Source organism: Panthera pardus, unplaced genomic scaffold (genome assembly GCF_024362965.1).
Source record: "Panthera pardus isolate Hobbes unplaced genomic scaffold, ASM2436296v1 HiC_scaffold_12, whole genome shotgun sequence".
Classification (NCBI taxonomy): Eukaryota; Metazoa; Chordata; class Mammalia; order Carnivora; family Felidae; genus Panthera; species Panthera pardus.
Window position 1 is genome coordinate 108,575,357 of NW_026526677.1, and position 140,713 is coordinate 108,716,069.

The 140,713-nt window shown below is 44.8% G+C and overlaps 2 protein-coding genes and 1 long non-coding RNA gene across 3 annotated transcripts; all 3 read left to right on the forward strand.

Annotated features, from left to right (window-relative positions):
• The first annotated feature begins 2,393 nt into the window (after positions 1 to 2,393).
• SLC35F2 (solute carrier family 35 member F2) lies at positions 2,394 to 60,187 on the forward strand. The gene is made up of 9 exons (XM_053900638.1): positions 2,394 to 2,503; positions 2,780 to 3,142; positions 41,160 to 41,335; positions 45,336 to 45,463; positions 49,944 to 50,103; positions 51,425 to 51,581; positions 53,055 to 53,107; positions 54,206 to 54,360; positions 59,189 to 60,187. Exons 1-9 carry the CDS (start codon positions 2,394 to 2,396, stop codon positions 59,372 to 59,374), a joined length of 1,488 nt encoding a protein of 495 aa, XP_053756613.1. The 3' UTR covers positions 59,375 to 60,187.
• Positions 60,188 to 95,920: 35,733 nt separating this feature from the next.
• On the forward strand, positions 95,921 to 104,228 carry LOC109278708 (uncharacterized). Its single transcript, XR_008421321.1, has 3 exons — positions 95,921 to 98,068; positions 100,165 to 100,207; positions 102,189 to 104,228. It is a non-coding gene; the product is annotated as an uncharacterized LOC109278708 (long non-coding RNA).
• A 2,717-nt stretch (positions 104,229 to 106,945) lies between these two features.
• SLN (sarcolipin) lies at positions 106,946 to 107,580 on the forward strand. The gene has a single exon (XM_019469281.2). The coding sequence runs from the start codon at positions 107,030 to 107,032 to the stop codon at positions 107,123 to 107,125; it is 96 nt and encodes a 31-aa protein (XP_019324826.1). The 5' UTR covers positions 106,946 to 107,029; the 3' UTR covers positions 107,126 to 107,580.
• The last annotated feature ends 33,133 nt before the right edge of the window (positions 107,581 to 140,713 follow it).

Genomic DNA, 140,713 nt, shown 5'->3' on the forward strand with positions numbered 1-140,713 from the left:
AGGCTCTGTGTTGACTGCCCAGAGCCTACTTGGGATTCTCTGTATCCTTCTCTCTCTGCCCCTCCCTGCTTGCACTGTCTCTTTCTCAAAATAAATAAATATAGTTTTAAAAAATTGAAAAAAAAAAATAAAAGGGACATGTCATACATGCTGGAGTATTTTTTTAAAGCACAGGCTTAAAAAAAAATTTTTTTTTTCTGTATCCCTTAACTTTTCTAAGGTTACTTGTGTTGACATGTGTCCTACACTTTTCTCTATGCTCACATAACTATATGTATATATATTGTCAAATAAAAAAACAAATCTGGGGCACCTGGCTGGCTCAGTCAGTGGAGCATGGGACTTGATCTCAGGGTTGTGAGTTCGAGCCCCACATTGGGTGTGGACATTACTTGAAAATAAAATCTTAAAAAAACAAAAACAAAAACGGAGCACCTGGGTGGCTCGGTAGGTGAGCATCCGACTTCAGCTCAGGCCATGATCTCACGGTTTGTGGGTTTAAGCCCCAGAGTCAGGCTCTCTGCTGTCGGCACAGAGCCCGCTTCAGCTCCGTTCTCCCCATCTCTCTCTCTGCCTCTCCCCCCAACTCAACCGGTGCTCTCTCACTCTCTCTCTTTAAAATAAACATTTAAAAAACAAACAAACCACAACCAAATCTGATTTAGATAAGAGACTTGACTTGAAAGAATTATTGGAGTGGGAAGGGGACTCTTGCCCTGGAAGAAAGTGCAATGAAAAGGTGGCTCGATTGAATAGCAGATCTGAGGACTTTTTACCCTGAGGCAACCATACTGGGAACTGGGCAGGGTGGGGGGAGGGTGGGAGGGGGGGACCCTTTAATGTGGGTTACAAGCTGGCTCAGACTAATGTGGGTTAAAGTTCCTAGGCCTGGAGGAAGAAGAGGAATTTAGCCATTTGGTAGGTTCTGCGTCTGGCTTTGTCCTAGGGGAACGAGAGAGCATTTTTGAGTCTTGCCTAAGTCGAATGGGAAGTGTGTTTCTTTGCAATATGCCACTTCTGAGAATACAAAAGTGTGGGGATATTTCTTACTATATTCCAGGAGTACACGGATCAAGTAAAATTAAACCCTGTCAATGTATAAGGTGTAACGGGTTGTTTGCTTTACAAAAATGAGATCACATTAAACATACTTCTCTATACCTTGCTTTTTTCCGCTCAAAAATAGCTAGAGAACATCCTCCCAGGTCCTGGTAGAGCTCTTTTCCATATGCTGTTGTACCGTGATGTGCGGTCATCCCTCTACGGGTGACCATGTTCTTCAACAATTACAAAAGAAGTTCATTTCAACTTTGGGGTTCCTGTAAGATGCTAAACTTGGGATTCCTAAAGCTACATTTCAGTTTTCAAAATCTATGTTCTTTCTTAGAACTTTCTTACAGAACCGCCAGCTCGTTTGAATTTACCTCTCTCTTGCCCCTTCTTCAGACCCTCCTCCCCCGCTGCCCCGTCGCCCAGGGAGGGAGGTGGTTAGGAAACACCCGTCTATAAAGACACCTTTTCTCTCGTCTCCCATCTTCCCCTTTCTGCCTGACCCGTGGGCCCCTCCTGCCGGGGGGTGGGGGGTGGTGTGTGTGTGTGTAGGGGGAGGTGGGGGGTAGGGTGGGGAGGGTGGGGGGTAGGGTGGGGGTGGGTGTCAGGAGCTTCCCGAGCGCAGAAGCTCGGTCCTCCTGGGTCCACAGAGGCCTCGCAAGGCGTGGTCCAAGCGCGGGCGCCCAGAGTGCGCGCCAGCGGGTGGCACCTGCGGGACAGGTCAGCGCACCCAACCCACTCGAGAGTAAGGAGGCGCGCCGAAGGGACGCGTCGCCCCGATCCCCCTGGGGTTTCACCCAGGTTTTGTGTGGAGACGAACAGCACTAAAGCGTCTTCAGTTCTTTTAGATTGGATAGGACGTATCTTTCATAAATTAGTCAGAGGGAGGAGGCCGGGCGGTCAGGGGGTGGAGCCAGCCGCTCCTTTCCAATTGGCAAAGTTCAGGCGGCTGCGAAGTCACGGCCCCCGAGGTCAGGGCGCGGGGGCACAGCCTTGCACCGCCTCCCGTGCCGGTTCGCGACAGGGAACCGTAAGACCCTGACATGCATATTAGGGGCCACCCGTCGCCGTGGCTCCTCTGCCGGGGCGGGGGCAGACAGCGCCCCGCGACCCGCAGCTCCCCCGGGGGCGCCAGGCGCTGATCTGCAAATGCCCGGTCCGGCCGCGCGGGCCTGACAGGGGAGGCGCCCAGCCAGCCCGACGAGGGAGGCACGCGAGCGAGCGCGCGCGCGCGCGGGCGGGCACTGGGTCGGATCCCGCCGGCCGCCCAGGCACCGCCCCCTACGGTTTTCCCCGCCCCGGCACGTCGGGGGGTTCCGGGCGCCCAGACTGCAGGGGACCGCATGGAGGCGGCCTCGCCGGCGGGACCCGCTGCCCCGCAGCCGCGCGCCCGGGGGGCAGCGGGGGGGCTGGGCAGCTTGCTGCGCGGGCTCAAACGCCAGCTCTTCACCTGGTGAGTGCGGGGCGGGGGGGGGGGGGTGTAGTGCCGGGGGGGTAGTGCCTCGCAGGGGCGAGGGTGCCCGCGGGCAGTGGGGGGGTGGGGTGGGCTGGGTAGCCTGCTGCATGGGCTCAAAAGCCAGCTTTTTATCTGGTGAGTGCGGGGTGCCCGGGGGGCGGTGGGGTGTGCCGGGGGCGGGGGCGGGGCAGCAGGGGTGCCGTGCAGCCTGCTGAGCGGGCTCAAAAGCCAGCTTTTCACCTGGTGCGTGGGGGAGGGGGGAGACGGGGGCAGCCGGGGCCCCTGCGCGCACGTGGCTGCCCGGCACACGCGGCCGGGGTGGCGGGGGACGAGGGGGGGGGGCGGCGGCGCGGAGGCGGCGGCCGCGCGGACTCGGGGGCCGGTCCGGGTCCCGGCGGCTCGGCACGTGCGGCCGGGACGCGGCCGCCCACCTGGCTTTGTGAAGCGCCGCGCGCTCCTCCCTCGGCGCCCTCTTGGAAATCGTGGGCTTGCGAGCGAGACGATTTGGGGGAAGTCGGCCGCGTGGGCGCGGCCGGGTCGCTCCCCGGTGCCCAGCCCCCTCCCCTGCGCGGCGGGCCGGGGCCGGACGCCCCGGGGATGTTGCGAAGGAGGGGTGTCCAGCCTCCGGCGCGGCAGGTGGGCGAGCCCGCGTTCTTTCGGCCGCCCGAGCGCGTCGGACCCGGCCCGCGATCCTCTCCCCTGACCGGGGAGTTCACCCAAGTGAGGAGTCAGGGCTAAGTTTCGCGGTGCCGCCGCGAGGTCGTGCGCAGCCTGCCTCCTTCCTGGGCCTGAGCGGGGTGCACGGCCCTCCCGGCGGGCCCCCCCACCCCCCCCCGAGCCGCCGCCGGGGTCGCCGTGCTCTGCGGGAAGCAGGAATGTGCTTAGGGACCGGCAGCGCCTGGGATGGGGTTGCTGGAGGGAGGCCGTGCCTTCTGGACTCGCACGTTCACCGAGTATCCGCTGGGTTGGGGTGCTGGGCTCAGCCGTTTCTATGGACGCTGTCATGTCATCTCGACCACTTTATGAGGTGGCACTCTTCCCACAGCCACTCTGCTGGTGGACAAAGGAGGCGAAGCCGTTTGCCGGAGGCCATGGGATGGCCAGGAAAGGGTGGTGCCCGCAAGCCCCGGTCAGACTGGGCCGTAACAACTTCTGGCCCCCGGCTCCTCGTGAAACAGGCTTTTGCCTTTATTTATCTACTTGTCTTCAGATGAACAAAGCACATTTCCCGTTGAAGATTGTGAAAACTCGTTTTCAAAACCGGGTCGAGAATGGTGTGTGCATTTTCGTCGTGGAAATGCGTGTAGTTCGCGATAGATGCCTGTGCAAAGTCGGGCCCAAATCGCCTTGGATCGTCCAGCTGTGTATGTCCTCACGCACGTCCACAGGCTCTCAGCTGGGAGGCAGGGGAGGGGAATGGCTCGGGGCCCGGTTCTTCTGCACTCTGATCCCGTCGGTGCCGCTTGCCGCTTCCCAGCCGGCTGACTTTGGGGAAGTCGCTTCACCTGTCTCTGTCCCGTTTTCCTGTTTGTAAAATGGGGATAGTAACAGTTCCCACCTTGTTGGGAGAATGTGAGGATTACGTGGCTGGGCCCACGGCCTGGTTCAGGGTACTGCTCTGTATCGGTCAGTCGTTAGCCACCATTAGCCCTCCGTTCCTGGGGGCTGGGAAATGGGGTGGCGTACCCCGAGGTGCCAGAGGCCCGGGGGATGGGCAGACAGTACGCCAGATGGGTACCCATTGAGCGAGATGTAATGACAAGGCTTAGCGATGATTTCTTTTTTTTTTTTTTTCTCCGAATGTTCTAATCCTTTAGCAAGGATTAGCAATCGTTTCTTTTTTTCCTCCTAACGTTCTAATATTTTCAAAATCCTGGTATGTTGTAGTCAGGAGTATCTAATGTACTGGATCAGACTAGGAAACATTGCAGACCAGAATCCAAGGTGTCTGGATGGTTGCCAGAGGTAGGAATGAAAACCTTCATGAACAAAAGAGTTCTGCCAACCAAAAAAAAAAAAAAAAAAAAAAAAAGCTTCCAGCCCAAGATCCTTGGAATAAAGACGGATAAAGGGGAGAGTGCATCCTCCCCTCTCATATTTAGAAGAAATAGAAGAAATCTCATATTTAGATAGAAAGATGAGATTTCTTCTATCTCTGAACACACTTTTTTGTGTCTCCTTTATGGATTTTTACTTTCTTCCTTGTGTGAAAGCTGTTTGTGGCCATCTCATATTCCTGATGGACGCGATCCTTAACAGCAGGAATTAAGTCTTTTCCCTTTTTCTATCTCCCACAACCCTACCACATCAGTGAGTGAATGGAAGAAGGATGACAGGGTTCTAGAGGCTTCCCTTCCGTTCTGCCACACTCACTGCACTCTCCCCTTTATCCGTCTTTATTCCGAGGATATTGGGGTGGAAGCTTTTTTTCGGTTGGCAGAACTCTTGTTCATGAAGGTTTTCATTCCTACCTCTGGCAACCGTCCAGACACCTTGGATTCTGGTTTGTAGTTTTTCCTTGTCTGATCCAGCAATCAGAAAAGTGCCGTTTACCAGATATCCGGTACTCCTTATACTCAATATTTTAAACTCTCAGTAATAAAACTCACCTCCCAAATTTGAGTTTGGCTTCGCAGATCCCTAACTTTGGCCACGGAACCATGGGGATGGGCAGAGGCTGGTGAGTGGGTGGATAGTACAAGGAGAGATAGTTTGTATGTAGAGGGACACGATTCTTTTCTACTCCTTTTACAAAAAAGGGGCAAGAATAGCCTTTTTGGCAACTGGGTACTGAACACAGGAGAAACATTTGGGGCCTGTTATCATTATGAGAGGCATGTATTCTAGGTAACCCCAACTCCTGATATACTTGCCTCACTAATAGATACTTTTTTTCCTTTGGTTAAGAATGTCAGATCACTCATTTGATGACAGTTTATTGAGGACTTACTATGTGCCAGGCATTCATGATGAGAAGCACCGTACGTTTCCAAGTGGACTCTGCTTGTAATTTAAGCTTTTGTCATTTATTGCTGTTAACTCAAAGACAAATAGTGTGATGGGATATGGGTTTCCAGGAGTACCTGAGGATATTTATTTAATTGTATATATTTAGCAACTTACACCCTAACACCTACAGTCTAATTCATGTATGAAAAAAAAAGCATGGTTTTTATAATGACTATCAAGTTTGCATCTGTAGCAAAAACCGTTAAATATTATTTCACTTACTTATCCTTTCCCCATTAAATAGATGGTAAGCTTTTTTTTGGGTTATATTTATTTTCAGAATTTTATTCTGATGAAAAATGAGTTTACATTCATTTTAAATACAATATGCAGACACATATAAAAAGAAGACCAGGGGGCACTTGGTCGCCTCAGATGATTGAACGTCTGACTCTTGATTTCGGCTTGGGTGTGATCCCAGGGTTGTAGGATCAAGCCCCACGTCTGGTTCCACACTGAACATGGAGCCTGCTTGAGATTCTCTCTCCTTCTCTCTGTCTCTGTGTCTCTCTCTCCCTACACCCCTCCCCCACCCGTGTGCTTGCACGCATGCTGTCTCTCTCAAAAATAGATTTAAAAATTCAAAAAATTAAAAAAAATAAAAAGATCAGAAACATTTACACTCCACTAACTATATCTTTATATTTTGTGTTTATTTCTAGTCTTTTATTTTTGAATTTTGTGAGGATGTCTGATGGATTACACTAAGAGACTTCTTGGTACAGTAATTTATTATTTTTAAGTATCGTGTTGATGTAGAATTATAGTTTTCTTTTCTTTTTTTTTAAAATATGTTTGAGAGAGAGAATGCGTGGGGGAAAGGGAGAGTGAGAATCCCAAGCAGGCTCCACGCTGACAGCCCAGAGCCCGAGGCGGGGCGCTGACTCACAGAACCGTGAGATCATGACCTGAGCCGAAGTCGGACACTGAACCGTCTGAGCCACTCCAGGCACCGTTAGAATTCTAGTTTTTAATTCTTATTAGTTTTTCTACATCTTTTCATTTATTTATTGTCGAAGTTGGTAAGGTTTTCGAGGGCACAGACTTTATCCCATTGTTTTTGTAGCACAGTGCAGGACATGTGTTCACGTGTTCTTTCCTTTGCCCATCCTAGAGCGTCTGTGATGTTCCAGGTTCTAGACTACTCTGTGGCCCGCAGACTTGAATAGGATTTAGCGTGTGTTTCCAAGAGAAATCGAGTTCTGGTAAGAGGTTATGACACGTGTGGTAGAGGCGAGCACATAGTACAGAAGGCACAAAGGAGGGGGAAATAGAGCTCCCCAGGGTGAGGTGGGGCTGGGAAGCTTGGCAGGGAAGGTGATCAGGAATGTGAAGCGGGAATAAGGGTTTTCCAGGTGAACGAGGGGAGGAAGGGCAGTCCAGGCTTGGAGGTCCCAGAGAATGTAAGGAAAGGCAGGTCGGTCAGTGAGCACGAGCACACCTCTGATTGTGCAGCCAAGGGCTTGGCCCTGTGGCTCCTCCTTTCTGTTCACGTTCTTTGTTTCAAAGGTTAAGGCCCAGATTTTTTTTTTTTTTTAATCTCAGAGAGAGAGAGAGATAGTGTGTGTGTGTGTGTGTGTGCGCGCGCACGCGCGCGCGCGTGCATGTGCGAGGTGGGGAGGGGCAGAGGAAGAAGGAGAGAGAATCTCAAGCAGGCTCCATGCTCAGCAAGGAGCCCAGCTCGGGGCTCGATCCCACAACCGTGAAATCATGACCTGAGTCGGATGCTGAAATGACAGAGCCACCCAGGGGCCCCAGGCCCGGGAATTTTTGAACGAGTCGGTGTTGAACTGCACCTCCTTCATGTATTCACTCAACAGACATCTACTGAGTGCTCACTGCGTGCACGGCACAGTCTTAAGCTGGTCTGCCGCTCTGCTGGAGGGTATTGTTCTGTGGTGTTATTTAAGCAGAGGTGTAAGTCGAGGGGCTTTTTGTGGCCTGTGCAAGTGTGGGATTAGGAAACTCTAGATCATACCAGTCTCCAAAGTATCTCCTTCCTTTTGCACTTTCATCTGTGAGATTATTTAATTGACATCCGCCTCTTCTGACCGCAGGACATGAGGGATCCTGCTTACTTTTTGTCACTGTTGCATACTCTGCCGAGCACAGCACCTACCTTATAATAGATGCACAGTGAACATCAGATGATTGAGTGAATCCCTAATTCCCAGTAGGAGTTTTATTGTAATCACATCTCCTTAAAGCAAACAAACAAACACACACACACACACACACACACACATTCCTGGGGCGCCTGGACAGCTCAGTCAGTTGACCGGCTGGCTCTCGATTTCAGCTCAGGTCATGATCCCAGGGTTGTGGGATCAAGCCCCACTTCGGGTTCCTCGTTGACAGCACAGAGCCTGCTTGGGATTCTGTCTCTCTCTGCCCCTCTCTCCCTGCTCACGCACGCCCTCTCTCTCTGTCTCAAATAAAATAAAATAAAATAAAATAAAATAAAATAAAATAAAATAAGATACATTTCCGTTCAGGGCTGTATGTTTATAACGTAGTCATGTTGTGTTCATCTGTTTCGTTGTTTCTCAATCAGCCTTATTGACAGTTTAGGTGGAATAATTCTTTGTTGGGGGACCGTCCTGTACGCTGTAGGGTGTAGCAGCAACCTCTGGTCTCTACCCGCTAGAGGCCAGCATAGCCTCCCCCCACCCCACCTCTGAGTTGTGACAATCAATAATCTTCCCAGACATTGTCAAATGTCTCCTGGGGGGACAGAATCCCCCTTGGATGAGAACCTCTGATTTAGCCCTATTGTTTCTAACTAATTGCCGTAGAGTATTCTGTGACTGCCAGGTCCTCCAGTGGTGGCCCCACCCTAGTAGTTTTCTGCTCCTGGCCTCCACAAACTGTGGTGAGTGTGCCCCTACGTGTCCCCTCATGTCCTGGGGAAGAGCTAGAGGCCGGGCTCAGGTGTGAGTCCCTCCAGGTGACTTTAAGTAGAAGAGAGGGGATGAGCCCCAGGATGGAGAGTCCGTGGGCCTCACAGAATCCTGCTGGTTGCGATTCTCTCGTGCCCTGCAGGCTGTTCTGTGACCTCGGCTTTATCAGCAGCTGCTCTGGGGGAAGAAGGAGGTGGCCTCTTGAGGTTGTGGCCCATTAGCCCTGAGAGTTGGGAGGGGTGGGTGGAGGAATGAGTTTTGGCTGGACAGCCTGAGCCTTTTTATGAACCTCTCAATAGTGCAGGGCGTTGGGCAAGGGACAGGCAGTAATTGTCCCCGTGCGGCGTGGGACAGAGGTCTGGGTGGACTGCGCCAGCTTCTCTCCCAGGCGCCCTGAGTGGCCTCCGCCTGTTCTCCGCCCCCGGCTGTAGCCCTCTCCCTTGGCAGACCACTTGCAGACAACGTTTGTGTTCCTCTTGTCTCTGCTGCTTTCTCCGGGTTGCTTTGGGGAAATATGAGCTGACTGCCAGGGCTTACTCCCCATCTCGACAGCACTTGCAGAACATTCCTGGAGTCCCCCTCTCCCCTTCGGTCCCTGTTGTCACCGTGTCCCTGTAGCTTCCTCTTTGTGCCTCTTTGTGCCTCTTTGTGCCTCTTCGTGCCGCAGTCCCATCCCCGTGCAGGAGCCAGATGACGTCAGATAAAACCAGAGACTGTCGGGAGCTGCCGGCACAGAAGAACTCACCCCTTATCGGACGTCTTCCTCACCTTCGTCAGTCAGGTCGTAGGCAGTCCTATACAGGTATTTTTGGACCTTTTGATGGCAGGCGAGTAACTTGCCCAAGTGCGCATGGCTGGTGAGACGTGGGCCGTGACAGTTTCATTGGCCTCTGACGACCAGACCTGCTTTACCGTTTCAGAAATCCCCCTGCGTTGTGTTCAGGCTGAAGCTTCGGACCTGCACCGGGTCTGCAAACACGGGGACGCTCTTGGGGTTCCCTGGAGGTTCCTCAGGGTCCATTATGGGGGCAAGTTGGGAAATAGGAACCGTGGGCTTCCGGGCGGGTCTCTGGCACCCGCCGGGTGTGTCGGTCTGCCTGCCTTGTAGTCGGACTTTTAAGCCAGATGCTTGGGGACAGGGTTCTGGAGCTACGGGAGGTCTGAGCGCTACGGGTGACTGGGTAGAGCTCTAGCTGTGGCCGTTTGTCCCATCCCTCCTCATCTTCCCTGCCCGCCGTCCTCCTTTACCTGAACACAACTATTGTATTTTTAGTCGTTTTCATTGTGGTAAAATATATGTAACATGAAATTTACCAATTGAATCATGTTAAGTGTACAATTCAGTGACGTCAAGTGCATTCACGATATTGGGCAGCCATCACCGCTGTCCAGTTCCAGAATTTAGTCATCATCCCATACAGAAACTCTGTATGTCTTGAACACTAGCTCTGCGCCCCCCTGTCCCTCAGCCCCCGTAAGCACCATTGTCCTTTCTGTGTCTGTGAACTCGACTATTCTAGATCCCGCACGTAAGTGCAGTCATGCGATATTGGTCCTTTTGTGAGGTCCAGGCTTCTCGAGGCGAACTCCAAGGCTCCCCGTACTGGGCCACCTCCCAGAACATCACCTCCCTGGTGTTCCGGGGACAGCAACAAGCCTCTGCTTCCCCTGCACACGCCTTAGTCTGCACCTTTACCTGTAGCTTCCCTGGTGGATGCTTTCCCTGTCCGACCTCTTATGGCTGCTTCCAGAGTGTGGACATTGAGTCAGGTGGTCCTTTTCCCTTGTCTCTCTTCACACACATCTTGGCTTAGGTGCCTTCTGTCCTAACTCCTTGCATTTACCATCTCATGACATAATAGGTAATCATCACCAGCCTGGGACAATGCCTTGAAAAAAATTTAAACAAAATTTTTAAGAATTCTTAAAAAAACTTTTTTTAATGTTTATTTTTGAGAGAGAGAGAGACAGACAGACAGAGCATGGGTGGGGGAGGGGCAGAGAGAGGGCGACAGAGGATCAGAAGCAGGCTCCAGGCTCTGTGATGACAGCAGACAGCCTGATGCAGGGCTTGAACTCCCAAAGAAACTCGAGATTATGACTTGAGCCAAAGTCCAACACTTAACCAACTGAGCCATCCAGGTGCCCCTGTTTTTTTTTTTTTTTTTTTTTTAATGTTTATTTATTTTGAGAGAGAGTGTGCGAGTAGGGAGGAACAGAGAGGGAGGGAGTGAGAATCCCAAGCAGGTCTGAGATGTCAGCACAGAGTGACACGGGGCTCGAACTCGAACTCACAAACCGTGAGATCATGACCTGAGCCAAGATCAAGAGTCAGATGCTTAACCAGCTGAGCTGCCCAGGCGCCCCCAGATGTTAGTTCATCTTTGAAGTACCTCTGCTACTTAGTTTGTGCCTGGCTTTGAACTGAAATGGTAGCAGTTGGTTTCTAGGAGCGGTAATAATAACCTTTTTTCAACAAGATTTGGTAAATCCGATGAAGAAATTAAATTAGGCTATTTTTGAAGAGTTTTCAGAGATGCTTTGAACGGTAGTCACATCTGTGGAAAAAGCAAATTGCCTCCCAAAGTAATTGCTTGTGTATATAAGAGGGGTGTCTGGGTAGCTCAGTCAGTTAAGCATCCAACTTCGGCTCAGGCCATGATCTCACGGTCTGTGAGTTCGAGCCCCGCGTCGGGCTCTGTGCTGACAGCTCAGAGCCTGGAGCCTGCTTCGGATTCTGTGTCTCCCCCTCTGCCCCTTCCCTGCTCACGCTCTGCCTCTGTCTTTCAAAAATGAATAAATGTTAAAAAAAAATTTTTTTTTAAATAATAATAAAAGACAGACTTGGTTGAGTAAAGCTTAGTTGGTGCACTTACAGCAACCTCAGTCTTCCAGAATCTCAGGGTGGATTAACTCGTGTAATCCTTACAGTAATTTTCTGTGGTGAGCATTATAATGCTGTCATTGCCAGCCCCCTTTGACATACGTGGGAGCGGATTCACAGAGAGGTCAAGTATTTTCCCCAACAGTCGTAGTCACATAGTAGTAAGGACTGCAACTAGCTTGCACCTCCTCCCCCACAAGGCAGTCTGGCCCCAGAGCCCGTGCTCCTAACCACTGAACTACCCTGCCTCTTGTCAGTTGGGGAGCAAACAAACAAAAAAAAGACCTTGGACAGTTAGCACGGTTCCCCCACCCCCTCAAGCTTTTTGCTATTTATATCCCCAGGGGTGCCAGAGAGTACATAAAGTCACAGGATATATAATATAACACGTCTTCTTGAAGCATCATTTAATTAATTATATATATATATATATATATATATTTTTTTTTTTTTTTTTTCCAGGTTGGGGGGCAGAGAGGGAGGGAGTTAGAGAGAATCTGAAGTCGGCCTTGCTCTATTAGCATAGAGCCTGACATGGGCTTGAACTCAAAACTGGGAGATCCTGACGTGAGCTGAAACCATGAGTCAGATACTTAACTGAGCCATCCAGGCACCCCACTTAATTTATTTTTTATTTTATTGTATTTTATTGTATATTTTTAAAAGTTTAAAAGTTATTTATTTATTTACTTATTTATTTATTTTGAGAGAGAGACAGAGAGAATGCGTGGGGCGTGGGCAGAGAGAGAGAGATTGGGACAGAGAGTCCCAAGCAGGCTCCATGTTGTCAGCACAGAGCCTGATGTAGGGCTCAAACCCACAACCCTGAGATCATGACCTGAGCTGAAAGCCGGAGGCGGACGCTAAACTGACTGAACCACCCAGGCGCCCCTGTTTTATTTTTTTAAGTAGCCTCTATACCCAACGTGGGGCTTAAACTCATGCCCCTGAGATCAAGAGTCGCATGCTCCACCCACTGAGCCAGCCAGGCGCCCCTCATTTAGTTTATATTTTAGCCTCCAGCTGCATGGAGGTAGAGTAATCATAATCCCTGGCTCACGACACACGGTCACGGTGGGCCCACGAATGGCCGAACTACTATTTTTGTGCAGTACGTTCTGCAAACCCATCAGCAGCCCTAAAACCAGAATCTGTGATGGTAACTTACCTGGTCACACCTCTCCCACTCTCCTTCCCCAGCCAGAGATAATCTCACCATTCCCTTGCTCTCTCTCTCTCTCTCTTACAGTTTGTACCTCTGTGTGTTTCTAAAAAGTATGTGTTCATTATCATTTCTTTTTACTTTATTAAAAGGATATCATGCTATAGCTAACCTGTTGGGATTTATTTCCCCTTCTGTATCACACTGCCAAGATTCACACATGCTATCGCCTAATGCTGCAAAAACCCTCCCTTTGACTCTCTATAATATTTTTTGCTGTGCATATGCCGTACTTTATTAATTCAGTTAATGGACATTTGTGTTTTTTCCAAGTTTTTTCCTGTAGTGAACAGGACTTCCAGGAACATTTTTCTTCAGGTCCCCTATCAATCACAGATAAGCATTTCTTTTTTTTTTCTTTTTTTTAAAAAATATTTATTTTTGAGACAGAGAGAGATAGGGTATGAGCAGAGAGAGAGGGAGACAGAATCTGAAGCAGGCTCCAGACTCTGAGCTGTCAGCACAGAGCCCGATGCGGGGCTCAAACTCACAAACCGCGAGATCATGACCTGAGCCGAAGTCGGACGCTCAACCGACTGAGCCACCCAGGCGCCCCTAAGCATTTCTTTTATACACACACTTGGTGCGCTATGGAGCATCTTGGTGGGGAGTAGCTAGATTTGGGGTATGTAACTAACTGTTCAACTTCACAGAATGCCAGACTGTTTTTCCAAAGTGGTGGTACCGGGGTGCCTGGGTGGCTCAGTCCATTAAGCGTCCGACTCTCGGTTTTGACTCAGGTCACGATCTCACGGTTTGTGAGTTCAAGCCCCACATTGGGCTCTGCACTGACAGTGCAGAGCCTGCTTGGGTTTCTCTCTCCCCTCTCTCTCTCTGCCCCCCTCCCCCCTACACTCACATGTGCGCTCTCTCTCAAAATAAGTAAACTTAAACAAACAAGGGTAGTGGTATCGCTTTACATTCCCTCCCGCCGAGTAGGAGAAATCCTGTGAAACATGCATCCTTTCTAACGCCTGGTATTATTAGACTTCTAAAGTTTTGGCAGTCAGATGAATGGAAAGACTATCTCTGATTTGCGTATTCCTGATCGCTAATGCAGGTGGGTCTCTGTCTGCTGGCCTCACGTGTTTCCACTCGGAAGAGATACCCGTGTCTTTGGAAGAACCAGGTTTTGCACGTTGCTTTTGTACTAACCCGTTGGCCCTGTACACAGTGCAGTTTACATGGATTTTAAGGATCCCCCTTGAGAGCTCAAGAAGTTGGAGCTTGTATGGGGTTTCCTGCTAATGGTAATTTACTTCTCCTTGCTTGATATTAAGAGGCAGTTCTGTTGAAAAGCTTGAGAGTTGGTTGGGTTTCATCAGGAGCAGAGCAGTAGAAGCTGAGGAAGGAGGCGAGTGAGTTTTTCTGGTGTGAGCCCCGAGGAATGCTGACAGGCTCACAGGAAATCTCCCTGCCACCCCCGCCTCTCCTTCCCTGCAGGCCAAGTGCCAGGAACTTTCTTAGATCAGGCTTAGGCTGCTGTTTTCTGGTGCCCGGTTGGTGTTGGATGAGTGTATTCGTGAGAAACCCGGCTCACCACGGGTGTGGGTGAAACAGGATTTATTACTTTACGGAACTGGAGGAGGTTAAAGTGCCAAACCACGGAGGGCAGGGACACAGCTGGAGTCGGGAAGCCAGCCACGGGGATTTTGTGTCTGCGCTTTGACTGGCTGTTGATTTCCTGCTTTGAACTACAGACTGCTTGATTGTCTTGACCTCGGGATCACATTTGACAGCTTAAACCACACACAGAAATAAGCAAATAAAACCCTTCGCTTTTGAAAACGGTATTTCTGTTTTGATGATCCACAGGAAGGCTCATTTAGATTTTACAGCAGTTGAAAAAACAGCCCTTCGAAATTTGTGATTTGGCCTCCGTGGGCAGGAAGCAGTAGGAATTTCAAGTTTTATGGGCTGTGACTTCTTGGCTGCTTGTTGAGAACAGGGTTAGTCTGTTTTCTTCCGTGCCTGTGCCAGACTGGGGTGGGTGGGGAGAGGGCGGTGTGTGCTAACCTCTCATCATCCAGGCTCTTGAAACACGGCGCACTCATTACCCCACGCTCAGCTCGTCCTTCAGAACCTACTCTACCCCTCCCTGCACCCACCATGCTGGCCCTTCTCAACTCCCGTTCCTCGCCTCTGGAGTGTGTTCCCACTGGTGTCCCTCGTAGAATTCTCAGAGGCGTCTGGGGGTGGGGAGGGTCCTGGAGCGAAGAGGCCAGTCCGCCGCATGTTGACCACAGTTTAACTCTGCCCCCTCCCCGCATCTAGGCTGCAGGACTCACGGTCCTCTTCGGACATGTATCGGAAAACTAGGTGATTTATAGACGTGTTTCACACTTTTCTCATTTCAACCGATCACAGATCAGAGAACAGAGGGAGGCTGTTGAATAGAGAGGTATTATGTCGTCTCTCGTTTTCTTTTTAAAAAAATTTTTTTTTAAAGTTTATTTATTTTTGAGAGAGACAGAGAGAGAGTGAGCTGGGGAGGGGCAGAGAGAGAGAGGGAGAGAGAGAGAGGGAGAGGGAGACACAGAATCCGAAGCAGTCTCCTGGCTCTGAGCTGTCAGCACAGAGCCTGACATGGGGCTTGAACTCATGAACTGAGAGATCATGACCTGAGCTGAAGTCGGATGCTCAACCGACTGAGCCACCCAGGCACCCCTTTTTAAAAATTTTTCTAATGTTTATTTATTTTTGAGAAAGAGAGTGGGGGAGACAGAGAGGGAGAGAGAGCACGAGTGGGGGAAGGGCAGAGAAAGAGAGAGAGGGACACAAAGTATTAAGTGGGGGGCAGAGAGAGAGGAAGACACAGAATCTGAAACAGGCTCCAGGCTCCGAGCTGTCAGCACAGAGCCCGACGCGGGGCTCGAACTCCCGGAACTGCGAGATCGTGACCTGAGCCAAAGTCGGACGCTCAACCGACTGAGCCACCCCGCTGCCCCTGCCCTCTCTCGTTTTCATTAGAACACCCCTTATTCAAATAAGCGTTGAACGTGTCATCAAGTGGGTTGTGCTCATCAGTGCCTACTGTCAGAGATGCAGGGTTAATTTGTGTCACTTGATCTCCTTGCGTGGTGTCAGACTATTCAGTGTTACAGGACTTATTTTATTCTCAGGGAGGCCATGCGTGGGACGGGAAAAGTACAGATTACTGAGTTTCTGACCTTGGGCGAGTTTCTCACTGGGACAGCTGTCCACACAGTCCCTATCTCGGGAGAGGTTTTGTGAGATTTAAGTGGAGTAACATACATAAGCACTTACTGTGCCACGTGACACACGCTTATTTTTATGAAGCTGCCTCACCTTTGTTAGGATCGTGGGAAAGGTGTTTGAGGCCCTAATAGTCGTGAGCAGTGTTCTTCCTGGGGGACAGTGACACACTGCCCGGATTGCTCCCCAGCTTCTACGATTTGCTAGCTGTGTGACATTGGGCACGTTGTGTGATCTCTGGGCCTCAGTTTCTTTACAGTTGGCACTAATCATAGCATCTACCTCATAGGATTGTTGGCAGGATTGCATGAATTAGGACAGTGAAATGTGAAATTGTTGGGCCAGTGCTTGGTACACTGATAGGGCACGCTCAATGTGGTAGATACTATTTTCACTGCTTAAATTTTTTTTTTTTAATATTTATTTATTTTTGAGTGAGAGAGAGAGAGAGAGAGAGAGAGAGAGAGAGAGAGAGAGAGAGAGAAAACACGTTAGTGAGGGAGGGGCAGAGAGAGAGGGAGACACAGAACCCGAAGCAGGCTCCGGGCTCTGAGCTGTCGGCATAGAGCCCGATGCAGGGCTCAAACTCACGAGCTGTGAGATTATGACCTGAGCTGAAGTTGGATGCTTAACTGACTGAGCCACTCTGGCCTCTATTTTCACTGTTGATAGTAACAATGGTAACAATAATAGTTACAGTAGTAACAAGAACAGTAATAGTAACATTATTAGATATTGTATAGATACATATATGGGTGAGGGCACAAAAATATCCTTGACATAGTTTCTGCATTTATAATCTAGCGAAGCAAATGCAACAGACATATAAAACACTCCAGACAGAGTATGGAAAGTGGGGGAAAGACGGCTACAACCCAAATGCCATAGGGTTTGAGAGGTCGGCATTCTGGAATTGAGCACATTTCTTACTTTCTTCCCACAGTTATTTTCTTGGCGTAACAGAATAGAAAGAACACAGGCTTTAGAATCTTTAGTTTTTATTTAACGTTTATTTACTTTTGAGAGAGAGAGAGACAAGAGTGTCATCGGGGGAGGGACAGAGAGAGGGAGACACAGAATCCAAAGCAGGCTCCAGGCTCTGAGCTGTCTGCACAGAGCCTGATACGGGGCTCGAGCTCACAAACTGCGAGATCATGACCTGAGCTGAAGTCAGAGGCCCAGCCAACTGAGCCACCCAGGGGCCCCAAGAATCTTATTTAGATGTTAATCCAGTGCTGTTATTTGTTTATCCTATGAACCTTGCTAAAAGACCCTGGAATTTTGGCAAAATGACATCTGCATTTTAGGGTTTATGAAAATCCAGTAAGTTAATATACACAAGAGCTTAGTGAGTTTGAGCCCTGAATTGAACTCTTTCTGCTGTCAGCTCAGAACCTGCTTTGGATCCTCTGTCGCCCCTGTCCCTGCCCCTCCCCCATTAGCGCGCGCGCGCTCTCTCTCTCTCTCTCTCTCCCTCTCTCAAAAATAAATAAACATTAAAGAATATAAATATATGTTAGAGCTTAATACAGTGACTGTTACCCACTAGCTTCCCATCCTTTTATGGCGTAGAGGGTATTAATGTTTCCCCTGTGTTCTTGACTATTTAAGAGTCATGTAGGACAATGTTCAAGAAGAGATCACTTAACTTACAATTTTTACTTTTGCTGGTTTGCATAAAACTAGTTCAGTAGTTTGTGGCTTGGTGACATGGATTTATTGTCTCCCTGGCAAATGATGAAAGTGGTTTAATCCAGGAAGGCTCCTGATCAGCTTTGTCTGCAGTTGTTTAAGAGATTCCTGTTTATTTGCTGTAACTGTCTTGTTACTAAGGGAATTCATTGAGATGAATATAAATAGTGAGAACATTATGATTCACGTGTTATTTTAAGGTATCATACCCATTGCTGACCTAGTGTATTACTCTTCTATTGCTGTCAAATTACCACAAACTTAGTGGTTTAAATTTTTTTAAATGTTTGTTTATTTTTGAGAGAGACAAGAGACAGAGCACGAGTTGGGGAGGGACAGAGAGAGAGAGGGAGACACAGAATCCGAAGCAGGCTCCAGACTCTGAGCTGTCAGCAGAGAACCCGACGCGGGGCTCACATACGCAAACCGCGAGATCATGACCTGAGCTGAAGTCCGACGCTTAACCGCCGGCGCCCCTCAAACTTAGTGGTTTTAAACAACATGTTTATTGTCTGCCAGTTCTGTAGGACACACAACTGACGCGGGTCTCACTGGGCTAAAATCGAGGCATTTGGCAGGGACCTTGTATTCTCTTTTGGGAGTTCTGGAGAGAATGGATTGTTGCCCTTTTCTGCTTCTGGAGGCGGCCTGCACTCTGTGGCTCCTGGTGCCCGCTCCATCGTCAAAGCCGGCAATGCTGCCTGTGTCTCTGACCGGCTGACTTTGCTTCTGTGGTCATGTCTCCTGACTGCAGCCGGGCAAGGTTCTCCCTTTAAGGACTTCTGTGATCGGATGGGGCCTCGCCGGATACTCCAGGATGAAGTCCCCCCCCCCCCCCAAACGGTCGTCACAACTGCAAAGGCCCTTTCACCACGTAAAAGGAAAAACCTGTGTTTTCCTACACTCACTTCTTCTGACCACAAATGTGTGCGGGTTTTCCCTACATCCACCAATTCTCCAATTCTCCAGACCGAAACTGGGTGTCTCACCATTCAGTTATGACACTAACTACCTGGAGTTAGCACAGACCCCACAGGTTAAGGGCTCAGTCCCTCAAGACTGCCCTCTCCCGGCTCCTGACCCGCCCCCCCTCCCCCCCCCCCCCCCCCGTCTTTATTATTTATTTATTTATTTATTTTTAACTTTTTAATTAACGTTTTATTTTTGAGAGAAAAGAGATAGAGTGAGAGAGGGGGAGGGGCAGAGAGAGAGGGAGACACAGACTCCGGAAGCACGCTCCAGGCTCCAAGCTGTCAGCACAGAGCCCGACGCGGGGCTCAAATTCACAAACCGCGAGATCATGACCTGAGCCGAAGTCGGACGCTTAACTGACTGAGCCACCCAGGTGCCCCATAGACCCCGCTTTTTAGACACCAGTTGTGAGTCCCAGGCTGTCGCCTTGTACGGGGGGTTCTCATGACCCCCCGGCTCAGGTTCAGTAATTTGCTGGAGTGGCTCACAGAACTCAGGAAAACAGCTTATTTATTAAACTACCGGTTTATCATTAAAAGATACAACTCACAGGGGCGCGTGGGTGGCGCAGTCGGTTAAGCGTCCGACTTCAGCCAGGTCACGATCTCGCGGACCGTGAGTTCGAGCCCCGCGTCAGGCTCTGGGCTGATGGCTTGGAGCCTGGAGCCTGTTTCCGATTCTGTGTCTCCCTCTCTCTCTGCCCCTCCCCCGTTCATGCTCTGTCTCTCTCTGTCCCAAAAATAAATAAAAAAAAAAACACGTTGAAAAAAAAAAAAAAAAAAAGATACAACTCACGAACAGCCAGATAGAAGAGATGCGTAGGGCAAGGAATGCGCGAGGGGAAAGGGCGTGGAACTTCACCCTTTCACCCTCCCAGCACATCACTATGTCCACCAACCTGGGAGGTCTCAGTCCTTCGGTTAGGATTTTTATGGAAGACGTCATCGTATAGGCACAGGTGATTAAATCATTGGTCATTCGTGATTAACTCAACCTCAAGCCCCCTCTCTCCCTCTGGTGGGGCTCAAGCTTACACACCTTTAATCATAAATTGGTTCCCTTGGTAACCAGCTCCCCACCCCCTTAAGAGCTTTCCAAAAGTCACCTCATTAACATAAACTGGGGTGTGATTGAAACGGGCTGGTTCTGAAGACAGAAGATGCTTCTTTCTTATCACTGAGGAAAGAGCTTTGGTGGGGAGCCAAGATTAAAGTGTATATTTCTTATTACATCGCAGCATGTAAGATGACCCATTCACAGGTTCCAGGAGACTAGGGCGTGGGCACTTTTGAGGAGCCATTGTTCTCCCTACCACATTGGCGTAGAATCTAAAAGTGTTTCCGATGAGGAAGTAGAGCACAGAGGCACATGAGAGGCTCTGTCAGTTAAGCGTCTGACTCTTGATTTCCGCTCAGGTCATGATCTTGGGCACGGTTCATGAGATCGAGCCCCACGTCAAGCTCTGTGCTGATGGCCCGGAGCCTGCTTGGGATTCTCTGTCTCCTCTGTCTGCCCCTCCCCTGCTTTCTCTCTCCCTCTCTCTCTGTCTCTTTCAAAAATAAATAAATAAACATTTAACAACAGTAACAACAACAAAAGAAAGTGGAGCTCAAAGACCACCTAGATGCTGGTGAAAATGTAAACAATAATTCATAAAACGTCAAGGAAATCTTTTCTCAACTCCTAACCCACAACTTTTGCACGTGGTCAGTGTTTGAAGTAATCAACCAAGAATTGCTGGACTCTTTTTAAGTTGCGTGATCTGTTTGAAAGAGATTCGGTAGCTGCTCATTCCTTTGGATGAGCTCCGTCTAGGAGCTCCAGTTGAGGCGGGTTATTGACAAAGTGAGTCGTTCCCTCTGCCGGTTCAGCATTCCTATTAAAGCCTTTCTCTTGACCCAAACGGCTTGTCTTTATTCATCAGGTCTCAGATGAAATACCACTTCATGAGTAAAGCCTCCTAAGAAATCTCAGATTAGGTTAGGTCCCATCCATCGTACCATTTTTGACAAAATGGGTGGACCTAGAGGGTATTATGCTAAAGGAAATAAATCAGACTGCTTCTTTGGTGTTTGTCTTCCCTGCTGTATTGTGAATTTGATGAAGGCAGGGCCGGTAATTTCTGTTCTCCCGGAGGCTGGCAGTATCAGGAACCTGCTAGGTGGTAACAGATATTTGCTGAATTGAACTGGATGCCATTAAGAAGGCGGTCATAAAAGTAGGTCACTGTGGGTTGTTGAGGTTGCTTGCCAGGTTGGAGTGTTTCCATCGAGTAGACCAGACTTCTCCCAGAATTCTCTGGTGTCTAGGTAGAAGTCCCGGGGTGGTATACCACTGCAAGGGCTGTCCCCTCTCGTCAGGACGGACGCAGAGAGAAACTTGACTTGATCATTTTTGAGACAGACCAGCTCTCTCAGACCAGGCTGCGGTTTTCCGGGTGTGGTCTGTCCAGTCCATAGGTGTGGTTACCTTCAAATACTTCAAGTGGCTGTTCTCTGTCTCTCTCTCTCTGCATACTTCCTTGTGTGTGTGTGTGTGTGTGTGTGTGTGTGTGTGTGTGTGTGTGTGTGTGTGTGTTTTAAGGTTCAGTAACCAATCAGGGCAATGAGTGCTGGCCCCTTCAACTAGCATCTGTTTGATTTTCTGCCAAACTCTAATTTTCCAGAGGATTTGATATTGGTAGCTTTCTCTTATTGGCTGTGGAATGATATCGTGATGATTAAAGTTCACAGGTATTGCAGGGACGCCTGGGTGGCTCTCGGTTAAGCATCTGACTTCGGCTCAGGTCATGATCTTGAGGTTCGTGAATTCAAGCCCCATGTCAGGTTTGCTGCTATCAGTGAGGATCCCGCTTCGGACTCTCTGCACCTCCCCCCCCCCCTTGTGCTTTTTCTCTCTCTCAAAAATAGACATTTAAAAAACAAAAGTCAAGGGGCTCCTGGATGGCTCAGCCAGTTGATAAGTGATCAGAATGTGTTAGGATATATTTGCACGCAAAATTCCAAGTAAAATACAAAATAATTATAATTCTATAGTAACTGACTTAGTTCTGTGATAACCAGTCTGCAGTTATTAAGGAATGTATTATCCGTTTTAAATATATATAGGAAAATATAATATTGAAGTCATGTTCAACGATCAGATAAAAGGCCAGACATTTAAAACAGAGATGGCAGTCACATGATCCTGTATTTTTGCAGCTTCACTCATTTTCATCAAATTGGTTAGAGAGAGGAAAAAAAAGGAATGGGCCCTCTGTTTTGAAGTTATTTTAACAGAATCATGTAGAAGGGGACATAGTCGGCTTAGCAAATGCACTTTACTTATGCTGGGGGTTTGTATTTTGTACCTGATTCTGCCCCTTTTGGACAACATCTGTTGGGTGACCCATTTCACCTCTCCCAGCCTCCATTTCTTCATCTGTAACCCAACAGCACTTTCCGGTGGATCAACAATTAAATACGATAGGGTACAGAAAAGGTTTGTAAATTGCGAGGCACCGTGGAAGGCATACAGTCAGGTATTCGGATGCTGTCCATTAGCATGAATGTAATAAATAAATAATATTTGATAATGATGGATGCCCCGTTGGCAAATCCAGGGAGCATTAAGTCAGCAGTTTGGAAACCCTGAATTGTCAACAAAGAATCACAGGTCATGAGGAGGTTGGGGGAGAAACAAAAGAGAGAAGGTGAGCTCTGGGTCCAGATTAGCACAAGGATTCAAAACGAGGAGTCAGGAAGTCTTTTTTTTTTTTTCCCAAATTAAAAAAAAAAACCTTTTTTAATGTTTATGTTTGAGAGAGGGAGAGAGACAAAGCACAAGCAGGGAGGGGCAGAGAGAGAGGGGGAGATACAGAATCTGAAGTAGGCTCCAGGCTCCGATCTGTCAGCAAAGAGCCCGACGTGGGGCTTGACCTTACGAACCTGGAGATCATGATCTGAGCTGAAGTCACATGCTTAACTGACTCAGCCACTCAGGTGCCCCCAAGAAGTGTTCTAATGTTATTCTTTGTGCTTGCTTCTGGTCCCTTCACTTTCCTGGTTCTTTCAAGAAGGAACACAGATTTGAAAAAATAGATTTCTCCTTGTTAGAAAATTCGATACATACAAAAGGGGTAAAGAAGAAAAAACCAAAAAAATGTCCCATAGTCCTACCTACATTCTCTGTTAATTTTAAGGTTCAACCAAGCAGTTTGACCCATCAATCATTCTAGTCACTGACTTCTTACCCCTTCCACTAGTATCCCGCCCTTGTTCCCACAGAGAATAAAATGAAACAGGTCCGGGAATGAGCAGCGTTGGGAGGTCCAGAGGTTGAAGTTCATACTGGGTGACAACATCCTGAATTACAATTAAATTTTTTTTTTACATTTATTCATTTTTTGAGAGAGTGAGACACAGAGTATGAGCAAGGGTGGGGCAGCCAGAGAGGGAGACGTAGACTCTGAAGCACAGAGAGTCAGCACAGAGCCCGATACAGGGCTCGAACTCACAAACCATGAGATCATGACCTGAGCCGAAGTAGGATGCTTGACCGACTGAGCCACCCAAGCGCCCCGTCCTGAATTATAAAGTGACTGTGTGTAATTGGATGGGTGCCTTGCTGCATTTAGACCCACACTAGGTTTGTTCTTCTCTCAACTTCTGTTGAATTGTTACAGAACACTGGAGAATCAGTTAGCCCCGCCTCCCCTCTAGTCTAAGACGTTCCATAGGACACACTGTGAAGATAAGTAGAGGGAAAATGTTTTGGTAATTTCAGAAGTGTCCTGTTCCATTGTTCTGTATAATAATCATAAATATAAGAAATGTGTTGGGTGTTACAATAATTTATGGGGCGATTTTTGGAAGAGCTTGCTTCTTTACTTCATTAAGTACCAGACTGTGGTTTTGGCACATGCTTCTGGCACTGTAGATCAGAAAGCTGACATCTGAACCTCTGTCCCTTGGTGGAATATTCCAGTTTTCTATGTCTGGAAAATCACTGGGGGGGAGGGGTGGTCACTGTGCTCTACATAAAATGTTTCTTGCTGTTCAAACTCACATTTATGCCTGAAAATAAATGTATTAAACTTATCATGAGAATTGTTGCTGTCATTTGGATAGCTGCTGCCGGGAGGACTCTCCCAACAGAAAAGTCTACTTAGGAAATGGGAGGTCTGAAGTTGCTTGGTGAATCTTGAACAACGACAAAAGAAATTACTTGTCTGCCAAACCACCGCCCTCCACCTTCGTGACACCCATGCTTCTGTTTACACTCTTGGCATCTGCCTTCCAGTTATGAACAACTTGTTAATAAGTTTTTTAATGTTCTTTTATTTCTGAGAGAAAGGGAGACAGAGCACGACCAGGGGAGGGGCAGAGAGAGAGAGGGAGACAGAATCTGAAGCAGGCTCCAGGCTCTGAGCTGTCAGCACAGAGCCCGATGCGGGGCTGAAACCCATGAACCTTGAGATCATGACCTGAGCCAAAGTCGGATGCTTAACTGACTGAGCCGCTCACGCACCCCATGAGTGACTTGTTAAAAGATCAGGGCACTCTTGCTCCTCTGCAGGACTGGAGAAATGGATAACTTGCCAAGCTTGCTTTTTCTAGAATTTATATCGTCCAGCAGCACCGAGCACTATCACTCCATCCATTTCAGTATGCATTGCAGCTCATTTTACATTTTCGTTTTCAAGTTGAATGCTTTCCGCTGATACTTGGGTTGATGCATTTCCAAGTTACATCGCAGAATGATTGCTTTTTTTTTTTTTTTTTTGTAGTCCATTATAGTCCCCACCTTCCCACCCACCCCCTGCTGCAGAGAGCCTGAGAGAGGCTTCAGAAAGGGCTCTTCCTCTGGTGGCCTTTTTCACCTCTGGAACAGTTCAGCCAGCCCATAGTGATTCACATACTCGATAAAAATGAAAACATCATTGTTTCTGCCTTTTAGAAGCCTACAACCTACCCGGGGAGCCAAACACATATACTAAATAGAATATAGTATGAGATATTTTTTATTAGGTCAGCAATCTTCAGGGTTTTTCTCCATTATAAACTTATTATTTTTCCCGAATTCTGTATTTTGAAAGATTTTTGAAACTCCTTTAGTTTGCACTTTTAAAAGTAATAATGAATTTATTATCTTTCCCTTTTAATCAGACACCAAAGCTTCTGTTAGCAAGAGAGAATGAGTGTTAGCACCCTTGGTTGGAGTAATTATAGCTGTAAGCAAATACATGTGATGTTTTGGTGAGTCTGCATAGCCTTATCATGGATTATGTAGGGTTTCTGTTATGCTTAGAAAAAAACTTCATTATGGGAACATTGAAATAGAAGTAGAGATGATTGCCTGCTGTGATGTACCTATTACCTATTTTCTTTTTTTAATTACTTTTTAAAAAATTTTTAAATGTTTATTTTTGAGAGAGAGAGAGAGTGGGAGCAGAGAGGGGCAGAGAGAGAGAGAGGGAGACACAGAATCCAAAGCAGGCTCCAGGCTCTGAACTGTCAGCAAAGAGCCTGACATGGGGCTCAAACCCATGAACCGCGAGATCATGACCTGAGCCGAAGTCAGATATTTAATCCACTGAGCCACCCCTTTTTAAATTACTTTTTAATTCCAGTATGGTTAACACACAGTGTTATATCACCTGGTGCTCATCGTGACAAGTGCTCTCCTTAATCCCTATCACCTCCTTCACCCATCCCCTGACTTACCGCCCTTCTGGTAACCGTCAGTTTGTTCTCTATAGTCGAGAGTCTGTTTTTTGGTTTTTCTCTCTCTCTTTTCCCGTTTGCTCATTTGTTTTGTGTCTTAAATGCCACATATGAGTGAAATCGTATAGTATTTGTTTTTCTGTGTTTTATTTCGCTTGGTATTATACTCTCTAGCTCCATCTGTGTTATTACATATGGCAAGATTTCATTCTGTTTTACGGCTAATATTATATATATAAATTTATATATATATATATATATATATATATATATATATATATGTATAATTTCTTTATCCATTCAGCAATTGATGGACACTTGGGTTGCTTCCATAACCTGGCTATTATGACTAATGCTGCTATAAACATAAGGGTGTATGTATCCCTTTGAATTTGTGTTTTTGTATTTTTTGGGGCAAATACCCAGTAGTGCAATTACTGGATCGTAGGGTAGTTCTACTTCTAACTTTTTGAGGACCATCCATACTGTTTTCCAGAGTGGCTGCACCAGTTTGCATTCCCAGCAACAGGGCAAGAGGGTTCCTTTCTCTCCATAACACTTGTTATTTCTTGTGTTTTTGATTGTAGCCATTCTGACAGGTGTGAGGTGGTATCTCATTGTGGTTTTGATTTGTATTTCCCTGGTGATGAGTGATGTGGAGCATCTTTTCATGTGTCTCTTGGCCATCTGGATGTCTTCTCCGGAGAAATGACTGTTCATGTCTTCTGCCCATTTTTTCTTTAATGTTTTATTTATTTTTGAGGGATAGAGCATGAGCGGGGGAGGGATAGAGAGAGAAGGAGACATAGAATCTGAAGCAGGCTCCAGGCTCAGAGCTGTCATCACAGAGCCCAACATGGGGCTCGAACCCATGAACTGTGAGATCATGACCTGAGCCAAAGTCAGACACTCCACTGACTCAGCCACCCAGGCACCCCACTTCTGCCCATTTTTAAATCAGATTATTTGTTTTGTTTGTTTGTTTGGTGTTGAATGGTATAAGTTCTTTATATGTTTTGGACACTAACCCTTTATCAGATGTGTTATTTGCAAATATTTTCTCTCATTAAGTTACCTTTTAGTTTTGTTGATTGTTTCCTGTGCTGTGTAGAAGTCTTTTATTTTGTAGTACCAACAGTTTATTTTTGCTTTTATTTCCTTTGCATGAAGAGACATATAGGCCTATTTAGAAAAATGTTGCTGAGGCTGGTGTCACAGAGCTTATTGCCTATGTCCTCCTCTAGGATTTTTATGGTTTCAGGTCTTACATTTAGATCTTTTATCCATTTTGAGTTTGTTTTTGCTTGTCACCCATTTGCGATACTTATCAGCTCATCTTGTTTTCACTTATACCTCTCCACTTCCTCCCTCCTAGGTTATCTGAAAGTAAATCTCAGGCATCATACAACTTCAGGCATAAATATTTCAATATTACTCTCTAAAAGATAAGGGCTTAAAAAGCAGAGTCATATATTGTTCCACCTAAAAGTTAACAATAACTCCTTAATATCCAATATGTAGTCCAAGTTCAAATTTCCCCAACTATCACATAATTTTTAAAATAGTTTCTTCACATCAAGATGCGTGTAAGTCCATCCATCTCAACAGGTTGCTTTGTTGACATCTCTTTCTTCTGTAGGCTTCCTCTTGCTCTTTTTTTCTTGCAGTGTATTTCTGGAGAAACAGTTTGTCATGTAGAGGTGACCACATCCTGGGTTTTGCTGACTGTATCTTTCTGGTGGGTTTACAATATTTCCTTCTCAATATGTTTTTAGGGACTCCTGAGTGGCTTGGTTGTTTGAACATCCCACTTTGGTCCGGGTCATGATCTCACAGTTTGTGAGTTTGAGCCCAGTGTTGGGCTTTCTGCTGTCAGCACAGATCCTGCTTGGGATCTTCTGTTCCCCCGCCTCTCTCTGTCCCTCCCCTACTCACCTGTGTGCGTTTGTATGCTCTCTCTCTTTTTCAAAAATAAATAAATATTAAAAAAAATTAAAGTAAATAAACAAATAAAAATGTTGTTAAATGCATAAAATAACATATGTAGGATTATAATGGAAACCAGTTACATCTATTTGGGCATTAAACTATTAAAAACACATCGTGAGGGGCACCTGGGTGGCTCAGTCGGTTGAGCATCCAACTTTGGCTCAGGTCATGATCTCAGAGTTCTTGGGTTCGAGCCCCACATCAGGCTATGTGCTGACAACTCAGAGCCTGGAGCCTGCTTTGGATTCTGTGTCTCCCCCTCTCTCTGCCCTTGTTACACTTGTGCTTGCTCTCTCTCGCTCTCTCTCTCTCTCCTCAAAAATAAATAAAAGCATTAAAAAATTAAAAATAAAAACACATTGTGATATATGTTAATGTTTCTTTAAAAAAAATTTTTTTTTTATGCTAAGTGAAATAAGTCATAGAGAGAAAGACAGATAGTATATGTTTTCACTCTTATGTGGATCCTGAGAAACTTAACAGAAACCCATGGGGGAGGGAAGGAAAAAAAAAAAGAGGTTAGAGTGGGAGAGAGCCAAAGCATAAGAGACTCTTAAAAATTGACAACAAACTGAGGGTTGATGGGGGGTGGGAGGAAGGGTAGGGTAGGTGATGGGTATTGAAGAGGGCATGTTTTGAGATGAGCACTGGGTGTTGTATGGAAACCAATTTGACAATAAATTTCATATATTAAAAACAAAACAAAACAAAACAAAAAACTGAGAACAAGTGAGGGTTGGTGGGGGGTGGGAGGGAGGGGAGAGTAGGTGATGGGCATTGAAGAGGGCATCTTTTGGGATGAGCACTGGGTGTTGTATGGAAACTAATTTGACAATAAATTTCATATGTTAAAAAAATATATTTCTTTTAAAGACTTTTTTAAATGTTTGTTTATTTTTGGGAGAGAGAGAGAGACAGAGACAGAGTGCCAGCAGGGGAGGGGCAGAGAGAGGGAGACACAGAATCTGAAGCAGGTTCCAGGCACTGAACTGTCAGCACAGAGCCCGACAAGGGGCTCGAACCCATAAGATGGTTAGATCATGACCTGAACGAAAGTTGGTCGCTTAACCAACTGAGCCACCCAGGTGCCTCTGTATGTTTCTTTTAAATAACACATTAGGGGTTCCTGGGTGGCTCATTGTTGAGTGGCTGAGTCTTGATTTTGGCTCAGGTCATGATCCCAGGGTCGTGGGATCGAGCTCCACGCTCAGTGCAGAATCTGTTTGGGATCCTTTCTTTCTCTCTCTCTTTACCATCCCCCGCTCGGGTTCCCTTTAAAAAAGTAAAATAAAAAAATGAAAAGAACACATTAAGAGATCTCACAATGGGTATCTAACTATAATAATTTTGGAGTAGTGATGAATGTAAGTGATATTTTGAATTTCAGCAACAGTGGTCGAACGATCAGTGAATGCTTGTGATGCGTTGGCGGCCCGGTCTTAGATACTACTATAGTTTGTTGCCTGTGTTTATAATTGGAGGGAATGTTAACCTTCAGTTAAATGCTACTGAAAATCAGGATGTATTTTTTTTTCCCATCCAAATCCATAGATTCTCCATAATATTTTCATTGACCTGGTCCACAGATCCCATTAAACACCTTGTGGTCCTGTTTTTTTCTGGCAGGGATATTTCATAGGTATTGTAGCTTGCCATCGGGAGGAGCTATTGATGTTTATTGCCTCGATTCATTATTTTATTAGGAGTTGTAAGCCATTGTATTTCTGTCATTCTGTTTTTAATTATCCACATATTTCAAAAAAAACAAACTGTCATCCACTCATTACCCTGAGGCATCATTTGTGTAGAAAGGGCGGGGTGAATGTTTGCTTCCTCTGTCTGTATCAGTTTTCAAAATAATGGGCTGTTGATTCCCTAGCATCCTTCAAAGATGACCAGTGAGTTTTGTTTTTAAAAATTTTAATCATTGCTTACTAACTCATGGGTTTAAACATATTTGAGGCATCTCAATCCTTTGCAGTTGTTTTTATTGATGTACAGATTGTCTTTTTGTCACGACTCCAGTAGTCTTTTGATCACCACCTTGACATCTGGTGTGATAAGGTATTCCAGACTGATTTTTTTACATTTCTAGCCCCAGGTCAGAAATCAACCATTCTCCAGGGATTCCTAGTTCTTTTTTCTGGGAAATAGTTATCTAGTTGCCATATCCAGGCTCTAAGAGTTTTCATGATTGCTGGTCATTGTTTTCGACTGGCTTTTCCGGGGACAGGGATAGGATTACACATTTTTAAAAAATATAAAATGCCTTATGAGTTAATTCTGGCGTTCAGTAAAGTTCAGAACTATAAGGGTTTTTAGTCTACCCTATTTAGTCTTCTATCTTCATCTCCTTTTTCCTATACTATAAATCGATACACCAGTATAATTTTTTCCTGCTTTATTTCATAGTATATACACGCAACCTCAAATTAATGTCAGTAGTACCCCCAAACAGTTTGAGATATTTTAGAGTTCTTGTTGTTTCTTTGGTAGATTCCATTAGGAATGTACTGTCAAATCAGTGTGTCTTAAAGTCACTTGAGGGGCACCTGGGTGCCTCAGTAGGTTAAGCGTCCAACTGTTGATTTCAGCTCAGGTCACGATCTCACGGTTTTTGGGTTTGAGCCCTGCGTCAGGCTCCTTGCTGACAAGTGCAGAGCCTGCCTGAGATTCTCTCTTTCCCTCTTTCTCTCTGCCTCCACCCACTCTTTCTCTCTCAAAATATATAAACTTAAAAAAAAAATTTTTTTTTAAGTCAGTTGAAATAATTCCTCTCTACTTGGTTTTGCTATCAACCTAAAACATCCTTAAGTCATGTAACATTTTGGTTTTTATTTTAGGTATGGCTTTTTGAAACTTCAGTTTTTGCTCTGTTATTATAATCTAAAACATTTACAAGCCTCCTAAGACAGATCTATAAAGCAAGGTGTATTAGACATTATATTTTAGTTTGCTGTCTTTCCTGACCTATAGATAGCTTTGAAAACAGTTTGTGTTTTATCTTTACACTTAAAAATAACAGATAGAGGTAAACGTTAGCATTCCATACCCTTTGTCCTCCACATTTGCTTCTTTTTAAAGGCTGTCCTGGTGGTCAGTGTATGACAGTTTACAGAGATGCTTACCTCACTTTTTATAGCAATACACCACTCCTTTGTGTTTATTGGCTGGCTCCCTGTTGTTAGACATTTAGGGTTTTCCGTTAGTCTTTTACCTTTACAGATAGCGCCACAGTGAAGAGCCTGTATGCACGCCTTTTGTGTTTTTGCCAGAGTATCTTTGCGACAGACCCCTAGAAGTGAAACTGCTAGAAATGCCCTCCCTGTCATGTCCCCCAGTAACGACCGAGTCATTTTGCATTCTTGCCAGCAGTGGTCAGAAGTACCGTTCAGTCTTTTGAAGTGTCAAAACCAGATTCCGACCAGACGACTGCCGTTCGTTCCCTGGGTTCCTAGAGCTGAGAGACCTCAGAATGGGAAGCACCCACCATTCTAGAGCTCTGCTACCTGAAGTAGGACGTAATCTAGTGGTTCCTTGCTTGCCTTCGAGGTAATGATGTGTACTAGTACACTTTCCAGTCTTTGAAATTTGGCTTTTGTGATCTTGGTGATGCCTTTTCGCACGAGAACGGGGGTTCTTCCAAAGCGCTGGCTCCTTGTGCCTTAATTAGAATTAGACGATACACAAATGGCTAAATTTTTGAATCATAGAAATGTAGACATAGGAAGAATATAACCTGTCATTGAGGCTGTGTAAATAACGACTACTTACTAATTTTCTAGCCTGCTGCAGTATGCTTTAAAATGCTCTCGTAATAGACACTGGCTAATCTAGATGCTAAATGAGAAGATTTGGTCTGAACGAGTATTTCTTTTCAGATGTGTAACAGGAGTTTTATAGAAGGGCTGGAAGTTACTGTTCTGTACTAGGTAAATATGGTACAAGGTGGCAGGTAAATACCAGATGGCAGGTAAATACAGAGGGGTGGGTTTTAAAATCTCCCCAAGGAAGCTGTGCTCCGTGCAAGTCTTTTAGCCCTGTTCATGAAATCCGGCCTTTAGCTGACAATGTGCAGTGCAGCAGCAGAGATTGATTGAGACATAAAGTGAAGGAAAACGTGACATTTGCATTCCAACAATGCATTTTATGAGTCGTTTGGAACTCTTCTTTTTTTAAATTAAATTAAATTTTATTTTATTACAAAAATGTTTTTAAATGTTTGTTTATTTTTGAGAGAGACAGAGAATGCGAGTAGGTGAGGGGCAGAGAGAGAGGGAGACACAGAATCTGAAGCAGGCTCCAGGCTCCGAGCTGTCAGCACAGAGCCCGACCCGGGGCTCGAACTCACGAGCTGTGAGACCATGCATGACCTGAGCCGAAGTCGGATACTCAACCGACTGAGCCACCCAGGCGCCCCAAGAATTCTTCTTTTTCTTCAAATAAAAGGGAGAGACTAACTCAGCGGTTTGTAATCCTCCTTGCATGTTAGACTCACCGAGGGGGCTCTGCAAGGAGGATATCTGGACCCCACCTCCTGAGAATCTGATTCAGCTGGTTTGAGGTCAGGGTTTTTGTTGTGTTTCTTTTTTTGTTTGTTTGTTTTGTTTTTAATCCTCCAATGATTTTTTTTTTTTTAATATACACAAGTGGAGGACTACTGGTCTGACTTTGCAAGTCAAGAAGAGCTAAAGAAATGAATCAATCCGGGGCGCCTGGGTGGCGCAGTCGGTTAAGCGTCCGACTTCAGCTCAGGTCACGATCTCGCCGTCTGTGAGTTCGAGCCCCGCATCAGGCTCTGGGCTGATGGCTCGGAGCCTGGAGCCTGCTTCGGATTCTGTGTCTCCCTCTCTCTCTGCCCCTCCCCCGTTCATGCTATGTCTCTCTCTGTCCCAAAAATAAATAAAAAACGTTGAAAAAAAGAAATGAATCAATCCAATCATTGCATCTCATGTATATTTGATGTAAAACCGGTGTTTGAAGTAGGCAAGAACTCGTATAGCTTTTTCTTCATTCCTGAATCTTCCTGGAAATTGCTCACTTTTCTGGTCCGTAATCAAGTGTTTCATCCCCTGTGAACCTTCTCTGGGCAGTCTGGACCCTTTCTTCCCATTGGCCACACACCCAGCTCGGCACTGACGCTTCCTCATGTTGTTGTTTTGGGAGGTCTAGCTCCTGGACCAGACAAAAAGCTCCTTAGCATGTTTAAAAATGGCGGATGTCCATTAAGCACTGTGTTAACCATGGAGGATGCGCTGTCCATGTTCTGTCGGAGTATAGTGTTGGTTGGAGAAGAATCAGAAACAGTGTGGCAGGTGCTACAATAGAGGGATGTGGTGTCTGTTCAGGGCACAGAGCGTGAGCCCCCTGACCTGGTCAAGATAGGATAGGGTCTGGGACCAGGAAACACTTGGCCCTTTCAATTCTAAATCCCTTTTGCTTGGCAGGTGTTAGGCACCCAACAGACTTTGGTGAATCCATGACTGACGAGCTTACTGACTGAATAAATGAATAAGAGGAGACAGAAGATACAGTGTCAGTAACATGTGTGTGCGTGAGTCTGTATTTTGGAATGGGAGGAATATAAAGATAAGCATTCTTATGTCTTCTGCAAGAAGGAAGAGGGGAAATAAAATACTTTAAAACTCTTCTTTTCTTTCAATCCTTGTATTCTTAAATTCACACAATACATTCAAATGGTAATGTGGTCAGCAGGGACCATATTCAGTCAATTTTCCACCCACTTTGCCGCGCCTGCGCCCCAAGGATCGAGAGCCCGTGTTTGCTCTGCTTTCTGGAGGCCTGGCTCCCACCGCGGAAGCCACCTGGGGAAACATGTCTTAGAGTTGGACCATATCCTGCCATTGACGTTCACCACAGGAGGGGTTCCGTTTGAAAACTCGTGACAGGACATATCCCATGGTTAGAGGCACGTTGCCTCTGGCAGCTTCCCTCAGAACGGAACAGGTTTTGTTACCGGTTGGAGAGTCCCTGTGCTCAGTTCAGAATTCATGTGAACGAGGACCTTGTGGGGAAATGCAGACAATTCAGCGTGAAGGCATAGCAGCACTTGTCTTGGGGCCTTTGCTATCTCTCTGCAAGTCAGACTATTTTTCTCTTCTTTCCCCCTTTGTTCAACCTCCACCCATTTCAGCCTCTCTCTCTATCTCTCTCCCTCTCCCTCCTTGTCTCTCTCTCTCGTTCTCTTGCTTTCCCATTATAGATGAGGTCATTATGATTTGGAGCCAAGAGGAGTGCATTCCTGTAACGTTAAATCTCTGTACTCAATTTGTGACTTTTTCTTTCTTTTCTTTTTTTTTTTTTTTAGAAAATGGTGATACTTTATAGTTGGAGGACAGCTTGCTTAATTGTGCTATTTTAGATTGCAGATGTGAGCTTCCTAGAGGAATTCTGTCAATTTGTGAACAGGGCTTAGTGCTTCCAGACTTCTTATTCTCACTTATTTCAAATTTATAATTGCTTTTGAGTCCATTGTGGGACGTGAAAAATGTTCTGGCTTTGGTTAGGTTATGGGCCACTTACTAGCTTTCTGGCGCCCTGTACTTTGGACACCCGGCTCCCCGCTGATGTGCAGGGAAGGAGGGTTCGTACTGGTAGGAGAGAGATCGGGCTACACTCCTTTCCCGACAGCAAGGTGGGTGCAGCGATCCTTCAGAGACGGGGTTTCCTAATAAAAGCTCTGTTCTGAAATCATAATGGAGATGTGAAGGAGGGTGAAGAGAGGGATGTGGGGGAAGGAGAGCGAGGAGAGAGAGATACAGAAAATAAGAAGATACCAACTATGAGGGATGATCTCACGTATTATCCCGAGACCTGTGCGCTGCAGGGGGAACAGCAGATATTTAATGACCAGAAAAGTTGGGCATCCATTCTGCTTCTGTATCATCTGGGGCAAAACACTTCCTTCTTCTGGGTCACAGTCTCTTCCCTGTAAGAAAAAGTAGGGATTAACACCAAAGTCCTGTCTTCCCGAGACTTTCTTCCAGGGAGGGGAGGAGAGGTTTCCCTGGGTCTTTTTCTTTAAGCACATCTGGACCCCTAATCTTTTAAAAGCTGAGAGCCCTGACTTCCTCTGCCTTCTACTCCCTGTATGACTGTGGGTGAATTCGTGTCATTTTCCTCGTTTGGAACAGGAGGGTAGTCCCTCTTCTCGGGCTTGTAAGGATTCTGCTGAGAATGTGTGCTACAGTGATACCAGTTGAACGCTGAAACGCAGGAAAATTGGAACCATTTCTTTGCTGACCTACCCTTCCTCACATGATTCCAGAGGGGGAGGTATGAGGCTGGGGACAGTGACACGAAATCCATACACTTTTCCTCATTTTGGCTTTGGCCCCTTAACTTCTGTAGACTCCTAATGTTCTATACGGACCAACTGGCAAATTTCTTTTGTCTTGGATAGAGCGGCCTCAAATGTAGAATCAGCGTCTCCTTTAGAAAGAGGTGAGCCCAAGAGGGAGAGGTCAGAACCCCTGGACCTATTTCGCCTCATGTGCCTGTGACAGGGAGAGTCTTCCTAGAAAGAATGCTGCCCTTTGTGGGAGCAAGTCCTGAACTCACCTGGATGAAAAGGTCCTTCAGTAGCCTTAAAAAGATGCCTTTCCAGGGGCACCTGGGTGGCTCCGTCGGTTAAGTGTCCGACTTCGGCTCAGGTCAGGATCTCACAGTCCATGAGTTCGAGCCCCACGTCGGGCTCTGTGCCGACAGCTCAGAGCCTGGAGCCTGCCTGGAGCCTGCTTCGGATTCTGTGTCTCCCTCTCTCTCTCTGCCCCTCCCCTGCTCATGCTCTGTCTCTCTCTCTCTCAAAAATAAATAAAAATGTTAAAAAAAAAAAAATGCCTTTCCATCTAGCCAGTTACTGATCTTACTCTTCCCTTCAAAGGGTGAGGGTGCCTTCAGTTCCTAACCTGAAAAGTAACTGAGTAGGCGACATTTCTGCATGAAGTAATAGAATCCTTTGAAGAACCTTCAAGCAAAACAAGTAAAACTGAAGATGCTTCTGCCCTAAGAGCAACAATTCCACTGTGAGGTATTTCTCCAGAGCAAATGATTCCTTTAAACTTCCTGAAACATAGGAGGTCATTCTATTTGTAGGGTACTCTGAGTAGTTCCTATCGGGCCATCCTGAGGAGATTTTTTTTTTTTAATGTTTATTTATTTTTGAGACGGAGGCAGAGTGCGAGTGGGGGAGGGGCAGAGAGAGGGGGAGAGACAGAATCCGGAGCAGGCTCCAGGCTCTGAGCTGTCAGCACAGACATGGGGCTCGAACTCACAGACCGTGAGATCATGACCTGAACCAAAGTCGGACGCTTGACCGACTGAGCCACCCAGGTGTCCCTGAGGAGCCTTTTTTTTTTTTAATGTTTATTTCTTTATTTTGAGAGAGAGAGTGAGAGCATATGAACGAGAGTGGGGGAGGAGCAGAGAGAGGGAGAGAGAGAATCCCAAGCAGGCTCCACACTGTCAGCACAGAGCCCAGCACGCAGTGCTCCTTCCCATGACCCTGGAATCATGACCTGAGCCGAGATCAAGAGTCTGATGCATAACCGACTGAGCCCCCTAGGCACCCCGATCCTGAGGAGATTCTGTCTTGGCACATCAACGAGCCCACTTGCACCAATTTGCTGAATGCCAGGAAAACTCTTAGATATGTACGTCAGGAGGCATATACAGGAATGTTTGTAGAGGCTTTTTTAAAATAAAAATACGTGCGCACGCACACACACACACACACACACAGGGATACAACCTAAATATCAGGAAGGGAACGGATAAAGTGATATGATCATGTAGAAAGGACTGAACCAGAACTAACGTACCAACTTGGATGACGCTCAGACAGTGTTGATCAAAATAGCGGGTTGCAAAAGTATACCTACGTATCATGCTGTCTCTATGAAATTTAAAAACAAGCAAAACAACACTATTTATTGCTTAGGGATATTTACAGAAATATTAAAATATATGTAAATGCATGGAATGATAAATTCCAAGTTCTGGAATAAGAAGTTACCCCAGAGAGCTGACACTGGGGAGAACCCAAGGGGGCTATGTTGACGTTGCCAGTATTTTAGTTTTTAAGCTCCCTGGTAGATCCATAAATACATGTTGGCTCTACAGTATACTTTGTTCTATGTTAACTGTCCTATGGAGATTTCCCTATAGAGCGAATGAAAGCTGTGAGAGAGGAGTCCAAGATGAGACAGGCCAGCAAGCCAGGGGTCAGATGGTGGGTGTCTCTGTGGGCCATTTTCAAGTTTGGCTTTCGTCTAAGGGCAAAGGGGCTCCACAGAAAGATGTCAGGATGCATGGGAGGGATCCCATCAGGTTAGCAGCTGGAACATTAACTCCTGCTACCCAGTAGGGACTGGATTTGTGGAGAGTGGAGCAGTTAAGAGAAATTTGCCGTGGCCCCAACGGTAGAGAACCTCCTCCTTGAAATGCCGTCTTCTGTTTCCAGAATGTTCTTCCTTCCTTTTTCTCTCCCTCTTCTCTGGCCATGCCCTTTTATCCCCATCTCTAATTCCTCTTCCTCCTCTGGCCCCTTAGTGTTGTTGTTTCCCAGAGTGTTTTTTTTTTCACCCTGTTTTCATTTTTTAGGGACATGTCTTAGTAATATGACTCATATCCCACCTTCAGTTACCATCTCCATGCTCTTGGTTCTCACATTTATTTCTGCAACCCCATCCTTTTTCCCAGCTCCAAACTGCCTACTGGATATTTTTCCTTGACTGTCTCATAGTTGAAACAGAATCCAGCATGTTTGAAATGGAGTTATTCTCCTTTCCACATGTGCCTTTTCCTGCTGTGTTTGGGGTCTTGATTGACCGTACTATGATCTATCCCGTTGTCTGATCTAGAAAACTGGGTCTGATTCCAGACTCCTCTCTCTGTCAACTTCCCTCTGTAACTGGGTTTCACGTTAGGGATGAAGGGTAAGGCTTGGGTGCTCTGTGCTGTGACATGTTTAGGGACCCAAGAATGCTCAATTCCTTCCTTTCTAGTCACTTTACTGCCCTCCTCGTCAGAAGATTTCAGTGACCTCACCACCAGCAAGATACGACGCCGACTTCAGAGCATTATTACATCTAAGGCCCTTCTGGATCTGGCTGCGATTGACTTTTCATCCTCATTTGCTGCCATTTTTCTGTCCCAACACTCTTTGCAGTCAACCCACTTGAATGTGCCATATTGTTTTAGGGCTCGGTGCCTTGGTATATATACCACTCTTTCTGCTTAGAATTGGAATGCATTTTCTGACCATGCTTGTCTGGTGAATTCTTCGAGTCTTTAAAACTAGCCCGTGATAGCCCTGGTCTTGCTGGGCCCTAATTCCTAGTTTACATGCCTGCTTATCTCCGGCAGACTCTGAACCTCTGAGGCACAGAGAGAGCCCACTCACTTTTTACCTTCCTGTCCTGATACACTGCCAAGGCTCTGCTAGTGTGTTTAGGGTCGACTCTCCCAGCAAACCTCCCCTTTCTCTTTCTGCCCTGTACTAGGATTGTTGGAGATGAGTTGCAAATTACTGAAACAAACATTCCACAGGAAAAAAATACATTGTAATTGTAAACTCTTAGAACAGACATTCTATCTTCTGCAGTTTTGGTATTTGCTACCTCACTTAGAGCAACTCTGGGAGGAAGTATTTATATAGAGTGCATTTTAAACAAAAGTTTCAGTGTTCTCAGTCCTGCTTCCTGACCTTTCCAGGAGCTATCTTCGTGATCTGTCTTCAGTTTCTTTTTTGTCAGTCTTCAGGTTTTTACTCGTAGTGCCTTCTGCTCATCTGCCAGACATATTTAAGCTTCCTCAGTCCTTTTAGCAAGATGATGGTGATGATGATGATGATGATGGTGGTGGTGGTGGTGGTGGTGATGATGATAAACCTGTCTCTTCAACATTGCTGCTTATTCTTCAAACTCTTTCCTTATTCCTATTCTCCTTTTCATCATTTAAAAAAACCCAGCTATTTATGCTTGGTACATTTACTTGCTCATGTTCTGTTCACTCTGCCCCCTGGAATCTGACGGTAGGCATTACCACGAGGAAAAGCTTTCTCTCAAAGGTGTAAGCGACTTCCAGCTTGCCAATCCAGCTGTGTGTCTTTAACTATGATGCTGCTGCTTCTCTCTGTAGTTTTTGATACTATGGTATTGATGATCTCTTCCTCTTAAAAATGTTTTCCACTCTTCACTTCTGTATCATGGTACTCTTTTTTAAAAATTTTGTTTGTTTGTTTTTTATTTAGAGAGGGCACATGAGCAGGGGAGGGGCAGAGAGGGAGAGAGAGAGAGAATCTAAGCAGGCTTTGCAGTGTCCAGACACAGGGCTCGATCCCACGACTGTGAGATGATGACCTGAGCCCAAATCAAGAGTCAGATGCTTAACCCCCTGAGCCACCTCGGGACCCCTCACGGTACTCTTACAATTTCTAGTCTTTCTCTGATCTTGCAGTTCATCTATTTCGGCACATATGATTCTATCTTTATCCACTGACGTGTGTTCAACAAATATTTATCGGGTGACAATGAAGTGCCAGGCACTGGATGTGTAGTGGAGAACAAAACAGATTATGGTCTAACTTTCTGAAGTCCAGAGTTTAAACTTGGTGTTTGTTATCTATTACTGTTTAACAAATTACCACAAACTTAGTGACTTAAAATAATACACTTACTGTCACAGTTTTTGTGGATCAGGCATCTGGGCATGGCTTACCTCTGCCCTGTGTTCCGGGGTCTCTCACGAGCCTGCAGTCACGGTGTCGGCCGGGGCCGGGGACCCCCCTGCAGCCTCCAGCGGGGGGGGGGGGGGGGGGGGGGGTCCGCTTCCAGGCTCATGTTCATGTTGGCGGGATTCCTTTCATGGCAGACCGGTGGACAGATGGCCTCGGTGCCCCAGCACCCTCAGCTCCTTGCCACGTGGGTCTGTGTATGTGGCACCTCGTTTCATCGGAGCTAGTGAGGAGGAGGGGCAAAAGAGTTGACTTGCAAGGTGGGAGTTGTGACCTCATGGAATATGTTGGTGGAAATGATATCCCATTACTTTTACTGTGTTCTAACGGTTAGAAGCAAGTCACAGATCCTACCCACGCTCAAGACGAGATTCCATGGGACAAAACTGCCAGGAAGCAGAGACTCACTAGGGGCCTTCTTAAGAGTCCCCCTGTCACAAACCTGTTAGTGTTTTTCCCTCGGATGGTACGGCCACCTCCATGCCTACTGCTTTTCCAGGGAACTCAGTCCCCTTCCCTTGCCCACACCTGCTTCTCATCCTGTATTCCCTGACCTGGTCAGCCGCCTTGTATGTGTCCAGTCATCTACTCTGGAAAGGAAACCCCGAGATCATTTTCAGTGCTTCCCCTGGAGGTTTAACGGGCCCCTGGGTTCTGTACGTTCTCCCCCTGGGGCGCCTTTCATGTCATTCTGTACTTTCCATCGACACTGACCTGGCTTTAGTTGGTTGTTACGATGCCTCTTTTTTTTTAAATACCAAAAGGCAGAGACCTGGTCTTATTCTGTGGATCCAAAGTGCCAGCCTCGAGAGCAGTGATTCCGAGTCTTGGCTGCACCCTGGAATCACTCAGGGAGCTTGGAATGTCACCGGTGCCTGGGACCCACCGTCAGACGTGATGGCAGAGTGGGTCCCAGGTGCAGCTGGACGTTGGCATTTTAAAAATCTCTGTGGGGTGGGGGGCGCCTGGGTGGCTCAGTCAGTTAAGCCTCCGACTTCAGCCCAGGTCATGATCTCAGTTCATGAGTTTCGAGCCCCGCGTCAGGCTCTGTGCTGACAGCTTCAGATTCTGTCACTCCCTCTCTCTCTCTGCCCCTCCCCAGCTCATGCTCGCACCCTGTGTCTGTCAAAAATAAATAATAAAACTTAAAAAGAAAAAAAAAAATCTCTGTGGGGGGCTCCTGAGTGGCTCAGTTGGTTGGGCAACTGACTTCGGCTCAGGTCATCATCTCGCGGTTTGTGAGTTCGAGCCCCGCGTCGGGCTCCGTGCTGACAGCTCGGAGCCTGGAGCCTGCTTCGGATTCTGTGCCTCCCTCTCTCTCAGCCCCTTCCCTGCTTGCTCTCTGTCTCTCAAAAATAATAAACATTGAAAAAAAAATTTTAAAAATCTCTGTGATTCAAGCGTGCAGGCGACAGTGAAAGCCTTAGTTGAAGAAATCAAGTCTCTGGGAGAATGAAAGGAGGAAAAAATGGTAAACATTTAATGAATAGGAAGAATTTAAAACTGGAGTTAAAGTTGCATTAAAAAAATCACACACCCTTCAGATAGAATGTGACACAGCAAAGTAATCAAAATGATCTCTAAAATGATCAGTGAAGGGGTGCCTGGGCGGCTCAGCAGGTTAAGTATCCGACTTCAGCTCAGGTTATCATCTCACAGTTCACAAGTTTGAGCCCCACGTCAGGCTCTGTGCTGACAGTTCCGAGCCTGGAGCCTGCTTCGGATGCTGTGTGTGTGTCTCTCTCTGCCCCTCTCCTGTTTGTGCTTTGTTTCTCTCTAAAAAACAAGCAAACAAAAAACATTAAAATGATCAGTGAAGTTTGGGAATATGTACCTTTGTGGGAATGAGAAATGTGGGAAATCAGAAATGTCAAACAGTGAAAGATGTAGTTTGTTAAAATACAACACTTTATTATTAAAAAAATTTTTTTTTTAATGTTTATTTATTTTTGAGAGAGAGAGAAAGAGCACAAGCAGGAGAGGGGTGGAGAGAGCGAGGGAGACACAGAATCCAAAACAGGCTCCAGGCTCTGAGCCGTCAGCACAGAGCCTGATACGGGGCTCGAACCCACGGACTGTGAGATCATGACCTGAGCTGAGTCAGGCACTCAACCGACTGAGCCACCCAGGCGCCCCTAAAATACAACACTTTGGTTTTTGTGTTCATGAAGTAAGCAAAAAAGTGAAATAAAGAGCCACCTGGAATAATTCACATTTTTCTTTGTGTTTAGTATGTGTGTGTGTGCGGGTACGTGCACATAAGGTGTAATTTACTTGAAAGTTACTCTGAGTTTCTCCTTTATTTTCCAGGAACGTCTTGAAGACAGTTGCATTGGGTCAGATGTTGTCCTTGTGTATATGCGGGACGGCCATTACCAGCCAGTACCTGGCAGAAATATACAGAGTCAACACGCCCATGCTTCAGAGCTTTATCAACTATTGCCTGCTGCTTCTGTTTTATACGGTGATGCTGGCATTCCAGTCAGGTCGGTACAATGTGAGAGTGGCCTTTGCAGCCAGTTATCTTTATAAAAATGTTGGGCTTCTAATTACTTAAGAAATAAAATGCGAGGTAAAACCAAGAACAGGAAACTATTTTTCATCCAAGTTATTAGAAAAGGAGGGTACCTCTGAATGGTATGCAAATAGCAATTGGAGATTTATGTATAACTGTGAAATTGTTAAGAACAGGGAGCACCAGACGGTACCAGTAGAAGTTGTCAAGGAATTTGAAAAAGTGCTGGGACATCTGACTGGCTCAGTTGGTAAAGCATGGGACTCTTGATCTCGGGGTTGTGAGTTTGAGCCTCACGTTGGAGGTAGAGATTACTTAAAAAAAAAAATGAATAAAATTGAAAAAGTGGAAGCTCCATTAAGAGTCAGGTTTTATTTTTTCCCCTGTGGTTGATACATTTAAGAGACAGTATTAAAAACCCTTAAAAAGAGGGGCGACTGGGTGGCTCGGTCGGTTAAGCGTCCGACTTCGGCTCAGGTCATGATCTCATGGTCCGTGAGTTCGAGCCCCGCGTCAGGCTCTGTGCTGACAGCTCAGAGCCTGGAGCCTGTTTCAGATTCTGTGTCTCCCTCTCTCTCTGCCCCTCCCCTGTTCATGCTCTGCCTCTCTCTGTCTCAAAAATAAACAAACGTTAAAAAAAATTAAAAAAAAAAACCCTTAAAAAGAGCCTCACTCTCCAAAATACACATTTCCAGCCAAGTGGAGAATGTTAGAGGGAGCACGGGTTGTGTGTAGATCAAGTCTATGTTGTGAGAAAGACAAAGGAATTGGCAAGGAGTTAACATCTTTTTTTGTTTTAATGTTTGTTTATTTTGGGAGAGAGAGAGTAGAGCAGGGGAGGGGCAGAGAGAGGGAGAGAGAGAGAATCCCCTGCTGACAGACAGCCTGATGTAGGGCTTGATCTCATGAGCCATGAGATCATGACCTGAGCCAAAATCAGGAGTCAGACACTTAACCTCCTGAGCCACTCAGGTGCCCCCCACCCTTTTTAAAAAATATTTATTTTTTAATAATATTAAAAAAGAGACAGCACAAGTGGGGAGGGGCAGAGAGAGAGGGAGAGAAGGAATTAACATCCTTATTACTGGCTGGTTAAGTTGTTTTATTTTTTTTTTTTAATGTTTTTTTATTTTTTTATTTTTTTTAAATTTTTTTTTCAACGTTTTTTATTTATTTTTGGGACAGAGAGAGACAGAGCATGAACGGGGGAGGGGCAGAGAGAGAGGGAGACACAGAATCGGAAACAGGCTCCAGGCCCCGAGCCATCAGCCCAGAGCCTGACGCGGGGCTCGAACTCACGGACCGCGAGATCGTGACCTGGCTGAAGTCGGACACTTAACCGACTGCGCCACCCAGGCGCCCCTAATGTTTATTTTTGAGAGAGAGATAAAGTGCAAGGGGGAGGAGTAGCGAGAGGGAGACACAGAATCCAAAGCAGGCTCTGAGCTGTCAGCACAGAGCCCAGTGCAGGGCTCGAATCGATGAACCACGAGATCATGACCTGAGCTGAAGTCGGACACTTAACCAACTGAACCACGCAGGTACCCTTGGTTAAGTTGTTTTAGAATCGTTATAGATTTATGATTTCTAGCTGCTGTGCAAAAAATGGGAAAGGTTCTGACTGACCTCTTGTGCCGGATATCATTTGAATTGTTTACCTCATTTTGTTACATTTTACGTCACTCAGTCCTCCCAAGGAAGCAAAGTGAGTATTACCGTTATCTCTACTTTGCAGATGAGGAAACAGTCACACAGCCCACCAGAGCTGGTTGTGAGTCATACAGGTAGCGACTGGTGGAGCCGGATTCCGAGCCAGGCAGCCTACCCCTGAGCCCATGCTGTGCACGAGGGGCTGTTAGTCGTAACAGACGTCCTTCTGTCCTTCCCGTAAGAGGAGAGCGTGAGGGGTGTCTGGGTGGCTCAGTTGGTTAAGCGTCTTAGTCATGATCGGCTGGGGTCACGATCTCTCAGTTTTGTGGGTTCGAGCCCTGCATCATGCTCTGTGCTGACAGTGTGGAGCCTGCTTGGGATTCTCTCTCTCTCCCTCTCTCTATGCCCTTCCCGACTTGTGCTGTGTCTGTCTCTCTGAAAATAAATAAGTAAACCTAAAAAACAAAAAGAGATTGAATCCAGGAATGTGAAAACGAGGGGTAACCCAGACTGACCAAGAGGGGGCTGTCCTTCCGTCTTTGGCGTTTGAAGCCACATCGTGAAATCACTGGTGTTTGCTAATCCTCTTGTAATATGAACCTTAATAGGTCAGTGGTATTCCTGTGTTGGGATAGGTGACTTATTTTTGAAAGAAAATGGAAGCCAGTGTGTGTGGGGGGGGGAAACATTTTAAGGGGAAAGCACCAGATTTGGCAAGAATGTTAGGAGTTAGAAACACAATTGGACACATGGTTACTAGCCCCGGACTCCGCTCCTCTGTGAGCTGTTCTGAACTCTTGAAGGAAGTTAGCATGATTCATAAATATGTCAGTGAGGTCCCCCAAGGGGTGATGGCAGGGACCTTCCAAGCCATGTCGTGTTGAGTGGGACTGACTTTTTGATTTCAGGATGTTCCTGCGAATTGGACTTCGATGATAATTCTTTGGTTATGATTCTCACTTATAGATTATCTTATCGTAAAGCCTTCTCCTGTATGTGCTAAATATGTATCTCCTGCCTGCTAGATTCTCCAAAGAAGTGAATTGCAGTTAACTTAAATAAGTAGAATTTGGGCAATAAAAAAGGTGTTTCTTCAATGATGTAAGTCTTTTTTCCAGACTTATCACTGACTTAATTTTCTCTTGAGAGCACACCTCTTCCAAAAGAATGACCAAGTGCAGAGATTAAATGACCAAATGGATTTATAAGAAAACATATCATTTCTAGGATAATCTGTAGCTTATCAGCAATGGCAGCATCCAAGCCCATATCTGGATGTTATATTTATGTGACAGTAGGAAAGGAAATTTAACCACTTTTCTCCTACTTACTCTCTCTCTGGTGTTTTCTTTGAACACTTGTCTATGATGACACCTTAGGCTGGGTCTCCTAACAGAAAAAAATCTAACTGCCTCTGCTGAGTTACTGTAGGCATTTAGGTTATGAATAATGGAAATTAGGAAGCACCACATTCGTAATACATAATGAACATTTGCTTTGACTCTTTAATATCTACATTGAACACGCATAGTAATATTTTCTTTTCTTTTCTTTTTCTTTTTTTTTTAATTTTTTTTTTTTAACATTTATTTTCGAGACAGAGAGAGACAGAGCATGAACAGGGGAGGGTCAGAGAGAGGGAGACACAGAATCCGAAACAGGCTTCAGGCTCTGAGCTGTCAGCACAGAGCCCGACGCGGGGCTCGAACTCATGGACCGCGAGATCACGACCTGAGCCGAAGTCGGCCGCCCAACCGACTGAGCCACCCAGGCGCCCCTTTTCTTTTCTTTTTCTAATGTTTATTCATTTCTGAGAGAGAGAAAGAGAGGGAGCACAAGCCGGGGAGGAGCAGAGACAGAGAGAGGGAGACACAGAATCTGAAGCAGGCTCCGGGCCCTGACCTGTCAGCACAGAACCCGACATGGGGCTCGAACTCATGAACCATGAAATCATGATCTGAGCCGAAGTTGGAAGCTTAATTGACTGAGCCATCCAGGCGGCCCTCTTTTCTTTCTTTAAAAAAGTATTATTTATTTATTTTGAGAGACCGAGAGAAACAGAGCACACACACAGGGGAGGGGCAGAGAGAGAGAGGGAGACTGAGACTCCCAAGCAGACTCCACACTGTCAGTGCAGACGGGAGACTGAGACCCCTAGCAGGGGTCAGTGCAGACCCCACTGTGGGGCTCGAACTCGTGAACCACGAGATCATGACCTGAGCCGAAGTCGAGAGCCGGACGCTTGACCGACTGAGCCACCCAGGCATCCCCATGGTATCGCTTTCAAGCAACATGTGCCAACCCAGATTTCTTTCCTCCAGGTAGTGATAACCTTCTGCACATCTTGAAGAGAAAATGGTGGAAGTACGTCCTGCTTGGACTAGCGGACGTGGAAGCCAATTACCTTATTGTCAGAGCGTACCAGTATACGACTCTAACCAGTGTCCAGGTAAGAGGCAGTCTCTGACCGGTTTGGAGTTTTCAGTTCAAGGAAAGAAGCTGAAGCCATGTTTGCTAGGCCAACTTTATCGAAAACCTGTTCCCTTGCAGGAAATCTAAACATGGGTGGATGCTATCTGTTTTTCAGGGGAGCATATGTGCTAGTGAGTAAGATCTCCTGGAATCAGTGAAAACGTATACAAGTTAATCAGTTCCCAACCTGCCAGTGCTGCTCCCCAGTAGAACAGTTGATACCGAAGGAAGCAGAAATATTTAGTTGGCAGTTGATGCTGTGATGTTGACAAGAGTTGTTTTAAGTTTGTTTGAACACGGCCCATAAAGTGAGTATACTTTTGTGTGCCACAGAAAACTGGTTTGCTAGTAAAGTAGATATTCAAGACAAAGGGGCCATTGGATTTGTTGGAAGGAACCTCGTAGACACATGGGGTAGAGACTCAGCGTCCTGCGTGGCCAAAGGCAAAAGCGAGCTCCTTATTCCTTTTTTAGGTTGACTCTTGATGGATAGAAAGAAGTTTGTTCCTGCAGAGCAGTACTTTTTCACTTGGTGGGGTTGAGGAAGACTGATTCAGTTGTCTTAATGTTAGCAGACTTACAGGCTGCGTGATGGCACCGACTCACTAGTGGGAACAACAACACAGTTTATAAAGGGGGACTCCAGGGTCAGGTTTACGCTTCACAGTTTAATAGGTTTGTAACTTTTTTTTTGAGAGAGAGAGAGAGAGAGAGAGAGTGCATGCAAGTGGGGGAAGGGCAGAGGCATATATATATATATATATATAGAGAGAGAGAGAGAGAGAGAGAGAGGGAGAGGGAGAAAGAGGGAGAGAGTCAGTCCCAAGTGGCTTCCACGCCCATTGCAGAGCCTGATGTGGGGCTTGATGCCATGACTGTGAAATCACGACCTGAGCCAGATGCTCAACTGACTTAGTCATCCAGGTGCCCCTAGATTTATAACTTTCTGATGCATCAGTTTTCTCACTATTTAAAATACAGAGATTTTTTTTTGTTAAATGTTTATTTTTGAGAGAGAGAGACACACACAGAGCGTGAGTGGGGGAGTGGCAGAGAGAGGGAGACACAGAATGCGAAGCAGCCTCCATGTTCTGAGCTGTCAGCGCAGAGCCCGACGTGGGGCTTGAACCCACCAACTGTGAGATCATGACCTGAGTCCAAGTCGGAAGCTTAGCTGACTGAGCCACCCAGGTGCCCCTAAAATACAGAGATGTGTTTATTTCGTCTTCACATTTTAGGACCATGGAAAAAATTGAACTGAAATTGGACTTATTTCACTTGGAAGACAAAAGGATTGGTGAAAATTTGGTATTTTTCCCATGTGAATATACATTAATTTTTTTTTTTTTTTTTTAACGTTTATTTGTTTTTGAGACAGAGAGAGACAGAGCATGAACGGGGGAGGGACAGAGAGAGAGGGAGACACAGAATTGGAAGCAGGCTCCAGGCTCTGAGCCATCAGCCCAGAGCCCAATGCGGGGCTCGAACTCACGGACCGTGAGATCGTGACCTGAGCTGAAGTCGGAGGCTTAACCGACTGAGCCACCCAGGCGCCCCAAATGCTGAATGCATCTTATTAAGTGTTTTCTGTTCTGTAACATTGTACTAATTGTGCTAAGGATTGTCTTCAGCAGACTTTTTGGCTTTTGACTGGCTTGGGGAAATATGGGTTAAGACGGATACCACAGGAGGCACGTAAAAAACCCAGGATTTCATAACAATTAAGACCAGGAGTTACTGAAAGAATGAAATTCATCATGAATAGGATTATGTGTGCTTTCAGCTATGGGTAATGAGGGTATGAGAGTGTGGAAGATGGCATTTTTCTAGTCACGTTTATCCTTATAATTTCAGGCACAATTTAATTACTTGATTAGAGCTCCCAGAAACTTTGATCTCTTGACGACTGACGATGACAAGTTTTGAAATGGTACAGGGTCTAAACACAGCTAAGTGGAACTCTTACAGTTGGGTCTTTTTGACTGAAGTTCATGTCCTTTACCACTGAAAAGAATTTCTTTCACTTCTAGCCTCTTAGGAAAATGTAAGCATTTGGTTGTCAGAAGGTGTTTGCTTTTCGGTGCTCGCAAGGAGTGCAGTACGAGAAGGGCATGTGACCGCTACAGCTCCCAGCTCCGCGGAGGGTGCGTGTCGCTGGGATCCTTCCAGCCAAGTCTCTGCTTGAGTAAATCTGTGGCCTGGGTGAAAGGGAGTTTGGGCCACGTGGTCTCTGAACCTCCTCCCTAAGGATTCCTTCAAAGATTCTGTAATTACGGGGGTGCCTGGGTGGCTCTGTCAGTTAAGTGTCTGACTTTGGCTCAGGTCATGATCTCCCAGTTCGTGAACTCGAGCCCCACCACAAGCTCTGCACTGACAGCTGGGAGCCTGGAGCCTGCTTCAGATTCTGTGTCTCCCTCTCTCTCTGCCCTCCCCTGCTTGTGCTCTGTCTCTCTCTCTCTCAAAAATAAACATTAAAAAAAATTTAAAAAGATTCTGTAATTATGACCAGTAAGGTAGTAATTACCAGTAATGTAATATGGTGCTCACGACGTGGCCATTGACACCCCATGGGCTAGTTTGGTACTCGTCCTTCCTCTCACTTTACAGCCACCTCTGCTGGTTCCCCACCCTCAGCCAGCTTCTCCTGCATTGTGCAGCTCTATTCTTTCTAGAACACAGTGCTTTTTGAAGCCCCCATCCTCCATTCTCTAAGGGCTGATTCAATCTCATGTTCTCCTCTGTGCTCCGTCTTTAATAAGGTATTTCTAATAAAATCTAACTCATTTTTGTACCTCTGCTTCCCCCAGCGTCTTACTTATAGTGCCTTGTCTACTGTGGCTGTCCAATAATTTTTAAAGATTAAATTAAATAGGGAGGCTCTTGGGACTGAAAGTAGCAAAGAGAAGATTTCCATCACCAAGAGTACATTGTGAAAAGGAGAATCGATGTAGTTAGAAGCCCGTATGTGCTAGGTATCAGATGAGAAGTCATGGGACGTTATGGTAAGAAGGGACCCGTGAGATCATCTGGGTCTGCTCTCTTCCTCTCATATTTTGACGCAGAGGGGGACCGGCTGGGGAGCACGCGGCTGGTCAGTGGCTGCACCCCATGGGCAGCTCCCTTATATGGCCGCCAAAAATTGTTAAAAAATAGAGCCAATATAAGTTTGATTTGAAGACACGATTTCAGGATAGGGAGTTTCCTGTGAGAGTTTTTGAGAGTGACCTTTTATACTTTTTTTGTTGAAGGAATTCTAGTGTAGACTTTGTTAAGTCATCATGGCTGGATTCTGCTGGTGTCTTCTGGGACGGGCTATTACCATGTGCATCGCTTAATGATTTGTTGTTCCGGCAGGCTCAGTAAAGCACTTAGGGGATTAGCGTTCTGCAGCTGGAATAAATAACAAGGCGCAGTGCCCATTCCCATGTCGGCGCGTCCGCCTCCAGTAACGACATTGCAGTGAAAGGCAATCACTAAACAGCGGTGGACAGCATGAAACAGGCTGCTGGAGATTTAGGGGCCTGCCTTGTCCCAAACCAGAGAGCTACAGAGCGAATCAGCGACAAGGTTAAAAACAAAACAAAACAAAAAACAGAGTGAGCAATAAAACAGTTTCAGGAGTATTATTAGCGTATGGCATGTATTTTATCCTTGAATGCACTCTGCAAAATCTGTGACCTCGAGAATCGAGTGAATAAAATGCCCCATTTTTTCTTTATCTTGCCACCGATTTTGGATTTGCTGGGATCTTGCCACTGTTCACTCCCCTGCCTTTCCGTCCGGCAGTATCAGAGGCGTGGCAAGTGTTTAGGAGTAGACGATGGAGATGAGCCAGAGGATTTGCCGGGAGCAGGTGTTGTCCCACGCGGTGGGGCCGCACACTTGCTCAGGGCGCTGGTGTCTCGGGGCCTTCTGACAGTCCCTGCTACTTCTCTGCAGCTCTTGGCCCAAAGGCACTGAAGTATCTGGTTGTGTGACGACTTATTCCACCTGCGAGGGCCGTGTCTCACACCTTCGTCTCCAGCTTCTCTCGTTGCGTCTCCCACCTGGGAGGGGCGAATGTATTTGTTGACTCGGGTCAAGGGTGCACTAGGGCCCGCAGCTCTGCCTCCTGGACCTACGGGTAAACACAGGCGGGAGTGTCGAGGTAGCACCGGCTGCTGGGAGGAATTCCTGGGGGCAGCAACCGGTTCTCCCGCTTCTGACTGTGGGATTTGGGGCAGCTCACGTGACCTCTCTGCGCCTTGGTTTTCCTGCTCTGTGAAATGGGAAATGCATTTTCAGTCTCCTAGAATCGTGAAGGTTAGATGAGCTAACCCGGGTACTGGGGAGTCCAGGCAATGGGGTAAATCCGTGAAATGCACACGAAATGTACACAGCTGGTAGTAGTTAGGTGCTGACTCCGTCGTTTAGCTGAGGAGAGATGGTTTGAGTTGTTTGTTTCTCCTTCCATGCAGCTTTTGGACTGCTTTGGGATTCCTGTGTTGATGGCGCTCTCGTGGTTTGTTCTTTATGCAAGATACAGAGTGGTCCACTTGATTGCTGTAGCTGTCTGTCTGCTGGGCGTGGGGACGATGGTCGGTGCCGACATACTCGCAGGGAGAGAAGACAATTCAGGTGAGGCTGTGCTACTTTGTTTCTGGTTCCGTCCCAGAAAAAAATTTTGCTTGTATTTTTGCTTTTTTTTAAAAAAATTTTTAATTTATTTATTTTGAGAGAGAGAATGGGAGTAGGGGGCAGGGGCAGAGGGAGAGGAGAGAGAAACCCACGCAGGCCCCATGCTCCGTGAGGAGCCCAACGCGGGGCTCGATCCCACAGCCCTGGGATCATGACCTGAGCCAAAACCAAGAGCCGGACTCTAAACTGAGCCACCCAGGCGCCTCGTGTTTTTGCTTTTATATTGCAAAGATATATGGTAAAAGACAGAAAACGTGTCTTGGTTATAAACTGTCTTTTAAGTTTTTTATTTTGAGATCTATTTGCTTCTGCTGTTGTAACCACTTCCACAAAGCAGCTTTTTTTTTTTTTTTAATGTTTATTTATTTTTGAGAGAGAGAGAGAGCGAGCGAGTGAGCACGAGCAGGGTAGGGGCAGAGAGAGGGGGAGACACAGAATCTGAAGCAGGCTCCAGGCTCTGAGCTGTCAGCACAGAGCCTGACGTGGGGCTCGAACCCATAAACTTGAGATCATGACCTGAGCCAAGTCGGACACTTAACCGACTGAGCCACCCAGGTGCCCCTGCAAAGCAGTTTTTTATGTTCTTACCTGTGCACGGTGCTCGTGCCTTTTTGTCACAATAAATAGTTTTGTTTCGTCTCATGAGAGAGACAGTTGTTGATATATTTACAATTAATCTTTGGGCCCATACATTGAGATTAGTTTACTGGAAAAGCTACTGTAGATTGTTGGGTTTTTTTATCAAAAGGAAGTTTCATGTCCACTGGATGACTGACCTCTTTTTCAGTGGCTCCATGGATGAGAACATGTGGACGTGGACATGCTTTGGGCCAAAGTTCAGGCAATTGATGGTATAAAATCTAAATACGGTGTCGAATTCACCCAACCTCCGAGTGACTTTATTGTGCCCTTTGAGAGAAGATAACCTTGACTGGGTAGCTTCCTTCCCTGTAGTTTTCAGTTAATCCCCTGCCATAAATTCCATCAATTTCTCTGTCATAGAATCATTTCCTGAGGCCTTACGTTATGGCTCCATTTTCTGATCTTATAGTCTCCTGAGGGGTTGAACTGTGAGAAAAATCACGGCAGAATTGTGCCAGAAATTGAGGAGAAGAAGGGTCCTTAAACTTTTAGAAATCAGGGTTTGTCCTTCCATAAAGACTTACTTAAACGAACGTGAACCAGATAAACTGCTGGAAGCAAGCCAGCGAGGGTCCCCTATATTGACACTGTGTTGTGTTTTGTGCCTTGTCTTCTGCAGGTAGTGACGTGCTGATTGGTGACATCTTGGTCCTTCTTGGAGCTTCTCTCTATGCTGTTTCTAATGTGTGTGAAGAGTATATCGTGAAGAAGCTGAGCAGGCAGGAGTTTTTAGGAATGGTGGGCCTATTTGGAACCATTATCAGTGGCATACAGCTGTAAGAGTCTAAAATTTCCCTTAAAAACCAAAGAAGTAGGGGCGCCTGGGTGGCTCAGTCAGTTGAGCGTCCGACTTCGGCCCAGGTCATGATCTCACGCTTCGTGAGTTCGAGCCTCGCGTCGGGTTCTGTGCTGACAGCCTGGAGCCCACCTCGGATTCTGTGTCTCCCTCTCTCTCTGTCCCTCCCCAGCTCATGTTCCCCCTCTGTCTCTGTCAAAAATAAACTAAACAAAAAAACAAACAAACAAAAAAAACCCAAAGAAGCACATTTATCATACATGATCACTTTCTAGCTACTACTGTTCATTGTTGATTTGGCCCAGATTCCGATTTGAAATCGGTGACTTGCTAACTATCTATGAGGAGACTCTTTTGTTTTGTTTTGTTTTTTGTTTATTTTTATGTGTTTTGAGAGAGAGAGAGCAAGCAGGTAGGGAGGGGCAGAGAGAGTGGGGGGGGGGGGAGAGAGAGAATCCCAAGCAGGCTCTGCACTGTCAGCACAGAGGCCAATGTGGGGCTTGAACTCAAGACTGAGATCATGACCTGAGCCGAAACCAAGAGCTGGATGCTTAACCAACTGAGCCACCCAGCACCCCTAGAAGATTCTAGAAATGGCAAAAAATATGCCTAATTTTCTTTCTTTTTTTTAGATGTTTTTAATTATTTTTGAGACAGAGAGAGAGCATGAGCAGAGGAGGGGCAGAGAGTGGGGGAGACACAGTATCTAAAGCAGACTCCAGGCTCTGAGCTGTCAGCACAGAGCCTGACGTGGGGCTCGAACTCACACACTGCGAGATCATGACCTGAGCCGAAGTCGGACGCTTAACTGACTGAGCCACCCAGGTGCCCCTATGCCTCATTTTCTTACGTGTGCATGATGCTTGGGATTTCTGCTTACAGTGTGGTTGGGGCATTACCAAGAAAGACTGTTTTTCAATGATTTCCAGAAACTATTATCTCCCTATTCAAATGGAAGACACACTGTCATGTTTTCCTTCTATAGCTGACCACTATTTGAAAACTGCTTCTACAGTCATAAAACATGTTTATGGGCCCCTTTGATTTTATTCTATGTCATTTTTTTTTTTAAATTTTTTTTTTTAACATTTATTTATTTTTGAGACAGAGAGAGACAGAGCATGAACGGGGGAGGGACAGAGGGAGAGGGAGACACAGAATCGGAAGCAGGCTCCAGGCTCTGAGCCATCAGCCCAGAGCCTGACGCGGGGCTCGAACTCACGGACCGCGAGATCGTGACCCGAGCCGAAGTCGGACGCTCAACCGACTGAGCCACGCAGGCGCCCCTCTATGTCATTTTTATTAAACATACTTACCAAAATTTAAAAATCAATGTAATCCTCAAAAAAGAATCAACATAATTCTTCACCTTAGCTGATGTATAGCAACTAAAATGCTTATAAACAAGTGAAAATGAGTAAGATCTCACTGTGACCTCTTGTTTTAATCTTAGATCGATCGTTGAATGTAAGGATATTGCCAGCATTCAGTGGGACTGGAAAATCGGTATGTTCATAAATGTTCATCCTTTTTTTGGTCAGTATCCTTTTCCTCTAAGTGACAAAAACACGCATCAAGAAATAAATACCTTCATTTACATAATATTTAGTCATTTTTGTAAAATCACAGAGTAATTCAGTACACAGAGGGCTCCAGTGGTCTACAGGGAGCTTTCCGTGAGAACTTGTAAATGAACCTTCCACAGGAGTTAATTCTTAACCTTAACCTTCAGGAATAGCTTTGCTGTCCTAGGAATTCTGAGCAAGACTGACCTTCGGTCACACTCCCTGTCAATTAGATCTGTATCACGAGTCCTCAAAGCTCTTGTGAAGGTTGTCTGCTTGATGTAATTTGTGAAACATTAACCCGAATCATCGGATGGCACGTAATCACCCACCACCTTCCTTTGCTTCTCTTTGGTATTCCTGGGCACCTGCACTAATCAATAATGTAGAAGAAAACAGTGGTGAAACAGGAAAGACTCCAACCTTATTTAATGATGGGTGGAAAGAAGTTATAAGCAGTACGTAAAATGCCGTGTTCATTTGCCGGGCTTGGATAATTTAGTTCAGTTAAATAACTTCGATTGCTGGGGTGTGAGTGGGTGTGTGTGGGTGTGTGTCGGGTATGGGGGTGAGATTGAAGAGGCGTTTGCAAAGCTAAATAGTGAGCACCCACACTGTCCAATAGAGGATGGTTATACTGTGCTTTCTGGGAACACTGAATTTAATGAGATGAACAAAAGATAATGGGTGTTTCTTCTTGATCGTTATTCTGCTTTTATTGACCTTTTATCACAAGATCTCTCTGCCTGGGGCGGCTGGAGCTGTTGAACCAGTCCCACCGTGAGCAAGTTTCTGTGCCCTTCCCCCTCTGACACCCTGTTGGAGTTTTGAAGTCCTTCCTCTATGTCATGTCTTATTATTATATTTTTCCTGAGAGCTTTCTATGCCTCATTGGCAATGCTGAGTGTTAACAAGAGACTTTGTAGATAGTATGTTAAACAGTTAGGGAATTTTATACGGCAGCCAAGCCTTCAGAGTGTCTTTGACTTCTGATTTCTTCCTGTGATATTCGATATTCCACTTTTGTGTCCCCCCACAGCCCTGCTGTTTGTGGCGTTTGCCCTCTGTATGTTTTGCCTGTACAGCTTTATGCCGCTGGTGATTCAGGTCACTAGTGCCACTTCTGTGAACTTGGGCATCCTGACAGCCGACCTCTACAGTCTTTTCTTTGGACTCTTTCTGTTTGGCTATAAGGTAAGCAAATAGGAACACTTGTTTGGTCTAAAAGAAGTAACGGGTTGCTTTAATATTTTAGATACAGAATTAAACCTCATTTTTGGGGCAAGAATTCACTGACAGGGGCGCCTGGGTGGCTCAGTCGGTTAAACGTCCGACTTCGGCTCAGGTCATGATCTCACCATTCATGAGTTTGAGCCCCGCGTCGGGCTCTGTGCTGACAGCTCAGGGCCTGGAACCTGCTTCCGATTCTGTGTCTCCCTCTCTCTCTGCCCCTCTCCTGCTTGTGCTCGGTCTGTTTCTCTCGCAAAAAGTGAATCAACATAAAAAAAAAAGAATTTCACTGGAAAGTCCCCCTGCGCTCCAGGCAAGTAGCATCTTATTAGTATTATAAGAAGACTTTTGATGTTACAGACTTCTGAAAGGGTCTTGGGTCCCCTCGAAGGTCTTGGGAGCTTGAGAACTGCTGCATCAGAAACCCGTCTTTCTTTAGTTGTACCTTCAGTAGATGCCTATTGACAAGCTTGCCATCACAGCAAGCGATTTGAACAAATAGTTAGAATGTTGGCTCTTGCTTGATAATTTTAGTTTCATTTGGGAACAACAACTACAGTCCTTTGTCCTTGTAGAATTTTGTATCCAGGCAGAAATTGCTTGGCACAGATTTACACTATTCCCAGGAATTGGCTGTGAACTCACAAAGCCTAGTTCCGTGCGTTCTCAGAAATTTCTGCTTAAAGAAGCATAAACCATTTTTGCCCTGCAAGGTTACATGTAATAGGAGCTAGCTGTTATCTTTACAATCTTGCTGGTTAAGGTATTCCTGAACTAAAACTGAAAGGGTATTTATAGCTTCTTGGCAGCATCATTAAAAAATAACATGTCAAAATGAATCGGAGAAGTGATCTAACAAGCCTAGATTTTTTTTTTTTTAATGAGAACAATTGCTAAGGGCTACAAAGTAGGCCTTCAAAGTGAGTGAGTTGTTGGGGAGGGAGGCAAGAAAGTTTGATGCTGTGCTTGCATTTCACATAGCTACCACTAGGAGGTGATGGTGTTTCTGTTTTGCAGTTAAACTTAGCAGTTGGCAGGTTATGTGTTACATACAACTTCACTCACCTGTACTTTTTTCTTTTTAGTAAGTAAAATTTTCTAAGTAAAATAATACCCAAGTGGGAAGGAAGAAGTAAGGTTAAAGAAATAAAAGCTTTGAAGTGAAAATACACCTGCCACTACTTATTATAAGCTCCCTTCATGCAGATATTTCCTCTTTCACTGCTCTTAACTTTATATGAAAAAGCCATTTTTTTGACCACATACCTTTAAATTGTTATTCTCAGAATTGGAGCATGCAGACTTTAAAATTCCTTCCCAGTTCTTTTGCTGTATGTTTCTTTGTCCCTGCATGTCTAGCAGCTCACTCTTAGATCAGACTTGGTTGTTTTGGTCAAAGGCTGTTTTGAGGCTTGTAGAGCAAAGAGCAGATCTGCTGTGATCTTCAGAGTAAATTACAGAGGTGGAAAACCATTCAGAGCTTCAAGAAGATACCTAGTGTTGTAGAACCGGTTTTTAAAGACAGGATTATAAGCCCAATATACTACCACTTTTTTACAATTGTAGTATCTAAAATAATGTTGGCTCTGATTTTTTATTAAAAAATTTTTTTAATGTTTATTTTTGAGAGAGGGCAGCAGAGAGAGACAGAACATGAGTGGGGGAGGGGCAGAGAGAGAGGGAGACACAGAATAGCAAGCAGGCTCCAGGCTCTCAGCTGTCAGCACAGAGCTCGACACGGGGCCCAGACCCACAAACCATGAGATCACGATCTGAGCTGAGGTTGTATGCTTAACCAGCTGAGCCCCAGGTGCCCCACTTTGGCTCTGATTTTTTAAAAAATCAGAGAGTTGAAAAAGTTTAAAAATTTTGCCTCCTCTGGAATTGATCTTGAGTAAATACTTACCGACCAGAGGAGCTACAAGAAACTTCCTGCATAGATCCAGATACAAAGGGTAGAATTCAAAGTAAGAAAAAAGGTGAAGGTAAGAGCCTCTAATTCAGGAAACCCCGTTTCCTCAGAGTCTCTCCCCTCTAAGAGAAGTGTCTCCATTTGATCACCTGCTTCTTAAAAGGAAAAGTTATTTTTTCTTCTAAACATTTAAAACCACCAAACCAAAGAGGACATGTTTTGACCAAGTTATGTAGATTTACCCACAAGTAACAGTGAACATTTTATAGGCGAACATAAGTACTGGCTTTATAACACTGACTTTAAACGTTTAGGGTACTCTAAATAGCTTTAACTTTCCCTAATATACTCTGAATATTTTCTCCCCAACAAATATTTATTAAATACCAGCTGTGTGTTGAGGATCGTGCTGAGTATTGATCCCAGAACTAAAGCCAGGTTCTGCTGTTCAGCCTGACATCAACACTGACTTTGCATCATTGTCATTGACTTTGAAGGCTTCCGCACTTTGCCTAGGGCTGTGGCTGTTCCATTCCTTAAAGAGTTCTGAAGTCTCAAGGGGAAGAAGTAATCGAGAGCCTTTAAAAAATTAACGTGTGGAAACCAATGGTGACTGGCAGAAGCCCACTGCTGGAGATGAGCAGCAATGCTCTTAATGCTCATTTCACACCCCTGGTTAGTTCCTCCTTCCCCCTTTGGGAGTGTATCTAGATTCTTTCTCCTCATCTCCTTTCCCAACCTGTTGTGTTTTCTGATTGTTTTTGTTTGTCACCCCCTTATTAGAACTCTTTTTAGACATTAGAACTCTTTGGGGTACACTATGAAATCTCAGCTAGTTTAAAAATATTTATTGGCTTGAGCAAATAGCACACCCCATTCTTAACTTTAAAATCAGGTTAGCAGGACCATTCATAAGTTGAGTTCGCTTGTTGCAAGGGAAAAAAATGGTCCTAGGCACTTAATTACACATAAATCGTGCTGCCTAGTTTCCCTAAGTTTTACTGCACCATCCTTGGTCAGTCTTTAGCTTTTCTCTTTCTGTGTTTTATCTTTGGTGCTGTTAAAAACAATGTTAATTTCCTTAATACTTGACGTTTTGTATGGATCCTCAACTCCAATGAGAGTGAATATACAGAGTGCATATTTATTTAAACTTTGGGGGTATGTCAGGCCATTTTTGGTAAGAATACACAGTGAATTAGTGTTGTGTCTTCACTGCATTTTGCTCTGGGTAGTTGTTTTCCTAAACAGAGAGGGGCAGGTTGGAGAAAGCCACCAGGAACTCCATGTCTCGGTGGTGTGTCTGTCAGAACGGGTTCTTGCTGTAATCAGTCCTTCTGGGAGCAGAGAGGGTAGGGGATTCCTCCTGTAGGGGCTCCCTTCCCTGTGCTTGTGTACCTGCACTTTACAGCAGTGACTTCTTTGGGTTGGAGGCGTTGCTGAGAAATGGTCTTTCGAGCTCTAAAAATCTGAATCTGCTCAGTCCACCATAAATTTGATTATGTAACACTTGCCTGCAGGGACAAGATAATTTATTATATTTTAACAAAGTGGATTTTATTTCATTTTTTAAAGTTTATTTTTATTTATTTTTGAGAGAGAGATAAAGGATGAGCAGGGGCGGGGCAGAGAGCAAGGGAGACACAGAATCGGAAGCAGGCTCCAGGCTCTGAGCTATTAATACAAAGCCTGATGTGGGGCTTGAACCCATAAACCATGAGGTCGTGACCTGAGCCGAAATCAAGAGTCAGACGCTTAACTGACCGAGCCACCCAGGTGCCCCCAAAATGGATTTCACCACATTCTCACACATGAAGGGTTGTTGAGAACTTGTCACATCTGTACATCCACATTGTATCTTAGGTCCTATCTTCCTCTGTTTCACATCAGTATTATAAATTGTGCTTATGGTCTGAAATTGACTCTCTCATGGTGTCCAGGCTGACTTTCGATTCTCTCCACTGAGTGGGACTGGTTGCAAGGTGGGAGTACAGTTGGGTTATCACAGAGCGAGGCAAAATTTCCATTCGCTAGAGATCCAAGTGTCCCCTTGGCTGAGGCGCCAGCTGCTGTGGCCAGAGTGTCGCGGCCGGCGCGACAAACACCGAGGTCAGGGTCCTGAGGGTAGGGGAATGCAAGAAAAAAAGAGAGAAGAGAAAGTTTGGGAACAGGAGGGTTCCCTGGGCTGATGGCCCAAGTGACGGCTTTATTGTTGCTGTACACAATCTTTTATAACCAGACTCTTATGGGTTAGGTCATTCTAAGAATAAACAGGTTTCACATAATCGCTGCCCACCAAAACATTTAGTTCTGTGTTTCTTGTGCATTTTCTAGACAGGTCACAAGACCTTGTTGATAAGATCGCTAACAAAACACAATTCCCATGTTTGTTTCTATCTGACTCGGGGTAGAAAAAGGGAGGTAGCATTACTGCCAACACCTGCAGACCACAGGCTTCAGGAATTAACTTTCTCAGCCTTGACAAGGCTTTCGTATGCCCTTGAGAGGGGGGGGAATGGGAGGGGGAACCACCGGGTTGGCTTGAGTCAACAGGGAACGTTGCTCGACCCGGTCTCAGCCTGGCGCCGGGGCCCGGCCTCCCACGTGAATGGGAGGGGGGACCACCGGGTTGGCTTGAGTCAACGGGGAACATTGCTCGACCCGGTCTCAGCCTGGCACCGGGGCCCGGCCCCCCACACCAGAGTGCGTATGATCACCGGCATCCGTACTGGAGGGTTTGGGGCATGAGCGAGTGTCTCCTTAGGCAACTTTCAGGAAAAAAGGATTGTGAGAGGGTCACCCTGAAAGCACAGTTGGCAAAGGGCGGCAGCCATCGTGTGTTTGTCGGAGACCACGACCCGTAGCCTGTTCTCCTCCTAGTTTTCGGGGCTCTACCTCCTGTCCTTCACCGTCATCATGGTGGGGTTCGTCCTCTACTGCTCCACCCCCACGCGCACAGCCGAGCCGGCAGAGAGCAGCGTGCCGCCCATCACCAGCATCGGAATCGACAACCTAGGACTGAAGCTCGAGGAGAACCTGCAGGAGACCCCCTCGGCCGCCTTGTAGCTGGACAAGAAGGGGCGCACACGCCTGAGGCTTCCTGGGAAGCCGGGAGCCGTCGCCGGGGGCAAGCAGAGCCCGCTGAGCACCGAGGGGACACTTGGAAAATTGGTAGGTGGGGAGTGAGCCCCGTAGCATTGGACTGGATCCAGTGGTTAAATTTTACAAAGGAATACAAAATAATGTATCAAAAGTAGAACTATGAAAATAGAACAGAAGACAGGGTGGCTGGGATCGTGTCTCTGTTTGAGAACCAATACCTGTTAGTGTCAGGGAGACAAGCTGTGTCCCCGTACTGGGGTCTCGGAGGCACAGGTGGGAGAGCATTGCGGGGAGACAACCAGGCACGATCCAGCCTCAGGACAGGGCCTGAAAGTGGGCTGTCCAGCGGGGCTGGGCAGTCAGAAGTTGGGGGAGTCGGTGTGGTTTGGGGTCGGTTTCCACAGTTAGAGGCTTCTGGGTTTTGTCTCGCTGAGACAGTCGTTGTCCACAAGCCTTGTGGCCTTTATACCACAGTGAGGTCTGGTGATTGCATATGGCGGCATGGGTGGGGTAGCCCTTGAGAAATCCCGAGATACAAGTGTGAGTATCATAGATGTAGGAAAGAAGGGTCCATACAGTAGACTGAGGAACCCTCTCTCCGTTGTTCAAAGAGGGTGCCACACTACTTCTCACCAAGTGTTTGTAACGTGCCATGAGACATCATCTATCACTATGCCACTTTACAAAAACTGTGTATGTAAACTTTTTTCTAATGTAATAAAGAAATTGAGGGTAAATGTTCATGTTATTAAAAGATTTTGAGGTCATGGAAATACATTCACTGTGTGGTTTCTTTGATTAACCAGTTCCCCTTCTGGATTTTAAATGACTTTATTAGGGGCGCCTGGGTGGCTCAGTCTGTTGAGCGTCCGACTTCAGCTCAGGTCATGATCTCACTGTCAGTGGGTTTGAGCCCCGCGTCGGTCTCTGTGCTGACAGCTCAGAGCCTGGAGCCTGCTTCGGATTCTGTCTCCCTCTCTCTCTGCCACTCCCCCACTCATGCTTTGTTCTCTGTGTCTCTCCAAAATGAGTAAATGTTAAAATTTTTTTTAATAACTTTATATATTCCAGATTTCTCCATATCTAACATTTTAGGATCATGTCTTTCTGTAAGGTGGCAGACCTGTCTGGGGCTGTGTTGGGATGGAGGGAAGTTCAGAGTGAACCCACAGATCATTATTTGCCAGAATAATCTTTTTAAAATTGAATTATCTTAATTAAAATTTTTTAAAATATGTATTATTAAAATTTATTTATTTATTTTGAGAGAGCGAGTGCAAATGGAGAAGGGAGAGAGAATCCCAAGGCAGCTCTGTAGCACTACCGTAGAGCCTGACATGGGGCTTGAACCTGTGAGCCTCAAGATCATGACCTGAGCCAAAGTCAGATGCTTAACTGACTGAGCCACCCAGACACCTCTAATTTTTTTTTTTTTTTTTTACTTTTTTGAGTGAAATAAACTTTTATTCTCTGCAGCTGATTAAAACTAATGGTTGGTTTTTGCTCTGTACCATTCACAGCTACCAATGAGTGGACAAGTTTAGGTTACAGTGTTTGGTCCTTTGGGGAAGACTTTCAGTTTGATTAGTACATTATTTCTTAAAATATCCTTCTTTGGGGGGTGCCTGGGTGGCTCAGTCGGTTAAACATCTGACTCTTGATTTCGGCTCACGTTATGATATCGCGGGTTGTGGGTTCGAGCCCTGCATCAGACTCAGCGCTGACAGCATGGAGCCTGCTTGGATTCTCTCTGTCTCTCTGTCTCTCTCTCTCTGTCTCTCAAAATAAGTAAATAAACAGGGGCGCCTGGGTGGCTCAGTCGGTTGAGCGTCCGACTTCAGCTCAGGTCATGATCTCGCAGTTTGTGAGTTCAAGCCCCGTGTCGGGCTCTGTGCTAACAGCTCAGAGCCTGGAGCCTGCTTCAGATTCTGTGTCTCCCTCTCTCTGCCCCTTCCCCACTCATGCTCTGTCTGTCTCTCTTTCTCTGTCAAAAATAAATAAACTTTTTAAAAAAATAAGTAAATAAACATAAAAAAAAAAAACTTTTTAAAATATCTTGCTTTGGCATAAACCTGTATGTAGGGACAGTGAAATGGAGAATCTCCGGTGACAGCATCCCACGTGTCTGTTAAGGTTTAACTCAACTGTCCTCTCTTTCTCTGAAGCCTTCTTCAGGCCATCCAGGCCGGGCCTCTGCTCCTGTAGGCTACCGGGGCCCTTGTTCATATCTTCTTGTAGCACTTACTGAGCGCTTGCTGTTTACCTGCCCTTCTTCACCACGGGCTGAGCTCTTTCAGGTCCACTGTGGCCTTTGTTCATCTTTCTAGACCTTGGTCATCTCACTTCTTGGGCATTTATTAAGTGAACTTTGTCTTTGGTCCCAGTTCAGAGAATTTAAGGGGAGACTGACCTAAAGTAAGGGTTTTTATGCAGATACTTTTAGGCAGTATTACCTTACCCTGCCCTGCCCTGCCCTTTCCACCCATCCCCCTAAACCTGGTGTTTTTTCTCGTCTCCTGCTCCCTCTGGAGAGGCAGGGGCAAAGGAATTCCCGCGTTAGCATCCTGAATTAAACCTTAGAATTCGGTCTTCCAGAGATGCAATGCTGTGAATGACATTCAGCAATTGAATAATGGTACCGCAAAGCTGCGCGTCCTGGCTTCAATATTTAGTTCATGAAGACTGTCACTTCCCAGTCTCCATAATAACACTTCCATGGAAAATGTGTCTTCAGATATCCGGCTCACACACAAGCTTTTGAAACACAATACGTTCTTACATTGAGAACCTCCTGTAAATACTTTTCCAGCCTATTAGAACGGTATTGATGTTTCGGTCTTTTTTTGGTAGATATTCATACCATTAAAAAAACCCTCCTGAATGTTACAATAGGGCTGCTAGGTTGTTCTCTAGTGTCGTACAGAAGTAATAAATTGTGCAGTTGGACTGTGGTAACACTGGAAGGAGAGCAGTCTTTGCTGGTGCCATTTTCACTGTTTGCGCTCTGAAAGTAGGTTCTCTTGTGGACAGGCGGTTAACATTTCTCACCCTTCTGGGACCAGTGGCTCGTGGAGAATTTGTATGTGTTATCTGTGGTGTGCCCAGCAGGTGGCGCTTTAACAGGTGTTCCTTACAGAGACCTGTGACATAAACCATTGTCATTTTATAGTACCTCCATAATATCCTATTAAATCGAAGTGTTTTGTTTTGAAAGAGGGTATTCTGATGACTGCCTTCAGCCTTTGGCTGAAGGGGATTGGCTTTGATGAGCAGGTGAAGGATAGAATTCTCAGAGAAGTGGAAGCCTCTCTTGCAGGGCAGAGTTTGGTGGCTTGCGGGAACACAGATGCCAAGATTTCTTTCAGCTTGGCAGCTTGCAGCCCCCATGGCTCTTGAAACACTGAATTCTGAGGGGCTATGGTTCCCCTGGAGCTGCTGAGCCAGCAGGTGCGTGTCTAGTGAGAGGAGCTGGGAAGATTTTCATGTAAAAACCAGCCTGATCGTGCCGTTTTCCCTGCAGCTCTGGAGCCTGCCCTTTTACGACGCCGTCTGCATGGGCTCTGAGGTCTTCTGTCTGCCTAGTCACGACTCTCTTTTCTGTCATTATTATGGTGATGTGCCATTTTCATCCACATTTAATCACTTAGTATCTGGACGCATCCTCAGCCCTCAAAAGATACGCATAAATCAGGGAACTTCAGCAGATAGCCACTTAGCTGATTAAAAGGCGAGTGATTTATGAGGAAATTAGGTAATGCTGAACGTGCAGTTCTCCCACAGTCCTAGGGCGTTCAGAGACGTCTGGCAATCTAGAAATGGTATCTCAAGGGGAGTAAAGGCTCTCCAGAAGAGCAGAATTTTACTTGTAGGATTTAATGTCCCAGACTTCCTGCTCCTGATGGCTTTTGTCATGCACTTCACTCCTTGGTTGAAATACTGTCCTCTTCAAGCAATCCTGAAGTGCAGATACTTTTGGAGAAGGAATTTAGGTTGGAAGGGAAGTCGTTTGAACAATTACTGGCTCCAAGTGACCTTAACAAGCATACAGATGGTGCCATATAACCAACCCGCGGTGAGCAGTGACTGCCTGTGGCCTGCCCAGTGGGGAGGCCAGATTCTGCACACCAGGTATGATGGAGGGGGCTAGCGGTGCTAGTGTCTGGAGTTACCACGTGGAGTCCCACCTTCCCCGACCACAGATGGTACTTTGTTTCTGCGAAGTGACCGTGCTCTCCCGCTCCGGCCCAAGTATTTCACGTTTTCCCATTCTTTGGGATGTCTATTCTCACTCGGTCTTGTGAGCCCACGTGAGAGCTTACCCAGTTTGGTCTTTGTGAAAAGGCTGGCAGGTGAATGCGTGCACCTTAAATGGGGGTGCGGAGGGACACAGACCATCGTCCCCTCCGTCAGCAGCTCCTCCCCAGCCCTACCCTCCAACATCTTATTTCTCCAGAAACTGCTTTGTCCGTAGGACTGATAGCAGCTGCCCCAGGAAGTCTGCCCCCACCCTTGACGCACAGCTAGAGGCATTCCTGTAGAACTTCAATTTCCGGTCCACCTGTTGGGTTGAGTGTAAATGGTACCTTCATTGGCCACAACTGGCATACGGTAATTCGGAGGATTTGACAAGACGGGGAGGGCCAGGGCCTGATTCTTGATCTGCTCACTACAGTGTGAGCCATGCCAGAACAGGGGTGTGTGGCCCAGTTGAGAGCCACAGCTGGCTGGGGAGCATAGTGTACTTCCCAAGAACTCTTGGGTCATGATACACGAACTTAGGTTATGCCCCATCTCTTTGTGGGGAGTAGAGCAGGAAGACTCTAGGTCAGGCAGAGCCCCTGGCTGGGAGACTTGTTTGTAGACAGAAGGGCACTTTCTAGTTGCCTGAAGTTCAGGGATGACGTGCTAATCTAGGAAGAAGTTTGGCTGGTTATGGGAGGATACCCACAGAGATCCCCAAGACAGGGATGCATGGGACAAGAAGAGACTAGGGAAGGTGAGAGTCCTACGCCCCTGGGACTGTGGATGGCACCACATTCGTGATGGTCGAAGGGTGCTTTTGTCCAACTTACATAGGCAGGAGCACTGGTTTCTGCTTTGTGAGGCTCTGTTGATTTTCTTCCCAAATATACGGTATTACCATGGAGAAGATGGTTCTCTGGATGACAAAGGGTGCCATTCCTTTCTGGGTGGGGCCTGTGCCGATCCAGGTGGGCCCAGACTTGATATGGTGCGTTGTGGTTCTCCAGGGAACGACCTGAACCTGCTGAAGCCTGGCCATCTGGCTCACGGTCCTTAATACTTAGCATTCAAATTCAAACAGTCATCTCGTAAGGTGTCAGCTGAGCTCATGCACTTAATATATATCTCTTGCCCAAAGCTACTGACTTTATTTCCTGTCTAGGGGTCTACACTTTCAGGGATCAAGCAGTTTTAAATTTTCAATCCTCAAAACACAGAATATTCCCCCAAGTAGACCATCAGGTCCTCCTAAGGGATGTATCCCTTGCTACTTCAAAAGCCATGAAAGTAACTCACCTTTTTAGAGACGATTCTCCAAGGTATTCCATTGTGTCCACACCAAATTCAGGGGCAATAACTATGTTCAGTCTCTGCTATCCCATCCCCTTTGGAAGGGAAGCTGCTGTCAATAAAGGTAGGTAGAGCAGTTTTCTGGTGCCTTCCTGGCTGAAAAAGAAAAAAAAAAAACCCACAGATTTGTCATCTGCACAGTCACTCCACTATATTAAATTTAGTATGACTTACATTTAAGAATAAACCATCAACTTTGAAAAATCTAGCGATTTTCCTTTTGAAGTATAACATTTACTAGTAATCATTTCTCTGATGGGGATTAATAACTACTTGTGCTTTATTGACATAGCAGTAAAATTTGTTGCCAACAGTATTGTTTTTATTTTTGGCCCACTAGAGTGATTACTTTGTGATTTTTCTCAGAGCAATAAAATTTATTTCCAACAAAGCAACTGTACATTTTATTATCTTCCCATTTCATTATTTAGCATTCCCCCCCCCCTCGCCAAAGTTTTTATTAATTTATTTTGAGAGACACGGAGACAGTGCAGGTGACGGAGGGACAGACAGACAGGGAGAGAGAGAATCCCAAGCAGGCTCCGTGTTGCCAGTGCAGAGCCCAACGTGGGGCTCGAACTCACAAAACCATGAGATCGTGACCTGAGCCAAAACCAAGAGTCAGACGCTTAACTGAGCCACTGAGGTGCCCCCATATTTCGTTTTAGTCTCTCTCTCTCTCTCTCTCTCTCTCTCTCTCTCTCTCTCTCTCTATCTCTCCATCTGGTCAGCCAACTCCTGCCTCCCCGTCACTCATAAGCCCTCACTAAGGATTTTGACACTGGCTACTATCTTCCCACCCAACTTCCTCCATAACTTGGATGATCTGTGCCCATGTGGACGACTTGCCCACACTTGAATCGCACAGTTTATTTATGGCCTCCATGCCAATGACTGTTACCTTAATTTCTCTGCTGCTCTCGTGATACATCTGTGTCTTGTTATCACTTAGAAGTGCTTCGTGTATTCCCATATTTTATATTCTGAGCACAATTTACATCCCTAAACCCAGCATACCTGTTTGTTTTTCCAGCCCTTCTGAACTCTCGTTCTTTGGTTGCTTTCATTTCACCCCTTCTAGAATATTCTTCTCCCTATTCTGCCCAGAGTCTGTGATTGATTGCTTGGATTTCGTCCCTCCTCACCTACATTCTTCATTTCCTTGCCCCCACATCCTGCCCAGCAAAACCCCAATGCTGGATGGGTGGTGTGATACAGTACCTTTCGTGACTTCCTAGATTGAGAGATACAGATTTGTCCCAACCTGACATTCCTAGCCCATGATCCGGGCATCACTCAACTACCTGCTTAATTAACACCACCTCTGGTCTAACTTAGGAAGTATGCGTTGGAGAATCCCTAGGGTTGAGAGTCTAGGTTATTCTTCTATCCAGTCAAGGGGGTTACATGGATAAGGTATCAGCAGGTTTGTAGTGGAAGGCCTCCCTATCAACTTCATCGTTCGTTCTTTGGTTTCTCTTGGTATTGGTTCATTCCTCACTTTTTTAAATAGGAAATTTACTAGTTTATTTACTTATTTAAGAGAGAGGGCTCTTGCGCACACGGGAGGGGCAGAGGGGGGCGGAGGGAATCTCAAGAAGGCTTCATGCTCAGTGTGGAGCTTGACGTGGTGCTCTATCCCACAAACCATGAGATCATGAGTTGAAATCAAGAGGTAGATGCTCAACTGACCGAGCCACCGAGGCGCCCTGCAGCTACATCCTTCCATTTGGAATGTCCTGTTGTCCTGCCGTTATTTCCCTGCCTTCTGACAAGCCAAGCACTGGTTCAAGAAGTTTGCTTATAAGTACCAGACCTCAGGTACGACTGTTCAAGTGACACATATACCAGGTCTCCCCCATTACTTATATACTGCCCTGCTGTGCTAACATGGGGGCTACTGCCTAGGGCCCTCTGAGACAGTGAAAGTTGTCCGTCCAACAGCCTTCTACAAGATTGGTTGTTGCAACTTTGATTATAATAGCAAAAATTTGAAAACGTTGGTGCATCAGCAGAAAGGATCAATAAATTTTGGTGTATTCACAAATGTAATGCCGCTCACTGATAAAAAGAATGTGCTTATGATACATGTGATGATGTAAATAAGTCTCAAAAACATCATATTGAGTGAAAGAAATGAAGAAGAAAAGAGTACATATTGTATGATTCCTTTTATGTAAAGTTCAAAGACAGGAAAAACTCATTTATAGAGAATGGGGAAAGGGGTGCCTGGGTGGTTAGTCGGTTAAGCGTCCGACTTCGGCTCAGGTCATGATCTCACGGTCTGTGGGTTCGAGCCCCGCGTCGGGCTGTGTGCTCACAGCTCAGAGCCTGGAGCCTGCTTCGGATTCTGTGTCTCCCTCTCTCTCTGACCCTACCCTGTTCATGCTCTGTCTCTCTCTGTCTCAAAAATAAGTAAACATTAAAAAAAATTAAAAAGAGAGAGAGAACGGGGAAACATTGACAGGAAATAGAAATCAGAATGTTAATTGCTGCCGGGTAGCGCAAGGGTCCTTGGAAAAGTGCATGAAGGAACTTTCTAGGGTGGTGAAAACATTCTCTACCGTGCCTGGTAATATTGGTTAATGGGTGTCCAATAATCTTTATGCCCATTGACTCCTTTCACTCAGACCTACCTCATCTTGCACTGTTCCTTGTTCCGTTTGATCCGCCCGATTCTCCCTTCCACCGTCCAGCTGTGACCTGTCCTGGTACCTCGGGATGGGAAACCACAAGGCTTGTGGAGGGGGTCCTGCGCAAAAGGGGTGGCATGCAAGCTCCACGTGGACCCTGATACGGAGGTGAGCAGCTTACAGTCCAGAAGTGTGGCTGTGGGATGTGACCTTCAACCCTTAGAATTCATTCTCCCAGGGGATTAGGATTCTCTGCCAAACCCACAAGGAAATTTGGGTCTGCTCTCTGTGAGAAGAGACCTTGGCACTCCAAATAGCAACTTCCTCAAGGACTTATCGTTGCTGTGATAAAAACAGCCTAGTATAAGTATGAATTTTTTAAATTGTAATTTCAAATAAATAAAATCTCTAAAGATCAGTACTTTCTGGTAGGCAGAATAATGACTCCCCAAGGAAGTTCAAGTCCTGTGAATATGTTACCCCACATGTTACAGATGTGATCAAGTTGCAATCTTGAGATGGAGAGAATATCCTGGATTACTGGGTGGGTCCAATGTAATCACAAGGGTCCTTATAAGTGACAGTGGGAAGTAGAAGGCTCAGGGAAGATACTGAAACAGAGTCAGAGTGATGGGACAAGACGGAAACAGGACCATGAAGTACGGGGGATGGGCAGCCTCTAGAAATTGGAAAAAGCAAGAAAATAGATTCCCCCTGGAGACTCCATAAAGGAACATAGCCTTGCCCACACCTTAATTTTGACCCAGCAAGAACCATTTCAGACTTACGATCTCTAGAATTGGAAGATAATAAATTCGTGTTGTGTCAAGTCACTAAGTTTGTGGCTGTTTGTTACACAGTACATAGGACACTAATACACCAACGGTCTGTGGTTAACAAACACTTACATCCAGGCGTCAGGTGGAACAGGGGTACCAGAGCCATCTTGGACTCTAATCTTTTCAACTAGCTGAGGGACTGTGGACGGTGATAGTGTTCAAGTCATTGGGCCCCAGATCCTCTTCTGTTAAATGGGGATGACGGCAGGCTCATGTTTCCATTATTTTTCTCAAATATGGGTTGGTCGTACCCTGAGCCCGGGGAAGCATCCAATAGAGGGCAGGATCTGGGCTATGCAGTTTGCCAAACCTAACCTGTGTTCAAACTTCAGCTCTTTTATTTACTAGGTGCAGTCTTGGGCGAGTCATTTAACCTCCCTGAGCCTTTTCTTCATCTGCAAAATGAAAAGGGTAATCATGCCTCCTGCCCCATGGAAGCTTTAACCACTCAGTACATGTTACAGACTCAGAACACAGCCTGGCATTTAACACGTGCTTGACACACTCATTGTTGGGGCCATTATCTCTGACCTTAGGTAAAGTTATCATATAAGGATGACCTTTTGCTTATTTGTAATGTGGTTGTACTCTAAGAAATGTCTTCTTCATAGATTCCTATGAGGATTAAAGAAGTGCCTGGTACTTAGTTTCAAAAATACGAACTCCCTTTTGTATCCATGCTTGTGGATAGCATGGGGGAATTTCTTAGAAACTTGGAGGGGAGTTGGGTACCAGTTGAGTGTTTGGGCTTTGGAGAAAGACCTAAAATTTGAATCTCCTATAACTTGGTGACTTGGGGTAAGTTCCTTAAGCTCTCTGAGCTCAGTGTTCTTAACCTCAATAGTTTTACCTACAGGATTGTTTAAACGCTCAGCACAGCGCCTCGCAGGGAGTAAATGCTCGTTAAAACGTGGCTAGTGTTTTGGTAGAAGGATGTCACCCGACTTTTCCGGTGTACCTCACAATCAGAAGATTGTACATGGTACATGCTCAGTAAGTTTCTCCTGAATATATCATTTCAGAAAATAATAATTTGGGTGGATTCTCATCTAGGGAGCTCATGTGGTCTTCGAAAAATTGTTTTCCCCCTGTTTACACAAATGGTTAATGTTACGAAAAACTGAAGAAATACAGGTAAGAATAAGAAGGTAACAAAAATTCCTCCAGATCGGGATAGTCACCATCAGTAATTTGGAGAACGTCTTTCCAGATTTTTATGCATGTACTCACATGAATAAAATTTGCACACATATACACACATACAAGTCTACATGTATGGAACTATATGGTACATAACACCTTGTGATTTCCTTCCTTTCTTTCTTTCTTTCTTTCTTTCTTTCTTTCTTTCTTTCTCACTCAACAAGATGTCATAGACATCTCCCCAAGCAGAGAATATTGCTCTTCCTGTCTTAAGAGTTGAATGCTTGAGGGGTGCCTGGGTGGCTCAGTCAGTTGAGCCCTCCGACTTGGGCTCAGGTCACGATCTCACAGCTCGTGGGTTCGAGCCCCGCATCAAGCTCACCACCTGCTTCGGATCGTATGTCCGCCCCCCCCCTTCCCCATTTGTGCTCTCTCTGTCAAAAATACATAAATCTTAAAAACCAAAACCCCCAAACCAAAAAAACCAGAGTTGGATGCTTGAACCGGTAAGGAGGCACCTGGTAAATCAAAGAAGTGGACACTAGGTGGTGGTGTTGAGATGATGAAAAATTCGGAAAATAAATACCGGAGTTACACAGGAATGGGAGGCCCCTGGGACTTTGTTGAGCCGAATCCTGCCATTGATGTTCTGATAATTAATAACTGGTAAAAGGATATTTATCTGACTGAGATTGTATTACTTTGGAGGCTTCATATTCCCCCAGCAAGCATCAGCAACTGAGACTCTTAAAAGATTGGTAAGGCTGCCTTCAGAGCTGTTTTATTGCCGATTTGTGAGCCTGAAATCTGCCCTCTAACGGGAGGAGTGAACAACTGGCCTCCCCTTCACACTCTCTTCCCAGCCTCCAATCCGGACACAGCAGAGGGACGAGCACTCTTGCTTCCTGTTGACCCTGAAAAGCAAGCCTGATTCTGGATTTCTGTCCATGGCAGCAGAAGCCCAGCTCCACGGCAGTGAGGCCAGAACCAGCTCCCTGACTGGCCCAGGGTACTGTGGGTGATGCTCGACTCTGAGAGCCAAGTCCTAAGGGCCTAGATCCCCAGACTCCCATCAAGTGCGTCCACAGAGATAGCAGGTCAGCCTAGACCTTCAGAAGCCTAGCCACCTTGGAGCCACCTGGTTTTCTGTGGAGACTTTCCACTTCAGATGCCAACACACACACACACACACACACACACACACACACACACACACACCTTTGATATTTGTGCAGTATGCTCTATTGGGAAGAGTGCAAGATGCAAATCAGGAGTTTCAGGTCCAATTTTACGACATTGGTTAAATCCCTTACCCTACTTCTCCATCTTGGTTTTGTGAAATAGGAGTATCAGAAAACCACAGGTCCAAGATGGAGTCACTTACGCCAGGCCACGTCACCAAGATGGGGCTTAATACCTAACCCGATTGCATTTCCAAACTCCCCCAGAGGTGTAGTATTGTTGTTGTCTTTGAGATTTTATGTTTAAGTAATCTCTACACCCAGTGTGGGGCTCGAACCCACAACCCCGGGATCAAGAGTTACAGGCTCCACCGACTGAGCCAGCCAGGCGCCCCAGAAATGTAGTCTTAACTGGTCAGTCAGGAATTTTCTGGTCAGCACCCATGATGTAATGTATCACATGGATCCTCTCCATCCCCCAAAGGAAAATGAGGTGATCTGCCTAATGAGACCTCCTGCCGTCCCCCTGAGGGACGGTGCCCTCAGAGGGGAACAGTCTTTTCTTTTGCTACTAACTTCCTTGTCCCACCCTCCTTCCTTTGAAAACCTTAAATTTTATACAACTGGGAGTTCCCCCCTACTTGCTGGTTGAGATGCTACCTCATCATGAACAGCCTAATAAGGCCAATTAGATCTTCAAATTTCCTCACTTGAATTTTTGTGTGTTACACGAGTACTAACAGCTGGTCCCATTCTGGGGTATTAAATATGTAGACGATGCACACGCTTAGGACCCCGCCAGCCACCCCCGTAAATTAGAAAAAACATTCTGAATTTGGTAATTTCTATTTTTAAGAATAGCCGTCATGGGAAAAAACGGTCCTTTGTGAGTTCCTTTACCTTTATTTTATGATTCAGTTCATTTTTATTTTGTACTACGCCGACTTCAAATCACTCCATGGTAGAGGCTCCTACAGGCTTAGTACCATCCAAATACCCTGTGATTCGGGACGTGACGTTATTTTCAGAGTCAGAGCTCAGTCCTGTCACATTCACTGACAGTAACCCCATGTGTCTATTATAGCACTGAGTCACTGACATAAATTTCTTCTTACGGGAAGTGGCACAAGGCAAGGAGAGGCTTTGTTCACACAGACTCTATGAAAAGCTGTAAGTCACTTGCTCTGGAAGCAGACCCTTCTGGCTGGAGAAAATATCTGTCTTAATTGCACAGCCCGAATAGAGAAAGCTTGAGGAAATGGTTTGGGAAAGGATGTTGTTGAAAATGTAAGGGCAATCTAGCTTTCCTTCTGGTCACAAGCAACCAAAAAGAGGGTTGGGGCACCTGGGTGGATCAGTCAGTTGAGCATCACTCTTGATCTCAGTTCAGGTCTCGATCTCAGGGTTGTGAGTGCAAGCCCCTTGCTGGGTTCCATGGGTTCCATGGGTTGGTGTGGATCCTGCCTTAAAAAAAAAAAAAAAAAAAAAAAGAGGGTTAACTAGTGACCCAAATGAGGCATTGCCAATGTGATCACATTATGTTCAATTTAATTCAATGAAATATATTTCAATCCACTTAACAGCTTGAAAAACATTTTTTAATGTTTATTTTTTGAAAAAGAGAGCACAAACAGGGTAGGGGCAGAGAGAGAGAGGGAGACACAGAATCTGAAGCAGGCTTCAGGATTCGAGCTGTCAGCACAGAGCCCAACATGGGGCCCGAACTCCTGAACCGTGAGATCATGACCTGAGCTGAAGTCAGCCGCTTAATCGACTGAGCCACCCAGGTGCCCCATCCACTTAAAGCTTCTTGTGTGGCTACTGTGACTAGGGAATGTGGAAGATGAAGCGGGTGTGACTTCATCCCTGCCTTCAGGAGGCATAATCTAGAAGAGACAGACATGTGCACAACTCTGTTCTCCACTGCAGTCCAGATACTTTGTGTATCTCTGTTCATGGTCCTGTATCCTCTGCTTGGAACATAGGAGGAGCTCGTTGTTTTCGGATGAATAAACATGTAATCCATGCAAGGTGGAATGTGACAGCTGCTATCAAAGAGAGAAAGTGTGATGTTGGAACATGAATTAAAAGGAAAAAGGGAGAAAGGGAGACGGAGGAAAGGAGGCATTTAGAGACCCTTAGGGATGGGTGGCATTTTGGAGGGAGCAGGGAGGGGGGCACAGCGACTGCTCTCTTGTTCCAGGAGGGAACGGGATGGAACTCAAGGAGCACAGGCAAGGAGGTAGAGAGACAAGGGCAAGACAAACTTCAATACACATCAAAACACTGCACATCCAGGCTTCCTGTGGCAGGTTCTGCTTTAAGCACTTCATAAGCGTGGACTCTGAACCACACCACATGCCTATGAGATGTGCTGTAATTACCTCCTCTCACAGATGAGGAAACTGAGATACAGAAAAGTCGAGTCATGTCCAAGGTCAGACCACCGAGTGACAGGGCCAGCATTCCAACCCAGGCAGTCGGTCTCTGGAGGTTGTGTCCTCACGCGCTTGGGAATTGCCAATTCAGTGGAGATTGCTTTTCTCTGTGTAGCCAAGGCTTTGGAAGTAGGGTTGACTTTCTCTAACCCCTTGAGTCTGGACTGAATGTGTGACTTCCTTTGGTCAGCCACATGCAGCAAAGGCAACACTATACCGATTCCAAGCTGAGACCACATTGGCTTCAGTCGCGTGTAGGAGACTTGCCCGCTGGTCGATGAGAGACGGGTGACTCCATGACCTCCTTTGTTCAAGCTGACAATAGCCCGTTCCCGGAAACTCCCAGCTGATCCAAGCCCAGATCACCGATCCACAGATCGGGACCTAAAGAAATTGTGGTTGTTTTAAGCCCTCAGATTTGGGATAGCTTGTTAAGCAACAAAAGCTAATAGATAGGTGAGTAGAAACTATGCTGCTTCTGGCTCTGTTGCTTACACCGTAGGACACATTTCATAAATGATTTTGCATGTAGTCTCAGAGTTACTACCTGAGATGAGATTTTTAAGAAGCAGAGATTTTAGAAGTTGCCCAAGATCAAATCGCTAATCGGAAAAAAAACCAGGATTAAAACGTGTAGTTTCAAAAATCATGGGTCAGAGAAGACTTCACCCTAATGCTGCTAAGGAACGGAGGCTACTTCTGGTTCTAGACACGCTGGTGAACCGGCAGGCTGCAGGGTCTCCTAACTGAACCACAGACATGCCATCAAAATGAGAAGAAAGCCCTGGGTTTGGCGCACTGAAGCATAAGGCATAAGAACTCCACCAGAGAGCCTTGGGGAGCTGCAGAGTGATGGTGACCTGGGGTGGAAAGGAAAACTCCGCAAGGAGTAAAGGAGACCGGGCTCAGGTAGGATGGCGGAGGGAAACTTGGTTATGATCTCGTCTGTTGCTTGCGTGGATCATTGAGGGGTCTCGTATCATAGAACAGAACGATGGCAGCTCCAGTCCAGGGGGAGGACAGTGGGATATCAGCAGGGTGACTGACCTGGGGAAGGCACAGTTAACAAGGATGCGGTCCGATGATGGAGCCTCCCACCTCCTCCTAAAGGCAAATGCAGCGTTCTTCTCTCCTACCACACTCACACCTCTCTTCTGACACCATCTACCTAGCATCAGATCGCCCAGCTTAAAGGGCTCGGTCTCCCAGACTGCCCCACTTCCTCTCAGACACCAGCCCTAAGTCCTAGGTTGTGTACTTCTGACCGTCCAGCTGGAAGTCGGGTGTTCCCAGGACCACCTCCTCCGGTTTCATAATCTGCTAAAAGGGCTCATAGAAGTCAGGAAAACCATTTACTTACTAGATTACTGGTTTTTCATAAAAAGAAAGAACTCGGGAACAGCCAAGATGGAAGAAGTGCATAAGGCTATGTGAGAAGGGGTGCAGAGCTTCTCGGTTGAGGGGACACCCTCCCAGCACCTCCGGGTGTTCACCAACCCGAAAGCTCCCCAAACCCTTTCAGTTCATTTTCTTTTTTTTTTTAACGGTAACTTCATTACGTAGTCCCGAGTGATTGAATCATTGGCCAATGGTGGTTGAATTCCATCTCCAGTGCCTCTCCCCTCCCTAGAGGTCAGGAACTTTCAGTCTCACCACTCTCATCACCGGTGGTTCCATCTGGTGGGTCCTTGCCATCACCTGCATGCCATACCCCAATCCACCCCCAAGAGTGATCTCATTAGTATAAACACAGTGTGGTTGAGAGGGACCTGTATGCATCACAAAAGATGTCCTCTCCCCTTTATCACCCTCATGACTTAGGAAATAACAAGAATTTTAAGAGCTCAGGTGCTTAGGAGGGGGACAAAAACCAAATATATATTAATTATTATCAGTCACAATTATCACATCCCACACATCTGGGGCTGGATAATTACAATGTAGAGAGAAAAGACGTCTTTCAGGGGAGATATTGGAGGGGTTTATGTAGCTTCTCCAATAAGCGGGAAATCAGGTCAGAGTCACCTGGTGAAGGTACAAGAAATAGAACCATCCCCCCAACTCCCCGGGAATGAGACAAGCAAGAGCCTGGGCCTTAACTTCTCAGAGGCCACAGTATCATGGTAACAGAGGAGTCTAGTGTGTTTGAAAGAACACCACCCAGGGATGCTTGGATGGCCCAGTTGGTTAAGGGTCAGACTCTTGATTTTGGCTCAGATCATGATCTCACGGTTGGTGGGTTTGAGCCCCACTTGGGGCTCTGCACTGACAGTGCAGAGCCTGCTTGGGATTCTCTCTCTTGCTCTCTCTCTATTCCTCCCCAACTTGTGCTCTCTCTATCTCTCAAAATAAATAAACTTAAAAAAGAAAGAAAGGAAGGAAGAGAGGAAGAAAGAACACCACCCAAATGACCTATATTAGAGGAAACAGAATTAATGTAAAACTTGGACTAAGATTTTAAAATGAAATAAGCTTAGGGGCTCCTGGGTGGCTCAGTAGGTTGGGTGTCCCAACTCTTGATTTCGGCTCAGGTCATGATCTCACAGCTTGTGAGTTCGAACCCTGCATCGGGCTCTGCGCTGACGGCTCGGAGCCTGGAGCCTGCTTCGGACTCTGTGTCTCCCTCTCTCTCTGCCCCTCCCCCGCTCACACTCTCTCAACAGTGAATGTTTAAAATTTTTTAAAAATAAAATAAATATCCTCAAAGAAATAGGAAGTGATATTGGTAATATGAATCAGGGACAAAAAGCAACTAAGAACCACGTAGATGTCATGAGTGTAAAAATACAGTCGTTGAAGACTGGATTCAACAGCTGTGGCACTAAGCAGAATGAATTCAGGCAGGAATTACCGAGTTGGAAGGGCAGGTCAAGAGACTACAAGTATGAAGAGTGGAGGCCCTGGCTGTACTCTGGTTTGCCCCAAATCCTGGAGAGTTTGGTTGAAATAAATTTCTAGGCCTAAGATGGAGCTCTTCTGCCCTGGGGTTGCCACGTCAGCAGACAGAAACTTAGAGAACTTTCCTTTCCCTGCAAGTGTTCTGCTTGACCAAAACACAGCTTAATGTGCTCAGCCAATCCTCAATGGCCAAGCCAACTCTGGGCTCTGTCATTACATCTTTGTTTCTTATTTTTCATCCTGCCTTCCACCCTGTTTTGCAGTTTTCCAGGACTTTGAAGAGGGAGACTGCCCGCTTCATAAAGTGCTAAGTAGAGTTTGTTTGTATCACCTAAATTGTCTTCATTAATCATTCTTAACAGTATGTAGGGGCAACTTCTCCCTCTTTCTCTCTGTCTCATTTGTAATTCGTCTCTTCCCTAAGTAAAAGGAAGTGCACCATGCACTCTGTTTTGAGTCTTGTGTTTTCACTTAACAGTACATCCCAGAGATTATTCCATAGCATAGACTATAACATTATTCATTATATCCTTAAAAAAATTTTTTTTAATGTTTATTTATTTTTGAGAGAGAGAGAGAAACATAGCGTGAATGGAGGAGGAGCAGAGAGAGAGAGGGAGACACAGAACCTGAAGTAGGCTCCAGGCTCTGAGCTGTCAGCACAGAGCCTGACGTGGGGCCCGAACCCACAGACCTCGAGATTATGACCTGAGCTGAAGTCGGCACTTAACCAATTGAGCCACCCAGGCACCCCCCTTATTTCCTTTTATAGTTGTATCGTGTTCTACAAAATGATGTGGATGTGTTATAGTTTATCCAAATAGTTCCTTCTTGAAGGACATTTGAATTCTTTCCAGTCTTTTACTGCAATGATTAACCTTGTTCATGTTGGAGGAGGTAATCCAGAAGATGTGACCTCTGGATGACCCAAGAGCTGGGCTTGGGAAATCAGAAGCACCTCACCCCCTCTCCTTTCCTTGGGATGTACCTTCTGCCTACCATTCCCACAGTGGGCGCCATTTTCAAGGACATGGCCTCTAGAGAGCAATACACTGTTAAGATCATCTGGATGGTATCCATGAGTGAACCCAGTTGAGGCTTCTTTTTTTTTAACGCATTTTTTTTTAATGTTTATTTATTTTAGAGAAAGAGCAAGGGAGGGGCAGAGAGAGAAGGGGACAGAGAATCAATCAGGCTCTGCCCTGATAGCTGGGATCCCAATGTGGGGCTCAAACCCACAAACTCTGAACTTATGACCTAAGCCAAAGTCAGACACTCAACTGACTGAGCCACCAAGTCGCCCCCAGGTAAGGCTTCTATGCAAAATTTTAAGATAAGGCGGGTAGGTGTGGAGGTCTACCTGTACTGTAAGTACTCTTAACTATTAAAAGGGTCACCTGCCCACTTGGAGTGGCCTGCCTCTTTCTGTGGTCTCTCCTTGCCTTCTGTGTACAGGGCCAGTTTGGGACCCAGCTACATTGTAATATAGTAAGGGAAGTCCTGGCCAGTGCCAAAACAAACAAACAATAGCATGAGAGGTATAAACACTCAAAATGTGGAGGCCAATGGCAGTCCACCCCGAGAGGGTCCCTTTGACATGAAGCTTATTTTGAGTTAAATGGCAACCGAAACCCCAGCAGATTCAGGAAAAGCTCCTTATGTCCCCCCACAGCTGTCTAAAAAGAATTTAGATAGAGGACCTGCTCCAGGAAGGGAGCCATCACCACAGACAAGCACATCACACTAGGAGCTCGGTATGCTGGACAGGGAGGAACCTAGCAAGGCTTGTTGGTCAAAATCCTCTGTGTCCTGTTTTTTTTTTTTTTTTTTTTCATATTTACTCTTTTTCATATTTCTGCAAATTGTATTCCTTCCCTTTGCGGTCCCAGACCCCTACCTCCTTGCTTAGTAGTTCAGAATGACACATATTCCTCATTTTGCCTGACTGACTTTGGAATTTCATGTCTGTGTGGATTCCTTGTAGGCACAAAATTAAATCTGATTTTCTCCTCTTAGTCTGTCTCGTGTCATTTTGATTCTTAGTCCAGCTAGAAGGACCTTGAAGGGGATAAGGCATTCTTACTCCTCAACAGACAAGGTAAAACCAAGCTATTCAACATTCAAAAATATCAGAATTAGGGGTACTTGGGTGGCTCGGTAGGTTAAGTGTCTGACTCTTGATTTCAGCTCGGGTCATGATCTTATGGTTTGTGGGTTTGAGCCCCGTGTTGGAGTCTGCACTGATAGTATGGAGCCTGCTTGGGATTTTCTCTCCCTCTGTCTCTGCCCCTTCACTGCTCATGATCTCCCTCTCGAAATACATAAAAAATAAACATAAAGAAACAAACAAAAGCAAATATATCAGAACTAATCCAAATATTTGGTGAAATTGTTGGCTACAAGGTCAAATAATAGTAAAAGTCAACACTGTTTCTCTAGGTCAGCAACAACACACTTTAAAATAATAGAGAAAATAAGAATCTGATGACAGTAGCAATAAAACTTGCACAAGAGGATAGGTAATTAAAATATAGTGGCTACAAACTGAAACAGAAGTTTTAAATTGGATATTCGTGCAGGAATGGATATTTCTTAAAAATGGTGCTGAAGTGACAGAAGTAAGAAAAAGATTGAAGTTATTTTAAAAGCACAAATTTCATGAGAGATATATACCTGGTTGAGAACATTATGTAAAATACATTATGGTTTGTGACCGGGGGTGAGGAATGAAGGAAAAGAATAAGGAGGTTAAAGAAAATAGAAATAAAAGAAAAGAATTAATAGATATAAAGGGCGGTATTTGCATGGGCTGTTATGACACTGTGTTAAGAATTAGGATTCTGCTAACTCTTCATCTAAGGTAAAAGAAAACAAACAAAACCAAACCTCATAAATAGACTTCCTGCAAATCCCCAGGGACGTGACTCATGTTACACCAGGCAAGCAAAGGTTACTAAAATGGATCGTTAGAAATTGCACGGCATGTTGAGAAACTGTATGACAGATTTTCTAAGCATGTAAGTATTTTGTTGAAATAAATTCAGCAACTTGTTAAATCAAGGTCTCTGTGCCTTCACAAAAGGTGTGGTACCGTGCTATCCCACACCTTTCTGAGACCTGATCATCAAAAACTCACTGGATCTTCTCCTATGAAACCTGGTAGCAAAGAGTAGGAGTTTTCCACCATCACGTGGTGATTGTCACTCCACAGAATGTAGAGTGGGAAGCAGCTGTCAGTGACCTTGAGTCACAAAGATTTGTGGTAAGAATATGTCTGCCTCATGGAATATTCTGCACAAATACCACCTCCTGTTGATGGAATTCACATCAAGGCCCCTCTGGGTGATGGTGTTTAGAAAGTGCACAGTCCTAAAGAGGGTTGAGTTTCAATTGGCTTAATCCATTTGGCTAAAATAATGAGGTCTAGGCAGTGTGGTCAAAACAAAAGTATCCAAGGGAACTGTGTTCCTTTGAGTCATAAAATATTTTTAGAAGGAGCCTATTAAATGGTTGTCCCGTCCAGTTCTTCATGTGATGCTTAACAGTGCTTAGCAAAATTCCATTAATGAGTCATTTAATTATGATTGAACATCCTTGTCTGGAAAGCTCATTAAGCCAGCAATAGGGATTGTGTTACCCTTTTAATACATTCACATATTTATTGACAAAAATTTATTGAATACCAACTCTGTGCCAAGTACTGGGCATGCAAGATTGAACAAGATACACAAACTTTCTACTCCATGGGGCTTACCATCTGGCTAGAGAGAGGAATCAGCATACAGATGAAGAATATGTCAGTGGGGCGCCTCGGTGGCCCAGTCAGTTAAGCGTATGACTCTTGGTTTCAGCTCACGTCGTGATCTTGCGGTTTCATGAGTTCAAGCCCCAGGTCTGGCAGCAATCCCTGCTTAGGATTCTCTCTCCCCCCTCTCTCTCTGCCCCTTCCCCACTTGTGCCGTCTCTGTTTCTTTCAAAATAAATAAATAAACTTAAAAAAAAACACAAAGAAGAATATGTCAGGGAATAATCAGTATGCAATGATGTAATGAAGATGTAATGAACAGGGTGAGTAAACAAATAATGACGGGGAGGTAGTGGGAAGGCTATGTTAGGTGCAGAGGGGTGGAATCTGAATAGCAAGACAGAGTCATTCAGAGGAAATTTTAGGAGAAAACACGGAAGACTGAGGCAGTGGCTGGTGCAGAGACTCAATAGCCAGAACAATAATATTGGGTGTGTTGGAGGAACAGGAAGATCTTGACTTGAGGGGCAGATATTTGCTACTCATTTGTGCGTGTGTGTGTGTGTGTGTGTGTTTTCTATTTTGGGAATCATATTATTTATTCATTTTTTTCAACTTAAAAAATTGGATGCCATTTCTTTTTCTTGTATGCTTTCAGATGTTCCTGGTACAACCTGGAAATTAATTCCTTGTTGGTTTTATAAGTGGCAGACATTTTCTAATGTTTGGTGTGCGTTGTTGAACAGAAATCCTTAATTTTGGTGTAGTCAAATCTCATCAACTTTTCTCCTTATGGTTTTGCTTTCTGGGTCTTGTTTAAGAAATCCTTCCCTAACTTTATAAGCTATTTTCTGACATTTTTTTCTCGTTTGCCTTGTGGGTCTACCTCTCACATATAGTTATTTAACACACCTGGGATTTACCTTGATTAATGATGTAAGGTGAGGGGGTGCCTGGGTGGCGTAGTTGGTTAAGCATCCTACTCTTTCTTGACCTTGGCTCAGGTCAGGATCTCACAGTTCATGAGTTTGAGCCCCGAATTGGGTTCTGTGCTGATGGCATGGAGCCTCCTTGGGATTCTGTCTCTCCTTTAATCACATTTACTCTCTCTTACAATAAGTAGATTCAGAATAGTTGCATCCATATCGTGATGAAAACAAACCTACCAAAAAAGGAGTTTGGGATTTGTTTGCTGTTCTGTCTCTCTTTCTCATTCATTCATTTGAAATACAGTTGAGTTGATTTGTTTCTGCTTACACTCAGCTTTCGGTATTCCCCACTCCTGCTGATTTAGTTTCATTGTTTGAATATGCAGAATATTAACCTGCTTCAGGGCGCCTGGGTGGCTCAGTCAGTGAAGCTACGACTCTTGATTTTGGTTCAGGTCATGATCTCACGGTTGTGGGTTCGAGCCCCGCATCGGTCTCTGCACTGTCAGCACAGAGCCTGCTTGGGATTCTCACTTTTCCTCTGCCTCTGCCCTTCCCCCATTCGTATGCCCATGTTCTCTCTTTCTCAAAATAAATAAACATAAAAAATAAATAAAAATGAAGACATTTCTTTTGGTATTTGGAACGTATTATTCACTGTAATAGTTACCTTTGTTTTTTAATTGAGATATAATTGACATGTAACATTATATTAATTTCAGGTGTACGACATAAAGATTCGATATTTCTATATATTGTGAAATGATCACCACACACTGTTACAGTTTTTTTTATTGTGATGAGAACTTGCCTATAGTCACCATGCTGTACATCCCCATGACTTATTTTTGTAATTGGAAGTTTATACCTTCTGATCCCCTTCATCCATTTGCCCATGCCCTCCCCCCTGCCTCTGGCAACTACCCGTCTATTCTCTGGATCTGTGAGTTCCATTTGTTTGGTTGCTGGCTTCAGCTTCCACATGTGAATGAGTTCAGATGGCATTTGCCTTTCTATGTCTGACTTAATTTCACTTAGCCTAATGCTCTCAATGTCCATCCACGTTGCTGCAGATAGCAAGATTTCCTTCCTTTTTATGGCTGAATAACATTCCATTGTATGTATGTACATATACACCACACTTTTTTTATCCATTCATCTGTTTTTTTTAAATGTTTATTTATTTATTTATTTTTAATGTTTTTTTATTTTTGAGAGAGAGAGAGAGAGAGAGAGAGAGAGAGAGAGAGACAGCACGAGCAGGGGAGGGGCAGAGAGAGAGAGAGGGAGACACAGAATCGGAAGCAGGCTTCAGGCTCTGAGCTGAGAGCACAGAGCCTAACAAGGGGCTCGAACCCATGAACCGTGAGATCATGACCTGAGCTGAAGTCAGATGCTCAACCACTGAGACCCTCAGGCACTCCTATCCATTCATCTATTGATGGACACTTAAGTTGCCTCCACATCTTGGCTATTTGTAAATAATACTGCAATGGACGTGGGCGCATATAACAGTTATCTTTGTTCTAAAATCCTTTCTAACAACCCTAGTTCCTCTTTTTAAAACAAATAATGTTTCAGTTTGAAAAGGCATCTTCTCTTTTCAGTCAGTTATCTTTTCTCTATTTCTCCTCTGTCTCTTCTCCTCCTGTTTTTTCTTTTTTTTTTTTTTTAGAGAGAGAGACTGTGCAAGCAGGAGAAAGGGGGCAGACAGAGAGAGAGAGAGAGAGAGAGAGAGAGAGAGAGAATCTCAAGCAGGCTCCATGTTGAGGATCCCATGACTGGAATCATGACCTGAGCTAACCTCGAGAGTCGGGCGCTCAACCGACTGAACCACCCAGGCGTCCCTCCTCTTGTTATTTTAGTTACATTGTTTTTATTTTGTTCACATACTATTCTGCTTATTTCCCAAGCTTTGGTTTATTCCTAGCTCTACAATGAAATACGTTAAATGCTCATCATCAGACCTCTTGCTAAAGTTTTCTTAGTTCTCTCTTGGTTGAATGAAACTTATGCCTAGTGGGTTTCTCCAGAAGTGTTTGTGTGCATCTGAAGGTATAAAATCCTTGGTTCTGCCAGGCTTCCTGTCATACCTGCTACCTGGTTCCTTTCGTCTCCCACAAGCCTGGCAACTTGCTGGGATCATGCTGATGGCAAATATCCTGTCCCATCATCAGACCTGTGTCAAATCACAAATTCTCCTTTGGGGTTCAATACATGGTCACCAAACCTTTAAGTTTAGTGTTTTAAATTTTTTTATTAAAAAAATGTTTAATGTTTATTTATTTTTGAGAGACAGAGCATGAACAGGGGAGGGGCAAAGAGAGAGAGGAAGACACAGAATTCAAAGCAGGCTCCAGGCTCTGGGCTGACAGCACAGAGCCCCACGCGGGGCTTAAAACCACAAACCATGAGATCATGACCTGAGCCGAAGTTGGCCACTTAACAGACTGAGCCACCCAGGTGCTCCAGATCTTAGTGTTTTATACCAGAATTGGTGATAATGAAGTTTCATATCAAGGCATTTGGCTAGGGGTAGGGGGAAAGAAATAGTACCGGAACGCTCAGACCCATCACCGTTTAAACCTAGTGTGGAAGCTTAATTTAGATAGGGTTCCCAGAATATAAATAGATAAAACACTGACTGGGGAATGCCTCTCGGGTGATGCCGCTGAGAAAAGAAGCAGCTTCCATAATTAAAAAAAAGTTCTAAGGCTTCCTTCCCTTGTAACAGCTGACGGTATATTCCTAGCCCCTTTCCAGAATTTACTCAGACAAAAGGTCACTCATCCACAATCTCTTTAAAGCCTCTGAGGCTTTGTAGGAGGTTAAGTGTCAGGGCTGAAAGCGATACTAGAAGTGGTCTAATACACCTTTTCTTTCTTTAGCAGATGAGGACTGAGTTGTCAGGGCAAGTATTTGAGAATTGCCTGTGAAACGTCAGGCTTATTTAAAATGTTTGGGAAAATAATTTTGGTGCGAAATGAACAAAGAATTATAAAATACTGTTAAGTTTTAGATTGAGATTTTTAAAAATTATTTTTATGGGAAACAAAAGCCCAGAAGTATAGCATCCCACGTAGAGAAGTTAAATCACTATGTTGTACCCTTGAGACTAATGTAACATTGTGTGTCGACTCTACTCAAATAAAAAGAAGACAAAAATAAAAAAGCCCAACAAAGTTGAAGTCCCTTATGGTCCCCCCTCCCCTCTTTTTTTAAGTAGGCTCCTCACCCAATGTGGTGCTTGAGCTCATGACACTGAGATCAAGAGTCACATGCTCTGTGAATGGAGCTACCCAGTCACCCCCTCCGTGTTCCCTTCTTCTCCTTCTCCTTCTCCTTCTCCTTCTCCTTCTTCTCCTTCTTCTCCTTCCCCTTTCCTCCTTTTTCTTCTTCTTCTTCTTCTTCTTCTTCTTCTTCTTCTTCTTCTTCTTCTTCTTCTCCTTCTCCTTCTTCTCCTTCTTCTCCTTCTTCTCCTTCCCCTTTCCTCCTTTTTCTTCTTCTTCTTCTTCTTCTTCTTCTTCTTCTTCTTCTTCTTCTTCTTCTTCTTCTTCTCCTTCCCCTTTCCTTCTTCTTCTTTTTCTTCTTCTTCTTCTTCTTCTTCTTCTTCTTCTTCTTCTTCTTCTTGTTCCTTTTAATGTTTTATTCATTTTCTAAGAGAGAGAGAGAGAGAGCAAGCAGGGGAGGGGCAGAGAAAGAGAGAGAGGGAGACACAGAATCCGAAGCAGGCTCCACAGCCCGGAGCCTGATGTGGGGCTTGAACTCAGGAACCATGAGATCATGACCTGAGCCATAGTCAGACACTTAACCGACTGAGCCACCCAGGCGCCCCCGTGTTCCCTTCTTAACCATATTCCTGTCCTTCCCCAGAGGAAACCATTATAAATTTGGTATAGGTTCAGTCTGGACTTTGCACTTTTGCTCATATATGTATTAAATGTTATATAATTATTTTAATTTATAGAAATGGTAATATAGTATATAGCATTATGAAATTTGCTTTCTAAACATTTTGATGTCAAACAACACTTCTTTGAACCCCCCTAATACATACCTCTGTACGTGTGCGTGTTTCTTTAATATCAATCAATCTATCAATCAATCAATCTAGCTATCTGTTATCATCTGTCACCCATCTATCTGACTCTGTATCTAGAAATGGAATTAATTGCTCGGCCATAGAGCATTTGCTGCTTTTGTGTATATTGTTTTATTCCTTCCCAGAGCAAAATTCTTGGCTGTTCCATCGTCATCGTTGTTAGGCCTGGACATTTTTATAAATCTGGGGGCACCTGGGTGGCTCAGTCGGTTGAGCCTCCTACTTCGGCTCAGGCCATGATCTAACAGTTCATGAGTTTGAGCCCTGCGGGCTCACTGCTGTCAACGCGGAGCCTGCTTCAGACCCTCTCTCCCTCTCTCTCTGCTTCTCCCCTGCTCATGCTCTCTCTCTCAAAAATAAATAAACCTCAAAAAAATGTTTAAATAAAAAATAATTTTTTTAAAATAAATCTGATTGGGGTAGAGGTTTGTTATCTTAGTGTTTTACTGTGCCTCTCTTCATTAACAGTGAGCACTTTCCGTGTGTACATTGGCCATTGACGTTTCCTGTTTGTTGTGAATTGCCTATTGATATCCTCTGCCCATTTTTTTTTTATTGGTTTATAAGTCTTTTTCTTATTGGCTTTCAGGAATTTCCCAAACTCTGGATGTTATTACTTTGTTTTTATGTGCAGTTCATATCCCCGCCCCCTGCCCCAGTCTTTGGCTTATCTTTTAACTTTGTTTATAGTCTTGCTTTTACAGAAATTTTACAGTTTTATATAGTGAAAATTAACCGTCTTTTTCATTTGTAACAAGGCTGACCTATAACCTCACACCCAATCAAGGCAAGATGAGATAAAAACCCCAGTCATCTCAGCGTCCTTCAGGCTGCTGGTGAACGAGACGTTCGGCACAAGTATTCTTGTAATGGGACACACCGTGATAGTTAGCAGTGGTCAGTCCGTATCGGGTGTCAGGACACTCTTGCCTTCTGGAAGGAGCTTTGGATGAGGAGTCCAGTCTACCGCTGGCCCTGTTCTTAATGGTGTGACTTTGGTAGAGGAGCCGAGGTGTGGCGGAATGAGCGGCGAGTGTGATGCCAGAAGACCTGGCTCCTAGCTCCGCCGCTCGCTCCCTTCGAGCCTCAGTTTCCTGAGGCGTGAAGAACACTGGTGCTGCCTCACAGGGCCGGATAGGGGTGAAGATGCTTTGTAAGAAGAGAAGAAAAAGCAAAACGTTGTTATGACTCTCCTCTGTGGGCTTCGGTTTTCGTATCTGTACTACAAGAGTTACACAACCAGGTCTGAAGGTCCTTTTTGGCTCTACAGGAGCCAGTGATTTCTGTGACTGGGAGTGAAAGCAGACCGTCCAAATCAGGTGCGGTGGCAGGTGGCCTCTGGTGACTTAGGACTCTTGGTAAGGCCACCTTGCAGAATAAGGGATATGACGAGGCAAATGAGTAATCCAGTAACCCTTCCTGCTTCCTGCCATTGCTCCCGTTCCTTCCTTCCTCCCTTCCGTCCTTTCCTCCCTCCTTTCTTCTTTGCTTTCTTCCATTCCCCACACCCGCGGCACTTCCTGGAACACTCACTCCCACCCTTCCTGGGTAATTCCTGCTCTTTCTTGAGATGTTCTTTGTTTTTCTGGGGAGCCTCCCCTTGGAGCTTTTCCCGATCCCTCAGATTTTGGTCGTGACGCTCTTCCCGTGGGATCCCATGGCGCGCTCACAACCCTTGTCATTGCACTTGCCACGCTGATTGTAATTGTCTGCAGCCCTGAATACGGTGGAAGCCTGGGGGGCATGGGAGGCTCTGTCTTCTCCACCGCTGTATCCCCAGAGCCCATCCTAGCGCCTGGAACAGAACAAGTCCTGAAATCCTGTTGAATGAGCGGATGAATATACAGGCACTCTACTAGGCATCATGGATACGGAAATAAATAAGGCAAAACCTTAGCTCTCAAGGCACTAAAAGTCTTACAGGGAGGACAGACAGGCACACAAGTAACTGCAGTGCCGTGGTATAACTACAAGCAACAGGAATCTGTTCAAAGTGCGGATAAATCGAGAGGAAAGGGTTTAGTGGGCCAAAGAAAGCTGTACAAGAGATAAGTGAACTGAATCTTGAAGGATGAGCACGAATGTGTTAATCTGAGAAAAGTCAAGGGCATGCCAGGCAGAGCAGCGGCAAGTTTACTCAGCAATTTACTCCACACACGTATCTGATGAACGCCTACTGTGTGCCAGGCCCTGCTGCAGCTGCCGTGGGGATAGCACACAGTAGGGAAATAGCCCTCCGGGGGTCCCTGCCCGCCTCCTGCAGAGACCCTCGTCTGTCCGGCCCATGTCCTCCTGTGCCTCCGCGGGTCTCCTGACAACGTGAGTGTTTACCACATATGGCGTCCCATGGAGCAAGGGCGGACCTTTCTTTCCTTGGGCCAAGAGAACAGGGTCCTGGCTGCGTTTGTGCTGAGGAGGACGTGAGGGTTTGTGTTTCCCAGTGTTTTGATCAAAGGCACACACTGTTACATGAGAACGCCTTGGAAATGTAACCTGAGTCCCCTAAGGCACCCACCATCTGTCTCCGGCCACAGTGCGACCGAGGACTATCTTTGGCCGCACACCCCTTGCGTAGGTCAAATATGAACACAGGCATCTGCTAAAGGGAAAGAACAAAGTGAGAAGAAATATAAATGGAATAAAGTCTGGAAGAAGTGTCATAACTCAACGTATGTGATTGTGCAGTGTTTCTATGGAGAAGATCAGTGGAAAGAAATACAGGAGGCTGCAGACAGGGGTGAAAGATAAATCATTAAAGGAGCTGTTTTATGATAAAACTAGAATTTCCATTTCCAGCAAAGTTGGGGCCCATGTATACAGAGTGCCAGAAAGGAAGCGATCTTTTTTGTCTAATGGAGTTCTACTGATTTACCAGAGTAAATCAACTTGGTATTTAAAACCAACCCTCTTTTCCATCTGATTGGCTGGCGGGGTTGACATAAGGTTTATAACAAGAGAAAGACAGAGATGGAAGAGAGGGGAGGGGAGTGGCGAGGAGAGAGAGAAAGAGAGGGGGGGAGAATGAACATATTATACCATTTAAAAACATTTATCTACATTTTAGTCTTTTAAGTTATATGTGCCCTAGTGTGAGGTGACGATTGGCTTCACCATGCACCACAGGGATCCTGCTCTCACTGCACATCTCCGTGCTCCGAAGCCAGTCCTCTCCTCCTTTTTGCTGATTCATTTCACGTTTACTTACATTTTTTAAATAAAGTGTTTGTATTATTCCTTGAGTTTTTAGTTTTAAGCATTATGTTGCCTTCTTAGTGGGGTAGAAAAAGTTTGTTTCTTTTTACTCCCCTCCCCCCACCCCCACCATGTTCCAATAAAGTAATATATAGCTATATATTATAATTTTTTAAAATATTTATTTATTTTGGGGGAGAGAGCAAGCAGGGGAGGGGCAGGAAGAGGGGGACAGAAGACCTGAAGCAGGCTCTGTGCTGACAGGCTGACCGCCGAGAGCCCCGTGTGGGGCTCAAATGTACAAACTGCGAGATCATGACCTTGGCCGAAGTCGGATGCTCAACTGACTGAGCCACCCAGGTGCCCCCCAATAGAGTTATATTTTAATGTTATTTAGCGTAATATTCATTCTTTTGTATTAGTGTTATGGAAATGCTATTCATAGTTGAGCCATGTAATACCATGTAATAAACTGTGACTACTTTTCCATTTTCTGTGTGAAATTTAATTTTTTCCTGGCGGTTAGAATTCACATCTTTTTGTCCGCTTGCTTGCTTTTCTTACACTTACCACTTATTCAACCCCAAATTTTGCTCTGATTCTCCAAAACTCCTTTTGAGATGTTCAGACGCATCAGGCTTCCTGGTGGTTGGCATTTTCCAGGAGTCTCCTGCGGCTGCCTGACCTACTCCAGTGTGGACAGATGGCCCTTTATTCCAAGGTACGGATGTCACTTTGCCGCATCCATTTACGATTATCTCGGTGTCCCCTTGGACTCTGCAGTTTCTTGGATCCCTTTTCCTCTTGGTGGGTAACCCCCTCCTTTCTGTGGAGCACATCATCTGGGACTGATTTTATGAGGGGTGAATTATTTGAAGCCAAGCGTGTCCGAAAATATCTTTACCCTTTCACTTGATGGATCGTTGACTGGGGATAAAATTCTCAGTTGGATATGGTTTTTCTATTTAAAAAACCCTGAATTTTGAGGTAATTGCTCCATTGCCTACCAGCTTCCAGTGTTGCTGGTGAGAAGTTGGACACCAATCTGATTTCTTCTTTGCATGTTTTCTCCCCATATAATTTCTGTTTCCTGCATATTGTTTTTCTTCTGTTTATTTTGGGCTCTAACTTCTACATTTTTTGCTAATATTTAAGTATGTGGACTAAAAACTGCTAAGACTCTTAGAGTACATGAGTCGGGCTTCGGATTATGCAGTTCTCTGTAGTATGAGCTATTGACACCTCTTTTCTCTTCTTTTTTGGCTTTTTAAGTTTTTATTTTATTTTATTTTAAACAAGTTTTGTTTTATTTTATTTTATTTTATTTTATTTTATTTTATTTTATTTTATTTTATTTTATTTTAAGTGGACTCCACACCCAATGTGGGGCCTGAACTCACAACCCTGAGATTAAGAGTTGCAGGCTCCACCAACTAAGCCAGCCAGGTGTGCCCCTGAGTTTTTATTTTAATTCTAGTTCGTTAGTATACAGTGTTACGTTAGTTTCAGGTGTACGATGTAGTGATTCAACACTTCCGTACATCACCCTGTGCTCATCACGACAAGTGCACTCCTTCGACTCCTCATCCCCCACCCACCTCCCCTCTGGTACCCATCAGTGTGTTCTCTGTAGTTAAGAGTCTGTTTCTTGGCTTCTCTCTTTTTCTCTCTCTCTTTTCCCTTTGCTAATTTGTTTTGTTTCTTAAATCCCACATATGAGTGAAATCATAGTGTATTTGTCCTTCTTTGACTGACTTGTTTCACTTAGCATAATACTCTCTAGCTCCACCCGTGTCGTGGCAAATGACAAGATTTCATTCTTTTTGACGGCTGAGTAGTATTTCATGGTATATATATATACATTCTGCATCCATTCATCAGTCGATGGACACTTGGGCTGCTTCCATAATTTCACTATTGTAAATAATGCTGCCATAAACAAAGGGGTTGTGTGTATCCCTTTGAATTAGTGTTTTTGTATTTTTGGAGGGAAATACCTAGTAGTGCGATTGCTGGGTCATAGTTTATTTTTAACTTTTTGAGAACCTTCATACTGTTTTCCAAAGTGGCTGCAGCAGTTTTCATTCCCACCAACAGAACAAGAGGGTTCCCCTTGCTCTGTGTCCTCACCAACACCTATTGTTTCTTGAGGTTTTGATGTTAGCTCTTCTGAAAAGTGTGAGGCGATACTTTATTATAGTTTTGACTTGTATTTCCCTGATAGTAAGTGGTGATGAACATCTTTTCATGTGTCTGTGGGCCATCTGGATGCCTTCTTTGGAGAAATATCTGGTCATGTGTTTTGCCCATTTTTAAACTGGATTATTTGTTTTGGGGATGTTGCGTTTGGTAAGTGCTTTATAGATTTGGATACTAACCCTTAATCAGCTATGTCATTTGCAAATATCTTCTCCCATTCCAATGGTCACCTTTTAGTTTTGTTGGTCATTTCCTTTGCTGTGCTTTTTATCTTGTTGTGTATTTCTGCTTTTGTTTCCCTTGCCTCGGGAGACGTATCTAGCAAGAAGTTGATGCGGCTGATGTCAGAGAAGTTACTGCCTGTGTTCTCTCCTAGGATTTTCATGATTTTCTGTCTCACATTTAGGGCTTTAATCCACTTTGAGTGTGTCTTTGTGTATGGTGTAAGAAAGTGGTCCAGTTTCGTTCTTTTGCATGCTGCTGTCTGGTTTTCCCACCACCGTTTGTTGAAGAGACTGTCTCTGGCCCATTGGATATTCTTCCCTGCTTTCCTGAAGATTAATTGACCATATAGTTGTAGGTTTGTTCCTGGCTCTTCTATTCTGTTCCATTGTTTTGAGGCCTTGTCACTGAGGAATTCCAATATCGGCATCCTTTCTCCTTGGGCTGCTCAGAGTCCTCAGAGAAGGTTCTCTAATCATTTGCCTGGCGCTTCATGTGCAGTGTTAGTTTCCACTCTTCTGGAACCTGAACAGGAGAAGAGGACTTGGTGGGGAGATGGGTTCACCATACTGATGTGCGTTCGTTTAAATCTCCCCTGTGAACACGATACTTCTTTAACTGTGCCTGCAGCTTCTTAATCCAGAGACTCCCTCCAGGGAATAAACTCCAGCCTTCTGCCTGGGTGGGGGAAGAGCAGTTGTTGGCTGTGCCAAGGCCGGGGGAGGGAGGAACAGATCTTGGCACCTGACAATTTCTTGAAACCCTCTCAGAGAATTCTCCTTATTTTAGCCACCGCACTTTTGAGCCCCACCGCCACCAATCTGTAGCATCTAGATTGGCTCGGCTCTTGGCTTTTCCTACTACCAGTTTAGGATTCAGCTTTCTTAGCTTTGCTAAATTGGTTACACCCATCCTTTTGCTTTACAGCTTCTGAAATTTATTTGCTGCTTTTTTTTCCATTTGATTCTCCTCATCCTTATGGCTTTATGTCTCAAAAAAAAAAATCTTTCTACTGTTATTTTAGTAGGGTTTGGAGAGGGAGCACAGTTAGATGCATATGTTCAATCTGCTGTCTTCACCCAGAAGCCCAGAAAACTTTTAAATTGAGGGTAAAGAGATGCTATTCCTATTACTGAATCTTGAACATTAATCGAAGTCAGGAAATTAGCAATCAGATAGCATAAGTAAGGGTTCAAAGCTCAGACCCTGGAATTAAACCTGGGATTGAACCCTATGTCTGCCACTTGCTGGTTTTCTGGCCTTTTGACATTTACCTAACCTCTCCCAGCCTCAGTATGTCTTATCTGTACAATAGAGATAATAATGTGGGTCATTTATGAGATTGAAGTACATATACATATATGATATGCTTCTTACATTGTCTAAATTCTGGAGTCTTTCTGTCACATCATTTGACTTCTCTTGGCCTTAATTTCCACATTTATAAAGCAGATAGAACAGAATTATCTCTCTACTCACAGCTTTTACAAATCCATACAAATCTAGGATGGTAAGAATATTATAAATAAGGTTAAACATAGAACAAACTCTTCCCCTATTTAGTCCTCATTATATAGGTTTTTTTTTTAAGTTTATTTATTTATTTGTTTATTTATTTACTTATTAGGGGTGGGAGGGAGGGAAGGAGAGGAAGGGAGACGGAGAGAGAAAGAGAGAGAGAGAGAGAGAGAGAGAGAGAGAGAGAATGAGTGGCAGAGGGGCAGAGAGAGAGGGAGAGAGAAAATCCTAAGCAGACTTTGTGCTGTCAGCACAGAGCCTAACAAGGGGCTTGAACTCACCAACTGTGAGATCATGACCTGAGCCGAAATCAAGAGTTGGATGCTTAACCAACTGCGCCACCCAGGTGCCCCCATATATACTTTATCGCTTGTTTTATTCTTAAAGAGTGAAGGGAGCTATACATTTGATGTAAAAGTTTGTGTCGAGAGGGGTGCCTGGGTGGCTCAGTGGGTTCAGCATCCAACCCTTGGTTTGGGCTCAGGTCATGACCCCAGGGTCATGGGAGCATGTGTAGAACATGCCTAAGATTCCCTCTCTCTTCCGTTGCCCTTCTCCCCGACTCTCTGTCTCCAATTAAAAAAAAAAAAAGTTTGTGTGGAGATAGTTCTAGGTAGTAATTATTTTGTTGGAACAAAATTGTCTATGAAGATTTATTGTACAAATGGTTTATAAAAATATGACAGCCAGACCACATTTCAATCTTTGATAGTCATGTGATATATTCATAAAAGAAAGTACTGACCTCTATCAGCAAGATCTTCCTTTCCATAATGAATACAGGGGCATACTTAATGGAAAAGAAGAATTTCTCTGACATCTTTCAGTAATTAGTAGAATTGTAGATTTATCACCCTTAGAAAAAGGATGGTAGACTGAATATTCTGTCTTATCTCCTTGTCTAATATTTTTCTTATTTTATTTTAGTTTTATTAATTTATTATTATTTATATATATCATTTATTTATTTATTTGTTTATTACTTTCTTTTTAAAAAAAAATTTTTTTTTTTAACATTTATTTATTTTTGAGACAGAGAGAGACAGAGCATGAACGGGGGAGGGTCAGAGACAGAGGGAGACACAGAATCGGAAGCAGGCTCCAGGCTGTGAGCCATCAGCCCAGAGCCCGACGTGGGGCTCGAACTCACCCGTGAGATCATGACCTGAGCTGAAGTTGGACGCTTAACCGACTGAGCCACCCAGGTGCCCCTATTACTTTCTAATAATTATAAGAAGGCCAGTAGAATATATACATTCCCGTTGAATGATCCATTTTGGAGGCCACCATATCGAATGATATCAAGACTCTTCTAATTCTTTGAAAACTTCAGGTGGAAATTGAGTATGTAATATTGTTCATGAAACTTTAAGGGACTAAGGATGTTCCCTTGATGTAGATTGGATCAGTGCCTGGGTGCCATAGAGTTACCACCAATGTTTTTGAATTCTTATTCATACCACGCAGAGCCTATGGACTGGATACGTGACACTCCTTAGTATTTTTCAAATATTTGTTAATGTTATATAATTCATTTAAAGCCATTAAAACATTTTTTTCAGTGTGAATTTTGTTGACAAATGTTTTCTAAAAGTTTGAGATTTACTTGGTGAAATGGGCACTTGATCTGGAATATGCATCTTTGAATGACCATAAACATTGCTTTTATATATAAAGGGTAAAGACTCCACCCTGGGTTGACCATTTAACTACTTGTGTGGCTCATTTACTTTTCCTCATTTGAAAAATGGAGATAATAATACAACCTGTATTTATTCCTCCAGGAATTTTGTGAGTCTCAAGCACATTGAAGAAACCAGATATGTTGAATGTACTAGATGTCAATGTGATGACAGATATTATCACAATTGTCCACATGATGATTTGAAGCATAATGAGAGAATTGGAAAAAACAAAAAGATTCACCTACCTTCCTACCTCAGGGTTAGGGAATGAGGTTCATGTTTCTTGATTTTTAGGTGCTTAAAAGTTTAGTTTTTGTTGTTTACTTCAGTAATAATTTATTTTAAAAATAGAAGCAACATTTCTGGGTTAGCATGACAGAACGAGTACATGCAGAAATCTCCACCTTCTGTTCTAAATGCATAGGAATGAGATAAAATATTAAAGAATATATATAATCACATTCAAAAACAACTGGATGTTATTATTTTTATTTTTATTTTTTAAAATATAATTTATTGTTAAGTTAGCTAACATACAGCGTATACAGTGTGCTCTTGGCTTCGGGAGTAGATTCCCATGATTCATCAGTTACATTTAACACCCAGTGCCCATCCCAACAAGTGCCCTCCTCAAGGCCCATCACCCATTTCCCCCTCCCTCCGCCCTTCCCCATCAACCCTTAGTTTGTTCTCTGTGTTTAAGAGTCTCTTACAAAGAGAAACACATAAAACAAAGCAAACAAAAAAACGGAAAACAAACAAAAGAGTCTCTTATTGTTTGCCTCCTTCTCTGTTTGTAACTATTTTTTTTCCCTTCCCTTCGCCCATGGTCTCCTGTTAAGTTTCTCACATTCCACATGAGTGAAAACATATGGTAATCTGTTTTTCTCTGATGGATTTATTTCACTTAGCATAATACCCTCCAGTTCCATCCATGTTGCTGCAAATGGCAACATGTCATTCTTTTTCATTGCTGAGTAGTATTCCATTGTGTATATAAGCCACATCTTCTTTATCCATTTGCCAGTTGATGGACATTTAGGTTCTTTCCATAGTTTGGCTATTGTTGAAAGTGCTGCTATAAACATTGGGGTACAAGTGCCCCTATGCATCAGCACTCCTGTATCCCTTGGGTAAATACCTAGCAGTCCTATTGCTGGGTCATAGAGAATTCTATTTTTAATTTTTTGAGGAACCTCCACACTGTTCTCCAGAACGGCTGCACCAGTTTGCATTCCCACCAACTCTGCAAGAGGGTTCTCCTTTCTCCACATCCTCACCAACGTCTGTTGTTTCTTGACTTGTTAATTTTAGCCACTCTGACCGGTGTGAGGTGGTACCTCAGTGTGGTTTTGATTTGTATTTCCCTGATGATGAGCGATATTGAGCATCTTTTCATGTGTCTGTTAGCCATCTGGATATCTTCTTTGGAAAAGTGTCTATTCATGTCTTCTGCCTATTTCTTCACCTGATTATTTGTTTTCCGGGTATTGAGTTTGATAAGTTCTTTACAGATTTTGGATACTAACCCTTTGCCCATTATGTCATTTGCAAATATCTTCTCCCATTCTCTTGGTTGCCTTTTAGTTTTGTTGATTGTTTCCTTTGCTGTCAGAAGCTTTTTATCTTGATGAGGTCCCAGTGGTTCTTTTTTTTTTAAAGTTTATTTATTTATTTATTTTTGAGAGAGAGAGAGAGAGACAGACAGACAGACAGAGACAGAGCACATGAGTGGGGGAGTGGCAGAGAGAGGAGGAGAGAGAGAATCTGAAGCAGGCTTTGCCCTGTCAGTGCAGAGTCCAATGTGGGGCTTGATCCCATGAACCGTGAGATCATGACCCGAGCCAATATCAAGAGTCAGATGCCCAACCGAATGAGCCACCCAGGTGCCCCCAGACATACTTTTATTCAACAAACTTCTGTGGGGTGCCCACTGCATTCTTTGCACTACCTGACTAGGCACTGGGTCTATGGGGTGAGAGAGCCAATCTCTGTTCTTAAGCTGGGGAGATGGACAAGAAGGTCAATGCTAACAAAAGAGTGGAATTAGTAGTATATAGGGCAGCATGGATCCCAGCCTTAAAGATCAGGGAATGTAATGTTTGAATCCAATAGTATTGTTGATCATCAAACAAAAGTAGGCAGTGTTGAGGGAAGAGAGGAAGGATGTCCTAATCAAAGGGAATGGCACTCACACACACAGAACGTCTGAAGTGCTGACAAGTTGGGGTTTGTTGCAGAGGATGGCAGCAGTAAGTGTAGAAGCTCGACCACAGTAGGATCTTGTCTCTGCAGCTGAAGATTTCAAACTTCATCTGGGAGCGACAGGAAGCCGCTGACACACAAAATAGTATGCTCGCCTTCTGGAGTGCAGAAAAGGCAATTTCCACTCCGACCTCGGTGGAAAGACAATTGGTAGGAAGCACAGGATGCTGGTGGTGTATGGCCTGAGCTTGAGCCTGAGCCGTGTGGTGCCGCATCCCCAGATACGTCAGTACGCGTCTTACTTACCGATAGAGGAGGCCTGATGGGGTCGATTTGCCCTGGGAACTTAGCCAACTCCCGAGAGAGAGAATTCCCTCTAAGAGAAGGTGAGTTTGGTATCACACGTTAGTGGTGGAAGGGAAGAAGTGAGTCCGAGATAACAGGATGCCTCTTACTTCCACGTAGTCCCTGGCCGAACTTCCCCCAGAACTCCTGTCTGGGAAGACCGTGGCATGAGAGCAAGGAGGTGCTCCTGTGGTATTCCTCAACAGGGTGGAACACACAGAAAGAGACACGCTTCCTCCCTGCCCCTCCTCATTTTGCTCCAGAAGCCAGTGTAACTCTGCCATGGTCAAAATCTGCGGCACCCAGCCGAGGTGGCTGCAGAGGAAGGGCATCTTGGAGGCACAAGATAAGGCTAGCCACGGTGATGCCTGGGAGAGGCATTCGTCCATATGGGAAGTGGCAGGCACGTCTTCCGTTTGAGTTCGTAGTCAGTGGGAGTGGCATGTAAGTGGACTCAGTGACATGTAAGGGGAGTGCTGTAGCATCTAGCGGAAGAGGGGCAGAATAGAAGAAGGAGAAAATGTTAGCTGGCTGGCTTTTCGTTAGCGCTAAAGGGGTACCCCCATGAGGACACAGGTAAAATTGGCCTGAGGTGTGGGGGCCCCCTTGTCTCTTTACAGTGACAAATGAGGGCGAGAACCAGCAAAATGCGAACTGAAGAGACTAGGCCTGAACCACTTTCTCCCAGATAAGCTGCTCAAATTCCCAGAATATGAGTCCCTGGCGACTTTACGTCGCTTACTGTAAAAGTGTAAGAGGTTAGGTTACTCCCCAGGCTCTAGAACAAGAGCCCAATGGCTCCCAGAGATAGTACGTCCCTCATCCAAAAGGAAACCTGGCCGGTAGTTTGCCTCCAGCTAATCTTCCACATTTCTGCAAACTAGGCGCTTCGGTTTTATCGTTGCCTTTACAGAGAGCGGAGTCGGATTTTCATGATTCTTCATGACCTTGTTCTCTCTGCCGTAACAGCCACGGCGAGAGCCAAAACGGACTCGTTCACAGAGAACAAGCAATTTTGTCTGATCCTCGTTCTTCGTGTTGAAATTGCAATTGTGTTAGTGTGACTGACAGGTTCTCCAAAGAGATTCGGTGAAATCCTCTGTCAGGTTCACCAGGAAACAGAAGGTTTCGAGTAGGCGTGTCTGGCTGGTCTCCCCAAAGGGCTCAGTAACAACACATCAAAAGACTGCTGAATTCTTATTTCCCGTCAGAAAAATATCAAAGCCAATCTGAAATCTGGGAGTGTTCGGAGGGCAGATGGTATTAGCCTAGTAGTAAACACATTTTTGGCTGCTTCTTTTTTTCTCCCTGGTTGCTATGTTTAATGTGCTGAGAGAAAGCTGTTTGCTTGCAGAATCTTATTATAGAGCAGAAATATACTTGTTCCAGAGAAGAGGAATTTAATTGGTTCCAAGTCAAATGATGTTAACAGGTGTCGCCTCACCAACCCAGGACTTAAAATGGGTTATTATAAAAAGGACGAATACCTAGTTGCCTGGCTCTCGCTCCCGCCTGTTATGCAAGACTGCCTGCCCCTGTAATGTTCCTCCCGATTATTTCCAGCAACTTGAGGAGGTGGCTCATATGTACCCATGCACAAGTCCTGTTGGCTACCGCAGCGCCTGCAATTCTCCTGCTCTTTCGGCTTGAGCTGCTCTCCGCTATTATTTGCTACTGAGGCCTGCACCACTTAATGCAAACTGCAGGTTAAGCCTCCGTTGGTATTGCTGCTCCGGCCAGGCTCTGTGACACTGGAAGGAAGGAACACTGCCGGTTCCCCGGAGGTGCCGAGGTCCGTGAGAATCTCTCTGTCCCGTTCAGCGCCACACACGGTGGAGGTTAAATTGTTAAAAGAGTTACGGGGTTTTCACGCGTGGCCCTCTCTCTCGGCTAGGACCCGGACTCTGAGCTGTAGTGAAGCAGGATGGGAAGTATGTGGGCACAGTGGCCGCGAGAATGTGCCTCTCACCACAGCGACATCACTGAGGTGGACCCCAGCTGCTGTGCTCCGAAATCAAAATCACATTTTAAACAGAAGCTATGCCTGCCATGGGCTGCTCCCAGTCAGTTATAAGCATGGTGGGGGGGATACGAAGGCTGACTCCTCCCCGGGAGACGGGGACCGTCTCTGACGCACCACTGTGACCTGAGGCTTCCTAATAGCCTGCTCAAACTATCCTGAGAACTGGATAGTTCTGTAGTATCTCTACAGATAGATAGATAGATAGATAGATAGATTCTCTAGTATCTGACATGCTTCTACCCAACCTCCCTTCCCTTTTTCCCTGTCTCTTTCTCTTGCTGTTTGATGACTCTCTCAGTTTCCCCTCCTCCCTCTGTATTTTCTCTCCCAGGCATTTCCCCTAATATATTTTTCTTCTGCACGTTTAGTCCCGTCTTGGCATCTGCTTCTCATGGGACCAGCGAATCTGTGTTATGTGCGGTGGAATGACTATTCTCCCTGTTGCCGAAACACACGTATCTTCTTGACCACCTCCCTTCAGAGGAGTGTTCTATCCCAGGCGGTGTCTAGATCCTTTGGAGTAGATTTGACCTTGACCTCAGCCTCCTCCACTCATGTTTGCTGGACATGCTCAGACATGTCCAGTCTCAGTAGGAGATGTGATATGACGGAGGCTTGGGCTGAGCCCCTTGCTCTACATTCTGGAGCATCTATTATGATACTTTGTGGGTTCGATGCGTGGCTAGAGAACAAATAAATACAAGAAACTATCCCTGACTTTGAGGTGAAAATCCAGTTAGTGAGACAAAAATCACACATGTACCACAAGTGTTTAAGAATACAGATAATAAAGAGGAGGTCTGAGTGGCTCAGCCGGTTAGCGTCTGACTCTTGATTTCATCTCAGGTCATGATCTCACAGTTCATGGGTTCAAGTCCCACATCGGGCTCTGTGCTGATAGTGCTGAACCTACTTGGGATTCTCTCTCTCCCTCCCTCTGGCTCTCCTCTGCTTGCGCGCACACACACACACACACACACACACACACACACACTTTCTCTCTCAAAATAAATAAATAAACATTTAAAAAATTTTAAAAAAGAATACAGATAATAATCATTACTTTTTTCAGGACACGGACAGAACTTCAAAAATAGGGTTTCCTCTTTCTCTGGGCTTGTACTTAGGTATTTGGGATAATGAAAAAGAATAGCAGAGAGTGGTTTCTTTCCTTCTGAGCAGCTCCATGACGAGCTGGATGTGAAGATGTGAAGGTGAGAAAGACACCGTCATCATCATATTCATTACCATGATGTGTTAAGAGCTTATCACCTTTCATCAGGCCTTACTGATTTCTTACTGATTTTTTCCCATTGTGTCATAGACTTGACACAAAACTCATGGACTGACATGAGGTGTTCACTTTTTACTTTCCAAACTAAAAAGGTGGATGGAAATGGGGAATAAATTGAACAAGCTAGGTGAGCTGCTAACCAGGCACAAGAACTCAACATTAACTCTCAAAGAGTACTGTTTTACACCTAAGAAAGTATGCTGGTGGTGAGCGGGCAGAGGGGACATAAATGCTAATTAGATCGTTGGTATCAGTGTCAAGGTGAATATTATTCAGTTGACGTTTTTGGCCCTTGGCTAAAGTCTACAGTAATAGGCATAGAGATAATGTCAAAGATTTCTAAATACGTCTTCTTGTTGATGAGCAGAGCAACACCTTGAAAGCAAGTTGATATGGCATATGAATGCTGTCAAATCAAGGGGGTTGCTCATAGAAAGGAAAATATCAGCAGACTTTAAGGAAGGTTGGTTGAAAGGGATGCATTTGCTTTGGCACTGAGGTTTGAAATCTTGTTACTTTCAGTTTCTTAAATGAGAGGCAGTAATGTTGATTTTTTTTTTTTTTTTAACAGATCTGAAGATCTCTAGATCCTTAGGCATTTGAATACGTGCCAGGTAACTGGGTGGCTTGCATATTTTTCTGGAGAGATTAGGTCAAACTAATAACAAGCTAAATTCTCAACGTAACCCCAGTCTCTGATGACATCACAGGATAAGCCACTAATATGCAGAAGCTTCTGCAGGCTCTATCCGGGAATTTGTCAATGTACTGGGCATAGTCGTCCCTGGTATAAATTGGATAAACTTAAATGGGACAACCAAGTAAACAAATTGAACTGACTCATTATTAAGTGGTAGGATTATCCCTCCAAGTTACATTGAAAGTGACCAGTTCGACCAAAATGACAGTGTTGGTGAGCTGTTCTGGAATATGTTAACATTTCCCCATTGTATTTAATGTTTTACATATTGTAGAGCTAATTCTGTGTTGAATAATGTAAAAAAATAAATGCTTGTCCCCTAAGCACAAAACCAAATACATCGTATAGTATGAACTTGATTCTACATGCATCAAAAAAGATACAGGTTTTTCAAGTATCAGATTCCTTTACCAAAAATATCTTGGGGAATTTGAGATTGTATCTGTGCAGCCTGAATGTGAATAAAGAGTAGTAGAGAGGATTCCCCCCCACCCCTTTGGATGGTGAGATTAGTGGCCGATACAAATTTTCTTTATGATTTAATATTTTCAATTTTTCTATAATAAATATATAACTTTTTAATTGCCCCCAAAATAATTTTGAGTGGTCAAAAAAAGGTATGGGTGTGGCTTGGTGACTGAGAAAACACTCCCAGCATTTGAAACGATCTGGCAAGGGCTTGGAGGCAAAAGACAGAAATCTGACTACATTCAAGAGGTTTGCCAGATGGCAACAGATAATTGCCAATGTTCGATTGCACTGTAATTATTATATACTGTCACTTCACCAAGCTATCTTTTTACAAGGCATGTGGTGACAGAATATTGTATTAACATTACCTAGCATTGAGTTTGTGTTGAAAATGAAGAAATGGAATGGAAAGTCTTTCTTTTAGTAACGTCTCTGGAGTAGGAGAAACAGTGGGGTGAGATTTGACTCTGAACCCAACCACACGAAGAATTTTGCTTGATAAGTCTTCTGGGGATGCATTATTTCGATTGACCCTAACTGGGAATTCAGAGGGGCATTTGCTCTATTATCTATAAAGAAGGGATTTGCTGAGCAAACACGATTGCTGGGGTCCCATGCTTTCAAGTCCAGTTAAATATTTCAAGAGGCTCTATGGACCTCTAGACATCTGAACTATTAACTGTAAACTCATCTTAACAGCCTAGTTTTCATTGGTGTTTATATTTGAGTTATACAATTCGATTTCTTAAGGACAGACTCCATAACTTATGGTTTCCTCATTTCAATGCACTCTCCTTTTACCCCCTGGGTCTCTCCAAAGGACTGAGTTTTGCAGTATGGGTTTACTGCAGTATTGGTTTACTGACAGAGATATATAAACCAGGGCTTCCACAGCTGTTTCAGATGAAACTGTATATTAATGTGTAAACTTCCAAAATACAGCTTAGCTGGAATCTTATGCAGAGCAGGTGACTGAAGAGATCAGTTTCACCGCCTGGGGTACGGTCAGTTTTGAAGGAGCCAGAGATGCCTGTTGAATTCTGGTGCCTGTGCGGTTTGGGATGTGCGTGTGCAAGACAGAAAAGTCTTCGCATTTCTAATAGTTAAGGATGGGGGTGGTAAAGAGAAGTCATATTTTGGCACCCTCACATGCTGCGTAAGAGGAGCGACCAATTTCGGCACCCATCTGTTAATATCAGTCTATTACTCTTGGTTTATTAGATTTCAAACACATGTTAGAGATACTCATGAAGATCCAAAAGATGAATTAAAAATCCACATCGATTGCACCTAAAGTCAACTGGAAGAGAGGACTTTAAGTCCCTGGGCGGGGGGCGGGGGGGGTGGGTGGGTAATACAAATCGGCAGCCAAAGGAATAGAGTCTTAGTCAACATATTTCTGTATTCCCCCTAAACACAAATAGCCTCAAACCTTTGAAGGTTGTTCCTCTGAGATGTTTCATCAGTGACATCACAGTGCTTGCCACCTCCCTCAGACTACATTAGGTCCTGCCCAGAGTCCGGGACTCCAGAGAGCCTGGGAGACGAGCGGGAGTTGGAGCCCAAGTTGGAGAAAGAGAAGAAGCCTATCCCAGCCACTTGTGTCCTTGACCCTCCTCAGGTGACAGCAGGATTTTTATACTTAGCATAGTGTGTGTGTGTGTGTGTGTGTGTGTGTGTGTGTGTGTACAAGTTGCAAATGAGAAGCACAGAGGCATGTTTACATTTCTTAATGAAACAGGCAATACCTATTAGACATAGTATTTTTTAAGATGTAGAAAGTATTATTTATCCTTGCTTTCCTTTTTTTCCCTCTCCTGGTATGTGTTTTCTCCCTTTCTAATTCTCAAAGCCTCCATTCAAAGAAAGTCAGTGTCAGTTTATTCAGAGCTTTTCTGGTTTTTATTTCACCCATATGGCAATCACTTTGGATCATATGGTGCGATCTTGACTCCTGGGAAGACTTACGAGGCCAAAATTGTCTTTGTGGGTAACAGCAGAAAAATGGAAGGTTGCTAATCTCAATTTCTGCCTAACTTTGGTATAAATGTGTGTGAAAGTCAAGTGCGCTTCTTACTGTTAGCATATGTGTTGATTAAATTGGGTTCATTAGAAATTCTCGGCTTAACTCTTTGTGCTTTATTCATTTAAATACAAATACTTAAGTTCACCATCAAAGTGCAAAAAATAGTAAGAGGTAAACTGTAGGAAATAAAGAAGTATACGAGGTGGCCCATCAATTCAGAGACTACTGAGAAAAAAATGTAAAGAATCATTAAGCATAATTTGAACAATAATTATAAAGCGACACCTATATACTGTCACCCAGGTCAAGAAAGAGATCATTGCTGACACCCCAGAAATCCATTCCTGATCATCTCTCCCTTATGCCCTCTACCATAGGTAATCACCACCTTGATTGCTGAGATCATCTTGTTCATGCTTTTCTTTATAATTTTACCATCGATCTCAACATTCTTTTTTTTTAAAGCAGTTTTTTTTTTTAACGTTTATTTATTATTGAGAGACAGAGAGACAGAGTGTGAGCAGGGGAGGGGCAGAGAAAAGGAGACAGAATCCGAAGCAGGCTCCAGGCTCCGAGCTGTCAGCACGGAGCCTGACGTGGGGCTCGAACTCACAAACCATGAGATCGTGACCTGAGCCGAAGTCGGACACTTAACCGACTGAGCCAGCCAGGCGCCCCTCGACATTCTTAAACGATAGGATTACATTCCTTGTTTTGGGTTTTGTATTAACGGAGTCGTATTCTAAGTTTCTTTTGTAAATTCTTCTTTGGCCCAAGGGTTATATTTGTGAGATCCACATATCTTATTGAGCACTCAAATGTATGAAAATAGCCCAATTCACCATCTTTTCTGCTGTTGATGAACACCTGAGTTTTTTCCAGCTTGGGGATATTACGAAAATGTTGCTGTGAATATTCTTGGCTGTGTATCCTGGTGTATACGTGGAGTTTCTAGAGTAGAAGTGAAATGGCTGGAGAATAGAGAATTAGTATTATCAGCCTTAATAAAAAAAATGTCAAACCGTTTTCCCAAAGCGTTGAAGATGTACGCAAACTTGGCGTAGTCAGGGCAGTTAACTGCAGTCATAACCCCTTCTTGTATCACTCCTGTGTAGTAACCACATTCTAACAACTACCAGCAGCCTGGCAGTTCTAGTTTGGCCTCTACCTTGCTGTGTGTCATTGCACAAACAACCTAACTTCTCTCTCAAAGTCAGTTTCTCAGCTGGAATAGTGGGACACGTAAAAATCGTGGTGATGTTTGCCTGAGTGGTAAAGGTCACAGAGTTGTGAAGGTCGCACCAACAGAGCTGTGGCCAGCTTTCGATAATATGTTCTGAGTATGTTGCTCTTGGGCCAGTCTCCATGAATCCTTTCTTTTCTTTTCTTTTAATTTTATTTTTTAAGTGTTCTTTTTTAAAAATTAATTAACTAATTAATTTTAAAAATTTACATCCAAGTTAGTTAGCATTTAGTGCAGCAATGATTTCAGGGGTAGACTCCTTAGTGCCCCTTACCCATTTAGCCCATCTCCCCTCCCACAACCTCTCCAGCGACCCTCTGTTTGTTCTCCATATATAAGAGTCTCTTATATTTTGTCCCCCTCCCTGGTTTTATATTATTTTTGCTTCCCTTCCCTTGTGTTCACCTGTTCTGTGTCTTAAAGTCCTCATATGAGTGAAGTCATGTGATATTTGTCTTTCTCTGACTAATTTCACTTAGCATAATACCCTCCAGTTCCATCCACGTAGTGGCAAATGATCGTGAATCCCTTCTTTTAAGAGGTTAATCTACTAAGCACATTTGGTGGGACAGTGATTTTGCCCTCACTGAATCGGGTTGATCATTATAAATAGAGTCTCTGTCTCTCTCTTTTTGCATATCTCTGTATTTCTTCAACATGTGCCCAAATTAGTATTCATACCAGGATTTAATTTTATTTAAAAATTCATAGAGGGGCACGTGGGTGGCTCAGTCGGTTAAGCGTCCGACTTCAGCTCAGGTCTTGATCTCACTGCTAGGCTCGTGAGTTTGAGTCCTGCGTTGCCTGGAGCCTGCTCTGGATTTTGTATCCCCGCCTTTCTTTCTGCCCCTCCCCCACTAGCACTCTGTCTCTGTCTCTCGCTGCCTCTCTTTCTCTCTCTCTCTCTCTCAAAAAAAAAAACAAAAACAAAAAAACCCGAAAAACCTTTTAAAAAATTCATAGAGAAGAGTGTGCCTATGATTCTCTTTCCTTTGCCTCCTGGCTTCCTGCCTGGACTTATCACCTTCCCGTTCCTGTATGGTCTTGTGTATATTCTAACACCTTCTCTCTACTTCTGTTATCCATTCATTTTCTTCATTTTACTTTCTCCTTCAAGCAAATCTGTGTAAAGAGTTTCATTGACAATTTACTGTGTTCTTCATGTGGAGGGCCAAAAGATGGGTAAGAATTAAAAGGAAAATGATACAAAAACCAGTGTTTATCAGCCATTTTTTTAAAGCAAGATTGAACAATCCACTGGCTGTCTCCAGCTGATTTGAACTTGTATGTTAATTATACTAACTATTACATACTATGAAGAATGATTATTTAGTTCGTTTGTATAGTTAATAATTTGGTCCATTAATAATACAATAAACACAGTAATTAGAAATCGTAATTCACTCTGGTTAGATAGTTAAGAGTGCCATTGAGGGTCAAAACTTACTAACAACCCAAAAAAAAAAAAAAAAACTTACTAACAACCCTTCCTACTCCCCGAACTCCCACCCTTAACAAATAAACAAAACACTCCTTCCCCCTAAACGTTTTCCCTTTGGAGTATCAAAAATTTTAGTATCTAGATATCTAGAATTTTATCTTTAGTCTTTAATCTCATTTGGTTTGCACAAAGTGCCAATTATGCCCCCCTCGTGAAGGTAATAATCTGATTGACTACATTGCGTGAGTTCTCAAAGTTTGATTTCCCGCATGTACTATCTTACAAGCTATAAAGATACCATCCCTGCTCTTTGAAGTGTTTACAATATAGGCACATCCTGCACTTGACTAAAAATAGCTGGCACAAGCCCTTTTTGAAATAGAAGTACCCATGAGGTTAACACTTGCTCTTTCGACTGAGTGCCTGCTATGCGAGGGACTTCTGGTTGACCCCGGTGGGCTCTATGCCCAACGTAGGGCTTGCAAGAGGCCACGCAGCTGCTGCAAATGCTTCATATGCTTTCACAGGGTTAGGCGAAGACCTGTGGTGGCCTGAAACTCGAGAGATTATGGCATCCTACTTCTATATGCAATTCAGTGCAAGAACAGATACTAAACCATACCACTTTGGGGGTTTTATTTTGTTTCGGTGACCTGGCTTGTTGGTATTCTAAGAAAAGCAAGCGCGCGCACATACACACACACACACACACACACACACACACACACACATATTAAAGAGAGAAAATAGAATATTTTGGGTTTTATCCAAAGCATCTGTACGTTCATCACAGGAAAAAACAATCAGGACTTTGTTGGATTTTTTGACATTAGGTAGCAAAACCAGGTTCTCTTTATTAGTCAGGGTTCTTCAGAGAAATAGAAGCAATAGGGTGTGTGTGTGTGTGTGTGTGTGTGTGTGTGTGTGTGCATGTGTGTGTATGTATGTGTGTGTAGGACCTACATCAAGATGTTGATATTGAGATGGATATAGATAGATATATAGATGAAATTGGCTTATGTGATTATGGAGGCCAACAAGTCCAAAGTCTGCAGGGGAGGTCAGCCGGCTGGAGAGCCAGGAAGAAATGTGGCTCTAGTCCAAAGATAGGCTGGAGGCTAGAAACCTAAGATGAAGGTTTTGGCAGGGTTGATCTCTTCTGAGGCCTCTCTCCTTGGCTGCTAGGCGGCTGCCTTCCCTGCCTTCACATGGCCTTCATTTGTACATGTCTGCGTCCACATGTCCTTTTCTCAGAAGAACACCAGTCATAATGGGTTAAGGCCCATCTTGATGGCCTCCTTTAAACTGAAGTACCTTTTGAAGGGCCCTGTCTCCAAATACAGTCCCACACTGCGGTACTGGGTGTCAGGATTCCAACACAGGAATTTTGTTGGGGACACAGTTCGGCCCCTAACACTCTCCTCTTCCACAGTGAGGAAAGCATGCTCATTAATCTTCCATGTTCTCTGTGTAACTTTCCATTAGGTGAGGCAAGCAGGACGTCTGTGGTGCGCCCTCAGGAGTCTGCCTTCAGTTCTCACCGAGCCAACTCAGAATGGGGATATCCACTCGAGAGCTGTTCCTCAACTTCACTATTGTCCTCATTACCGTTATTCTCATGTGGCTCCTTGTGAGGTCCTATCAGTACTGAGAAGCCATGTCACGCTCCTGGGATTGACTGCATCTCTCCAGAGCTGCCTGCCATATGCCCTGAGCTCCCATTGCTGTCATGGGATGCCTCTCTTGGCACCCCAAGGCACTTCTGACCCGCCCTCACGATATCCAAGGTGCCTCCAGTGTTAGGATCAATTGTGGGTACTCTAAAGATGCTGTTCTCAAGGGCTGCTAAGTATTTGCCAGTGAGCATTAGATTTACTCCTCAACTCTTCCTGCAGATGTGTTAGACAAGCCACAAGGTTAAAATTAAATGATTCATGATGATGTAGAATTGTAACAAGCCCCTGATCTGTCTTACCCACACATCCCTTCAACCCACACTGTCTGCAACCAAACTCTAAATCAACTCACCAGAAGAAAGAAATGTTAGAGGAAGTCGTTGTCAACCCCTATAGCTATCATGTGAATAAAGTTAACTCAACCGCAAAAGGACTTTGGGAATTTATTTTAGCTTCTATTTGTGATGCTGCATTTGACCCTTGGCTGGGATCGAAGTGACACGTGTTACAGTATCTCTAGCATATGAGATAAACCCAGATGCTCGAACTGCTGAGGATTGGGAACCAAGTCAATTAGGATTTGTCACATTTCAGAGAATTCTGTTGATTCGGTGTTTCTCCAACTTTCTCTCTAAACTAGTCCCAAGGGCAGAGGGAGATTAAATTCCACTCAGAGGTCTGGGGCGTGGCCTGAAGTGTCCACTTAAAGCACAGAATTTCTTTGAAGTCTTGTGCTTTACCTTTAAAATTCACAAACAATATATATTGTACCCTGTAAATCCCCTTGTTTGTTTTAATACAAGGAAAGTTATTTGCCACTGAGTAAAACTAGAACATGAAGCAAGTATCTAAGAGAAGCAAACTCCAGTTCGCTTATTGTCATTATGCACATAGAGCTAGTCATTCATAAACTGCAGCTGTAACCAGGAGAAAAATTGAAAATGCAAATTTACATATGTGTTTATGAAATAGACATTTTTTAAACATGTTGCTAGAAAGCCCCATCCTAGAGAGACCACATTTGTTCTTTGGCCAATTCCGAGGTGACCATGGAGAAAAGGAATGTTGATGAACCTTGTGTCTCACAGCTCCCTCATGAAGGCGCTCCTGGCCGAGAATTCAGCCCATCTCTGAGGCAACACCTGCCTGGCATTGTGGTCCTCCGCCCTGGCTGCACGGTTTATGTACTCAGGGGAGATTTTTCAAAATATTTATGCAAGGTCCTCTTCAGACCAATTAAATCAAAGTCTCAGAGGATTGGGGCGCCTGGGTGGCTCAGTGGTTAAGCGTCCAACTCCGGATTTCGGCTCAGGTCATGATCTCACTGTTCGTGAGTTCGAGCCCCACATCGGGCTCTGAGCTGACAGTGCCGAGCCTGCTTGGGAGTCTCCCTCTCCCTCTCTCTACCCCTCCCTGGTGTGCACTCTCTCTCTCTGTGTCTCTCAAGAATAAATAAATAAATTTTAAAAAAATCTCAAGAGAGTGGAGCCCAAGCATCTGCCTTTTCCAAAATTCCTCTAGATGATTAGAGTATGTAGCCAGAGTTGGGAGCCCCTGATCCCCACTAATACCTCTCAAACTTTGATGTGATGATGAATCACTGGGAATGACGATTCTGATTCCTTCTGATTCTGATTCAGTCTGGACTGGACCTGCGATTCTGCATTTTAAACAAACCTCTAGTTGATGCTGGTGCTATGGTCCAGGGTCTACACATGAATTAGCACGTTAGAATCACCTGGGACCTTTAGAAAACCACCCAAGCTTGAATCCTCTTCCTGGGAATTTCTAACCTAATCGGTCTGGGGGGGAACTTGAGCATTATTCTTTTTCGGGAGGATTTCAGGTGATTCTCATGTGCAACTGACTAAGAACCAGATAGAGTGAAGGGAAAAATTGTTATTTTGAGGAGTTCCCAGCAAAAGTTGAGAAATAGCAGCGTATGGTCGTCAACGTCCGGTTCCTAAGGTCAGAGTCATACTACACATCTGGATGTGCAGTTGTTAATGATTTAGTGTGTAGCGCGTCTCCTCATAGACACGTGGCTTTGGGGCTCTTGGTGGAAGGTTATTAGTCTTTCCCTTACTCTAAGAAGACCTCGAAGAATCTACTGCTGTTTGTGTATGTGTTTGAGAAGCTGTGTGCATGCTGGTGGAGAGGGGAATGGGCAAAATGAGTGACAACGATCCCTTCACCTAAGTCAGTACTGGCGCCAACATTCACAACAGGTGCCATTTCTTGAGTCCGCTGTATATGAAGCTCTGTTCTGGGCACTTTCCATACATTGTGCTGTGTAGACATCGTGGGAGCTGAGGATCGCAGATGTACGTGGTGAAGCTAGGGTGACAAGTATCCTCTCCATCTCTGTTGGGACTACAAACAAATCATGCTTCATTATAGATCTCCCAACCATTTGATTCTAAGTTTTTACCCTCACATTCTTTAGCGTCCTAAAACCCCAGGCTAATTAGATAAAGGTACCAGCTGCAATTTCTCTGCTTGTCAACCCTCGCCTGGCTTTCTCCTGCTCCTCTTTTCCTAACTTGCTGTGACTGGATGTACCGATAGGACCCATTTGCAGACCACATTATGGATCACCTTTGCAGGGCTAGGACATCCATTAGCGAATATGTCTAATTTCCTCCCTGTTCAGTGGTCCCAGTCATTTTGGCTAAATTCCAGTCTGACTTGTAAGTCTCCTTTCACGTATAACTTTCCCCTAGACCTCAGGTACCCCGAACCATCACAGTCCTACCTCAGTGTTGGCCCCACCCACTCAAATAAGATTCTAGTTCTCTGGAACCACAACATTGAATCCTACTCGTTAACTAAAGTTCCAGCTGATGGGCTTGAGCCAACCCTAGCTTCCTTCTCTTTAGCTCATTCATTCAACAAGCACCTATGTGAACCGACGATATGTTGAACATCATACTAGACACTTGGGATAAAATGGCTAATAAGTCAGGTAAGCTCCCGTCTCAAGGAGCATTTAATTTAGTTGGAGATATAAGAAAGGGGGGTTACAATGGCATAATAAATTCTTTTACAAGAGAAGCTTAGGGTGGGTGTTGTCGCAAGAGATTTCAGGCGGAGGGAACGGCATGAATAGAGTCTCAAAGGCCAGACAGCATGGCAATTCCAGGAAACTGAAGCGTAAAGTATGTCCCCAACCACTGGCAGAAGTTATACCACGTAAGGGCAGAGCTCAAGGCTCTGACTGCATCTGGCTTCCAAGTTGGACCATCTCTGGCTGCCCTCACTGTCACACAACCTCATTCCCTGGAAGAGGCCTCCCGCCACCGATAATTGTCTGGCCCGTGCCCGCGCTTCGACTTGGGGCCTCAGAACACCTGGCCATAGTGGTGAGGTGGGTTCTCCCCCGTTCCCATCTCACCCTCGGAGCAGCTCTCTGATGGGTGGGGGGTCTCTTCTTGCCGTGGGACCCAGGCTGCCACTTCAAGCACCTCTTAAAGTTGAACTTTTCACATGATAGTGCCAACCACCCGTGTGAATTTTAAAAAGAATCTTGAGGTGCTGGCTTAGGCTCTTCTTCCAGTCTTCCTTACACTCGCTACTAAATTGGACATCTTTTTGTCTAACAATTTTTTTTAAGTTTATTTATTTTGAGAGGGAGAGAGAGAGAGTGCAAGCAGGGGAGGGAGAGAGAATCCCAAGCAGGCTCCATGCTGTCAGTGCAGAGCCCGACATGGGGCTCAGTCCCACGAACTGGGAGATCACAACCTGAGCCAAAATGAAGAGCCAGACGCTTATCCAACGGAGCCCCCTGGTGCCCCCTAACGATTTCCTTACACTGAGGAAACACACATGCTTTTATCAGTTGTTGGCAGTTCCAACACAGTATTTGCCAGCTCCTCTCCCTAGGAAGTTGGCTTTATAGGCAAAAGAAATTATCCATATAATTCATGTCCCAAGCCACGGTTCTAAGAAAAGAGCCCCAAGATACTCCAACCTGATCAGCTTTTCCAATCACATTTCCATCTTTGCTCCATTGACCCAGATGTGTGAAGATGGTCATAAAATGGCAGTGCTGTCATGGTTGTCTTTTAATTTTGGGCTTTCAGTCATTCCAGAAGGCATGTCAAGGGGACAGCCTCCATTGCAGGTTTGCTAAACCACGAGCTTTGTTCTCTCACCGGATAACAAACTGGGGAAATCCTTGTGTAGAAGGCAGTCTCCTATGAGAAGGTAAAGGTTGGATTTGTAGTTTTATTTTCACCCAACTTCTGCCTCTTCCTATTTGTTTAGAATCAAAAGAGCAAGATTCGTAGAAAAAAAAAAAAGCCATCTCTTTTTCCGCAGGCCTGTCCCTTGGGGTAGTATCCTTCCACATCATTAGATATTTTCAAAGTTCCAACCTCCATCCATTCATTTCTGATTGACCATCAGGTATAGTGGAGAAACACTTGTCAAACTGTATTGGGACGGCTTGGTCTCATGTGACACCTCTCACTTTCATTTTAGCTCATGGTTAAGGGGATTGATGACCTTTATGATTGTTGTTTGTTTGTTTTTGCTTAGCTGTCCCTTCAACTCCCCCGGGGACACACTTCTTTCTGCCATTCCCACGTGCCCACAGCCATTTGGGCGCACGATCCGTTTCATTCCCGTATGGGATCCCAGAGCCTTCTTCAGCAAGCCACGGGCGTGTGTTACCTCCTGGAGACCCCACTACCCAGAATCCTGTCCTGAGTGCCTACAGTTAGGGATGAATGCCCCCAGGAGTTAGGGACCAAATAAACTAAACTGGTTCTGTGCCTCTTTCCTCCAAATACACTACCTATCATTCTCCAGGACACGTTTTATCATTTTCTTGCTTTTAGAATGTCTTTTAAAAGGGGCACCTGGGTGGCCGCCCAGTTGGTTGAATGCCAACTTTGGCTCAGGTCACGATCTCACAGCTCGTGGGTTCAAGCCCCGCGTCGGGCTCTGTGCTGACAGCTCTGAGCCCGGAGCCTGCTTCCGATTCTGTGTCTCCCTCTGTCTGCCCCTCACCCAATCACGCTCTGTGTCTCTCTCTCAAAAATAAAATAAACATTTAAAAAAAATTTTAAAAAGTCTTGACACAGAAGACTTTTCTTTGCTGATCTCTGTCTACCTGTAGCTTCTGTTTACCTGTCCAACGTGCTGCGCTCCACCTCTCACTTCCCCACATTTCTTACTATTCGCAGTTTTCCAGTATGCCATGCTGTCTTACACTGCTGTGATCTTGCACACCTATTCCCTTTGTCTGAACATTCCTCTCTTCCCTTTCCTGGCTACGTCATTGTTAAGAAGGCCATTAGGTGTTAATTACCTCTTGGAGGTTATCCCGAGATAATTCCCTCCTGTGAGCCTCACGCCTAAAGGGCTATTAGCACTTATTACATTGTATGGTTTGTTGTTTGTCTCTCTCAGGTTACTTTTTAGTCCCCGAGGGTCTCCCCCGACCGGAGGGTCTCATTTCAAAGCTACATTTTAGTTCCTAGCTGGTCCACTATCATCATTAGGTATCTGTTGAACACATCAAGAAATGCTTGGCTAGATATGAAAATCCAGGGACGAGACACGTACCCGTTTCAATGATTAGGTACATGATCTGTGCTTACCACAGGGTAAGAAAAGAGGGGGCCTGAAGTCTGTAGTCTAAAGGTTCTATTAACGGTAATGAGCAAAGCAAACTTCTTTTAGATTTTAGGCAGTAGAAACAGCTTTTCCAAAGGCAGTTTGCTTCTTTATGAAATATTCATCGTGCTCGCTTCTTTTGATCTATATCTCTATCACCACCCTGAACAGTTTGACAGCGTGTACGAATGACTCAGCAAAGCCCAATGTGTTGAGCACATATTTGAGTTCATCTACAAACAGGGTGATACTGGAGAAATTTCAATCTTTCAAGTCGTATAAAAAGTTAGGGTTAAACTTCATTTATAAACAGTATAGTTAAACAAAACTCATTACACACCTACGGTATGTTAGAAGCTTTTTAAATTCTCTTCTATCTGGCAACGTATTCATTTTTACTTATATGTTAACAGTGAGAAGACCGGACAGAAAGGACAGTAAGGTTCAGAAAGAACAGATGACCAGCCCCAAGACAGAGCTAATGAGAGTTCGAGCTGAGAGTCAAAGCCAGTTCTTTCCAACTCAGATCAGGTAGAGCCCTTTCCAATCACAGGGCTGCCCTTCTGCATTATCAGGTAAGTGATTCTAGGACAGAAGGCACATCCCCTTACTTTGGGCTGAAAATGTCAAAGGATAGTATATATCAGAGGCCTCTAGGCAAATACTTTAACTGCCCTATAGTTCCATCACACAGGGTATACAATGTACATAATTCTGTCTCCCAAGGAACAGAGTCCCGGAATCATCTTTTCTTTGTCAGTCAGCTGAGCAGCAGACAAGAAGGGACAAGGATATTGATGGCTGATTAAAGCTATTTTCAGTGTGTCAGTGTTATCTTTGGGGATTAAGTAGAAATGACAGTTGTGTCTACAGCATTAGCCACTTATGCACACTTGCAGGAATTTGTTGGAGATGTTTTCATCTCCCACTCATTAGTTCATTCTAAAATAAAGCACTGGAAAAAGGACGGTCTTTGGATTCAAAGACTATATTTTGCTTACTAACATGTGACCTCAGACAGGTCACTGAACTTTTGTGAGCCACAATTTTCTTAGCTATAAAAATAGAGAATACTATTTTCTTTGTAGGAAGGTTAGTCATTATTTAGATATCCTGCGTTTGATTAGTTAACAGTGCCTGGTAATTACTAAATACTCAATAAACAGTAGTTAATATTATAACATAGACTAAGTGTTTACAATGTTTGGAACATAGTAGCCCTAAAAAAAGCATCAAGCATCAAGGATTTATGGTAAGTAATGCTGCTGCGATTCCAAGGCTATTTCTTCTAAGAGGGAAAACGACACTCTTGGTGAAAGTCGGGATTTTTAAAAAATGTTTCTTTATTCAGTTATTTTGAGAGATAGCATGTGATTGGGGGGGGGGCAGAGAGAGAATCCCAAGCAGGCTATGAGCTGTCAGCGCAGGGCCCAATGCGGGGCTCAGTCCCGTGATCCACGAGATCATGACCTGAGCTGAAACCAAGAGTTGGACGCCTAACGGACTGAGCCGCCCAGGCGCCCCAGTTGGGATTTTTTTAAAAGCAGAGGAAAGGGATAGGAGAATTGCAGATTCCTTTACTCCAAAAGAGTACAGTCTATTTGTCAAAATGAAGGGGCCATGTGAATGACAATATCTGGATTCCTGCCCTGACCCTGCATCTAAAATGGAGTCTCCAAGAGTGGAGCTTGATTTGCTAAACTTTAAACCTGCTACCTAGATGATTCTCATATTCACTAAAGCTTGAGAACCACTAACTGACAACGCGCTGACATGCCAAGCCACAGGATTTGCATCTCTAAGACTATTAAGGATTTGGGTGCTGGCTGGACTCACAAGTTCTCACATTTTCACTTTCTCAGAGGGATCAAGGAATTCTTACCCCCATCCCTCTGAACTATAAATTTATCTTCTTCCTCATTTTTCCACGGAAAGCTCTCCTTGCACCCTTCCCCCGCCCTTTCCTGCATCTATAGAATCTCCCCCAAATGTGTTTGCTTCTTTGTACCTGCAGATTCAGATGCCATCCACATCTCCACTCGAAAGTTAATATTTCTGGGGACAGGGTGGCCTAGACGGTTGAGCATCTGACTCTTGATTTTGGCTCAGGTCCTGATCTCAGGGTCGTGAGATGGAGCTCCCCCCTTGCCCCCACCCCCTGCAACGCTGACAGCAAAGAGCCTGCTCGGGATTCTCTCTCCCCGTCTCCCCCTCCCCCTCTTGCACTCTCTATTTCTCCAAAAAAAAAAAAAAAAAAGAAAAAAAGTTACTATTTCTAAACCTGAGGTTATGTAATGTGTTAGCTTGTACGCAACAGTTCTATTTTGATACATCCTCAAAGAAAACGTTGGAACTGTCACTCAAGTTTTGATAGCTTTAGAGACATAAACATGAATAAATCTTTGCAAATTATGTTCCCCATTTGATCGTCGCCTTCCTGGCAGTGAGGTTGCACCCAAGGATAGAACACCAGAAGAAAGCTAGACCTCCGATTTCAAAAATGCAGAAATTTGTTTCTCCGTCCGTGGGTAGGTAAAGTGAAAACGAGTTTTCTCAGCAGCAGCTGTTCCATTCAGGGTCTGCACGGCATGATCCAAGTCAGGTGGCAGATTCACAGGCTCCGGCCAATATAGTCTGACCTCGATCCACCTGTGAATTGCTTCTCTTCCAACCACTTATGCACTTTATATTCCCCTGACACGGCCTCAAAAAGGCCGTGGAGGGAAAAAAGTCTATTTTCAATGCGTGCTGGGTCTACAGTGTCACGCAAAGTGATATCTACCACCCACCACACACATCCCACCAAGTCCTAAGATGGTTCGTCTTCACGATACAACCTTTTCAGGTGTTCAGAGGTTTCATGGTGTTTATCTGCTCATCTAACATGAAAGCTGTCCCTGTCTTTTGCTGCCTCCTTGTCGAACTTTCCATCTCACCCAGAAAGACAAGACATTCGTGGCGTCTTAAAATCACTTTTGAGGGGCGCCTGGGAGGCTCAGTCAGTTAAGTGTCCTACTTCGGCTCAGGTCATGAAGTCATGGCTTGTGGGTTCAAGCCCCCACATCGTGCTCTGCATTGATGGTGCAGAGCCTGCTTGGAGTTGACTCTCTCTCTGCCCTTCCCCACCCCTACCCCCCAAATAAATAAATAAACTGATAAATTTTTATGTGTTAATTTTTGAGAGAGAGAGAAAGAGCATGAGCAAAGGAGGGGCAGAGAGAGAAGGAGGCACAGAATTCAAAGCAGGCTCCAAGCTCTGAGCTGTCAGCACAGAGCCCGACGTGGGGCTTGAACCCACAAACAGCAAGATCATGACCTGAACTGCAGTCGGACGCTGAACCGACTAAGCCACCCAGGCGCCCCACTAAATAGATAAACTTAAAAAAAATCTCTTGGGGTTTCTCTGTGAGTGGAGTGATACTGCAAGGTCATTTTTGTGAGTCACCACTGCCAGCCTCACCTCGTCAGAATGACTGGGGCCATATTCAGATTGCAGACTAACAATAAGCGGGAAACTAAACTTGTAAGATTTGATTTTGTCACATGTGATAATACCGTCAAACCTCGATTTGGGAAATGAGAGACAGTCATGTGCAATTGCAGAGACTGTCAACCTGAGATACATTATGCATTATACCATATGTCACTCACTTTAATGGCGGTTTTGGACTAGTTCCCTTTGAATATCACTTAGGGGAGATCATATCATTGACATTTAATATTGACGATTAGCTGCTGAGCCAGAAAGTGTCTCTTTTCTTTTCCCTCTTCTTCTGGTATTTTCAGTGTCCCAAATATGCTTATTCTAATACCATAATGGTTACGATGACTGTTGGCTGAGGCTGTATTTCATCCGCAAGTCAATCCCCCAAATAAAAATTCCCCCAATTTTCTATTTACAGTGAAAAGGCAAAGCAAGCCTCATCTTCAGTCTTAGCTGTACAAAGCCCATGGCCACTCATCTATGCAGACGAGAATGAAGGAGTATCTCTTATGGGAGAAAAGAGTGCAGGGGTACCCGATAGCAAGGCATGCATTTTGATCAGTACTATTTTTTATTTGCAATTCAAAGCCGGCAAATGCTCTTCTAAATATTAGATACGATGGCCTTGAAAAAAGGTATCAGAGGTCTTTTTCTATCCGGGGGCTAATCAAAAAGAACTCAGTCCTGAAATATGAATTGTTATATGTTACTACGCTACTTTACTTACAACTGGTTATAGCCCTTCATTGTAATGTCTTCTATTTTCTGGGAAGAGAGAAATCTATGCAAATTTTGCTTGACTGGAGCTCCCCTGAGGCTGTTGGAACTCTTTGTAAAGTGAGTGGTCTTCAGTCGCTCTTCCACAAAGGAAAACAAAATGGAAATAAGGTTGATGGAAAATAAAGTTTCTAAAAAAAAAGAAAAGAAAAAAGAAATTAGAAGCCTTTCAAATGAAGGCTTCACATTGGGCAGCACCCAGTGTACTTAAACTACCCCATGTGATCTAGGCACAAGCTGCAACAGAAAGTCAGGAGAGATTCTTCCACAATATTTTGGGGCTAATTTTAAACCTAGGGAGTAAATATCTCTTTACTACCAGACCTCCAGTAAAATTTCTGGAATGTTTCAGCTAGAGAGAATTTCAAAGATACTTGGTTCAACAGTGAAATTTACAGCGGGGGTGGGGGTGGGGGTGGGGGGGCATGCTTAAAAAAGTTAAGCAACAATTCCTGATTTGTTAGTTGCAATTCTGGAGCGAGAAGCCAGATGCCCTGACGTTGAGGCCACCATTTTTCAACGGGCAACTCCAAATAATTGGAGTTCTTTAGTGGAATTTCTCTTCATAGCTCTTAGATGGGGCATGGGAGGGGGTGGGAGGCAAAATGTAGTTCCTTTAGGCTGTGGCCCACAGAGTATATCTCATTCTGTATGTATACAACAACTGAAAGTATGTGATTGTGTGGCTACCCATGACGAAGTTTGTGTTGCTATAGGCCATAAAATACAGTGGCATTTCATCCTGGCTAGATGTCCAGTCCCCTCCACTTAAATTAAGCTTTCTAATAGTACAGTTACCCAAAAAGGGTGGGCTTGGGGTCCTGGCATCAGAAGCCTGCAGAATCTGTTACAGTCTTTCTTATGATTATTTAATGATGAACATTTTAGCCTTCATCATTTATGGCTGGAAGAGGAAGGAAACTTTCAGCAAGGGTTAAAGTGTTAGCCACAGGGAGTAACAAACAGCTCCTATGACCTCTGAGATTTCCTACAATATCATTGGATGGTTTCCCTGAGAACTTTCTTCACAACTCAGATTCTAAAACCAGCTGCTTTCAGATATCTTTCCCTACTCTCAAGGAACATGATCTAAATATGAATCATCACAGGCACCAAAACCTTGGCTAGAAAATCTTCCTAGTGGCATGGTATCCTATTCCCTGAGATGTGCCAGAGGAATTCTTTCCATGGCTTCTTCCTCAGAAGAGAGGCAATAGGGCATAGTGGAAAAAGCTCTGGCTTTTGCTACAGTCAGAGTTAAGTATTAATCCTGACTCAGCCATTTATGGGCTATTTGACCTATGATAAATATTCTTTTCCTGGAGCCATAGCTTCTAATCTAAAAATGGGGATAATGTTATATACCTCTAAGAGTAGTGAAAAAGTAGAAATAGTGCCTACAAAGTACCCTAACATGTTAGATTCTAGATAAATTATAACTTGCAACCATGCCGTGTATGTTGAGTCTGATCACTAGAATGGAGCACCATCACTAGAAGGTAAGCTTGTGAGAATTTAATGCCCCACCAAGGCCCACACATGGATAAGTGCATGTCTGTGTTGGGGGTGACCGTCTGGATGAGAGAAGGCAAGAATAAGAGAAGAGACCTAATTTTTATCTTTTTTACTAATTGTCTTTTCATCTTTCCCTTGCTCATTCCTTACTCATTTACTTAAAAAAAAAAACACACCAATATTAGATGTTAAAATCAAAAGTAACACACCAATACATTCTTGCGAAAAAATGTGAACAGAAGCATCCTTGTCATTCCTTTCTTCTGACGGGAGAGGACAAGATAAAATGCTAGCAAGTAAATGACCAAGCCTGGCTCCCTTGCTAGAAGTCAAAATTACCTTACCTATTTCTTCGCATTAACTATTCCATATGAAATTTAGAATCCATTTTTTGAATTTTATAAAAAGTTCATTGAGATTTTTATTTTAATTACATTGAGTTATAAACCGATTTTAAAAGAAGTAACACCATCACAAGGTAAAATATTTTCAACCATGTACTTGGTGTATTCCTCTAAACTTCCTAGCCTATTTAAAAAAAATATTCTTCAGTGAAATTTAGTTTGATTTAAAGGGTTTCATATATTTCTCATTAGAGTTATTTCTATGTATTTCATAGCTCTTTTGCGATTATGGACAGAACATTTTTCTATTAAAAATTAATTTTGCTATGAATATTGTTCAGTTTATATCCATTATATCCACATTACTAAGCTCTTCTCAGTTCCAGGAGTTGCTATTGCTTTGAAATTTCTAGATGGACAATCGCATGTTATGCAGAAAGTGATGTTTTATTTCTTTCATTCAGATTTGCATAGTTTATATTCTTTTTATTCACGTTGCATTGGCTAGGTTCTTCAATAATAGGTTGATTAACAGTGATAATAGAGGGCATCCTCTAACTTTTTCTTACTGTATTGAGAATACTTCCATAGTTTCCTCATTAGATATGATATTTGATGTTGGTAACTTTTATGGAGTAAAAAAAGTTTCTATTTTGAATTTGTTAATTAAAAGAGTCATGGTATGGGGGCACCTGGGTGGCTCAGCTGGTTGAATGTCTGACTTTGGCTCAGCTCACCATCTCACGGTTCGTAGGTTCGAGCCCCACCTCGGGCTCACTACTGGCAGTGCGGAGCCCGCTTCAGATCCTCTGTCCCCTTTCTCTCTGTCCCTCCCCTGCTCTTGCTCTCTCTCTCAAAAATAAATAAACATTAAAAAAAAAAAAGAATCAGGGTATGGTTTTAACTTTATTAAATGCTATTCCTTTGAGACTATCATATAGTTGTTTTTTTTTTTTTTTCTCAATTGATCAGGTAATATATTAATCTACTTACATTCCTGGGATATATCCTACCTGATGACAATGTATTATTGTTTTTGCTATACTACAAGAATTCTAGTCATCCATGAAATGCTCAGAAGTGGCTTCATACACAGATTTAGGGGATCCATTTCTCCAACTGTCTCTTTTCTATAATGTTCCCCCTATGTCTCGAGAGTGCCTTTTCATGGTCCTTAGAAAGCTGGAGTTAGAAAGCAGTATTGTTGTTTTTTTTTTTTTTTCTATGCTGTTGCATACTTTCCATTGTTGGGTCTGGCTCAGGAACAAAGGGTAGAGAGAGAAGAGAGAGAAAACAATGAATAGAGATTCATTGCTTCAATACCGTTTAAACTGCAGGGACTCCTTTTCCCAGTTCTAATGTAATAGAGAAGGATTTTCTGTGGGTTTTAGGTGCCTGCAAGCTCACCACTGCCGCTTAGTTGCCAAGAATTGCAGGTTTTACGACTTGCCACTGGGCAGGGTCAGGAGATTAATAAAAGAAAAAAGTGAGAGATTTCCTTCAAATTCACAATCCCCTACCCAGTCCTCTAACTAGAAAACACAGGTTTCTGTTGGAGCTATTCTGTTGACATGCTGTTATAGTTCCAGGATCTAGGCTTGCTGTAGAGTCTAAATTAGGAGATTTGGCTTGCCCTAGAGTCTAAAGTAGGAGATCTGAGTAGAAAAAACAAAACGAGACAAAACAAAACCCCCCAAAAAAGAAAACTCATCATTTGAAAAGTTGTTATATGATTTTAAAGAAAGATAGAGAGTGGGGTTTATTCATTTTAGGCAAAACCCGAAGTTTCGTAAGTCTAGATATGAATCCTCTAATCCCCCAACTGGATTAAGATGACACAAGGCTGTTAGTGCCACAGCAGTCTGGCAGAGCACATGGAAACTCTCTTGGGAGAGACTCTCTCATAATCCTAGAGCTCCATTTATTTTTATAATTGTTGATATGCAATATCTGGCAATCAATAAAAAAAAATAACTAGGCATATGAAGAGACAAGAGAAGGTAAATAAAAAAGGAGAAACAATAAAGAAGACCCACAGGACCCACAGAGAACAGTCACTGACTTTGAAATAACTCCTGCTTAAAATGTTCAAGGAAAAACAGGGGTAAAAAGCTGTCCCTCGTGTTCTCTTATAGCTTTTAATATCTATCAGTAATTTGGTCTTGTTTTAGAAGGTCTGCCAGCTGCTACTGCTTCTTTTTCTCCCCTGAAAAATTATGTATTGTTTCCGTTTGGTCCACGGTGTGGGAGAGGGTGGCTGAAACGCGGCCTGGTGGCTGCACGGAGAGGCTCAGGCAGCAGCCCTGCAACAGGGGGACGCGAGGGGGACACCGAGAGGACGCCACAGGGCCCCTCAAAGGCTGCTGGGCTTCGAAGGCTCCCGGTTGTGTTTGAGAGGGAGCCTCTCTGAGAGCTACGGGCTGGGGCCCAGCGTGCGGGCCGGCCTGCGGAGGCGAGCCGTGGGGGCCGCCATCTTCCCGACGGGGTCACCTCGCCACCCAGGAAGTGGTTCTCCGGCAGGTCCCGGAGACTCCGGCCTGCGAGGGCCCCGCCGAGCGCTCGTGGCTGGGCCAGGGCCCGCCGCGGGTGCTTCTCCGGAACCCCGGGGCCGCCCCGTCGTGCCGGGAGGCCTTCCGCACGCCCCGGGAGAGGGCGCGGCCCGCTTCCCCTCGGTGGCGCGCCGTGCGGAGCCACATCGTGGCGGGGACACAGGAGCGCACAGAGAGGTAGGGCGGGGGGCCGGCCGGTGCGTGCTGGCGCGGGGTCCGCGCGGCCTGAACCCGGGGTGGACTAGTCGTGCCGAATCCGGGCGTCGGTGGTTGGGGGTGGGGGGCGGCAAGGAGGGTGCTGGCGGGACGCCTGGCGCGGAGGCTGGGAAAGAGGCTGGAGGGTGGTGGGAGGCCGGACGAAGGGGCGTCCCCCGGCCTGTGCCGTCCGCGCCCCGCCGAAGCCGGACACGCGGTGCCCGCCTTTCGAAGCCCAGCAGCCTTTGAGGGGCCCTGTGGCGTCCTCTCGGTGTCCCCCTCGCGTCCCCCTGTTGCAGGGCTGCTGCCTGAGCCTCTCCGTGCAGCCGCCAGGCCGCGTTTCAGCCACCCTCTCCCACACCATGCGCCAAATGGAAATGCGTGCTGTAGAACGTGTGTTTGTAGAACGTGCGATCCTTCCGTTCCGAGCCAGAGGGAATCCCTGTGCAAGGAGAGGCTGTTGTGAAGCCAGCCACCTTCCCACAAAACCCAGTGCTGTTGTCTATGTGCGCTTTAAGGAACTAGTTAAAGTCACTTTTATGTCGCCCGTATTTTAATGTCTGTTTTCAAGACTTTATTTTGCTTTTCTGAATTTTTTTCATGATGGATGTTTGTTTTTTACTCTTTATTTATTTAAATGTGTATTTATTTATTTTGAGAGAGAGAGAGGGAGGGAGGGGCCGAGACAGAGAGGGAGAGAGAATCCCAAGCAGGCTCCGTGCTGTCAGCGCAGAGCTGGGCTCGGGGCTGGATCCCACAAACCGAGAGATCATGACCTGAGCGGAAGTCGAGAGTCCCAGACTTCATCTACTGAGCGGCTGGGGCACCCCTTGCCCATGTTTTGAATCCTCACAAATATATCCAGCAGTTTTTACTCAGCTTGCCCCTTTGGACTACAGTCTCCAGGTTATTCAGGTGCCCTCTTTTTTTGACAGTAAATTTTCTTCGGGGAATCTTGTTTCTGATGATTGGCTCGCTTTTCTGCCTGCCTCACGTTATCTTTTTAAATTTTCTTCTCCTATCCCGTTAAAAAGCTTATGATTCCCCCAGAAGTGGCCGCCCTCTGACTTGCCTCAATTAACATTAAAAAAGGAAGAGGCCCTTAAACTCCCCCGAATTTGTTACTGCAGTCACAGAACAATCCTCGTGCCAGCTGTCATTCAGTCACAGTTACTTCAAAGGGATGATTCTCCAGCAGTAGCAGAAATGGGGACTAAAGAAGTTTTGCATTTGTGAAAAAGCACAGTATTCTGATTGGCTCATCTTGCGCCTAGCTTTCGGTCTTAGGGGTGTGAGGTGAGAACACAGCATTGCCATTTCACTGGAGTTTGACTGTTCATAATGGAGGTGACTAAAAATAGGTCGGAATCTGTGGCGGGCGGTACATGGAGTTATTCCGAGCAGCTTTCTTTGAATATGCCTGCTTTTTAAGTAAAAAAAATTTACATAAATGGAAATGCATCTCTCCTCACTCACATTTCCTTTCTCATCATTGTCCGATGGTATCTGCTAATAGAGACACGTGGTATATTTTCAGGCAAATATATTGTTTTAAGTAATTTGCTGCAAGATGGTCATTTTGTATCCCTTCGGTTGAAGCGTTTTCTTTACAGTTATGTGATTGATTCTGGCATACGATATGATTTATAAAGAGAGTGCTTTACATGGGCATTTCTCACAATTTTTCACTCTCTAAAGTAAGGCACTTCTCCATCCAGGCGTCCAGCCAAAACCTCAGCTCAAGTGATGGACGTGTCCCATGTCCACAGTTGCTTTTTCTCTCTCTCCTCACGGGGGTTTCAAACACGACAGGGCAGTGAGTCCTATTAGCTGCCCTCCTGTCTCTCCCACTCTCTCTCTTTGTCTTATTACTCCATTATTTCTCATGAAGGGCTTATTTAGGATCTAAACAAGATACAAAACCCGAGCCAGACATTCTGTTTTTTTCAAAAAACAAATGACATGGGTGATTGCAGCTGTAAAATGAATGAGCCCAGGTATAGCACTGGGGAGGGAGGCCCTATCCCCTAGTCAAGGAGATGAATCCTTTGCCTGGAATGAGCCTTTCTGGAAACTTCTAGGTTTACTCGAGTCCCCTCAGGAGGTTTGCTTCATGCCCAGATGTGTGAACAGACCCATACACAGCAGAGGGCGCCCCAGTATAACACTAAAACCCCGGGGCCGCCGAACAGCCCTGCAGTTACTGGGTCTGTGCTCAGGTCTTGCAGATCTAGTGATAGCAATCCAAGCCAACATCTGGTGAGTGTTTATTACGTGCCAGGCGCGTATACACTTCAGGCACTTCAGACACAAAGATGAATTTGGCTCAGTTCCTGCGCTCGAGAAACTTACATGCAGTCAAGTAGGGGAGATGGGAGTATGTGTGAACTAAAAATAACAACAGCTAATATTTATTTTCCACTTCCTGTGTTTCACACACCATGCTATAGGTTTTGTTTTGCCTGCATAGCCTCATCTATTATTCATAAGATTTCTTTAAATTAGGTACTATTATTATGGCTGGCATTGCACTGTGACCACACTAGGGAATAAAGGTATTTGGGGAAGAAATAGTAAGAAAGGCTTAAGTCTACTGACCACACTAGGGAATAAAGGTATTGGGGAAGAAATAGTAAGAAAGTCTTAAGTCTACTGACGGGAGTCAGGGAGGGGAAAGAAATAAGGCAGTGACATTAGCCTTTCCTCAACTATGAGCTAGTTTAGTGCTCAGACTATATTTTGTTCAATTTTGAAACCTCAGTGCCTCACCTCAATAAACATCTCATGAACAAAATAATGTTAGACTCTAAATAAATAAATAGCATGTGGGTAGCTCAGTCAGTTGAGTGTCCAACTCTTGATTTTGGCTTAGGTCACGATCTCACAGTTTGTGAGTTTGAGCTGCTCATCAGGCTCTGAGCAGACAGTGCAGAACCTGGTTGGGAGTCTCTCTCTCCCCCTCTCCCTGCCCCTCCCTTGCCCTCTCTCTCTCAAAAAAAAAAAAAAAAAAAAAAGTTTGAGCTTGATCTTGAATGGTGAGATTTTCACAGTATAGGAGAAAAGAGCCTTCTAGGCAGTGGTTGCAGCATAACAAAGGCAGTGGGATATGATTGTGAGATTGTCAGGGAATTTCAAGTGCTTTGGGGTAAAGGAATATCAGAGCACAAGGTGGAGAGTGGGAGGAGAAGCTGGAAAGTAGGTTGGTGTCTCAGTTAGCTGTGCTGTGTAACAAGTCACCATAAGCTCTTTCTGTGTAACAAATTACCATAAATGGAGTGGTTTAAGCAATCAGTATTTATTGTTTATGAGCGTACAAGTCGATATGGGGGGGGGGAGGGGGGTTCTGCTGATCTGGCCAGACGCTGATTTCAGCTGGGCTTGGTCATTAGTCTGTGGTGACCTGATGGGTTCGCTAGGGGCTGCCTTGCCTAGGATGGCCTCATCTGCACATGTGGTTGTTGGCTGGATGTTGGCTGGTGGATCGAGGTGGCCGGCCCTGTCATCATGTGGTGGCCTACTCTGGGTTTGTTCACTTGGCAGTGGTGGGGTTCCCAGAAGGAGAGTGCAAGTGTGCAAGGCCTGTTGAGACCTGGACTTGGAATGGGTGCCCGGCCATTTCTGCCATTTTCTACTGGCCAGAGATAGTCACAGGGATAGTCCCAGCCTAAATTCCAAGGGTGGGGGAATCGACTCCACCCCTTGATAGGAAGAGCTTCAAAGTCAAATTGCAAAGGGTGGGGATGCAGAGGTGGTGAAGACTTGTGGAAGTGTTTGCACTCAATCTCTGGTAGTCAGATCAAATACCAATGATTATCGCCATCTGAATATCAAGTATGGATGTTTTGTACAAATGGGAAGCTCTCAAAGGTATGCCATAGATTTGGGTTTTAGAAAGATTATCTCTGGTAGCGGTATAATACAAAGTTTGGAGGGAGGAGAGAATAGAGGCAAGGTGCCTTTGAGGTGGGTAATGGAACAGCCCAAGGCAATATGGGTTTAAACAGAACCCACAGTGGGGCACCTGTGTGGCTCAGTCCGTTAAGTGTCCGACCTCAGCCCAGGTCATGATCTCGCGTCTGTGAGTTCGAGCCCCGCGTCGGGCTCTGTGCTGACAGCTCAGAGCCTGGAGCCTGCTTCGGATTCTGTGTCTCCCTCTCTGTCTGCCCCTCCCCCACTCATGCTCTGTCTCTCTCTGTCTCAGAAATAAATAAACATTAAAAAAATTAAAAAAATAAATAAACATAACCCACAGTAGTAGTCTACTCCATCTAGTGATCAAGACCACCTCTTCACTGTTAAAAACTGAGAACAAACTGAGGGTTGATGGGGGGTGGGAGGGAGGGCAGGGTGGGTGATGGGTATTGAGGAGGGCACCTTTTGGGATGAGCACTGGGTGTTGTATGGAAACCAATTTGACAGTAAATTTCATATATTAAAAAAAAAAAAAAAAAAAAGACCAACTCTTCAATGCACCCACCAATTCATCTTCCATAGAGATTTAAGGGTTTGAATTTAAATATGTGGGCCTATAAATTAACTTAGATGATCTCTAGATTTCTTGTCTATGTTAAATTTCCATCATTTTAAGAGGAGCCTTGTCTATCGTTATTCCAAATGACTTGAGGATGAAATACTGTATAAAACTTGCTTTCTTGGGGCGCCTAGGTAGCTCAGTTGGTTAGGCATGCGGCTCTTGATTTCAGCTCAGGTCATGGTCTCATAGTTTTGTGAATTCGAGCCCCACATCAGGCTCTGTGCTGACAGTGCGGGGCCTCCATGAGATTCTCTCTCCCTCTGTCTCTCTGCCCCTCCCCTGCTTGTGCTGTCTCTCTAAATAAATAAATAAAACATTTTTAAAAAGTTATTTTCTTACATAAAATAAATACACGTTGTGAGGGATCAAGGAAGGTTTTTGAACAAGAGAAAAATGTGATCATAGATATCTCTTGGAAGGTGAATTGCACAAGGAATAGAATAGACTGATGGAGGAATGTTGTAGTAAGGGAACCATTTGGAACCCATGGAGAGAGTTCATGTAGAAATTCATAAGACCTGGGGGCGTCCGGGTGGCTCAGTCGTTAAGCATCCAACTTTGGCTCAGATCATGATCTTGCAGTGTGTGAGTTCGAGTCCCTCATTGGGCTCTGTGCTGACAGCTCAGAGCCTGGAGCCTGCTTTGGATTATGTGTCTCCTTCCCTCTGCCCCTTCCCCACTCACACTCTGTCCGACTCACTCAAAAAATAAATAAACATTAAAAAAAAAAAGGGAATTCATAAGGCCTGATTTAGACAGGGGGTGGAATGTAGGGGATGGGAACTGGGAGTGGGAAGGGAGGAATGATCTGGAGGGTAATTCCGTTCGGATGGGGAGAACTTCCTGTAAATACAGAGAAGGAGCAAACTTATAGGTACCAGAGGGAAGGAGGTGGGGGATGGGCAAAATGGGTAAAGGGCAGTGGGAGATACAGACTTGCAGCTGCAGAATGAATAAGTCACAGGCACAAGCACAGCACAAGGAATAAGTCAGTGATACTGTAATAGCATGTATGGTAACAGGTGGTAGCTACACTTGCAGGGGGCATAGCATAATGGATAGAGATGTTGCGTCTCTATGTGACGCACCTGAAACTAATGTAGCATTGTTTGTCACCTACAATAAAAGATAGTATCAAGGGTAAACAAAAAAGGTTGATAAATTGAAACTTGTTACAATGTGAAACATAATTTCTCAAAAGTTGCTGTTAAGAGAGTAAGAAGATAAACCACTGGGTGGGAAATGTTTTCAGTATTTATACAAGATTCACAGAATATATAAAAATATTATGTAAATAAGAGAAATTGGGCAAGTTTTTTTTAAATAAGAAAAGTATGGAATAGGAGTTTCATAAGTACTCAGATGGCCAATAAGCAGATATAAAAATGGTTAATTTCGAGATGCCTTGGTGACTCCGTCAGTTGGGCATCTGACTCTTAGTTTTGGCTCAGGTCATGATCTCACAGGTTCGTGGGTTCAAGCCCCACATCGGGCTCTGTACACTGACAGCATGGAGCCTGCTTGCGATTCTTTCTCTCTCCTCTCTCTCAGCCCCTCCTGTGCACACACATGTTCTCTCTCTCTCTCTCTCAAAATAAATAAATACACTTTAAAGAAAGGTTAGTTTCATTAGTTATCAGGGAAACCTAAATTAAAGCAAAAATTATACATGCACCTGCCAAAATAGTTTAAAATAAACAAATGTAATAATACCAAGTGTTCATGAGGATATAAAGCAACAATTCTCATAAATCCTAACCGCTGTTGTGATTTAAAATTAACCAATATGAAGTTAATATAATCACTTTGGAAAATTCAGAAAGCTGTACGTTAGTCCTAGGAGCAGCAGTTTCACTGCTAGATTTATACCCGACATCAATGAGTATATGTGTACAACGAAGGACTTGCACAGGAATGTTTATTACAGTTCTCTTCCTAATAGACCAAAATAGAAAACAATCAAAATGTTCATGAATTGTAGCATAGGTAAATTGTAACACTCAAACAATGGAATATTATTCGGGACTGGAAGAGGACAAAATATTGGAATATGAAACAACAGGTGTAAATCTCACAGACATAGTCTTGAGTTAAAGAGGCCAAACACACTGGAGTCCATGTCCTGTAATTCCATTTGTACTAAGTTCAGAAACAGGCAACTCAGAATCCGTGTTGCTACAAGTCTGCACACTCGTGGTTCCCTTTATGGGGTTGTTGACTGGAGGGAACATGGGGAGCCCTCTAGAGAGCTGATGATAACTCTCTTTCTTGGTATGAGTGGTGATTACACCGGTTATAGATATGTAAAAACCAGTGTTTTATACAGTACCATATCATACTTCAATTAAAACTTAACTAGAAAAAAGTGTAAATTATCTTAGAGGCCAGAGCACAGTGACTTATTTTGGAGAGTTTATGGCAAGTCATCCCACAGTGGAATAACTAAATGCTAAATGGCGCAATCAGAGGTTACTCTTGTACTGGACATTTGCACTATTAAGCTTGGAAAATGATTAAATTCATTTTTCAAACTGTCACAAAAACATTGGAGGCAAGTTGGAGCCTGGTTGTGGGAATGGGACAAGGCAGAGGAAGAGACGGAGGGAAATTCATTGATTAATATCAGTCTTCACTCATTCATTGTATCTCCAAGGTCACCATTTTATTAATTTGTTTGTTTTGTTGATGTTTGTTTATTTTTGAGAGACAGAGTGTGAGTGGGGGAGGGGCAGAGAGAGAGGAAGACACAGAATCCGAAGCAGGCTCCACGCTCTGAGCTGTCGGCACAGAGCCCGATGCAGGGCTCGAACTCACAGACCGTGAAATCAGGACCTGAGCCGAAGTCGGAAGCTTAACTGACTGAGCCACCCAGGTGCCCTAAGGTCACCATGTTATAAAAATTAAATCTTGTTCCTTATAATACCATCTAGGTCTATTCATGCTGTCACAAGTGGCACAACCTCATCCTTTTTTTATGGCTCAGAAATATTTCATTGGACATAAATGTACCACTTATATTCTATTCATCTGTTGTTGGATACTTAGGTTGCTTCCATATCCATAAACATGGGGTGCCTATATCTTTTTGAACTCATGTTTTGTTTTCTTTGGATAAATACCCAGTAGTGGAATTGTTGGATCGTATGGTATTTTTAATTTTTTGAGTAACTGTTTTCTACGGTGGCTGTACCAATTGATATTCCCACCAACAGTACATGAGGGTTCTTTATCCCCACATCCTTGGCAATACTTGTTAATTTTTGTCTTTTTGATTTTAGCCATTCTGACAGGTGTGAAGTGATATTGTTGATTTGATTTGCATATTCCTGATGATTACTGACGTCGGACATCTTTTTATGTGTCTGTTGGCTATCTGGATGTCTTTGGAAAAATGTCTATTCTGATCCCCTGCCTATTTTTAAATTGTTTGTTTTTTGGTGTTGAGTTCTAAAAGTTCTTTCTGTATTTTAGATATTAACGCCTTATTAGATATATTATTTGCAAATGGCTTCTCCCATTCAGTAGGTTGTCTTTTTGTGTTGTTGAAGGTTTCCTTCACCATACGAAAGCTTTTGGTTTTGATGTAGTCCCAGTAGTTTGTTTTTGCTTTTGTCTCCCTTGCCTTAGGAGACATATCTAGGAAAATGTTGCTATGGGTGTTGTTAGAGAAATTACTGCCTTTGCTCTCTTCTAGGATTTTTATGGTTTCAGGTCTCACATTTAGGATCTAAACTGGAATTTTAACCTGTGATTTTAACTACTACACTTTAGTGTCTCCATAAAAAGTAAAAAAAAAAAAAATGTTAAAGGTGGAAAAGCACATGATGTGTATGGAACTGTGTAAAAAAGGACAGGAGATAAGAGATAGCCTAACATCATAACTTATGCATAAGACTGGTTCTGGTGGAATAGTATTGTATCAGTTCAGCTTCTCAGTTCCCTGTACTGGAAACTGAATCAGAATAGCTTAAGCTAAAGGCAGTTTGTTGATAGGAAGTCAGAGGGCTCACACAATAGATAGGAGGCTGAACGACCAAGGCTTGGAAACGTAGGACCCATGAAAACCTGTGGAAACCTCAGTAGGCATTGTGGGAAGGGAACAGTCTGGTGAGCAACGTCTCACCAACCCTAACCCACCTGGCTTAGATTCTAAGTCCTCAGGAGTGTCTTAGGGGCCAGTGTTGCGTCACTCCTGCCCCCACCCCCAGGGCCAGGAGAAGGAGAAGCTAAGCCCTTCATTCTGTTGTGAGAATTGGTTTCCAAGGACTTTACTCTGTCTAAGATTGTGCAGTGGAGGAGAATTATTCCCCCACAGGAAAGCTAGGGTTGGGGGCAGGGGGGAGGGTGCTAGCTGGAAGCTAAATAATGACCTGGTCTGCTAAGACTAGTATAAGAGAGCAATGACAGCTGATATTGAGTGTCACCACTCCCTACATCATCAAACGGGTGTTTATTTCGACACTGAGGCTCTGTGTTCCAAGGAGCAAAAGACATTTGATTATTTTCATACTGTCAAGAGTCCTCATTACTTTTGGGAGATTTGAAACGTTTCTGGAAAATGGTAATAGTCGAAAGATAATTCTTTTTCATCCTATATTTAAAGCTAATGTCTAAGTCTCCCTCATGGTTTGCAACATGATTCAGATCCTTTAGTAAACTGTCCAAGCTTCCAAATTTCTGGCAGTACATTCTTCCCATTTCATGGGAAAATCTGGCTCCATTTCTCTCCGTCGAGTTTCCTGCACCCCAGGGCCCTCCCCCTCCTCTGGTTTCTATGTTGCTCTGCTCCTGCATCTTGCCTGTGTGCCCTTGGTCACATCACAAGGATCATTAGGTTCTGCTCATTTTATGAGTCGGCGTCTCTTCTCCTCAGCAACTTTATCTTTGCCTCAAGGCCTCGACCCCTGCATCATTTAACAGTCTATCAAAAACTGTGTGAATTGAAACTGGTAGGTTGATTGGTTTGATTAGCAAATTACCTTTTTTAACAACCTGCTTCCACCCTTCAGTACTCTTGGCCCAGCTCTCCAAGCCCTCAGGCTGTTAGCGTGCCCAGTGTAGCAACCTAATCCGGCTCCAGCCACGTGCCTGTGTCTTTCTCTTTCCTGCTGTCTTCCCGAGCGCCAAAACCAGCCCATTAGTACTGTGGGCTTTTTGCCTTTGTTAACTTTGACAATCATGTTATTAGGCGTAAATGGAGAATGTCTGTTTCAGATACAGATGCTGCCTTATAAACCACTGCACAACTTAATGGCTTCAAAGAACAACCATTTTTTTTATTGCTCTTGAGTCCGTGGCTGGGTGGTTCTGCTGATCTGGGCTGCGCTTGGCTAATCTTGGCTGGGCTTGCTCATACGTGTGCTGTCAGCTGGCAGGTCAGCTGGGGCTGGTGGCGTCTAGGTTAGTTTTGCTAGGATATCTTGACTTTCCTCCACATGGTTTTTGGTTCTCCAGCGGGCTAGACCACGCTTGTCCTCCTGGTGGTGGCTAAGTTCAAAAAGAGGAGGAGGAAACCTGTGGTTTGTTTTTCAGGCCTCTCTATCAGGTTTGAGATTGTCCCACTGGTAAAACAAGGCACGAGGCTGAGCCCAGAGTCAGTGAGGAGAGCAGAGAGATCAGATTCAGAGAAGTGTGAAAATTTGCAATGCAAGTACAGTCAATCTGGTACAACACCCAATTAAAGTAACTTTGAAATTAACCAGGCTGGTTGCTTGATAGGTGTATATTATACACATATATAAATATTTAGGGGTGTGTGTGTGTGTGTGTAGTTTTAATCCAAGGTAGTAATAGCAATCAATGGAGTAGTAACCAATGGAGTGGACATTGGTTGTTTTTTTGCCACTATGCTCCCCCCTTGTCCCTCCTTCTTGCAGAGGTCCCTGATTTGTTTAGGACTGAGTGATTTCTCCTGTACTCTCCGTGTTTACAGTTTTGGGAGAGCGGCATGTGACCGTGTTTAGTGAACCAAAGCACCACTTCCCTCTAGTAGCAGTGATGGGCACACACCTCCAGTTGGGCCAGTAAGAGACTCAGTGTGAGGTCTTTATCTGAAGCAGGCTCCTGCACCTAACTCCTTGGCAGGGCCCGAACCTGAAAGTAGACATTGTGGAAGCTGCTTCAGTCACTGCCACTGTGGAGCCAAGAGATGGAGACAGACTCAGTCCTGGTGATGGTATCTGAGCTGCTGAATCCATCTGTATCTGAAGACAGACACGGGACTCATTTATTCATTTACATGAGCTAATAAATCTTCTCTTTTTATTTAACTGAGTTAAAAGGTTAATACATATAAAGTACTTAGATCAGTATCTAGCAATAATAAGTACTCAGTATGTGTTAATATTATTTGTTTATGTCAATTTGACTTGGGTTTTCTGTCATCTGTAACCAAGTGAAACTTAACTGATGCCACGAACGAGAAAATATGATGAAGAAGAGAGCCCGTTTACAATAGCGACAGGGAAATAAAAAATCCATACGTATTCACCCAGACAGAAATAAGTGAGACCTAAGTGAAGCAAACGATGAAACGTTATTGAGGGACCAGAAGAAGATTTGAATATTTGAAAAGAGACAGCAAGAACCTGGCTTGGAAGATTCCATGTTTTAAGTAGATGAAATTTCCATAAAATAATCCACACATTTTTCTGTGTATTAGCTCCTCCTTCTCTCTCCCACAGCCTGATGCCTCTCTCTCAACTCTTCCAAATATATACCATCCTCTTCCTCTAATCAGGAACGAACGCCTTGTGATTTAAGCTTTCCAGTAGTTTCTGAATCTGTTTCCTCTTCCCCATGCCCACCCTGACATTTCCAGTTTGGGACTGCATGGTCTGTTTCCTAGACCGTACTACCAGTCTGCCATCAGTCTTGCCGCCTTACTTTTGATCCCACAAGTTCACCGTCAAGTCCCTGCTCGTTATTGAAGCCTTCGAGGCCATTCTTATCCTGTCTCCCTGCTCTCTGACAGCCCTGAGCTGCTTGGCATGCTTCGCCTGGACCGTGCTCAACAAAGGCAGGTTGGTGCCTTTGTTCGTGTGGTCGCCATTAGTGGCGTCTGCTATGGCACCTTTGTTCACGTGGTCCCCGTTATTGGTATCTCCCGTGGCACCTAAGACCTAATGCCGACCAGCGCACTCACCTCACTTAGTGTTATGGTTTGTTGACGTCTGTCTCCTGACTAGACTGGCAGGCAAGGAGCGTGTCAGCTTTGTATCCTGAGCCTAGCACAGAGCCCTCAGTGAATATTTGCTGGTGGATCGATGAACAAATGCATGGTTCCCTGGCCCTCTAGCTGCGCAGGAAAGGAAAACTGAACATTTCTTCAAGGGGTATTGCACTTACGTAAGAAGATCGTTCACAGCGGGGTGTGTGGTGCTGCGGAGTGGGAGGAAGCAAAGAATATTCAGGGTCGAGCAGTGAGATGAAAATGAATATGGTCACTTGTGCTGAAACTGTCATTCCTTGCAGCAGCGATAATAACAAGACATAAATATTCATGGTGCCATTATTCAGAGACTTACGAAGTGTTGGCAGAGGATGTGCTGTCTGGAAATTTTGCTTCAGTGCCTGAAACTATTACTGCTAATTTTTTTTAGAGGAAAACCCAATGAACTAGTGGTCTCAGAGCCAGCGAGATCATGAGACTCTCACAGGGTGATGGCTAAGTGAAAGGAGGCTCTGGGCCAGCACCAGCCCAGGGGCCTGCTATCTGACAAGGCTTTTACTGGGAGTATTTGTTAGGCTTGGCTCTCACCTGTGTGGCAACACGGGGCTGTTCTTGTAAGACCGTCTCCTCTTTCCTGCCAAAGAACATGTGCCTACAGTTAGATTTCCGAGGCTATTCTTTCTTTCTCATAGTTTTATGTATTATTTAGACAGAAACATTTGTTATTTTCTCCAGATTGTGGATACCATGCAAACTCATGGAAGAGAATCTGGAAAACGTAGATGTGTATAAAATAAAAATGGCTTCTGTCACCCAAAGGTAACCATTTTGGTGTATTTTCTTTCAGTGACTTTTCTGAAAAATATACGAGTGCTGAGCTGGTGGGATATGGCATCGGGCTGTGTCGTAGAGACCTGCACTGGCCAGAGAACTGGGTTTGCGGCATATCCTTATTTCTGTCTAGCTGGGAGGCTCTGAGCCAGCCACTCACCTGTTCCCTGCCCTGGTTTCCTCATTGTAAAGTATGGATTAAGACAGTACTCCACAAAGTTAGTCTGAGAATTAGAAGAGATGCTCACTGCAAAGCCCTGAACTCAGGGGACTCACGGGGTAGTGTGGAATTGGTGGCCAGGGATTGGCAGCTATTTCTAGTAGTTTTAGTGTTGGTAATGGAAGTTGTCCCGTCCCTGACGTCTCCACACACTCCTCCGTTTCCTCGTCCCTGCGTCTAACCAGTCACCAAATCCTGGTGATTTTACTTGTTCTGTGCTACTCAGACATGTCCTTTTGTCTCTGCGGGGAGGAGGTCCTCCGATGCACCACTCAGTCTCTGCTTTGGTTCAGGCTCTCAGAATTCCTTGCTTGGGGTATCACAGTTTTACTGGCCTCTTTTCTTGCTGCCTCCTAAACCGTTTTCCATGCAGCAAGCAGAGAGGAGTTCTTTTCCTTTTAGAGAGCACACAAGTGCAAGCAGGAGAGGGGCAGAGGGACAGAGAGAGACAGAATCTGAAGCAGGCTCCACACTCAGCACAGAGCCCAACGTGGGGCTTGATCTCACAAATGTGAGTGAGATCATGACCTGAGCCGAGGTTAAGAGTCGGACCCTCAACCAACTGAGCCACCCAGGTACCCCAAGAGAAGTTCTTCAGTGTAAATCTGACCATATGATGGTCCTGCGATAGTTACGGGGCCACCATGTTTGGCTCTGTGCGTGTGTGTGTGTGTGTGTGGTTCATGTAGGAGAGACAGGGAGAGTGTTTGTGTGAGTGTGTGTGTGTGTGTGTGTGTGTGTGTGTGTGTGTGTAGGAATTCTGAGGGTGAAGGAAGGGGTTTTGTGCTTGAGCCCCAGAGGAAGTATGGAGAGGTTGACTGAAGTCCTTTCTGGTCTGGAAAGCTTCCTGATGGAGGAGGGGGTTTGGGCCAGAGTCTGAAGGCACTGTCTTCATCATTTTTGGTGCAACTATAGCTATAAGCAGTGCTGCTGCAGAGACCTGGTGCCCGGTGGGCTCTGAATTACTTGTCATAACGTCTGCATGACCCACAGCTGCAGTGTCAGCTGCTAAAGCAGCAGTGAAGCCGGGAGGCTGAGCTGGGAGGCTGAGCTCAGCTGAGCTGAGCTGCCCGTCAGAGCCCTGGGGACAGCTCCAGCCCACTGCCAAGGCCAAGCCTCCCTCTCGGTGGTCTGTGGGAAAGCCCATCTGGATGCATGGGTATGCCTAGACCTTCCAGGGAAGCTTTTGGATGAGAGCTCTCTGTTCCTGTAAATGCGCACACCTGGTATACCGCACCCTCCGTGACTGGGCCCTTGCCTTTGGCTTTGGCTCCTGCCTCATTTCTAGTTAGGTACCCAGGAGTCCTCTTGCTCACACTGTTCGGAGCTAATGGTGTTTCCTGGGTGGGTCGTGTATGTCTCCATGGTTTGGTACCTGATCTCTTAGTCAGGATTTCGTCCAGGTGTAATTAACAAAGACTGACACGAAGAACAGCCTAAGTCACCTAGTGTGTTTTACTTTCACATGAAAGTCTAGGGAAGACAGTCTAGGGCTGGTAGGTCTCCCACTAGGAGTAGGGCTGCTTAGGGACTTGGGCTCCTTCCAGCTTACCGCTCTGACATCCCTAGGATGTAGCTCTTGTATTTGTGGTCCAGGATGGCAAATGTCACAGCTAGTTTATAGCAGCAGGACGAATTGAGAAATAAGTAAAGGGGCACAGGGTACGTTCTGCATTTCTTTAATGGAATATTCTGAGAAGCTGCCCACAGAACTCCTACTTACATGATATTAGCCAGAATTAGTCAAGTGATCATACCTAGCTGCAAGGGAAGACAGGAACTGTATGTCTTTACTTTGGGTATAGCCAAAAGTAGGGGTTTCAATCACTGTGAGAGATGGGTCAGATAGATAATTGGGGAATGGCTGCAGTATCTAGAAATTCCTGCTCGTCTTTCATGCAGAATGGTTCAGCTCCTTTGGGAAGCGATTTGGCTATTTCTTATAAAACTAAAATGTGCGTTGCTGCCATATGTCCATCACTAGATGGATGGAGAAAGAGGATGTGGTGAATATATACAATGGAATATTATTCAGTCATAAAAAGTAATGAAATCTTACCATTTGCAACAACATGGCTAGAGCTAGAGAGTAAAATGCTAAGCGAGTTAAGTTAGTCAGAGAAAGACAAATATATGATTTCACTCATATGTGGAACTTGAGAAACAGAACAAATGAACAAAGGAAAAGTGAGAGCAAAGAGAGAGAGAGAGAGAGAGAGAGAGAGAGACCAAGAAACAGACTCTTAAGTACAGAGAGCACACTGCTGGTTGCCAGACGGGAGGTGGGTGTGGGAATGGGGGAATGGGGGAAACGGGATGGGGATTATTTTCCCGTAAAAATGTGCACACTGATATTCAGAGCAACTTTATTTGTAATAGCCCCAAACTAGAAACATGTCAAATACCCTTCAGCAGATGAATGGTTAAACAAGTGATGGTTTGGTTATTCCATGGAATAGTGCTCAGCCATGGAAAGGAGTATTGATCCGTGGAAAAACTTGGATGATCGCAAGGGAATTATGCTGAGTGAAGGAGCCAATCTAAAAAGGCTACATACTATCTGATTCCATTTATAAAACATTCTCGAAGAGACCAGATGATGGAGATGGAAAGCACATCAGTGTCAGGGCTTAGGGCCGGGGTGGGAGAGGAAGGTGGGTGTGCTTATAGAAGGGCTGCGTAAGGTATCCTTATGGTGACTGAAATGTTCTGACATTGACTATGTCAATGTAATTGTAATTGCAATTATGTGATTGTATGTTTTACACTGTGTAATTGTGCCAGTTACACAAACGTACACACAGGATGAAACTGCTCAGAATACACACACACACACACACACACACACACACACACACACACGCACCAATGAGTACATGTAAGATGAAATCTGAGGTAGACTGGAGCAGTGTCGATTTCCTGGTTGTGATGTCGTGCTCCAGTCACGTGAGACGCTACACTGGGGGGAAATGGATGAAGGGCGTATGGGATCTTTCCTTATCATGCTTTACAGCTGCCTGTGGTACGACATACAGTTGTCTTCAGAAGTTTGATTAAAAGTGCTTTCAGGAAGTAAAATTAATGTAATTAAAACATATCAATCCATAAAAAAATAAACCCACAGCAAGTGAATAGCATTTTAGAAAGATCCTGTTTAGATGATCCACATATCTCCTGAAAATAGTAATTTTTAAAAAAGAAACCACACTCACACATGTTAATTCATTTCATATTTATATAGAATCAGGAACACAAGTAGAAGCAAGGACGAGATCTAAAGCCGGGAAATTAGCTGTGTGGCTTATTGTAAGGGTAAGCGTAACCCCAAACGTAGCAGTTTCATAAAACATTTAAATAGCTTTCTTAGAACTGGCATGTTTTAAATTGGTTTAAATGTGTCATTTTTGTTCTAGATCATGAGAAAAGATTCAGATTGTTGTAAGTCCCAGATTCTTTGGTTTATTTAAGACTGGCCCTACCTTGTTTGGCAAATATTTTGGTTCCCTCTTTTTTCTTTTTTCTTAAATTTATTTTTATTTTTAAAAATTTTATTTAGATTTCAGTTAGTTAACCTACAGGGCAACATTAGTTTCAGGTGCACAGTGTAGCGATTCCACACTTCTGCACACCACCTGGCGCTCCTCCCAACTGCCCTCCTTGGGTCTCTCTTAGAGTGGGGTCAGAACACTTGGGCTCAGAGTCGCGTAATTTTGATTTTCATCCTCTTGGTGCTTCCAGGCTTCCGGGTTTGCTCTAGGAAGCACACACCTCAGACTTCAAATGACTTCTGTGGATAGTTGCTAAGTTGCAACCAGGTCGTTTCTGTTCATTGAAGGGGACACCTTGGCTAACATGTGAAGACTGTTGTCTCCAGCATGTAAGAGGCTGGCCGCTCCAACAGACTCCTTGAGAACAAAACTCTGAGAGTGGTGTTTGGTGGGAGGGAGCGTCTGGGGCAGCACCAGCTTTGGCTACTGTAAGAAGCGTCTCAGGAAGCATTTGGGGTAGAAGGGCAGGCCATCCTCTTGGGTTCAAGTCGATGTCTTAGTCAGTTTGGGCTGCTCTAACAGAAAATACTGCGGACTGAGTAGCTTAAACAACGATTTATTTCTCATTGTTCTGGAGGCTGGGAAGTCCATGCTCAAGGTGTCAGCAGGTTCAGGGTCTGGTGAGGGCACTCATCTTGGTTTGCCCATGGCCATCCTGTCATTGTATCTTCAGGTAGAGAGGGGCAGAGGGAGAGAGAGAGAAAGAGAAAGAGAGAAGGGATTCTCATGTCTCTTCATAAAAGGGACTACTCCCATCCACCCTTATGACGCTTATGAGGCCCACCCTTAGGAGGCCTCTACCCTTACGACCTAATCATCCCAACACCCCCCTCCTGATATCATGACATTGGGGGTTAGTCCATCACAGGCCTCCTCCACCACGTTGACTCCTGTCTGCACCTGTGAGTGGCTGACAACAGAACGTGTAGTCCTTCTTTGCTTTCCAGAGTAAGTTGTGGGAAAACAAAGGGAATGTTTGATTTATTTCTCAACCATAAACAGTTGAAGATTTGGCCTTGTCAGGTTTCAGCAGAGAGTGGCTGGATCAATACCCTCTGGAGCAGTGCTTGCCTAACTTGAAAGTGCACACGACCCTGCTGGGGAGAGTGTTACATGACCTTGTTCAGCAGGTCTGGAGAGGGGCTACGATGATTCATGTCGCACAGTGCCCGTGTCGGTGGCCCCAAGACCACACTCCGCAAGCGAGGCACTGGGTTTGGACGGTGAGGTCTGGGAGACCAAGGACGCTGCCTTGTTTCCCATTTTATCCTGTCTTGGCATGACGCCTGGCACAAACGGAGTTCTCAATAAATATTTGCTGAATTGAATTAATGGGGGACACCAGCTACAAGGACAAATTTTATAGCCTAATTTTCTTTGAGAGTCAGCTCATAGCCCAAAACCAAATGGATAATACCAACCATAACTAAACATGTGTTTAACCAGCCCTTTGGAGTTTCCCAAGCCCTTGAATTGATGTTAGTTTATTTGATTTTTACTCTTACAATAATCCTCTGAAGAGGAGCTGTTACTATTGTTTTTCTGTTATGGATGATAAAAGCCAAGTCAACAAGGGCAAGTCACTTGCCTAAGGAAGGCTAGCAGAAGGTACCCTGCAACGTGGGTGTTCTGACTCCTGGCTTTTTCCTCTTGTACTTTGCACGAATAGTAAAAACTTGACCGGAAGTAGATTATGTAACTCTTGGTGTCGTACAGCTGGAGCCTGCTGATGTCCCTATTCCTTGTTAAGTGCCACACACTTGGCATAGAGGAGCTAATAATGTGTCTGAAATGTAAGTCTGTGGGTGTGACCGGAGATGTGTCAGAGAACTCACAAGCTCTCACTGGGCTGCTGGACCAAACTCAACTATCTGTGCCTGAAGGCTCTTGTCTCTCCCTCCCAAAGGAAGGGAGTGCATCTATGTTTAGTTTCCCGAAGGACCAGAGATTCCCTCCCCCAGGGCACCATCCCACACACCCTGGGGTCTGCAGGGGCAGGGCAGCTGGCAGGCAGGTCCAGACTGCCTGGCTGCAGAGTGACCGTGGCAGGTCACCACCTCCCCCGAGGTTGCTTTCAGGCCTGTCCTGAGAGAAGGGCGGACAGCAGGGAACTCGGACCTACAGTGTGTCTAGATAGCACGCAGGCCCTGCTGTGCCTTGGGACCTGGGGTGCGCTCACATCTTCTTTTCTCTTGCTAATCTTTGCTTTAGAAATTTCCCTGATGAAGCCTCTTCCAAGACCCATGCCTGGAGATGCTGTGGAATTCATCCGAGCTATTGTTATGGGGGGTGGCAATCTCAAAGGGACCTCCCTTCACCCATCTTGCGTGACGGAGGGGGTTTGACTGTTTTGTAGGCGGAATCTCAGCTTGCTCTTCTCTTTGCGACACTCACCTATTGCCATTGGCTTTTCATCTGTGGCCTCTTTTGCAAAGCAGACCACAGTTCCGGGTACATAATAGATAAAATAATAGAAAGGCACTGAGTCAACATTTTATTTTTTGTAAATCTGCCCCGACCCCTCTCCTAACCATCTATGTGAACATATTACAGTCCAGTCTCTGCAGACCCACCGAGGAGCCTCACTGACGTTTCCCACAGGGGAGTCTGGAGGAATTGTGCAGGCTTCCCGGACTCTCAGGAGAGAGCTTACAGTCCTGTCAGAATTGTTCTTTGTGTATCAAGGAAGAAATTCTGAGCAAGAGTGTGTGATGTCCTGAGGGACAGTGTGGCAGGATTTGTAATCTTTGTAATCTGCCACATGTGAATTCAC

Coding starts and splice junctions, on each gene's coding strand:
- SLC35F2 (XM_053900638.1), top strand. CDS start 2,394: ATGGAGGCGGCCTCGCCGGCGGGACCCGCTGCCCCGCAGCCGCGCGCC. Junction 2,504..2,779: donor AAACGCCAGCTCTTCACCTG/GTGAGTGCGGGG, acceptor AGACGGGGGCAG/CCGGGGCCCCTGCGCGCACG. Junction 41,336..45,335: donor GATGCTGGCATTCCAGTCAG/GTCGGTACAATG, acceptor TCTTTCCTCCAG/GTAGTGATAACCTTCTGCAC.
- SLN (XM_019469281.2), top strand. CDS start 107,030: ATGGGGATATCCACTCGAGAGCTGTTCCTCAACTTCACTATTGTCCTC.